This window comes from Ciconia boyciana, chromosome 2 (assembly GCF_034638445.1).
Source record: "Ciconia boyciana chromosome 2, ASM3463844v1, whole genome shotgun sequence".
NCBI classification, from domain to species: Eukaryota; Metazoa; Chordata; class Aves; order Ciconiiformes; family Ciconiidae; genus Ciconia; species Ciconia boyciana.
In genome coordinates, this window is record NC_132935.1 from 27,282,030 (window position 1) to 27,426,208 (window position 144,179).

At 39.8% G+C, this 144,179-nt stretch overlaps 1 protein-coding gene across 15 annotated transcripts; it reads left to right on the top strand.

Moving 5' to 3' along the window:
- The first annotated feature begins 14,934 nt into the window (after positions 1–14,934).
- On the top strand, positions 14,935–78,990 carry TRIQK (triple QxxK/R motif containing). Of its 15 annotated transcripts, none has more exons than XM_072852217.1 (8): positions 15,902–15,966; positions 17,634–17,683; positions 18,271–18,367; positions 18,468–18,598; positions 30,678–30,789; positions 34,148–34,228; positions 66,016–66,101; positions 75,926–78,990. In XM_072852217.1, exons 5-8 carry the CDS (start codon positions 30,738–30,740, stop codon positions 76,037–76,039), a joined length of 333 nt encoding a protein of 110 aa, XP_072708318.1. In that variant the 5' UTR covers positions 15,902–15,966; positions 17,634–17,683; positions 18,271–18,367; positions 18,468–18,598; positions 30,678–30,737; the 3' UTR covers positions 76,040–78,990. The 15 variants fall into 15 exon arrangements, with proteins under 15 accessions (XP_072708331.1, XP_072708319.1, XP_072708329.1 ...); XM_072852215.1 differs by lacking the exon at positions 15,902–15,966 and adding an exon at positions 16,286–16,672; XM_072852220.1 differs by lacking the exon at positions 15,902–15,966 and adding an exon at positions 16,701–16,718.
- The last annotated feature ends 65,189 nt before the right edge of the window (positions 78,991–144,179 follow it).

Here is a 144,179-nt window from a genome sequence, read left to right on the forward strand (position 1 = left end):
CTCTGTGCAGAGATTTGTTTCAGCATCTGAGGTTCTGAAACCAGAAATGGGGGAATTTTCAGCTGATTCTTTCCCTTTAAGAAGCCACCATAATTGAGTCATGAAAACTTTTTAATCTCTGCAAAAATGTGCTTGCAAGTAGAGTAATACCATAAACATAGATGAATGCTCATTCATGCTGGACCTTTGGTAATAGACTGCAAGTCACTGTCAGATGATTTGTTTCCATAAGATGCCTCATTTTTCTTACATAATTTAGGCAGCTCAAGGCACGAGCATTATCTTGACCTAAAAGAAAAAAAAATCTCCATATACAGAGTTTTGTCTTATTCTGGCAAAACTCCCCCACAAAAGAACTGATGTGCTTCAAACACCCCACTAATGGTACAGTAAATTACATTTTCTCATTTGGAACATTGTAATAGATTTCTCTACAGAGTGATTTATCATGCAACAATTAGGAACCCTAGGGAATTAGATGACCATTTTAAATTTTATCAGCTTGTTTCAATAAACTGTTAATGTGACCCTAATGTTTGGGAAGCACTTTAATATAATCAGATTTCAGTTGTTCAATCTACTGACATTAATGGCTACCTCATTAATCATAGGATTCTCACTGAGACCTCAGAGGCTGTGCTAAGTTCAGTGGACCAGTTCTTACAATAATAAAAACAACAAGCAATTTTCAACAGGGAAAAAATCCCACTTTAACTGCAAAACATTGGTTTTTGTTATCCTCCAGGAGTTGACAAGGTCATTTAATAATCCCCGAAAGCTTGGAAAAACAACATTTTTCTGTAGTTCAGCTTTATGCATAAATTGGTCAATTAAAAATGATACAGTCAGAAGAACTGCAATCTTTTGCTGTAAACAAACAGTGGCAGCCTAAGATGTAAAACATGGGAGGAAGACTATGTAATAGCATATGTACGATTGGGTGTTATGCTTCAGAATATCTACCCCATGTAGCCAGGGACAGTGATGTTTCCTCTCTGAAAGCACTTGCGTTCCATGGTGATGGCTCTCACCTTGCTGAATACACCACTAATTACTAATAAAGCTTACCAATCTGTAAGGCATTACAAGAACACTGCAGTGGCTTCCCTGCCATCACCATCAAAATATCTTGTTGTCCTGAGGAGTTTAATGGAAGACCACATGAATAATACCAAAAGCTTTGAGCAGATAGGGTGTTAGAATTTGTGTCTGAAGGTCTAGGGAAATTTTTATGACTGTCCTTATAAAGGCCTTCACCTTAGGTGTCCTTATGGAATATGTTAGGAAACACATGGTCATATTTCAGTGCAAACCTTGAAGAGGTCTAGGCATGGTTTGAAGGCAAGTTGAGTCCTTTGCATGAACAGATAAACAACCAACCACCTGAATATTTTCTTTCATTCAGGAAGTTAGTAAGAAGAAAGGTATGGGCACAGGATGTGAGGAGATATTAAAACAAATTCTGAGAAATTAAAACAGCAGCAAAAATTGCTAGTATCATAAAAAGCTGTAAACTGAATTCAGCAGAAGAAGGAGCTTTTCCCTTCTAGTTGCACAAGTTGGTTCAGCAGCTGAAGACCTGCTTGTCAGCCTTTGATGGACAGCACAATAGTGGAAACTTTCATTGCCTGCAAAAGCAAGCACTTTTGCTAATAAAGTATCTTCTGGAAATGAAGGAGTCAATAATTGCTCATAGCTCTAACACAGTCTGAGAATGCCAAACAGCAGTGAGCACTGAAACAGTTTTTAAAAGTTGATTTTAATAGGTCTTGGTTTCTTTATTGATAATACAATCTAACTTAGGTATATATAATTGATAAGTTATTCACCTAACAGTCAATACGGTTAATGTGTACTTAGTTTATTTGCTGAGTTAATCTGTCCGAAACAGGAAAATGGTAGCAAGCCAAAGAGGATATGTACGGTATTGACATATTTATCCAATAGGTTGTTGGGGCTTCAATAAAATCAGGTTTACCAAGTCAGAGAGTCGGTTCTTTAAGACATTAGCAAGGATCATGCATTTTCATTCCTGCTTTCTTTAGTAATGAAGATAACAAAGACCACTAAATTAAGTCTGTTTTTCTAATACATTTAAAATACAAAAAGATGACTTTGATGTTATCAGATAGATGTGCTCAGAGGAGGAAATGTTAGTAGCATTTCGGATAGACTGGAAGGCAGCAACGTAAAGCCACACAGCAGAGGTGACTGCTTATATAGCACCTGCGAAAGGGTTGTACCATTCCCAGATATGTTTTCAAGGTCAGTGAAAAAAAGCAAGGAACAGTAAAGACCACTGGACCACTAAGTCTATGTCCTGGCTATCACAAGCACCACACCAGGCACTCTTCTTAATGTCTGTCTTAAAAAGGGTTGAATTTCTTGCTACAAATACTTCCATTGAAAGCTACTCCAGTCCTTTCTGTCTCAAATGGTTAGAACTCTTCTTAATAATCAAATAAAAAACATCCATGGTGAGTTTTGTCATGGTATTAGTCTTTTATAAAAGTATTACCATACTCTTTTTGTTATTTCACTAGCATTATCATGTAGCTTAAATATTTTCCTACCGGGCATTCCCATTCCTTTGGCATATACCTGACCAAACTCCAAGTCTTCTAATTCACTGCCATATGAAATATTTCTTGTTTACCTGAGCATCCAAAGCTTTTCATTGTCTGTTCCAGATTCATCTAATTCTTCTGGAATATTGCTGATGAGTCTTGCAGAAGTGGTCTCATCAGAAGAGAACCTAATATTGGGGTACAGAGAGCTATGACAAACCCATAATAGAGTGGTGGAGTTAGAATTAGTATAGAAAAGAGGATTCTGATATTAAAAGACAGAGCTGCTGTTCTGAACTAGCTAGATGCACATATGTGTGGCTATAGCAGAAATTGTACGAGGACGGCAATTAAAGTAAACTCACAAGGTAAGCTGTTGTATGACAAGTTCTCAAAAGCTTATCTTCTAGTTCTGTATAGATCTTTTACTTGTCAGAAAAAATCCTATTAAAAAAAACTGATATAACTTAAAAGGGCCAATTTGAGGGAGTCAGGATTAGCAAAAGTGCAGGACTACTGCAGTGACAGCTGTCATTGAAGATAACTAAAAAGCTTGAAAGGTTCTGTAACACAGGACCTCTCTATAATATGCAAGTGCAAGAACAAAAGGGAGGGAAAGAACTTCATGGAGGTGATTGAGGTGGGAAAAAAGAACTAGCAGAGAATGTAGCACAACTAGAGGCACAGGAGATCTGAATGAAGATACGGGAAAATGAACAGCAGTACAAGATTTGGAGAGACTGAGTCATTTTAATTTTGACTAAGATCCTTAAAAAAAAATTTCAAGCCTTAATCTGCTAGTGTTTATATATGTGGCCTTGGCTGACGGTCCAGTGCAGGAGTTACCTGATGTATGGCTTTAGTGTGAAATGTGACATTTTTAGTATGTGTTATCAGCAGTGATCCATCACGGTGTAATATGTAGGATTACCCACTGGAACCCAGCCTTTTTGCTTCAGGTGATTTTATTTATAGTTTGTGCAGGTGCAGATGAGGCAGTGAATCTAGGCCAGCATATGAAGAGTTGAACAAATGAAGCACCTTCCTTCTGGACTGTGCTTTGAGACAGAGGGGGAACTGTCAGTCAAGCATCTCACGTTGAAAAGCTATCACAGGCTTTGAAGGGACACTTAACTCCAGGACTCAGGTCCGGCTGTTTGCTCTGGGTTTTGGGAGGCAGGGAGAATAGTAAGGGTTGGTGTTTCAAGGGAGGATGGTGTTGTTTGGATTTCATTTATTTTGCTCTTTCTGATTGTCGTTTGGGAAGGAATGGCTTTGAACTCTTAATTGTATATTTTGTTTTTATCAAAGCACAGACCCGTCCTGTCCTTTCTCACTCCCCAGCTTTTCTCGTGCAGTCCTCACTTTACTGCTTTCTTCCTTCTCTCTTTCCTTTCATCTTCCACCCTGACAATAAACAGTCTGGAGCTGAATCCAGAGAGCAGAAATGGCTCTGATTTCCTCCCCACCCAATAAGGGTCCCAATAAAACTTTAAAATGGCATCCAAGATATTAGCTGTGTGGTATAGGGTCTGTCTCTAGTGAAGAAGAAAGCAACACAGCATGATTAGTCAAGGAGGAGGATTTTCCTCAAGCAATCTTCCACACTAAAGAAGGTGCTCCCACGTTAGCAGGAGTGGTTTTGCATGAGGAAATGAGCACTAGGAATGGAAGAAGCAGCAGCTTGGGAAGAGATGGAGCCTGTGCGGAAAGGATGATCAAGATGCTAAGGATTAAGAGCCTGGTTGCCTCTTGATGCACCAGGTATTTATGTCAGTAATTCTTGTTAGGTTTAATGTGAATAACAGTCATAAATCCCCTGGGGACTGAGAGAAGAACAGATTCCTTAATGTTTCCATGAGGAATACTTTGAAACCTTCATAAAACATTCATATTTGATGGAAAGGAAAACCTACTTTAATAAAACATGTTTACTACTATTATGCAATCAGCAGTTGGTATTTTATCTACTTGAGTATCATGTATAACATACTTGCATTGCCAGTATATATTATAAGGCTAAGATCACTTTACTTCATATTATTGTTTTGTTTATCTAACATTAACAGCTCGTTTTACTGTAACCTCAAAATGGAGTATTTTAACTAAGTAAGCCGGAATGAACCCAAGTTTACGGAACAGTTTCGTTTTTCTTTCTCTAAGACCCTGTTTCTGAATGTGGCTTCAAAGGCAGACATCTGTACCACAAAACTGCTGAGTTGGAAGTGATTGTTATTTAAGGTTTATTTTACTGCCTTAAAGAAGTTCACAGTTAGGTTGGGGTCCCTTGTGCTGGGCACTGAATAAATGCATCAGATTTTCAGAGGGGTAGTTTGTTGACTAAAAAGCGGTGTCACGAGACACCTGACGTGACCTAAGGTATTTACCTGGCTGCTTCAAAAGGCCAAAATGTCCTGCAGGCTCTGTGCCTTACGTGGCAGTTCTATGGGGAGGCCCTTAACACACCATGGCACGCAACATGGCATTAGATGCCTACGTTCAGGCAGCTTAATCCCATCTTTAAAACATCTGCTGCTTCCAGAATACAACCAGGGACGTTTTGCTTGTGACTACACACCCTTAATGTCCTTTGACTACAGAATGGCACAGAACGTTCATAAAACAAGGCACACAGCTACTGAAAATACTCAGGGTTGCACATACACTGGTACTGAAATAGATACAAACAATTCAGAGGAGAGCAAGAAAAGCAAGCTCTGCTCCATAAAAGCCTTCCTCTGTCCTGGTGTAACTAGCTTCATATAATACGAATATTCCAAATCAAACTAATGAGTGTCTATCGTTGATGAAATTTTACTCATCGTAGGTTATTTTTAATTCATGTGCATACATTTTAGAAATCAAGGATAAAATCTGTCTAAGCTCCAGTGCAGCTGGCTAAGTACAGGTGTGTGATCCCCAGTATTTTATATACCCTTTAATGGTTGCTGGCATTTCAACCATTGTGAAACTAAGAGTAGTACACACTTAAAGCTCACATATCATGAGGAAAATCTGCCACACTTCTTGAGGAAATGTTAAAATGTTCAACATCCGTGTTCTCAACAAGTAAATAACACATTATAGGGCTACATTATGACCAGATTATATCTATTAGTTACTGCTGTGCACCATGTAAATCTCCAGATTCCCCTGGGAAATGAGAAAATCATTTCAGACTTCAATAACTAACAATCAGTTATTGCTCTGGGCAATAATAAAGCTGAATGCAATTACCTAAAGTGAAGTTAGCAGTGTAACAAATGAAATACAGATTTCTTTCTCTCCTAAAATAAATGTAGCATCTCCTCATCACACACTACTGCATGGTATAATAGGGTCTTCTAAACAGTGTAGTGTCTGAACAGCCTATTTGAGATTTGAAATATATGTGATTAAAACTTATAAAAGTTACTTTTTATGACATCACTTGCACGATTAGTGCTGGAAAAAGACTAACGGCTATGAAACTGCAAAAGTAAAGCACTCATTCTAGGCAAACAGATTTCAAAACAAGATTCTCTGCTCTCAGTAGTACTCCTCTTCGCACAGTAAAGACAATTTACCCCAAAAGGGAAATAGAAAATTTCTGTTCATAAAATGCCTTTGATCAGATTTTTTTCAAAACACGTTAGAGTTGTAAAGGCAGCATTTCAGTCTTCATACTTATCCTACCTCCTGTCACATTAATTTATTATTTATTCTGCTAACATGAAAATGTACAGTCTGTTAAGGAGGAAAAAATGTTTTTATTTTAAGCTGATTTTTAAATGAAGTGTTTGAGAACTGAAGTCCCTAGAAGCTAGAACTCTTCTTAACTTCGCACTGGATGTATAATATAAAGCATATACATAAATGTTTGCAGAATGAGGATTTTTGCATATAACTCTGGAGTGAGTAATATTTTCAGTAAGAATGAAGAGATTAGATACTGGATGAAAGAAAAATATGTAAAAAATATTCATAACTAAGAATAATACTGTTTTTCAGCTATGCTACCTTTTGCCTCATTATGTAGGGTAAGTATTAATTCTCCATGCTGAATTATTGCTAATTAATTATTTGCATGTAATTCCTCTTTGTCACTACAGAATTCAGTTGTCCTGGAACACATTTCCCAGTAGAAAGTTACTCCTAATTCCTGATCTTTTGAGAAACCAGCTTTTTATTTATAAATACAGGTTGGGCTTGAACCAAGAACGTTCAAGGTATTTCCTTGTTTCACGCGTGATGTTGAAGAAATAGCTCCTTGTTATGTTATGGGTATTTTTTTATACCTTATCCTAAACTGGTGTTGACATTTTTTAACATCTCCTTGGAAGCTAATGACAACCCTTTCAAACTGTGTCCACTATTTTGTTGTTGCAGGGTAGTTCATTACTGTCACACGAAGCTCATTTTCAGAAATTTTTAGGCAAAGAATATCTTTTGGTTATGTATTTACACGGTGCATAGTTCAACATTTCACTAGTATTACCAGTATTAGTAATAATATATTTACAAAATGCGTTGAAGCAATTCCAGTCAGATCTGGCTGTCCTTCATTTGGGTAAATGTTTTACTGGAATAAAGATATTGAGTTAGGGGATGCTCTAAGCAGATAAAAATGAAAAGATGGCTCACTTTGGCTATACTAACCCTGAAAATATCCTTTTTAGGTAATTTTAGCCTATATTTAGAGCATTCTGATATAAATCTCATTTTTAAAAAAAACAGAATCCACGCAGCCATTAAAGCAGGGCAGCGTCGAGAAGAGCCACGATATGCAGCAGCTAGGATAAAACATTACAGCACGAAGCTGCATCCTTTTGGTTCAGTATTTTCTCAGTGAACTGGAGCAGTGCCCGGCAATTATTTGTAAGGTTTGAGGAGTTCCAGCTTGTTATTGCTCTACTCTTCTTCCACCCCTGCAAAACAAGGAGGAGAATGGGGATGCTCTCCATGAATGCTGCCCGCCGTTATGAGCTTAAGATGAAGCGTCCAAACTCTGGGTCTGACAGCATTTAAATAGAGCTTTCATAGGGGAGAATGAAACTCACAAAGCTGTATTGCAGTCAAGGGGAATTAAGGAACTAATCACCTTACGTCTTTGGACTCGTGGCCAGCCAGGAAATGCAGGTTATGTCTGTACTTACTTAAGTAAGTGAAGTGCTGACAGAGAAAGCATCCACATTACCCTTGAATTCAGGCTGTGTAAAAATCCCATCTGCTCTTCCTAGCAGGTGATGCCAGGATCTTTCTAGGAAGGATCCTTCTGCCTTGTGTCAATCATTACCAAAGGGAAAAGGTGTTTGGGGGGGCAGCCCCGCCAGGCACAGCATGCCAGCCGCATGGCGAGGGAGCTGCTGCCGTCTTCCCTCCCGACAGCAGAAAAGGACCAGCAGCAAATGTGGTCCGGAGGACAGCCTTGAGGTCGCTCCCCCCCTTTAGTGGCCTGTAGCCATGACGCATCCCGTCAATTAGGCAAAGGCTGTCAAACTAAAAGACCTGCTTTCTAATTGTGAATTTGTTATTAAGCTAATTAGGAAATTTTGGCAGTCCACTTGTGTTTGTGGGAAGAAATGGTAAAGCGTGACTTTCCTAATAACAAAACAATAGAGCACGCATTAAAGATATTAAGAAATAGATGGTGAACCAAAAAAGTAGCTATTATTGAAGATCCACTTCTACTGAGGTTTTGCAGGGAATGACAGCAGGCCACACACACGCTAAGTTTTTTGCCAAAGCTCCAGCTAGAAATATAAATTCATTTTGATAAAAAATGAGAACAGAAAAGTTGGCAGGTAGTAAATAATGTTGAAGATGGAATTAATATAGAGTGATAAGAATCTGTTGCTAATCTGGAACCATTAAACCATTTTTTAATGAAGCCAAACAAAGAATTACAAGTGATACCTACAAAGGTGGGAGGCTTCATCCTGAAGAACAATGATTTGAAACTATTATGGTCACTGATTCCAAATGATTCAATGCAGTTTGCCAAAACAAAGCTTTGACAAAGCACATACTCAGTTGTTGGATATAAAATCATGTAATAAAGTAATGGTCAGGGTTAATGACATGCTTTAATCCTGAATTTGTCGCTGATGGGATCATTTTTGGAATAACTCATGCACTTCTATCATCTGTATTTTCAAAAGCATTTTGAAAAATTAGATAGACCGCAGCAGACAGCTCTAAAGATTATGTGAGAGCTGAAGGAAATTCCTAACAGTAAGAAATCTCAGTAAAACTTCTCAAATCTCTGTAAGTACAGTTTATTAAAAGGAGGGCTAGACTGTGGTCTGATTACAGTGTATAAGCACCTTCACAGTGAAAAGATACTGAAGACTTCTCTGAGAGATAAAGACGGAACAAGAGCCAACAGCTGAAAGAAGGAATCAAACACATTCAAATGAGAAATTAGGAACAACATTCTTTGGCTGTTATTTGTTGTTTTTGATCTTAACTATGAAGGTGATTAATTGTAGGAACAAACCACAGCAGAAAAATGACTGATTCTCCATCTCTAGATTTCCATAACTCCTTTGCAGGTGTACAATGTGTTCATACACATGTCCCTGTGCTCAGAAAACCTCAGCACAACAGTAAGTGGGCAAGTTTTAATAGCACAGGATATACAGACTGTGAGACCAGATGATCTAACCTTCTCTTCTGACTGTAAACTATGAATCTGGGCAACATAGGCACTGTTGTATAGCTGTCCATGATGAACTATACTTTCTCTGAAATACATGTAACCTGCCACAATGAGTGAGACAAAACTCTGCAGGAGCCATACTTACTTCAGTCTGAATCATGTATTCATTTAATTCAATAATCTTGTTACCCATCCATAAAATATATGAAATATATAAAAGTCTAACACTGCCCACATAAAACAAACATTAACTGAGAAGAAATATTTCTAAGCAGCCTTAACCACTAACTAGAATCTAAATGCTACTCTGATGGTAGTAACCTTAAAATAACACAAAATCTTTATTAAAAAAGAGATGAATGTCATATTTATCCACTTGAGATGCAAATCTATACGTATAGAGAATTTTACCATAGAGTAAGGTATGGAATTTCTGGCTAAATTACAAATTTACTGTCAGGAAGGAGCAAAAGCAGGGCTCCTCCACGAGACAGGTTGGCCAGGGGCTGCCAGCAGCCACAGGGCAGGCATTGCCCTCACCAGCAGGACCCAAACCCACAGCATCTATACGTGATGGGCAGAGCAGAGGAGACAACTGGGTCCACTGATCATCCCAGACAAGGCAAAACAAAGACACAGGTCCACGGTCCAGCAAGGACCTCTGTTTTAAACCTGCTGCCTGGTTTTTTATTTGGTGCCCTCTTCTTTTTTATCTTTGGGAAGCAGCAAATAATTGCTCCTTATTTACACTCTCTCTGCAAGCAATGACTTTGTGTCCCTTTCTCACGTTATCTCTTTTCCAGGATGAAGAGCTTTAATCAGTTTAATCTTCTTTTGTACAGTATGCAAATCTGATCATCCTTGTTACCCACCTCCGTCACGTTTTCGGGTTTTATGTGTCTTTCCTGAGACAGGGTGACAAGGTGCAGTATTCAAGATGCAAACACGTTGTTGCAGACTGTGGTATAATGATGACTTCTGTTTTGTTCTCTGTTCCAAACAACTCTGATTATTCTACTTTGATTTTGATGATGCAACTCTCTCAGAGAGTTGCTGCATCATCATGCCAGTTTCTTTGGCATGATAGCATTTGGTCTGGTGGCATTTCTCAGATCGCACCTTACACCAAGTTTTCCAAGGACAGGACAGAAGAAATTCCTGGTTTACCTTGCAGTCCAGAGGAAAGGGTAGTCACCTGGTGGGAATTGTTTTCAACCCCTCTTTCTACTTGATTCGAAAGAAAGACTAGATTTCAGGTCCCACACTTGCTAGGAGAGGGCCCTAAGGATTCTGCTGTTGGGTAACTCAGTGTATGAGGAAAAGCTTTCTGTTTCTCCTACTGATGTGTTCAACTCTGTATTAGCTAACGGAATAGTAGTGTAGAAAGGGGGACAGTGCATAATTCAGTTAAGGCACACATCTGGGGTGGGAGAGAAGTAAGTGCAAGTTCAGACTTGCACTGGAATATTTTGTTATTCATACAAAGTGGAGAAGATTTCTGAGGGAAACTGAGGAGAACTGTATCAACCTAGTAATTTGGGGCACTATCCTGCAACATAGAGAACCTGGCTCCCAAACTGTATTACAAATAATGTATAAAATTGTAAATAGGTTTTCGTTTCCCGGATGACTACACTAATATTTGGAGGCAGAGCATTTCTTTGGTTAATTTTGGCATGGTAAAACCCATATTTACTCTTGGAAGCTGAGCTTTTTCTTTGATGCTATAATAGATAACTATTATGTTGATACTTAACAGGTTAGCTTTTTTAAAAAAATGAACCAAAATAGTGTCACAGTAATTTTCAAAGTATGTGAGTTTTCCCAATATGAAATGCATCATTGTAATTATCTAATTAAATCAGTAAATATGAAAATCTTCTCCCACAACACAGACGACAGTTGTTCAGGTATAAGAACTGTATGTATGATGTAGAATCATATTTCCAAGGACTGTATTAGAAAAAACATCATGTATTATAATGTTATTAATCTTCAGTTGGAATCAGGACATGCACATATATATATATAAAATTATTATTGAGGTGTGTGGGGATGTTAGAGTGTCCAAATTCAGTTCTTAAGAACAGACAATCTCTACCATATAGGAAACCTGTTAATATTGTAAAATGTAAATGAGGGGATTTTTTTATTCTGCAAGGCCCCAAACAAATCACAGCTTACCTCTGTCTTGTAATAGGGCCTGTTCCAAAGACCTTTGAAGTTTCCAATTGATTCAACGGGCTTTGGATCTGGCCCTAAAGTAGTAACGCCTTTGTTGAAAGTTTATAGATAACCACTTAGTCAGTGCTGGCTTAAGAAAAGAAAAAGGAAATAAATTAAATGCATCTTCCAGTGACATAAGCCTCATGAAGAATTAACCAGGATAAGCACTTATTCTAGTTGGTGCACTGTCGATCTGAACAATGCAGACAAAAATAATAATTAAAACATAGCTTCATGCTGAGATGAAACTTTCAAGAGTGTCTACTGTGTTAAGCTTATGATTTTTCTGGTTTTGTATTTGCAAGCATAATTATGTCCCAGAGGCAACAGGAGCTAGTTCTTGTCAGTCCCCATTTCCCCCTCCAATAGGAGATTAATTTCTTTACACAGAAATCCAAAAGTTGATGCCAGAGCAATAATAATACTGTAAACAAGTCTTTTATTCTTTTAATCTGGAATGCATAATTTAATGGCATAGTTGTATAAATAATGAAAATACCACATCTACTTTAGACAATTAAGGGTAAACTGAAGGTAACATTTAATGTAGTATTGATTGGCTATATCAACAAAATGACGGCAGACATCTGTATGGATGATAGCAGTTAGGAAAATGCTACCAAGTCTATCAATACAGATCAAGTAGGGGTGGGATGGAGCAGACTTGATGGCTCAGAGTACTGGTAATGGAATATGGAGCCTTTCACCTCCAGCACACTGACTCGAGCCAGCCTAGGTCAGTCTGTGACGGCAAGTCATTACCATCTGATGGCTCTTCACTGAAATGAGTTTGTCCTAATGGCAGGCTGCCTGTGTCACAAAATGCACCATCTATCATGACTGACATCGCGTTGAGATTTTCAGCTGGAAGGCTCGAAGGAGAGAAGATGGGCTCCGCGTCCCTTCTACCCCCATGGGGAGCAGGGGTAAGGACAGTTGTCCGGGGTTGCTGTTACAGGCTATGCTGCAGAGGTTTTAGGAACATCTGATTTTAGGGACAGTGGTGCTAAATATTAACGAAGCAAAGAACAAGAGGAAGGTACCTGTGCTGAAGAGATTGCAACTGAAATGTAAGACATGACATGAACTAAAGGACAGAAATGGTAAATACAGGAGAAGCATGATTAGAGTAGGCTCAGCACACCAGTAGCCTCAAGTTACAGTAGCTATCCTGTCATACTTGTGGTTTTGGATGGATTTGAGAGTCATAGTGTTACACGGGGGAAAGCACAACACGGTTTGTTAAAAAAAACAGGAATAAAAGCACAGTGGAAGCCGGTATCCTAGGTTAGTCAGAGGCAAGAAGCAACATATTAAAGCTAAGTGAAAACAAGACAGGATAGGAATAAAGGATTTCAAAATGAAGGCAAAGTGCATACAGAGCCGGCGTAGAAGATGGGAGACACTGGAGAGATGCAAAGTGGGGAGTGCCATGGGCAAAGGGATGAGCTAAGGGGATTATTTCTTTCAGCAGCAGTTCTGGTTGGATATGAGCAGAGCAAGACTGTATCTGTCAAAGCCACCAGAAATGACATTGTTAGGAAGTGACAGGAGCATAAAGAGAGTTTTAGCTTTGTGGTTGGATGGGGAATACTGTACCTTTTAGAAGTTGTGGAGAAAGGTATTACCTGAAAGATTTAAGGATAGCCTGAAGAGTGGCACCCACTAAATAGCTGTTTCATTGGCAACATTCAGGCTACAGTCCTGGATGAGAGATGGGGCAAAACTCTTACTCCTAGTGATGGCAAAATGAATGGAACAAAAATAATTAAGAACATTCTTTCACATCTTTGAGCTTAACCTGGTGGTTAGACATACATGAGGAGACACCAGTAGACAAGTTGTTGCATTTTGGGGAGTTAGTTTTCTGTATGTTAATTTAATTTGTGTTGTCAACTTGGAACAAAGATGTTGAGCATCATTTTCCAGCCTTTTCTCTACTGAACTCTAAAAGTTCAGGGACTGCTTCTAGGAGCTCTGCAAAAGATAAATAAGAAAAGGAAGCCTATTTTCAGTAGGTTTAACTTCTACTCAAAGATCTTTCACAAATCATAAAGTTGAAAACCACTGCAAGGAAGGAGAACAAAAAGGGACAGATTCTTGTCAAATTGTCAGAGTAAGCTGAAGATCTTGTGAAGAAATGAAAAGTAGGAGGAAAACCAGGAAAAGACAGTCACTGAAAACCACGGCTGATACATTTTCTTCAAAATTTTGTGTAATAAAACCATGTAAGTTTAAAAAACACTTTTGGATTTTTAAATTCATCTGCTCAAGGGATATGGCAACAAATTGATGGGTGTGGCCAGATCAATAAAATATTCATCTCTGATTGACATACCTTTCAGTTATAGTTAAATATTTAGTAATTGTATCCCTTCTGTATTTATACCTGTAAGAGACAGATTATAAATATCCTATGACACATATACTCCACCCAGGCTGCAGCTTATCCTACAGAACACAGCAAGCCTGTCAGTAGTACTTTCTATCACCTAAATGTCAGCTGCCCTTCTGACCATTCCACCAATATGCATGCCTTCTCTGCAGAAGAAACCTCGCAATGGGAAACAAACATTTTCCCCTATAAAATAAGGATTAAGAATAAAGAAATTAAAGACAGTGAAACTAAAAGTGGTGAAAATTTCTCAGTGGTTGTAGAGCTCCTTTTCATGAAGTCATAATTCCTTATGACTTCTTCATGGATTCAGTACTGAGGCTTCTGGGCGTACACAGGTTTCTTACTTAGAATAGTAATTTGGTGGTGAAATCAATATTGTGATTAGGTGAAATTAGCTGAAACTGAAGTAGGACTAAAAGTATTTTGCTACAAGGACTCACAAGGACAAACTGCTCAGCAGTGGTTCGGATAACGCAAAATCATGTAGCTGGATACACTGATTCCGATATTCCTTCATGGTTGTTTATTTTGGTTGTGATTACGCAGTCAAAAATCACGTGTAACAGCTATTTGAATGTGATTGCTGTTTGGCACATACTATATTCAAATATCCATGAGCATAATCATGAATTGGGTTTAACTGAATCATATTAAAACAATCAAGGAAGCAAAATAAAGTATTAGAATATTTTACATGTATGTGGTTCCTGGCTTACCATTAAGAGTGTGAATGAAATAAAATATTGTTGAAAATTCTGAACACACAGAAGTTAGAAAAATCAGAGGTGGGTGTGACACCCCCTGTCCCACAGGGGACAAGATACCCTGGGAAGAAAACACAAGGTTGTGTCCAGTGAGCTGCCATGTTCAAAGCAGCTGAATACCCTTAGTGTGAGATTTCTTGGCAGAAAAGGTACAAAAAAAGCTTTGTGTTTCATCACTCGAAATCAGGACAGGCTGTATTTCTAAGAAAGCTGTTTCATTTCAGCCATCCATTAAGCTTGCTACAGAAATTACTGGAGAAAAACCCTGTGGTTTGGTACACATGCCAGACAGAAACTCTGATTAATCAACTTTTCTGTAGGCTCATTCTCCACTCTGTATGCGTGTCATCTAGAAAGATGGGAAAGTTCAGCTGGGTACGGCTTTCACTTCCTAAGCTGCAGAGGTAAACAAATGCAAATATTTCTTTTCTGTGTATCTTTCCTTACAGGGGAGTGTTACACTTGGTTATCAACTGCCATTTTGCAGGAAGCAAAGCATGCACTTGCAATACTAATCAGTAAGCTGTTCCAAGAGTCAGTGGCTTACTTCTTGCACCCGAGTAAATAAATTACCTGTTAGAAAGGACCTAGCGTCATCTCAAGGTAGTGAAAAATTATCTGACAGGGTTAATAATTCCCCACGTGTTATGTTTTTAGGACTTTTAAGTAAGTTCCCACTGAAGCGGGCTTGTGACGATGATGATGATGTGAAGGTGGCTAACTGCTTTTCATTCTACATGTTTGGAGCAACATTTCCGATACAGGCAGGCAAAAGAGTGGTAAAAAGTGAGTGGAGAGTGTGAAGGTGGGATGCTGAAATACTCCACGACTGAACTTTCAGCCTCCCGCAAAGCATCTCCCCTGGAAAACCCAGCGAGCCACCCGAGACGGGCAGGCAGGCGGGACCGCGACCCCCTGGCAGGCAGGCAGGCAGGTAGGCAGGCAGGCTGGCAGGCTGGCAGGTAGGCAGGCTGCCAGGCAGGCAGGCTGCCAGGCAGGCGCTGCGGGGCCGAGGCAGCAGGCGGGGGCCGAGGCCGCCGCTGCCCCTCCGACGGGCTGGGGAAGGGGGCCCTTCCCCGACACACCTGCCAGCGCAGCTGCTGGGCGCCGCGGGAAGGCGGCGACCGGGTAGCGCTCCCGGCGCCGCAGGTGCCGCGGCAGTCCCCGCCGCGGCAGTCCCCACCGCGGCGGGCTCGGCGACCCGGCCCCGCGCAGGCCGCTGCCCGGCGGGGCGGGCGGGAGCGGGAGGCGGGGCGGCGGGGGCGCTCGGGCAGGAGGCGGCGGCAGCCCCTCCAGCACAGGAAGTCGCCCCGCCGAGCGAGAAGGGAGGAGGCAGGAGGCAGGAGGCGGAGCGCTGCCGCTCGGCCCGAGGTACCGCGCCGCTTCCCGGGGTGGGCGAGGGGCCGCGGGCGCCGGGGCCGGCCGGCACCGCCGGGCCTGCGGTTGTCACGGCAACCAACCCCCTCAGGGCGGCGGGGGCGCGCTGCCCCGCCGCTCCTCCGGCGCCGCCATTGGCCTGCGGGCAGCGAGCGTCCGCACTGGCGGCGCGCTCGGCCGGTTCGCTGTCCGCCGCGGGCCTCCGCTGCCATTGGCCGGGAGAAAGCGCTCGCCTCCGCGATTGGCCGGGGCGCGCTGCCAATCGGGGGGGCGCCGGGGGCGCCCGGGTGCCGCCCTCGGAACGTGGGCTGAGGGGCCGGGAGGGGTTAGCGGCGGCGGCCGCCGCGGCCATTTTGGGTGTGGGCGGGAAAAGCCCCCTCTCTCCCCTCCCCCGCGGCCTGCGCTGTGCCCAGGAGGCGAGGGCGGGCGGCTGGCTCCCGTCAGGGCTGGGGCTGGCCGTGCCGCCTCACGCAGCCGGCAGCGCTCCTCGGCTGCCTGGCCTAATTCCCCCGTGCCTGCTGGTGGTTGGTGCCAGGCTGGGTCCTTTGCCAGGCTGCCACTGGCCGATTTGGAGAGAAATAAACCTCTTAGCAGGGGGTCTCCTCGGCGAAGGCTGTATTCGAGGCTTGGCCCGGGGGCTCTCAGGAGTTGACAGGAGCCTGCGATGTCTCCGTGCGAGGACACTCCACAGCTTTCCCTCGTGAGCTCAACTCCTCATGTGCTGCCCGCCAGCGTGGTGTGGCTGGGTGTGTGTGGGTGAAACTCCGTCTGTGTGGGGTTACCCGGTGTCTGGGAGCTGGACAAACAGCTGCTGTGTGTGTGTGAGTAGGCAGACCCCCCACGCACAGTGAGGCCAGGACGTGTTGGAGCTGCTGCACATGCAGTGTGTAATGGGGCTGTATGGGGTCGGCCGGCTGTGCCTGTGCAGTAAATCTGATACAACCTGGGCTTGTTGAGCTGGCTGTGTTTACTTTGCAGGTGTGATGTGTTCCAGGTACATTGGACTCCTTTGTGTTTTCTGCAGAGTGCGCTGGTTGTGCTTACGCTCAGAAAATCCTGGACAGAAAATGGGAGCCACAACATTTCTAAATGTGAAGTGTTGGCAGAGATCTCTGCCAGTCTATTCGTGTGGCTCTCAAACTGCTCTGCCTTACGTCAGCCTACATAGTTATGAGGACAGGGCGTAGTACCAGAAAGCCCCTTTAAAAGAGCTTGTGGTGTAACAGGGCTGTATATACAGCACATACACTCACGCACAGTAATTCAATGACATGTTATAAAAGGCTCAAGTTCTTTGCTTTTGGGGAGCGGGCTCATTCCTAAAGAGCTAATCAGAATGGAAGGGTACCTGTTAACAAAGATGTGTTGACTTTCTTCCAGCCTTTGTTACTGATGTGTGACTTCCATAGTGGAAAATTGTAGAAAGTGATGTTTGAGGGATGCACAAAAATCCACAAGTATGTGGAAAATGGAACCATTTAAGTATTGTTATTTGGTATGTCTTCCTTGCCTGAATCACTTCACCTCTTGGTACAAAATGGGCTAGGGACAAACTTGGTTGTTCAGAAAATAGCTTGTCTGCTCACTAAGGAAAAAATTGGCAGATGCTTTTGTTGACATGATTATCTCTGGTCATGAATTAGTACAATTTACCCTTCTAGGACTTGTTGTCTGTCTTCGTGGAAGCTGTGAAGATGTAACTCTACTTCAGGTCCGTACTCGTGAGTGTAGAGAAAACAAAGAAGAAGTGTTGACTTTGAAATAAATTAATCCCACCAATACAAACAGTTGACACTTTTTTTTTTTTTTTCCTCTTCAGGAAAGGGCAGTTGCTCACTTTTTTCTGTTATTCTTGCTTCAATATGTAAATCCTTTCTGTAATTTATTTTATAATTTATGTATAGTCTTCTAGCTGAACCTGTTTGAGCAGGGGTAGATGAACCCAAGTAGATGACCTCAAGAGGTCCCTTCCAACATCAATGATCCTGTAATTCTGTGAATTTGATTTATTAATTTAACCAAGTAGAGATACAATTGACTTCTTAGTCTGTCTAAAGTAGTATTTTGTATCTGCAAAAGCAATATAGAAAATAGTTGTTTCAACACAGATGTGGAAGCTCTTCAAATATCTAGGTTTTGAAATATTATTTCAAATCAAATTACTAAACCAGAGATTCCTGTTAGCATTGGTAAAACTCCTCTTATAATTAACTTTAAATCTTGTATCGATATACATACAAACACATATATGTGTTTCTATTAAGTTCCATAAAAACAGGACTATCTCTTCTGTTTCAGATGTAAGCAGCTGAGTTCCTGAATTCAATTACTGCATCACATTGAATGAACAGGATTTTTCCATACATCTTTCCTTAAAACCAGACTTTAGCAAAAGGTAGTATGCAACAAGATATATACTTTTCTTCATAAAATCAAGAATAAAGGCAGTACATTTTATTACTGTTTTTTTATTTTCATAAACTTGAACTGTACAGAATAAGTTTGTATGCATTGGAAGATTCCACATGCACTTCTGCCGGTTCCCTGACTTCTTCATAGCTCTTGCCGTTACACTCTGCAGCCTCTTCAGAAAAGGATGCCGATTTGTGTGCGAGTTTTACAGCAGGTATGGGAAAATCCCTTAACTCACTATTGGTCACAAATACAGAATGAAGACTAGTCATGTAAGCTAATACATTAACCTGTGATACTGCCCAGTGTATATCTAGGATCTGCTTGGTTCAAATATTTCAGCCAAATCCTGCAGCCCAGTCTTAAAGGACAACTTAGCTCAGTGCACTTTATGGCAGTACCTCCAGGAAGCATCCAATTTTAGTAGGCTCTGCATAGAAAACAAGGGGGGTTTTTTCAGTGCAATGAAGACATTTCCCTTGGATTTTTCTGTGAAATTTGTTTCTTGATACCATGAATTAGTTTTGTTTCTTAGTTTTAAAAAGTCTTTCAAAAGAAACCAGACAAATACCATCTAGATTAGTCATAATTAATTGCAGTTGGAATTTTAGAGTTTCCATGAGATTTTTCTCATAACTAGGAAGTTCTTGGTTTTCTTTTCCTTTGGGATATTTCCATATTAATCTACATTTTTCATTAGGCAAGGCAAGCTGTGAATTATAGACAAGGATAGGATATTTTGGAAAGTCTTTATATGTTGCTAAAGCAGGCTAATGTTACAAAATGGGGTTACATGTTAAAAAGACCTAAACCAGTTTAATATCATCTTGGAGAGCCAAGTTGCTCTTTTAAATACTTATTCTTCATAAGTAAATTGTTATGTTTATGAGATAACATAAAGAGAAGGAAACATGGATGGTTGGTAGTTTATGTGTTAGGAGATACATAAAGAGAACAAAATATAGATGGTTGCAAGGTGTAGACAAAGAAAGAAGCTAATGATTATCATTTACAATAGAAGTCTCCCTCAATCCTCCGACCCTCTTAACGATACTACTGTTGTAATACAGTTACTCTTGGGAAACAGGACTGTGAAAGTATATGTGTTCTGACACAAGCTCTTTAAATTTTTCTGCTTTTGTAGATTTTTTTCAATTGCTTGCAGGTTTACTTTTTACTGAGGAAGAAATGTGAAGAGATTTACAGAATACCTACAAGCTGATCATTTTTTAAAATAAAAAATGAAGTGCTTTTCAGTGAATGGCTATCCTCATTTCAAATGAAGTCTGCAATGATTAAATATTAAAATGATCGATGGTTTAAATTAATATAAAAACTTTTCAGGAGATTATTACAAAGATTAACATTTTTAATGTTTTAATACATCCGTAGTTTATCAATCACAGCCACAGTGAAACTGTTTTTAGTTACCAAGCTGATGATCTCGTATATCATTGCAATATTATGCACAACATAAACATCATGGTGTCGTTGGTAGAGGAGATGAAGAAATACAATTGATGTTATTGCTCTTTAATAATCAGTTTTAGTCTTGAAGTATTTTTTGACACACAGAATAATCAGGTAAGATTTTTTTTTCCCTTTGGAAAGAAGATAAGGAGGAAAGATAGTCCCACAAAAACTGTGGTGTTTGCCATTTAAGAATGAACTCTGTTTCATGTAATGACAAACATAGATGGTCACTGGTCCTGCTACAGAAGAAGAAAAAGCACTTTCATGTGTTTTTCCAAGTAGGACTTGCATTAATGCAGCTTTAATATCCCAAAATTCTCAGCAACAGCCTATGATTCCTGACACATTTTTATTCATTAGAATTATATTTGAAGGTCATGGGAAAATGTCAAGGCACCCCAGGTGCTTTTGTATCACTAGCTGCGCATAGATACCCCTATAATTCAGTGGGCTGAGTAAACACTTACTCCAGGCCTTCTTGACATGGACAGTGCTAATTCCCTTGTTTCCCATTTCTTCTGCATTTTTTTAGCAGCAAGGCTAAAAATCAGCGTCAACGATTTTTGAGTTTGATTTTTGCCTCTCTAACCACATATTGCAATGATACAATGGAGCTTTATACAATACAGTTTATTGTGTCCCAGGACTTTTTGCAATGTTAAATATTGTAATTCATACATCAACAAAATACTGCTTATTCATGTGTTGTGATTGTTCTTGGCATCGTCCTTCATCCAGTATGTTTTAGCATCAAAAACAAGACAGAATTAGAAAGACATGTTGTGATGAATTAGCCAATGTAAACCCAATAACAGGTGTAAAGAAGCATGGGAAATAGTCAGGAGAGGAAGGGTGAAATAGAAATCCAAGAATAGATGTTGAGCTGGTGAAATGAATACATATGGAAAGACTGTTCTGACAGCAGAAGTTTATGGTGGAGAAGTCACTTGTACCAGAAAGGGCAAATATGAGAGAGGGAAAGAGCAAAGGTTAGTGCTAGGTTAATGTTGAGAATGGTATTGCGAAGTTAAAATCCAGCAGGCAAACTGAAGCACACCATTTTGTACACAAGTTTGTTGTCAGCTACTAATGCTTTTATTTCTATTCTTAAGTAAGACAACAAAATAAGATGGGGTTACGTTGCCTGTAGTTGGTTGCCTCTAGCCAGAAAGCCAAATTTATCCTCATGTATTTCCACTGAAATAAAATAAATAATGGAACAAAATAACCTTTTATGTTATGAACTGTTTTTTAGAGTGGGAAACAGATTGGGTTGGAAATGTAGTAGATTTCAAAGTTTCAATTGTTTTCTCTCCGGCTGTGCTGTGTGGTGTAAATGAAGAAAAGGTTAAGTTTACCCATGATAATTCCCTCTCACATTTACATTATCAATCAGCCTTTGTAGCTTTTTGTGCTTTTATCTATTGTGTTTCCATTGTAATCTTTACATATGAAGTTCTCAATTCTACAAACTCTTATGCTCAAATTTATTCACAAATGGCTCTGACAGATGTGCTCTGGAAGCCTTAGATGCTGCGGCTTAAGATGCTGCCAGCTGGTCGCCTTCTCCCCACCCCTCAGATTACAGTCTGTATGGAACAGCCAGCAATACCTGCACCTTAGTTCGCTTCCCTCACCTTAACTCATGTTTCTTTTTGGATGGCTTGCGGTGATGCATAGGCTGGGAATGGGGTCCTGGGTCCCGGGGGCAGAACGTACCCCCTCTTGTTGCCCTTTCTTACAGGCTGCTCATCCCTGGCAGAGAGGTGATTGAACACCTGGGATCAGCCACATCGTAAAGCCTCTCAGATACCCAGAGCTTGTTCATGAGACTCCCCTGTAGTTTCAAGTTGAACATGTTTTAAACTTTCTATTTTAAATTACCTGTTTTTTTCAACTTGTTACTGTACCAAGTCAGTGTGGAGGATATTTCAGTACTTGGCTTTACCATGTCACCATCTCTACTTGAACTCTCACCTCATGATTTTGTCTACTCTTAAAAGTGATCATGCCTAAAAGCTCATATTAAAAAACATAGATCTTTCTTTCATGTAGTATGTCATGTAGAAATTGTCCAGTAGGCGGTTTTAGTGTTGCACTGATTGTGTGTGGAGCTGATTACGCTCTCCAATTAAGATTACATCACTAACTTCACTGCTAAACAAGTTTTGTATTACTTGTGTTCTTGCCAAAAGGAAACAGTTAACCTGGAGCAGTGTATTACTTGCTTTGTTTTTGTGTCTTGGCTGTCAAACTGAAAGTACACTATTTGTATAGCTAACATTTAAATTTGATTAGGTCCTTGATTTACTGTTACTCAACTAAAATTAATTTTAAAATTAGGACTGTACAGTAACAATAAAATGGATAAAGAGCTGGTGAACTGCCAGCATTCAGAAGTAATGGCTGGAGGCCACTGTCAACAGATGAGGACTTGTGGGGACTTTCCCCAGTGTTTGTGTCGGGTGTGATGCTTTTGCTGTTATAGTCAATTGTCTGGGTGTAAACATAAAAGCAATAGTGACAAACTATGGATGGTTCAGTGGGTGCTGGATTGATGAAGAAGGGATGAAGTTTAAAGCGTGGCTGAGATCATGGAAATATGAGTCTGTTAAAATGCAATTTGTCTGCAAATGTGTTGAGGAAGAAGGAATGCTGGATGTGTGTACAGAATGGAAGATTTTATCTTGTAAAGCTGTGACTGTGGGAAGACTTGGGGTTGTGAGGAAGCACCTGTAGCCAAAGGGGATTCAAGTGCAGGGCAGTGGCAAGAAGGGCTGGTGCTGCCTAGTAGAGGCAGGGGGAGAGGTAGGAGGGCTGTTTAAATCCCTTTAAGACCGGTGCTGGAATGTTGCATCTAGTTCTAATTTCTATGAAAAACATGTCCTGAAAAGTTTGAAAGTATGATGAAGTTCCTGGAAGACACAGACTTACTTCTGTTAATGGTATTGCCTTTAGTAGGTGGGCTTGAGAGTAGGTCAAGCTTGCCGTGATGTTTCTGATCACGTCTCCTTACCTCACTGATGTTGGACCTCAGCAAGCTATCTGTCCCACCTGGCTGCTGCAGAGGTCCTCCTACATACACAGTATTGAGTGTCCTAGGCAAGGCTATGCTGCATCTCTCTGAATTTGTCATTTCTTCCCATTACAGAGGGTGCAGAAAGCATTGTTTCTTTTTTGTTGTATATATACATCATGGAAAGATTTCTATAATATGTTTTTTCAACTTTAGACTTTGCTGTGATTAAACTTAAGTATGGTTTTAATGGAACCACAAAGAATTGCAGCAGCTAATAATTTGGGGTTTTTTTGGTTCTGCAGTCATAAAATGGTCAGAGCAAGGATAGATGTTGCTTTCTTTGGAATTTTTTGACATGCTATTTAATTTATGAATTATTAATTTATTAATCTTCCATAATTAGGAGTGAAGAGGTTAACAAAGCATTCTTAGATTTCTGTTTACCTTTTTATTCTGAAAGGTAGGATAATTTGAAAGCTGGGTTATACAAAGCAGCATACCAACAGGCTAAATAGGAAGAGGGTATTCTGGAAAAATGATTATTATAGAGACAAAACCTATTTAAAAAAGCTTCAAACTATTTTCATTTTAAGTACACCAGTGGGGTTAAATAATATTAGTAACTTCTGCTAAAGTAACAGATCATAATAATTTAAAACAAAAGGTCCCAGCGCACTTGCTAATATCCTTTATGGCTTCAGTAAAATACATCTGAAATGATTTACACAGCAGAGCTTCTGGATGAATTCTTCCTGTTCTACATGGGAAGAGGGCCTGTTTATTTTCATGCATGTTTATATAGACCCATGGAAATTATGATCTAAATGTGGGGACCGTACTAAAACATAGCCATATATGCAGAGTAAAGAACTCAAAGCACTAGCATTCTGTCATTTATTGCACACAAGTAATGTATATTGTATGGGCAAGGGTTCAGTTCTGTATCCTGACCATAGAAGGACTCTATAGCATATATGTACTGTACCTTGAGGAGACCTTCAAGGGGAGGGAATGGTGTGTGTAGGAAAAAGCTCAGGGCAATGGCTCTCTGACCAAACTTGCCTCTTGTCTGGTTTTGAGCCTTCAGACTTAAGCAACTGTCAGTGCTGGAAATAGCGAAGAGCTGGAAAGATGTTTCCCCTGTACTATATTGGCAGAGATTTTCATTAACTCACCTCATAAAAAAAAAAAAAAAATCAGTATGCAAACAACTGGGATGGCTGTAAAGCTGAGTACGTGGGATAGAGTATTCAGAAGTTAAAAGCAGAAGCAACTTAGCTAAAGTCTTCTTCTTTCAGAGTTGACCCAGATCTCCTTAAACTTAAACTTGGTTACAGGGTTGTACAGTTTTTGGTACAGTAGTGACCAGACTGAGCAATTATAGCAGGAACAGAACAGACCTGCAGTTTCTTGTGATGTTTGTGTTGAATCTGTTTGTTCTTATGAAAACCGGTCTGAACTCATTTACTGTATGCTCTAGCAGGGTTTTTTTTTTGTTGTATGCAGTCTACAAGGCTAGATTTCAGGCAGTATATCCCCCTCCTAATAAAACTATGGCAGTGCTGAAGCATGTGTTCTCCTTTGACTCTAGCCAAGGGCATGTGCAAACCCCTAGTGCTTAGAGAGCTGCACTCAGGAAATTAGAGTGAATGAAGTGGATTGTCATCTGCCATTTTGTCTCAGGCTAGGGTTTCTGAAGAGATGCTCGCAAGCTGATAGCTACTCATTAAATGATCTCTTTTAGGAGTCTTATAACTGTTCCGTTCCTAACTAGTTTGAGGTGTAGAAATCTCTCAATCACACATATCTTTTAGGCCAGAGAAGGCCAACCTTTCACACATCAGAACATAGGATCTTAAAAATGTGTGGTCTCCAAAAACAGCAACCCATGAAAAAGTGTTAAATTTGTATTTCACTCACATTTTTGTAATAAATAGAAGTTCACGTGTACTGCATGGCTTGAAACATCCAAAAGAGTACTTTTTTTGTGTGTTAGTCTCGGTGCCATCCTTTCCTTTGTCATTCTCCTGGGCAATGAACCTTGCAGCAAAATTCTTCTTTGTGCCACACACATACACTGTTCGGGAGTAGTGGGAATAGATGGGGACACAGTCTCCTCCCATCCTGTGGTCTTACGGGGAAAGCTATGAAAAGAGCCCAAGCAGACGTTTGCATAAATGTTTGTGTCCGGGATCTTCAGATGTTCACATGACTTTCTGCTATTTCAACTGATACTTTTCAGCTAGTTGCTGATTTTTTTTTTTTTGCTGCCTTTTCTTCCCAGCTGCACTCCACACTTGTCTTCTCTGCCTTAAAATGAGGCAAGTAAACAGTACCACATTTTCTGATGGCTATCAAAGCTTATTTTTTTCATTTGGCGCATATAAGGGTTTTAGCCTGATTTTGATCCACTCCTTTAATTTAATTTTTGTTCAAGATTCAGATTTTTGATAGATATCAGTGATCTTATATTCCCTTTTTGTCCAAATAAAACATAAAGCTCCACAAGAGATGGTATCATGTACACTGTTACTTTATTCTTTATTTTAAAACTCATTGCCTTTAATGGCATCTCTAGGTAGGTTTCAGGAGAGCCAAGTCTTGAGCAATTTAGATATAATCTGCAGAGAGCGTGCTTGGCCTATTGTTTTGAACTACTTTGGAAACTACTGAGCCGATGTTACTTAAGCCGTATTAAACTCTTCACCCAATTATGGCCTAATCCTTCAAAACCAATAGAGTAGGACTTGGTTTTGAAAATGCTGCTGCTAACATCTATGGGTCTGTTCACTAAGCCTATTAAGCTCATTATTAAGTGCTGTAGGGCTGAACTTTGCATTTGACATGTTAACACTAAGTTATCTACTGGTTTATCTACTGGTTTTTACCTCAGACAATTTTAAAGAAAAAATACAAAAAATCATGTATTGCGTTAAGGCTAAGGAAATACATGTCAGCTTTATCTTCTGATCTTTATGGGTAGATTTAACAGGTTATTCTGTCTTTAATCAGTTATTGAAAATAGAAGAAAACATAGATGCCAAAACAAACAAATTAAAACTCTTTACACTTAATGTTTCTTTTGCCTGGTGACTAGAATAGATTTTTTTAAATTTTTTTTTAAGCTTGGCTGCTTTTCTGAATGCCTAATACAGCATGTGAGACAACAAAAGTGGCATAAAACTATTTTTGTTCATTTGTGTATCAGTCTATTTAATACTTATCAAGCTGCAGTAGTTTCAGAGAAAGGAAAAATACCCACATTCATTCTGAAGCCTGGATGGAAAGATTACCTTTTAAGTCCTTTCGAACACCGGGTTTAGTAATGGAACTAATAATTCAGTTTTGCTGAAGTGTTACGATTAGGTTTACGTGTACTGAAGTGTTATTTGCTGCTGTCATTTGTAGCCTGTTTTCAACTTTTGCATGCTCGCTCAAGGTAAGTGAGGCAATCATTGGGCTATAAACGTAGTGACCAGTTTTAGCAATTATTATCACTTGAAGTCATGTGTGATGGGACATTGTATTATACTACAGTGAAATATGTAACAGAAGGCCACATTTGTCTGCCTCCCAGCTTTGGGCCTGTGCGGCTTATTTGTGGCTTTTTTCTCTTCTTCTGGTTTTCAGTTATTAGGTTGATTGTCAAGCAGGAATGGACTGTTTGCCGAGAGCTGGTTTTCTTCTCGAACGATAGACAAAATTCAATGAAAATCGAATCAAAATAGATGAGATAGCAATAATAGAATTAATGGGGGAAAATTAAGCTGAAACTTAGCCTAACATACTTTAAAAAGCATTTTTTTATAAAACAGGGTGAGAGGAAAGGAAAAATTCCAGCAGTTTCAAATTGTCTTGTTTTGATATATTTCTTCAAATAAACTATTTCAATTTTTGAAGAATTCACTCAGTATTTTTAATGATCCAAGATAATGCAAGCGGAAAAAAGGCACAATAGAAACAAAAAAAATTATCAATATGGAATTACTTATTGTTCTGATTTTTTTGTGTGTGTGAATAACTTCAAAAGTTACAAGATTTATTCTTACTGAAGGTCATAATCCCATTTTGCAATATTGAAAATGTTGTGAAACAGGCCTTCTGTCCTCTGGACGGTTGTGAACTGTAGTTTAAGATGGATATACTAACGGGAAGTATAATTACTCCCTAAATATTTCTTCTCACTTAGAGAAATAAGAATTTAATTTCTGTCAAAAATGAGCCTAAGCTTAAATTCTACAAATGAGGAGTTAACAAGTGTATATAATTAAAGCACCCAAGCTTATAGCAAGCTATGACTTGTGTCAGTCCCAGGAAAGGAGTAACATCTGGAAAAAATGGATTTTTTTTGTCACTTCCGAAAACTAAAGAGAGGGGAGAATAGAGGGGTTATTTTCTGATTTAAAGAAGGGAAAGAAGTCGCTCTTCCCCTGCTGTAACACCTAGCAGGGCAAAACAAAATTTCTGAGATTTTGGAATAAGACCTCAGTGAAGCTATGTGACACTATTAAATGCAAGAATTGTAACTTCATAACATATTAGAAGTGAAGTGCTTAGGCAGACTTAGCTGATTTTGAAATTTAAGGTCTATGACCTCTAGCTTTATACCTGTTATTTAAATTATTCCCTACTTCATCAAAGGAAATGAGTGCTGAAGGGATGTGTGGTGGGGATCAAAGAGGGAATAAAAGTGCCTGGATTTAACCAAACCGCAAAATGTTTGCTGCTGCTGCTTCAGTTACTGAGACAGAGCAACTAATTGTTTCTCGTCGTTGCTCTTGACTCGATGAACTTTTTAACTTGCGAGGCAGAAGGCACATGCTTCATTTCCATCTTGTGCAGTCGTGGTGGTGATGGTGGCGGTGTCCGCCATACTTACCCTCAGACCACAGAGGTGGCTGTGCAGTATCTGTGGTTGCTCCTATGGAGGCTGTACCCATCCTTGATGGATGTGCCTCTGGGCATCAGGGTAGTCTGGATGCCTCTTTTCTTCTCACCCTTTTTACCTCTGATTTCTACCATAGCTGTCCGTCCCCCCCCCAAAAAAAAAGTTTAAACAGATTCTGTTATTTTGAAGAATGTAATTCTGAAATACTGCATATGGTGTCATTTATTGTGTAATTTTCCCTTTAGCAGAGATTACTCTTTCCTGTGGGAAATACTACATTTTGAACTGTCTGGCAAGGCAGAAATGAACCACATGTATGCTTTTTTCCTTCATGAACTTATTTAAGGATATTTGCTTGACACACCAATGCCATCATATATTCATAAAAATGAAAAAAAAAATCTTTGAACGTTTGGAATTTTAATTTGTTCAGATGAAGATCTGTCTTCATATTAAAATGAATATATGTTGCACAGATGGTATAGCTCTACTCAGCTCTGAAGTGAGTAGGGAATTTGGTTCTGAAGACAAATAACGAATCCTAATAATGAAAAGTAAATGTAAGGTGCATAGAATTGCTACAAAATGGCTGCAATTCCACAAAATGTCATACTGTTTTTATAACAAGTATAACACCAATTGCTAAACAGATATCTTCTGCATAAGTAATGTTTTTATAAGTGAGTTTTGGCCTAGTACATTTTGATTCTTCTTCCCGTAGAAGCTCTGACAAACTGTACTCTACCGGGAATGGAAGTAACCTTTGACAGTTTTAATAGCCTCTTTTTCCTTAAAAAACCCCAAATTTACATAAGTATGAAGTCTTTTAAAAAAAAAAATCTTAGTCAGGTTTTGCAGTCCTTGAAATTTCCACTTTTTTTCCTGGCTGTCATGAATACTTTTAATGATAATCTTTTCAACTCTTCAGATGTTTAAAAACATTTTATATCTAGCAAAAGTAAATAGACTTTTTGCTAGAGGAGTAAATGCAAATATTTGGGCCTAAATAATCCCACCAAATTTTAGGTACTTAGGGGAGGTTTAGGAGCATAGCAAGAAAGCGAGATTGCTGAAGGCAATTTGGATCCCTTACCATTGCATCTCTTTCTTCATTCTCTCTAAAGGGAGCGAAAGTGGCCTCCTGCATAACTTGGGTGTCTCGCTTACCTTCCTGAAATCAGGTGGAACTAATCTGGATTGTTGATGACATTTATTTTTTGTAATATATTGCCTCAGGATTTTGAAACATCCAGGAGAATATGCTGAGTATTCATATGGACTATTACCTGTATACTACTTTTGTTAAATAAATGTAGAGCTAATATCATGGGTTTTGTAGGCACTGTATAACTAACAAACAACAGAGCAGCTCCTTTCCCTAGAGTGCAAAGGGCGCTTGCTGGAAGTAACAATGTGCTTTTTGTTCCTGGTGCTTACATGAAGCTATGAAACAACCTGATATATGTCAGAATAAAAGTTGTAATTCCTAGATGGTTTTGATGTTGTGATATGTTACAGTGTTTGTTCTCCTTGTGTAGAAAGTTAAAATTATTTTAGCAATATTTGTTCAGCTGGAGTTATGGATCCTGGTTTTTGATTCTTTTTCCCAAATTTAACTGAATTTAAATCACCTCTGCTGCTTTCAAGGTTAAATTAAGTAACGAAATGTTAAATTTGTTTTATTAAAAGAAAATTAAATAAATCCCCAAAGAAAGTAGAGCTCGATTCTGCAAGAAGCACTGTGGGCAGGTATTCTTTCCATTGAAATGGTCTCATCCTTTGAGAGAGACTTTCCACAGGAATGGTGAAGACTACTGTAAGACTTATCAATAGAACATGAATGTATTTTTTCCTTTTTTTTGTTTGTTTGTATGTTTTTTTTAAAGTAGTAGTAGTAAAGGTTTTAAAATTCTTTCTCTTGGCTAAAGTATGGTTAAAGTATTCAGCTGCATTATTCTTGCAATTTTGACTGCAGGTTACTTCCACTGTATTTCTTCCACTGCCGACAGACTGTAGTTACTGTACTTCAGCAGTACACCAAAAAAAAGCCAATTAAAATAACCAACTGCAATGATTTGCAAAATACCTACATGCAGACAGCTTCCCACTTTAAATGCAGTGCTACCACTTCTTCGGAGTTCATGGAGGATCTGATGTGCTCCTTGGGTTTTAGCCGAGGAGGATAAAAGGCTATTTTTGCTCTCTTGTAACTTGTAAGGGTTTTAATATCCACTATTTATTAAACTATGAGCTATGGAATTGACTGGTAAAAGACCAATTCTTTCACTGACATCAGTAAGCTTTGAATCATGTTAAAGAATGATTTGGGTTATAAGTTCAAATTATCAACCTGCATTGCATCCAATAAAAAAAAAAAAAGAAGGATTTTAAAGTTAGATATCCATTTGCAATTAAGGATAAGGTACTTCTGTATATATGCAGATATTCACTGTGCATTCACCTGCATTTTCAATTACAGCTGAAGGCTTGGTCCAGTACTTTTACATTCTGTAGTGGTTCTTTTCTGTCTTGGAGTTTTACTTGCTTTTCTCTCAACTGACTAGCTGTATTTCAGCTACAAAACCAGTCATTTCATTGATTATTTTTATTTCTTTAACGTGCTCTCTATTAATATTTAGGCAGCTTATTGCTGAAGAATACAGACATACCATCAACTATCGCCACTAAGAAAGTTTGTACACATGCTCATATGTAGATCTTTGAGTGTTCACTAGTTCACACTTTAAGCCTTATCACTGTTATTAATCATTTGTATTGTGCCATAAATGGACAAAGTGCAATCTTTGTGCTATATAGTCCCTGTACTTATTTTTTGTTAGTATTTCTAAAGTCACTCATGGTATGTTTCTATTTCATTAAAGTAATTGCTTTAAATTTTTTTGGTTGATACAGTGTGTGTATGCATCAAGAAGAGTGAGTTTGGATTTAAACACTCCTGTGGCCAGACCTTGAATGGACATTCAGAACTGGTTTTTATCTCACAAAATGCTGTTGACAGTTGGAGGTGATAATAGGCAATTTATTGTGTATATTAATTATTATCAGTCACTGCTTATGAATAAAAGAGGAGGAAAAGAAAAATCACATGTTCTTCCAAGGGTGTAAGCCTTCACAGGTGAATTACTAGAGGGGAAGAGAAAGAGGGTGAAAAAACAGTGAAGGGAACCACAAAAACAAAGATGTTTTTTGACCTTGTAGTATCTCTGAAATAGCAATAAACAAAAAATCATTCCATTGGGCCTCACTTCACTTTCTTAAAACCATCTTTTGTAAAAGCTTGAAAGTTGAGGAGGGCTCATGTTGCCTTCAGATCTGAAATTACTCTTGAAGTATTTTTAGTAGCCTGTAAAAAAAGCAGTGACAAGCTCCTTTATGTGTTTTTTAAATGGTTATGTAGTCATTAAAATTCTGGGGACCTGAAGGCTGCTCGGGGTGCATGCAGCATGGTGTGCTGCCTATCCCTTCCATTTGGCAAGGAAACGGAGGAAAGGCCAGGTCCTCCACTCGCTGATGTCGGAGGCAGCGGAGCAGCCAGACGCAGCTGGGAAAGACTTGAGTACAAATTTTGTTTACAGTAAAAGTTAAGATGACCGATTATTGTAGGATGACCATTGCTATTTTAGATGGGGAAAAGGTGCTTTTCAGATCGTTTCGTGGCTCATAAAGGTTCCAGGCTTTTCCTTTATGGAAGTCTGATCAGAAAGTTACGCTGGAAACTACTCCCACAGCAAGGTTCATAAATAATAAATATTATCTCTTATTAATCCATATTTTAGTTTAACTCTGGCTCATGGCAAGTTGCTTCCTCAGGGAATGCAGGATTCTTTACAAGAGAAGGTGATGAGCCACAGTCCCCGAGGAATTAAATTGTGAAAACAATCTCGGTTTCGTACATGCTAATATAGATTTGTTATTCCCTTTCCACATCTATCACAACACATTCTAAATTGTGGCTGATCTTTTATGCAAATAGCTGTCTTATTAGACATTGCGGCTGTATGTGCTAATGTCTCCATGGGTTTCTCGGGCGTTTGCTATCTAACCATCAAAGTAGTGGAAATGAATGATGATTACTGCATCCCTTTGAAGAACAAAGAGGAGTCGAGGTTCTAGATGCGGGAGTTGGTGACACTGAGCCACACGGGCAAATGCAAGCATCTCTGTGGCTTGTATTAAGTCAGGAAATAATTTTTGCCTGTATTTTCTTTCTGTTTTTTATTGGCACTGCTGAAACTGCAAACGTCTTTCACAGCTGATATTTCATTACAAAACATTAGTAGGCTATTGAAATTGCAAAAGGCAAGTCAAAACAGTCTCTAACAGTGGCATAAAAAAGCCAAGAACTAGTTTTGCAGTGTAAAATCTGTTATTTCCTCAACTAGCTGAAAGTTCAAATGGTACTTTTATTTTCCACGCTCATTGTTCTGTTGTGAACTTTATGTGAGAAATACAACTAAGTTGAGAGAATAGCTGGGAAACATAATAGAGGGGAAAAAAACTCCAGTGGATTACAGTTCACTGCTTGTGTGTTTTACATAAAATGGGAGTATTCTGAGTATTCTCTGAATTAAACCAAAATAATGTATGGAAACATTAGAACACTATAATTGAGTTTTCAGTTCGGATTAAAAAGTAATGGCAGTCTTTTATACCTTGTTATTGTTCCTGAATACCTTTAAAAAAGGTTGCTGATTTTTGAGCACCAAAGTTCACAGTGCCCTGTGTCCCACACCTTAAATTAAGGAGCCTGTTTCCATCTCTGTTGTTCCGGATTTGCCACTTGACATTAAATGCCAATAATTCTTACAGAATAGATAATTACAAAAGAAACTTAGTGGTTTTAAAATGCATGAATAACTGGTGGGATCATTGCTGCAGCTATACTTTACACCTTGTTTAAAGCTATAAAGGAAATAATGATGGATGTTTAAGGTTGTGATGCTGACGGTAGTCCATTCAGCAGTGCCTTGGCATGCTTTTTGGCCCATGGTTTGGCATCGCAGTGCCTTCAAGGGCTGCATTTCCCAGACAGGGTGCCTTGGCAGAGTCCAGGGAAGCTCATCTTGCTGTAGCGCAGCTGGTTATGCCTAACAGAAAAGTAAAATTTGTAGATACTCCAAGGCCATATGTGCTCAATCTGTGGACAGTTTGTGGCTAACCGGGACGGTTCTGCCAAAGTTTGCCCTTGGCACTGTGCTCGCCAAGGCCGGTTGGGAAAAAGCAGGTGTTGGCTGTTGTGTGTCTTCTGCGCTCAAACCGTAAATCTGACACTTCTGGAAAATGTCAGTCCTCTTGTGAGCGCAGGGGTTGATGTTGGGACACTGGTGTCATAAAGATGGTCAAACAGTGGGGCTTATCATCGCTGTGATGAGTGATGTCTTCAGCCCCACCAAAATGGTTGAAAACCAGTGTTCTGAGCAACAAGCGTGACTACAAAAGCCAGGTATTTTTTGACTATGGAAAAAGAAGTGAAATGAGCATGTTTGTAGAATCTTACTGTATCTTTTGAGTGGCAGCCCTGCGAGGGGATGAATAAGAGACCATAAGGTTTTGCACATTAAACAGGTGTATCAAGGGTTTGCTAGAACACTACTCAGATGACGCTTGTTCAGTTACGTGGATGGTGTGGGAGCACCAAAGTATCAAAAAGAGTATCTTTGGACGAATGATAGTGCAGTTCCCTGTACAATCCTAGTGTCACCTGCTTGCATCGTGCAATGTGAGAAGCACATTCAGGAGTCACGGTGGTTGTTACCTAATGCGTTGAAGGTGATTTTAAACTCTCAATACTTTGGCTGAGAGGTGTAAAATGGGCACAGCCCCAGCTCTCACCTTTGTTCTCCACTTGTACCGGTTCCTCCCCCTTGCTCAGGGTGGCTGGAGGGCTGTGTCTGCAGGTGAGCAGTTACACCTGTGGATGCACACCTGCCTAGTCCTGCCTCAGACTCCCAGGTGTAGTGTAAATGTGTTTGCCAACAATAGAAGCAGCTCACAATACTACATTAAATCCCTCGTTTACTAAAGAAAAAGGTTATATAGGAATGTAATTCAATGGTACCAAATGCTGAATTACAGAGCAATCAGTTTAAATCCTTTTTTTTCCTTTTTTCATTCAAACTAACAGGCATTTTGTAGTGTTAATAACCCATGCAATGGGGAAAAAGGTATGTTTAAAATTATCTAATAGTTTTCAGAATAGTGATGATTAACTCTGGTGTCTCATTGTACTCTGGGAAGGCTTATGTCTTTGTGTATAATCATGTATATGTTGCTTGTTACAGTTTTTGCTGATGTTTTAAGTCATTGATTTCCTTAGTAATTTATTTAGGAATAATGCGGGTTTTTTTTTCTGATACTGACAGTGATTTTTGGATTGAAAACGATGGGTAGAAAAGATGCCTCTACAGCAAGGACTCCTGTTGACCAGTACAGGAAACAAATAGGTAAGAGATCTGAAGAAAAGTTTGTGTGCTTAAAAAAAGATTCTGGTTTTTTTCAGCCAGACCACTTAGTGTAACAAAATGTGTTATTCCTCTTCAAAAACTTTGTTTTGCTTATGAGTGGTGCAAAATAATGCACACTCCAGGGAATCATTTTTTATATGCTGTTGACTAATTCATTCAGCAAAACCCTTTATGAAGACAATGTTTTGAGTAACTTGAAAAAGTCCATGTTCTGTGTTTGGAAATACTAGTGAAATACTGCAGCGCAGCGGCCCCACAATGTTTCTGAACTGTTGGAACTTTCCTGATTTTCCTGTTTGTCTCCAGTTTAAAATACGGACATTTCTAACCAAATAATCCTCCTGCTTCGTAACAATTTTTGATACACTGAATGATACAGACCTTAACGTTGTATAACTGCATTTATTCTCACACTAATGTAATACTTTTAGCATGTTAATCATTTATTTTCCTAGGTCTTTTTCTGTTCTTACCCATTGTATATGTAGGTAGCTTGTATATAAAATACACACATGCACACACACGAATGCACACGTACACTCACACAGATACCTGGCACATAGCAGGCTCAAATCCCTATTTCTTTGCTTAAATGCAAAGGTAAGTGACTTATTTTTGTAATCCATATATGAGGATTCTGTCTCTCTAGGTGTTAAATAATATTATAAAACAGACACAATATTTTAGAAGTATGTATATAAAATGAAGTACCTTAATCTATATTCAGTTATTTAAGTAAATGACTTTGTTTTACAGTTGCTAAGCACCTGCATCTGTGTTTAAATATGCAGAAAAATAGCACGTGTCTGGGAAGAAAAGGCTGTTTATAATGTACGTTCTCATGGTGAAAGAGTTAGGGGTATGTGAACAATCTTATTTTTGTCATGTCTTAATTTTTTTAGTGCTGCCTTATTATTTTAATATAACTGTTTTAATGGTCTTTTCTGCATTTAAATTGAAAGTAAGGGACTATTTTGTATTTTAGTTGTTTTAGATAGCTGTGGAATGCTCTATATTACCTAATCTTGGGCAGTTTGTGTGGCTGGCTTCCTCAGTTCATTCTCTGAGATAGTTAGAAACGTGGCTGAAAACTTCTGAGTACCTTTACGAATGGGAAGCAGATATACTGGAAAAATGTTTAAATAGATGAGCTCTCCGCTTTTGTGCGATTTAGGTTTCATGTAGAAAACCTTGCAAGGAAACTATTACCCAGCAGAAGATGACACCACAAATATTTCACCCAGATGGGTTTGGTGAGAAGTAGGAGCCCTGCAGCTCACCTTCAGGACAAGTTGTCCAGTGTAGCTGGGTGTTTGGAGAGAGGATGATTGCATCAGCCTTCTGGCATTTTCTCTGCATGTTTTTCATCGCAGTCACTTCTTTTTCAGCCACCTCCTTTAGGGTTGCTTTTCTTCCTTTTGTGAACACCTTCAGGTGAGCACAGTTGGAGTTGTTTTTTGAAGTCCTTCGCAGGATGAAAGAGACCGGTGATCTCCAGGAGGATCCCTGGAGAGCAGGCTGGGCTGCTGGAGGACCGGGAGGTGTAAAGCTGCATTTAAGTTATGAGACTCACAAAATTATCTCCCGGTCTTTCACAGCTTGGGCTATTTCTTGCTTGGGCTATTTCTTCCGCTACTGCGCAGCACCGCGGTTGCACATCTCACACCTGTGAGATGCCAGGACTGATCAGCTGTGCCTTGAGCAGGGGAGAGGACACTGTGCTGTAGCAAGGGGCGAGAGTATTTGTATCGGGGCCCAGCACTCAGAGGGATCCTGTTATGTTGCTGCCTCTCTGGTTTTGGGCTAGCATGTTGTCTGAACAATTTGGCACCTTCCCTGTTATATGATGCAGCACTGTGATCCATTGGGTACTGCAAAATACAGTGTCTGAGGGGCCTCGTAATAAGCTCATTTTCCTTAGGTGCGATGCATTGCTCTTAACTTGGCAAAAGCAAGTGTTAAAAATTATCGTAGGGAAGAATCTCACACCGGCAAGCAAATAAACTATATAGCCTAGGAGGTGTTTCTGTGATTGTAATATTCCTTAGAGGACAGAGAGCAAGGACTAAAATAGACTATTCACTGCCTTTTGCTCTGATGATGGTTATTTCAGCTCCCACTCTGGTCATTCACTGATTGTGCTGGTTTTGGCTGGGATAGAGTTAATTTTCTCCATAGTAGCTAGTATGGGGCTATGTTTTGGATTTGTGCTGAAACAGTGTTGATAACGCAGGGATGTTTTTGTTACTGCTGAGCAGTGCTTACACAGAGTCAAGGCCTTTTCTGCTTCTCACCCCACCCCACCAGCGAGTAGGCTGGGGGTGCACAAGAAGTTGGGAGGGGACAAAGCTGGGACAGCTGACCCCAACTGGCCAAAGGGCTATTCCATACCATATGACATCATGCTCAGCATATAAAGCTGGGGGAAGAAGAAGGAAGGGGGGACGTTTGGAGTGATGGCGTTTGTCTTCCCAAGTCACCGTTACGTGTGATGGAGCCCTGCTTTCCTGGAGATGGCTGAACACCTGCCTGCCCATGGGAAGGAGTGAATGAATTCCTTGGTTTGCTTTGCTTGCGTGCGCGGCTTTTGCTTTACCTATGAAACTGTCTTTATCTCAGGCCACGAGTTTTCTCACTTTTACCCTTCCGATTCTCTCCCCCTTCCCACTGGGGGGGATTGAGTGAGCGAGTGGCTGTGTGGGGCTTAGTTGCTGGCTGGGGCTAAACCACGACACTGATATAGCCGTAGAGTTTGCCAATGGAAATTAGTGCTCTTATCTCACCAGTGAACTTAATGAATGTGAGAGGGGGGAGTTGAAAATTCGTGGATGTAGTTTTATACTGTAATGTTGCGGGCATGTTTGAGTTTTATGTATAAGCATTTTGGGCTAGCTTTAGGCCTGGTAGCTGAGCTTAGCGGAGCTATCCTTCTAGTCTCATTATGCCTTTAGGTGTATTATAGGACAAATAGATGTATTATTGACAAGTACTGTCCAATAAAGAACTTTTCTTGCCATAATGCATATGGAAATCTTTCATTTTTTGCCATTACTTCTTGATTTTTTTCTTTTTATATAGTTTTGTGTAAGTGATGATAATTCACCTGTTTATCACAGAATCACAGGATAGTTGAGGTTGGCAGGGACCTCTGGAGGTCATCTGGTCCAACCCCCCTGCTTAAGCAGGGCCACCTAGAGCTAGTTGCGTAGGACAGTGTCCAGATGGCTTTTGAATATCTCCAAGGAGGGGAACTCCACAACCTCTCTGGACAACCTGTTTCTGTGTTTGACCACCCTCAAAGTAAAAAGCCTTTTCCTTATCTGTTTCAGTGTGTGCCCGTTGCCTCTGGTCCTGACACCGGGCACCACTGAGAAGAGCCTGGCTCTGTCCTCTTTGCACCCTCCCTTCAGGTATTTGCATACATTGATGAGGTCTCCCCTGAGCCTTCTCTTCTCCTGGGTAAACAGTCCCAGCTCTCTCAGCCTTTCCTCATAGGAGGGATGTTCCAGATCCTTAATTTTAACTCCTCTTGATCTAATTCTTCATGATCTAATTTAATTCAGATACTTATTAGAAATTATACAGGAAGAATTTCAATTTTTTCTTAAAATCCGTCCATCAAATAAGCCCTAGATTTGGCAGCTTAGGTACTTTTGCAAGGGTGCTTTAGTGTGAGGCTGTTCAGTAGAAGACCTCCCAGAATACAGAACACAGTCATGCTCCAGGACTGTGTAGCTTATGGGAGGGTCATTCTTTTTTGTAGGAGAAGAGAGACAGAAGGCTCATTTGTTTTGGGGATGGACGTTTGATCCATCCATCCTTTCCTAGATAGGTTATATCTAGAAACAGTGGGCAAAGGGAGGCTGCATGGGGACTGTCTTTAAAAAAATTAATTTATCAAACCCGTTTAAAGTTCTAAATCCATGCTTGGGGTGATTGCTGTCCTTCCTTTCCAGGTGTTCGGTATCTATGGATTCTTGCAAATATTATGATGGATGCTGGCTGAACAGCTATCTCTTGCTGACTAATGGTGCAGCTTTATTTTTTAGCTCACGATTTAATGTTTTATAGCCTCACTGAATAGAAGGTAACCAGATTGAAACGTTTTTAATACCTTTTTTTTTTTTTTGGTGGAAAATGGCAGTCTTCAAGGAACAACATGTCACAAAGTCACGTCAACTTCAACACAATTTTCAGTTAGATGTTTAGTGGAGTAATTTGAAATAAAAGCAGATTTTTAATTTCATTTTGTTCCAAGCTTTCTGTTTTGTTCTGAGTTTCCATACGGCACACCACATGTTTGCCCTGTGCCACGGTTCCAGTTCATGTTGATCACTTCAGTTCAGCCGTTTGCCTTTTTCTCTCTTCCCTGAGCTCAGGTTCGCTCGTGTCTTGTTTGCTGCTATGCTGTTAGTGGTTGCTGTTTGCTTCAGTAGCATTTTCAGAGGATTCCTCCGGCATAGAGATTGATATTTCTCTTCTCTGTCAGCTGGCTTTCAGCCATCTCTCCTGCCACCAGCCAAAACTTGTCTGTAGTGCCTCTCGTTCAGCAAGTGCTCTGGTATCCGACAGCGGCACTGCTTTTTCGCCAGGGAGCAGAGGCAGCCATTTAGTTATCAGACCAAACTGGCACTGGCTTCGTGAAGACTGTCCCCACGTGGGACAGGGAACAACAGCAGCAGCCTTTTCAAACTGGCTTAGACTGTGCCTGGAGGAAGGGAGGACGGCACTGAGGGAATGTCTCTGCGTTCAGTTCCCTGTGAGCAGCCGAGGCTCTGGAGGAGGCATGAGGGAAAGTAATTTTAACGCCCTTTTTTCAGCTCTCTCTCACATACCCAAACATATACCTGTAGTGCAGCAGCAAACTGGGCAGCTCTTCTGCGTAGCGTTTCTTTCTCGCTGCTGCTGTTTGTGCTGCTGTGCTTAATTTGCTGGGATCAGAGGAAAGGTGTGAGGCAGTATGCATCTTTCTGCATTTATGCAGCTTTGCTCCACAAATGCTGTGAAAATAGCAACAGGTTTCGCACCATATTTGCTTTGTTTACTGTTATGTGTGCTTTAAGTTCCCAGAACAATTCCACATGTATATTTTCCATCCTTCTTCATCTGGTGTGTCGCTTTCTCGGCATGGAAGCCGCAGGATTTGTGGGTAGTGTTCATGACTCGTGTGATTGCGGGATCCTAAGCAGGCATACTGAGAGGATTATAGCATAACTAAAACCTGGTCTACAAATCAGGAATAGACATACTTTTGGCTCCCATTACTATTGTGTTGCTGTAGCATAATTTTTCATGAGGAGAGGTTGTTTGCCAATCATTCAACGTGCAATTTGTAGACTCAAAGGTCTGCTTATTGTCTGCTCTGTATCTTCTGACTTGCCAGCTTGATCCTTTAGGGGCTGGAGCTTATATAGGCATAGCCCAGGGGATCTTTGGAGTAAACAAAGCTCCTGACATCCCCCGGGAAGGAGTAAAAGTTATGAATGAAAATAAATTCTCTTTTTATTTTGGAAAGCAAAAGGTGCTAGGCTGAGCATGATGGCTTGGTGGTGGAGGTGGTGCTTGTTGGCATAGCACACGCAGAGTGATGGGGCAGCGAAGGGGACTGGGTGGGAGTCCTGAGACCATGGCTGTAGCAGCACAGGAGGGAAGAGAGAACTGGCCACCTGAACTAACAGATAAAACTCTGTGGGTAAAGTTGCCCCTGTTTTTAAAACTCCTCAGTGTCAGGAACTGGTGACTTGTCCAGAAGAAAGGCACCTCATCCTAGTGCCAAGGGTTACGGTCCCACTGTGACCCCAGTGAGATGGAGAAGAGCTTGTCTCTCAGCATGAGCATGGTGGGCAGAGCTGGGCTCTGTTGCCTCCCAGCCTCCTGCACAGAGTAGCTCAGCTGTCAGCTGCGTGATTGCGAAGGAAAGCAGTCCCAGTCTCCTAAACCAGGAGTCCTTTGTGGTAATACAGTTGCACTAACAATATGAAGGAATAGACCTTGGCGAGATGGGTGGATGGATGGATGGGGACTAGCGGCAGCAAGAATGTCTCTGGGGTTCCCACCTCCAGCTACCAGCTCAGTCATGAGCATGGACCTGTTCCCTCCCTGTCTCCAGAGGGAAAGCCGTTCTTGTGGCAGATGGGCGTCTCCACTTGCCCTACTGCTAAAAGAAGTGTCTCTACTCTCTATCACCTCACCTTTTTCTCTGTTTTCTGTTATTGTTCACCTTCTCTATTTTTTTACAGAGTTAATGACCCTCTGCCTTCCTTATTCTGAGTAGTGCCTTACATACTCAAATCAAACTGGCCACTAACAGTCTTCCTTTTCAGCTCAAAAAAGGGAAAAGTGTTACATTTTGATACTTTCTTCTGAAATATATTACGTACTTTGAAGTGAAATTGTGGTTGTTTTGTTTTGGATCAGGAAATGTTTGTTATCAGCATCAAAATTTTAGATTTCATTTCTGAAACAGCAGCAACAGCAAAAAATGTTTGGACTGAATTTGTGCTGAAAATTTCAAAATCTCACCATTTGTCAGTAAACAGGAATTCCTGTATCTTTTGTCTGTTAAGAAAAGACACAGGACCAGAAGGCAGCATTTTCATTATCGAGATTGCTCTCTACTGTCACAAGCAAAGATGTAGCAGGACTGATGTCAATGGAATGAAAACTCTCCAACCTATTTTTTTAATTAGTCGTCTTTTTTTTCTCTGTATTTGATGTCAGTCACGTATTTATTGGGGGGAAGGTAGGGACAGGAAAAGTACAGAAACAAATACTTTCTATTCTGAGTTGAGACAAAGAAGGAAGAGACCTCTCCTACTATTTATTTAGGGTGTAAAAACAACCCAAGAAATAGGCAGTTCCAGTGCACGGCGTGCCCTTTTTTTTGCATATGGAATGTTACATTTACTCTCTTGAATTTTTCTAATAAAAATGTACTATTAAGCACATAATAAAGAGAAGCAGGAAAAAAACCCCTCCTTTTGCTATTATGTGTGACTGTTGGCAAGTTTTGGAATCTTTTCCTATGCTGAGTTTTGTACTTCACAGTGATATGCCATGGATACCACGTGTAGTCCCTTTTCTTTTGTTTGGGAGGAAGTTTTATGAAGAATGAATTTCTTTGTCACAAAAATTGAACTAGATCTTTTGGTCAGTGGTTGCTGTTTTGATTTCAGTTTTGTGCCAGTGGCATCACTTCTTGGAAACTAAAGCAGGAGCAGCTGAGGAAAACACTGCTGTGAAGTGAAGCCTAGTCTGGCTGTACTAATTTAATCCACATTTTGTGACGATTGGGATGTTTTTAAATATGTTCTGTGAAGGCTGGTGATGGATTTTAAGCACATACAGTATGTGATCACTTATTTTTTAAAGTCCAAAGCAGTAAAGCTATATTTTATTGCCTTGGCTTAGGGCATAAAAGGTGATGGTAGATCTGGATATGTACTTGTGTTTGTGTGGATATTATTTAGTTTTCATTTGCTGAGCAGGGGCAGACGCAGCCCCAGCCTGAGCAGGGACGGGAGGGGCGGCTGCAGAGCCAGGGCACTGTGGGAGCGTGTACAGACACTGTGCGGAGATGCTAAGGAAGAAGGTGGTGTATCTAACCCTTGGCTCCCATCCCCTCTCCGCAGCAAAAGCCTAGAGTTTCTTTGAACTTGTTTGATTATACTACTTTCACTATACGTTTATACTGCACTTGTTTAGTACTTTTATACAGATGGAGGCTCATAGTCTGCTCTTATTTTAATCTCATCAACAATATCACCATTTCACTCGGTGGAGTCACTACGAATTTTTTTATAGGTGTAAATGAGAATGAAATTTGACATGCTGTTTCCAGTTGCTGAATTGCATTTCAGCATGGTGTTATTTCAAGCACTTGCAACTCCTGTAAGGTATCTGGTGTCTACAGGGCTCTAGCAATGATACATATTTGTGCTTGTACTCACTCTCAGCTTCTGATCCATTGTTGAATGGATACATTCCTGCAGTCAAAAAAATAAACCTAAAACAACTTCTTTGCGTCCTTTCCAAAATACATAAAAATTTCACGATAGATACAAAAGCATGTATATATTACATTCAGAGGCAGAGCAGTTTAACATTTTTAGAAATTCTTTCACCAGGCTTTGAAAATCTTAGCTTGTATGTGTGAAGGGTGGACTTCAAAGTACTCATATCTCAATGTGAATCTGTAAATCTAACTTTAGACACCCGTTTCTAAAAAATCTTAGACATAATTTTTCTATGTATACAGTGTTCATATATATGCATTCTCTGCATGTGGTGCATGTTCTCACATATTTGTAGGTAATATTATGTCAATATACGTGCAAGGAGAGTTGGGCAGTGAACTACAAATCTGTTTTCCTCTTATTTCATCATAAGGCAGCAGTGCAGAAGGCATAGGAATGAAATACCCAGTGCACATGTATCTATCAAGATGTTCTTGATAGATGTTTAAGGTGGACATAATGCATAGTTGTAACTGCATTTCTTCAGTTACAATGCTATGAGATGTAGCACTATCTTTTTTTGCACAGTTAAGTTTTGTCCAGCCATTGTCCCACAATGGAGGGTGGCAGTCTTAAACCTCCGCTGCTCCTTCACTGCCTGGACTAGCAGAAATGAAGGCAGCAAGGAGTCTGGCGAGCACTGCAGGGGGCACTGGTCTAAGAAGAAAGACATAGAGTCCCCTTGGCTCAATTCAAGAGGTTTAACTGAAGGGACTTTTGTATTTCATGCTTCAGGACATGACCATGTGCATTATGTAGTTCAGCAGGTATTGCACCTATTTATGGCCTTAAAAAAAATGTGTTAGATGTCTGCGTTCAGGGTAAACATGACCATAGAACAGTCATCTGGCTTTTGTAATGAATTTGTTCACATTGCTGATTGGTATCATGCGGTCCATTAATTGCACGTTGTCAGGGATTTCTGTAACTGGTTAGTATTAAAAATATTTTTTCAGTGGAAGCTTTTGCATCTATTATGCCTTATTTTGGAAGAAAGTTAGGAACTGCCTACATTGTGGTTTTCAAGGTCTTGAACTATTTATGGGATTGTCTGGTAGGCCCTACATATTACTTGCAGGCTTTAAGTGCTGGATGGGAAATGAAGTAACAGGGCAGTGGGAGAATGATCTTAGTAAACTCAAACTGCTAGAATGAAAATATAAAAAGGCAGTTGCTTAATTTGAATTACAGTTACAGAAATCGCAAACATCACGCGACTGTCTTTTGCTTTTGCTCGATGGTAAAGCCTGATTAAAAATAAGCACTATTGAAAGTATTCACACATTCAGAGTTATTTTGAGATATTTCGTTTGTGTAGCAGTTGGATCAGTACAGCAAAGCACCATGAAGTGAACAAAGAGCTCTACAATAAGAAGTGGAACGTGGAAAATCAAATACTTTGCCCTGATTGAGTGCTCTGGTTGCAGTTAATAAATTTACAGATAATGTAAGGCAAGTCACTAATCTGTTGTTTAATCTCTGAAATACTTTACTTGAAATCTGGTCCTTGTCATCATCCCAGCTACATAGACACTCTATTTACCATGGGACCAACTGAGTGAGTTTTGCTTTGCTAAGCTATTGGTACTGTTCTAAAATAACTCATATATTAAATAATTATATTTTCAAGAGTTTTGACTGCCCGTTAAATAGGAAAGGTGGAAAAAGCCTGCCTTTTTCTTAGTTTATTTTCTGTGAATATCTTATAATTATCACCATACCTGCATTGTTGCTATAAGATTTGTAGCAATACTGATATCCTTGATTGTGATATTTGATTTTTCATTAACAAAGTAACTGTAATTTTAGAATGCATGGGGTTTTTTGTTAGAATTAATTTTCCTATGGTATTTTAACTGAATACCTGTGGGCTTTCTTGTTCATAAGAATTGGGGTTTGGGTGATCTAGGGTGTGTGAGGTGAGAGGATTTGTCACAGCTCGTCACTAAATCACTTGCTCAGGTTCAGCCTAGGTGATAGTCATGGGAAGATGGTAACTGCCTGGCAGATGTTGGGTGGCATTTATGATGCGATGTTTGTGCATTCAGTTCCTAGTGGAGAAGTGTTGAAAAACATCATTATTCGTTGGCAGTCAAAACAGAGAGGAGCTGGATAATGAACTAGCATATGGAGTGAAACAGTATCTCAGCATTAGACATGGTCCCTTCAGCTCAAGGTTACGGCATAGTGATGAGAGCATGGCCCAGATTCACTGAAGCTGCTGTGGGTAAGTCTGAACTCAGCAGGTGCGTTAAATCCCTCAGCTTTGGACCTCTTGAGCATAGTGTTTGTGTTGACCTGCCTCTTAGTAGCGCTAATTAACTTGGCCACAATGCTGTGTATTATGGCAGTACATCTCCTGGTTTGAAGTTAGCTTGCACGTAACCAGTTCACGTCACAGGCAGAATGAGTGTGCAACTGTCTCTAAAGATGTGGTCCAAAAGTCACTGTCACTGAAGAGCTGGAAGAAGTTTTAAATTAAAGTAGAATGCAGGTGGGACCTCCTAGGAGTTTTGCAGGCATTGAGTAGGGATGTGTAAGAATCACCTCTGTAGACTTCTATTCTAAGGGGTGAAAAGTCTGAGTTTGGGCTGGTGATTCATGTCTGCACTTGTAGGTTAAGCAAGCCTGGTACTACTTTCTGGCACAGAGGCCAACTGTCATCGAATGACCCTGACCATACTGTTAAACTCTTTTATCCCTAAAACAGAGTGGCTGCTTGCAAACTGCTTACTGAAAATTGCTCCAGGCCCATGTTAACTCGAGCTACGTGTAGGAATTGCTTGGGAGAGGGCTACTCTGGGCACAAACTGTGCCGGGGGCTGTTGTAACAATTGGAGAGTGCAGACCATTGAATTCTAGTTCCTATTGGCATTGTATAATATATTAGTACACCTGCAACCAGATAGCCAGAGAGTACAGTTTGACATTACTAAGTGACCTTTAGCAACACCTACCTCTCTCTGCTTGTTCCTGTCCCCATGTCACAGTGTATACTATACCATCCTCTGGGATGGTATAGCTGTTTGTATGCCATTTTGATCCAGCTTGAAGAAAAAGATGTGCTGGGCAGTTTTTCAGTTGAACCAACTCCCTAATCTGCTTCATCATCTGGCTGCATGCACAAACTTGGCTAATATGCATCGAAGAGCAGGATGGCACACTGCAGGGACTGAAGTGTGCCGCAAAACTCAGGCCAGTAAGTGCCATAAGCCGGTATTGCTGCTGAACATATTGCAAAGCCAAGCCACTCCTCGAGTGAGTCTAGAAAGAGTCTTTATTCTGTATAACATGCAGATTGAACAGATTAGGAAGTGTAAGAAGGATTCACTTCCTGTGTAGGCTTCCCCCAGCTTCTTAGAATCACTTTTGATTTCAGTCCAGTGGCCTCTGTAGGTCAGATCAGTCCTACTGGCTGAATTACTTCATGAATAATAACTACGATAGTTTAAATCCATGTATTTTTAGAGGTATTTTACACTGTCTGCAGTGAACAATGATGTTGTCTTCCATACATGTGGAAGGCCCAACAGAATCTGAATGCAGTTCTTGTTTTGGCACAGTCTTTTCCATAACGTTCAGGTATAGTACAGTGTATTTTGCCTACCAAACATTAGAAAGAAATGGAGTGAAGCGACTAGTGGGATTAGCACGGAAGAAGTACTTTTCCAGAAAAGATAGGCTGTGGTCCGCTGTGTCTTTTCTGGAATAAATGGGAACTGTGCAAACTAGAATGAACTGCACAGGGAGAAACATTCAATAAATTGCAAATCAAATAGAACTGAAGGTACAATCCTTAACATACTTCATAGTGTGAAGTGTCTCAGAAAATCAACCTGTTAAGTACAATACCAGATGGAAACGATTGGTAGAGTTACAAGAAAATCAGACTCATGTCTGTAACACAGGAGGCTCCGTGTATCTTGATAGGCAGCTTGGAAAACCGCAGACCCCATAGCATATATTCCATAGAAGGATTTCTGTCCAAATGGCTTAATGGAAAAAGCAAATATGACCTGTTGTGTTTGTGTAGAGAAAACGATCAAATTCTAATGAGTAATCGTCATGAAAAGGACAAAGAGGGAAGTGCTTTCATGTGTTCTTCAGAGAGGGAGAATAAAATATTTTGGCTGTGGCAAAAGCAGAAAAAATGTAGTCCACAGAGGATTGTCTTCCCCATCTTACTTCTATCACTGATGCTAAAAGAGACATTTAAAAGCATAGTAGTGTTAACTTTTTTGCTTTAACCGGCTACCTTTCAGGTAATTTTTAGTCTGAAGAAAAACACTTCCTACAGTCAAGAGGCCATGAGTAGGAAGGTTGGATTTTATGGTGGTGGAGATTTGGGACAGGTATCACCCTACTGAATTTAGCAAAGTTATTTCAGATGCTCATCATTGTAACTGGGAGCAAAATCCAATCTGGAAGTGTGAGGATAAAATCATAGAATTATAGAATGGTTTGGGTTGGAAGGGACCTTAAAATAATCTAGTTCCAACCCCCCTGCCATGGTCAGGGACATCTTTCACTAGACCAGGTTGCTCAAAGCCCCATCCAACCTGGCCTTGAACACTTCCAGGGATGGGGCATCCACAACTTCTCTGGGCAACCTGTTCCAGTGCCTCATCACCCTCATCTAAATTAATAACATTTAGATACTGGAAAAGCTTGTTATGTTTCTTCACGATTTGTTTGTTGTTGGTTGTCAAAATACTGTCAAAGAACTGTGCATGTTGCTAACTTAGTAATAATTTTGGAAAAGTTTCATGATAAAGGAGGCTAAACACCAGTACAGGTTGCTCATAGAAGCTGTGGCATTTTCATTTCTGGAAATTTTTTGAAACTTGAATTGTATGAAGACCTGAGCCACGTGATCTAACTTCGCAGTTAGCCTGGCCTAGCTTCTCGTTAAAGCAGGTAACCTCCAGAGGTCCCTTCCATCCTGAATTATTCTGACATGCTCTGCCATTATTCTCATTTGTTTCTGAAATGCTGGAAATATTTGCTTAGAGTGGTACTGGCATAGAGTCCTACTACAGAAAAGGTTCTCAGAGCTGCTCAGTACGCTCCTTTGCATGGGCAGATGAAGAAACAGAAAACTAATGATATGGTACTTCTCATACATCACTATGTGGGAATGTCAGGGTGGGTTGCGTCGGCACCTTAAAATGTGGCTTGTATCTTTATTTTGATGACCAGCTAGCTCGATACCAATGCTGGCAATTCATCAGCTGGAAATCTTAGAGGAAAAGTCCTCTTGTTTCTGATGATCACCCAAAGTATGGTCATGAAAAAAAGTGTGTTTTATCCTTTTATGTGTTTAAAGTAGAGATAAGAAGTATTAAAGCCGTTAAATAGGGCACTGCAGGTGGTGTATTTGGAGTACTGCTTTGCTCATCCATGTTTAAGAAAGATGAATCAAAAGTGAAAGAGTTGCTGAAAGAACTACTAGGATGACCAAGAAGAGCCTTGTTTGGCACAGCTGAATACAAACTAAGACAAATACGCTTCCTCTCAGTGAATATTTTGGGAGTAAACACTTAGGAAGGCAACAGTCCATATAGATCCAGTCTGTAACTGTGTATAAATTACCCATAAAGAAACATAGCTGGAAATTAGAAGGCAGTTTCTTGCCAATAGGAGATTAAGCTTCTTGATTGATGTCCTACTTGTAGTGCTAAAGACAAAAAAAACCCCAAAGCTTCCAACCAATCATTTTCTATGATCAGTTTTGAACAAAATTGAATGCTATGGGTGCCTTCACTAACCGAATACTGGATTTCAGTAGTTCACCAAGTCCTTCCTAGTCATATGCTCCATATGGACAAAGTTTCACTGTGAAGTGGAGCAGCTTTCAGAGATATTTATAGCTAGAAAATGCATTTGGAAGGATTACCATAACTTTCTGACTGTAGTTTTACTTGCGGAAAAATTAATACTGAGTATTTTCACCAAAATCAAGATTTCAGGAGAACTGAAAACATAATCTTGAATTTCACAGGCTTTTTCCTTTTTGTTGAAGAGAATTTGAAATTCATGCTGAAAGTCCAGGCTGAAAGGAGAGAGATGAGGGAAAAGGGGCACATTTCGATCATAACATTAACCTTTGTTTTTCACTGTGTGTGCTCTCAACATAATGTGGTGAAACTATCAAAACATTTCTACGGCATCATCTTTTCCTGTTTGGTTTTGGGGTTTTTTAGTAAACTGCTGGGTGTACATTTGGTGTTGCTGCTCTTTTTGTTCTTTATATTGTAGAAGTGCAGTACTTAACAGTCTAGTAGTAAGTATAGTGTGCAATTTCTCTGAGGATCCCCAGTTGTACATCTTTGACAGGACTTTCCTATGTCACCCCTTGGCCCTAGCTGTTGCAGCATGTCCCACTGGTAGTAATAGGGTGTGATTCAGGCATTCTTGTCATCAAAAAATGTCAATGGGAAACTGAAAAATGGTTCATACCAAATACTTCTAGCAATTAGCTCATCTCCAGAGGGACAGAAAAGAGAAACGCATAGTATTTGTAGGTTGTCAAGGAACCTGGGAACATATTTCATTCAGTAAGTAAATAGGAAGAGTTTGGAAACAGTTTACAGCAGGTGACAAAGGTGGTGGAATAAGGGATGGTAATACAGGCTGTCTCCACTGCATACATCACTGACTGAAGTGCTTTCTTTAGGTGGAGTTTTCCTTCTCCACCTATCTATTTATTTATTGAACAGCATATGCAAAATCGGTCATTTCCCAATAATTATTTTAAGCTAGCTTAGCACATTTTGGAAGAAATTCATGTGGGTGTGCAGCACTAAGCATTACTGAAATCTTCGGTATAAAATTGCTCGGATCTTGGAAGTGCACACGAGTATGGGGGACATTGAAAGTGCTTTGTTCCCAGTAAATCTTGGAATAGGTTGATATATTGGCTGCAGTGGGTTATAGTTGGGTCAACACCTGGAGTAGAAAGTGATCAAGGCATATGTATTTATGTGACTATTGGTCACTAACATATCACAGGGACGTATCGACTAAGGCTGCTATTTGATCGTGGCATGGGATGCTGGCCTCAGAGAAGAATGAGGTAAGACTATTGCCATGTTTTACCTCATAAAATCTCTGCACTTTTCCTAACCCAAAAGAAGGGAGACTGTTATCTAGGAGTGCTTGCACATTTGATGAATCAAAACGTGAATGTCTTGTCCAAGGTCATACCCAAAACATGTGGCTGAGAGAGGAAAAGATATTCTGGTCCTCATCTACTACCCTAACCATAATTGCATTTGTCATCTTCCATTGGTCCCTTGCCTCATTTACTGCACTTCATACAACTTGATCAATGAGTCTTATCATCCATATTTACTTAGCTACTGAAAGAGGAAGGGGCTTCTGAGCAGCATACATTATCATGAAGTGATAAAAATTCATAAAATTATGTATTCTGGTATATATGTTAGGAGCAGACAATTTTATATTTATTCCTTGACTTTTCGATGCCTGCCTTTGAACTTGCTAGTATTCGTATCTGTATTAAAAATACAGCTGGGTGCCTAAAGATTTTTCCTGTAATATTTCTGTGGAGAAAAACAATAAAAAAATAAAGCAGTAGAACACCGCGGAGTGAACTGTCAGTGAAACCTTTTGCCACACTCTGTAGCCCTTTTATTATAAGAAAAAAAAATTACTGATTAGGACATCAGCATTAAATTAGCATTGTATTTCTGCCACACCTTTAGATTTTGCACCGAAAGAACTAAGTAGTAACTCAATGTGAATCTTCATTTCATGCATGTTTCACTTAAATGTTAGTTGCAGTAATTTTGTTTTAATAATTTAGTGTCCTCTATTCTGCATATGCAAAATTGCTTTGCTAAGTTCTTAGAACTTGACATAATCAGATCCACTGGCTTTTTCTTGCATCTAGGAAAAGTATGTCTGTCACAAGGACTGCGTTGTTACTGAAAGTGAAGTTGTGTCTCTTCTGAGGAAGTGAACTGTTGAAAAACAGGCCATAGGGAGGGTGTGTGGCTTTGGTTTGTTCTGTGTTTCTATAGCTAGCTATGAAATGAGACATTCAGAAAAACAATACGCCTTGAATGTGAGACAAGGTTGTGAGGAACTGAAAAATGACTCTGAAAAAGAAATGCATTGACTGTTTTTCACTCTGCATGCTATGTATAATAAATGTGTCCTTTCTGGTATGTTTAAAGAACAGAATCAATCAGAGTGAGAAATGTTAATAGAGAACTGTTCAGGTAGTTTACAAGTAACCTCTCTCATCTGTCCTGAGCAATGCCTGTCCTGTCTGTTGGGAGCCCACCACCATGGGAGGTGAGGGACTTTCTCTGCTGATGCTGCACATCCGGACTTTCCCGCCAGAGATACACTTGTACCAGGACCAAGTCACTGGTCACCTAATGGTGCATGGCTGAAGTTCTGTGTCCTGGATCGCGTGCTAGACCACACTAGGTGACTCTACACAGAGGGGCTTCTTCAGCAAGGGAAGACAGAGGTGGGTGGGGGATTGCATAGGACCTTTGTGATCAGAGCAGTGCCCATAGAAACAGTTTGTGAGGAAACAGGCATAGCTAAAAGTTAGTTTTCTGTTTAATTCAGTTTAATTTTGTATGCTTTTAATTCCAAAAACTGAAATTGCTTTGTGCATGGGTTTATAAATATTTAACGTGCATTTTTAATGAATAAGAAATTGACTTTAAGGGTCAGCAGCAGATTTGGTTACTTTTTCAGGTACTTTTTTTCAACTGTTTCTCATTATATTTGTAAATGTAATTTTAAAATCTTTAAAAAGAAATTAATATAGGCCATCAGAGAATCATCTCTAATAGATAACACTCGTGAGTGTTGTTCACTTCTATTACACCATTAGATCACGATCTCTGAGTACCGAAGTCTTGCAAGGAAAAAGAGATTTCCCAAGGTCATGCAGTAATTTTATGGAAGATTCAGGAATAGAAAACAGCTCCATGCTTTATCTGCTCTAATCAAATAGTTTTCCAGGTGGTAGACTATTTTCCTCAGCAGTCTCTCCAGCTTTTGCAGATTTCCTACAAAAGGCAGTGTACTTAAAAGATCATTCTGTGGAATAAAGTTTAGAAAAAAATGATGGTGGGAGCAATCCTTGTTTCTTTGAGTAAGTTGCCCTAATACATGTCTTTAGCTATATAAATTGTTTATAATATAGTCATGTTCAAAGTAAGACTATTACTGAAACAGACTTTATTCATTAAAACATCAACAGAGCACTGATGCTGGTGCAAATGCCAAAATAAAATCAAAAGGTCTCAGACAAACCCATTATCATCACTCTAATGGCAAAGTGATTGGAAAAGTACAGCATTTAAGTTACTTGACAAATTTATATACCTAAAGAGAAGATGTGAAGTAAAGCTTAGCTATTCTTCATTATATATTGAAGATTGCAGTATTTGTGAATGATACCAGACATTCACCTGTAAAGCAGCAAGTCCCGTCCTGAAGTCAGGAGTAAGATGCCATCATTTTACATGTTTTAATACACTGCATACACACGTAGTTCCTTTTCTTTGAGCCTTCAGAAAGGGAAAAGAAAAGGATGGAGTAGTATGTCTGGAAAAATAAAGATAAATTTTAAAGTTAGCCAGGCTCCTCTATCCTATTATCTTAACACAAACACAGATCTCATCCCTCGCTGTAGCACAGTTTGGCTTTTGAAGGTAAAATTGTGTCTCCTAATATGCCTTCAAGACATTATTACACCTTTAGTTCTGAGTTCCATAAACCATTACTCTGGGTGCTCATAAATATGCATTTCCTTTACATTTTTAAGTAAGCTGCTATTGCTGTCATTCACTTTTAGTTAAGACCTGTCAGGTGGTGTTTCTGTTGAAGGAAAGAAGTTTAAATTATGGGTGAACTGAAGATACATAGTTCTTAGGAGTGCTAAAATTATGAGTGAGTTGGAGAGATTATTCCTCACAAGTAATTTTAGGATCCTGAGGGATAATGTTGATGTGTACAAGAGATGTTCCCTTCTCCGCTAATTCCATTAAAAGCCTCTGATTTCTGCATTGCTGGAGTGAGACTCCAAAAACCTGATTTTCCATCTTACATAATCACTTTCACAGTATCCTGTAACATCCACCTCTGCTAAGACTGTCAGTGCATTGACTCCTGGAGTGACAGTGATATATAGGTCTGACAAAGCATCCTTCGCAATATGCTTCATTGAAGTGAGAACTGCAAATGCTGACAGTATTGCTGGAAACCTTTTACTTAGGCAGAACTAATAAATTACAACTTGTATTTTGGGATGGTCTTGTAATATACAGCTGGTCCAGAATGATATGACTTACTAGTCAGGAATTACTGCATCTTGGCAGACAGCATCCAATTTATTTGCAGTTCTGAGAAAAGCATTATCCACTGGATAAGACACTGGATCAGGAGTTAAGGCATTCAGGATCACGGTTGTGCCATTCTTCTGGTGCCTGACCTCATGCAAGTCTCTTCACCCAGATGTCTTTTGTTCCTTCCCGCACTCTCTCCCTTTTTAGACTGTCCTTGGGGTGCAATGTGGCTGTGACTGTTCATAGGGTGTCCCTCTCAGCTCTTGCAGCTTCTCTGCTCCTAGGTGAATGCCATGAATCCCATGCTTGGACTAAATCCGTAAATTTAGTCCGTTACCCACAAGTTCTAGCTCCAGTCCAGACTTCGTTTGGTTCAGACTTGGGAAGCTTTTCTTTAGCAAGTTGTGACCGGTGGCGGTCAGTCATTCTGAACAGTGAGTCAATCTGAAGCAAAGAACATTTTTAATCTTGGCAGCAAGGACACAGGCTAACGCTAAAAGGGATTTCGGCTCAACAAGGCAGGCGTTAGAGGGAAGTGACCCCAGCTTGTCCTGAGCTGCACTGTCTCTGAGGCTCTGTCCCTGGCTCATCATGCAACTTCGTCAATGTTCTTTGTTTGCCACAAGGCTTTTTTTGTTTTTCATAAAATTGGATATATGATTTAATGCTGGGTGACGTACTAATACCATTCGAATACTGCTGTCCTATTGTGTGTGAGAACAGAAAACTGTGAAACTGTTAGAAATGGATACAATGTGGTATCTGCAGTGGAAGTGCTGTACTCTGTTTCATATGGCCTCGTCTGTTCCCCGAGTTGCTCAGGTTTTCTGTGCCACCCCCAAGACCTTGCTGTTCCAGCTAGGGAAAGGAAGCTGTGGATGACAGGTTGTGTCCTTCCCTTCCTGGCCTAGCTGTCCCCATCCCTCCTCTAAGCAAAGTCCCACAGCAGAACAGCTGGTCAGGTTTGGTTGGGGAGGTCTGACATCCTCCAGGGACAGGCCCCGGTCACCTAATAACATTGGATACATCAGGTAGTGTGGGGTTAACTACAGCAGAGGGAGAGAGATCCTCCTCTCCTGAAACACCACTGACACTTTATCCAGAAAGTTTAATATTATTATTACAGTACTCGTTGATGTTGTGGTGCTTATTCAGCAGCCACTGTTGTGAATGACTCAGTGGTGATGTCTGGCGGTAGCATGATATACACCACAGTAATTGGGAGTAAATTTAAAATTACTGGTATTGAAAACATTTTTCAGGCAGTGGTTGGTTTGGTCCTGTTCACGTGCTCAAGAGGTTAAACTTACTGCCAGAGATGTGGTCTGGAAGAGTTTCTTGCTGGTTCAGACAGGCTAGGGCTGTTGAAGGGGTTTTCTTCAGTGGGGAAAGAGGGAAGGGGGTATTGCTTTCCTGTTTATCATGGCCTTATAATCACTTACATGTGTGGGGTTTTTTTCCTAAAAAAATACCCCAGTAGGGAATCTTTGACTTCTCCTGTGACCTCAGTTGCTCCTGTTCTGTTTAAGGTCAAAAAAAATTTATGTAAGACAATGGGAGCAATTTCTGGCTACGTAGTTGCGGGGATAAGAAGAATAGAGAAGATGTTTTGTGGAACATCTGTTACATAGTTATGCTTTATTGTGGGCAACTGAATTGGATGACCTGGTCATCAGTCTCTATATTTTCCTGTATTGTCTTTAAGTGCTCTCAGTGGAGAACTATTAGTAGTATTTTTCTACCTTCCTGCCTAAGCACAGGCTAGCTTTTATTGGAGCTAACCTCTAGTAATTATAAAGCCAACATCACAATAACAAGCAAACAGATGGGACATATAATATTCATAAATTATTGAATGCAGCTTCCTCATCCTTCACAGTAAGCTCTTCAGGACAGGGACAGACAGTGTCTTGTATGCACCTACAGTACAACAAGGAGGTAAGCAACAGCCAACATGATTTGTCAAATCAAATCAATTTTCTTCTCTGACAGAGCAGCAAACCTTATCGATGGGGAAGAGGAAGAGGTGCCATGTTGTCAAGCCTTGTCAAGGCTTTTTGACAATGTATTCTGGTAAACAAACTAGAGATGCATGTATATGAAGCTACTGCAAGATGGGTATCAAATTGGTATGGAAGCTGTTCTCGGTAGTTATTAATGGTTTATTGTCTGTTTGATAAAGGTGTAATGAGGGGTCCATAGTGGTCTGTCCTGGACCCAATATTTTAATTGCAAGTGGGATGATGAGTTTAGTTTGTGAATTATACCAGTATGGGAGGCAGTAAATGTCCTGGTGTCAGCTGAGATAGAGTTAATTTTCTTTATAGTGGCTGGTATGGGGCTATGTTTTCGATTTGTGCTGAAAACAGTGTTGATAATACAGAGATGTTTTAGTTGTTGCTGCACTGGTCAAGGACTTTTCAGCTTCCCGTGCTCTGCCAGGTGCAGAAGAAGCTGGGAGGGGACACAGCCAGGATAGTTGATCCAAACTGGCCAAAGGGCTATTCCATACCACATGACGTCATACTCAGTATATACAGCTGGGGAAGAAGAAGGAAGGGGGGGACATTTGGAGTGATGGCGTTTGTCTTCCCAAGTAACTGTTATGCGTGATGGAGCCCTGCTTTCCTGGAGATGGCTGAACACCTGCCTGCCCATGGGAAGGAGTGAATGAATTCCTTGCTTTGCTTTGCTTGCGTGTGTGGCTTTTGCTTTACCTATTAAACTGTCTTTATCTCAACCCTCCAGTTTTCTCACTTTTCCTCTTCTGATTCTCTCCCCCATCCCACCAGGGGGGAGTGAGTGAGCGGCTGTGTGGGGCTTAGTTGCTGGCTGGGGCTAAACCACGACAGTAAAGAGATATGAGTTTAAGATTAAAATTCAAACTAAATTTGAGAAATCGATGAAATGGCTTGGAAAAACAGAATAGAATCCAACAAGGAAAAGGGCAGGATTCTTAACTTTGGTATAAATAATCAACCTACGGACTGAATATGGGTAAGAAATGCTTAGGCAATAATTTTGGAGAAAGGATTTGTAACAGTGAGCAGAGTCACAGGCAGGCTGTGATTGAATGTGTAAGGAAAGTATATATATAAAAGATACCAGTAAGGCCTCAGATGAAGTGCTGTGTTCAATTTTTTACAAAGATCAGAAAAAAAGTCCATAGGAGAGCAAGAGGAGCCCAGAAGACAAAGACTGAAGAACTGGACTGAAGGACTGGTTCAATCTGGAGAGCACAAGACTTGAGAGATGTAATGGCAGTCATTAAATATATAAAAGCCTTATGCAAAGAAGAAAGGAATAAATCAACTGTCCTCCAAGTCTGTGGTGGATGAGACAAAAAGTAACGTGATAAGAATTCCGTATGGGAGATTTGAGTTAGATATCAGACATGAGGAAACTTTTTATGATAAACCTAGTGAAGCACCAGGAGAAAGCTAGTGAGGCTGTGCCATCTCCATATTTAAGGACCTGTTTTTCTGTGATTGTGTGTGGAACATGGTTGCTGGATCTGTCCTGCAGGTCAGTATCTGTGACAACAATGTAATCATCTCTCTTTCTCTTGTCTTTGCTACTTAGCTTCTATCTGGCAGACTCCCTCCTGTTCAGCTTTTTCCCCTATTAAGTGAGCTGCAAGTACACCTTCAAACGGGATATATTAAAAAAAGTCTGAGGCCTCTAGGGACAGAGATGGCAAAGACCAGAAGAGCACGCTTAGGACTTGCACAGCTCTGGAACGATGGTGCTGCATGCTACCTCCGTCTTCCTAGACAGCTCTGACCATAAGTCTGTTTCCACTTATTTCAGAGTATATCACATTTTCCTCTATTTGGAGCCAACAAAGTTAATAAAATCAGCATAAGTCAAATTGGAGCTGGGTGCAGTCTGTCTCAGAAAGGCAGAAAGACTCTTTGTGTGCTGTGTATCCCTCTTACCACATGTTATGCTGCCTTTTTCATATCTCTCATCATCAAAGAAATAGTACGATAGTTTCTGTAGTCCAAAAATCATCTAATCAAATGTTTCATAAAAATATGGCTTTTAATTGTGTTAATGGTGCGTACTTCACTCCTAAGCAGTAGTATTTTTGTTTTGCTTTTCTCATTTTCACAATTTATACTAAAACATGGTTGTTTATATGAAAGTGCAGCTGCTAGTAGATGTTCTGTAGCAAAGTAATAAAAACGTGCTCAAACTGACCTGTGCACATTAATGCATGTATATATTATGAAGGTGGAGAAGAAAAGAGCGAAACACCCACCCAGTGATCTGTTTCAAATTAATTGTGTTAATTTATTTTTAAGAAAGGTATTTAATGTTTTCATAGTTGTCTATTTGAGTAGGAAATGTTAAGGAGACTGTTGGAAAGGTTAATGGAAGAACTGCCATCATGCGTGTTGAAGATACTCCTTTTACATGGAGCTATTACTTTTTAATGGCTGTAGGCGTGCACCTGTTGGGCTTGAGCAAAGATTGTAAAAGATGATTTAGCATGGAAAGCCGTGAAAAAGGACCACCCATCAAATAGTATCTAGTAAGCATCAATATTTTTAGTGCTGTTCTTCAGATCTTTTATTATGGTCTTGCAGTTAATTGAGTATATTCTACAGGTATTGAAAACAATGAAATTACCTGACTAATTAGCTGATTTAAAGTGTTAATGTTATTTTTTGTTTTGTACATTATTGATAACCAGTTTTCTCAATTTCTTTTCTTAATTGCTTTTATGGATTTTTAAAATACTCCTTAAAAGAAGTATCAGAAAAGGTGCTAATTTAAATATGTTCTTAATTACTCATAATCAATGTATGTCTAATACAAATTTTAAATGTAAAGCATTTCTTTAATGAAATGCTGCTTTTCATGACAACACATAGCAAATTCTGAAGGGTTTTCTAAAGGATTCTGTTTCCAGTCAGAATATTATATTTAACAAATATTACCAGACTTCTGTTTTGGGATCAGGGAAAGATAGCAATAATTAAATGAGTGTATTTTGGTATACTTAAGGATGCTTTATATTTTGGGATTTTTTTAATCTTGCATGCAGCATAAAAGGAACTTATTCATTTTAATGCATCCTTCTTGTTGGCTTAAAGCTGAAATATAGTTGCTTGAAAATTAATTTACCCCTCATGAATGACTGGTTGGATTATCTTTGTAGCATTAAATGTCAACCCTCAGCTCAAAGCACATAGTGTCTACGGTAAAAAGTTGTCCCTGTGTACTTAATGTTGTGTTAAATGATGATGTGTCCTTTGCAAATGTATTATTAGTGTCAAGCTGTTCTGTCTCTCAAGATTGAAAAATGGTCAGTGATTTGAGCTGCCATTAAACCTGAATAAAAAAGAGAGAGGCTGTGGGGGGTTTTCATGCCTTTTCTGAGTACAGACATACTCTTGAGTACGTATAAGACATACCAAAATGTTTCTGTTAACCTAAGACTCCAAAAACTCCATTTGGAATCACAGCAATTAAAAATAAGAAAATCTTACTTCTGCTTCTCGGGAAAAGAATGGTCATTGAATACATCTGACACTAAGAGCACAAAACCCAATAGTAAATACTTGAGAACTTGGTCTTGTTTCTGTAGACATGAACTAGAGTTCTGGTGCTGATTCTCAAACGTAGATTATAACCCTGTTACTGATTTGTGATTTGCTGTCTGATTTAACTGAGGTTAGGCCTGAAATTCCTTTGGAATTTTGTTTTTCTGAGGTTCCTCTAACGTCCTAAATAAATAGTTATTTCCAGTTTTAGAGTTATAGTGTATGGATGAGGCATGCATGTTTAAGATGTGTCGTGTGTGAGTAGAGTTTCACTGGATTGAAATTTTGTTACTCAATTAATATACAATGACTGGTTTAAAATCCCTAAAAGATATTTAATCATGTACTTCTGTACATGCACCTTAGAAGCTAGATGCCTAGGTACCTTTATGGATCTGGGTGATGTTGCAGAGCACTTGAGAAAACACTTCTTTCCCCATGCCAGACACCTAACTTGCTGGCATTAATAGAGGCACTTAAAGAAAAATTCTGCTACTGTGTATGAGATGATAGAGCCCAGTTTTGAGGAGTCCCAGGGCATGTAGGAAAAAAATATACTTATATTCCCTCCTATTAAAAAACAAACTAGTGTAAAGTTATGGAATTGTTGAAAGTACAAACTGATTTGAACTTTTTAGTCCATTGACTTGCTGTTTATAGACCCTACTGAATTCCTTTGGTGCACTTCAGTTACATTACTATTACATTACTATAGTTACATTAAGGTATTTCAGACAATGTGATTTTATGGCCAAATTCTCCCTGAGTTGTCAGCCATTTAGGTGGTTCCCAGGAATGTTCCCTGATGACTGGGAAAAGGCAAATGCCATGCCCATCTTCAAGAAAACTAGGAGGAGGACATGGACATACTAGAGTGAGTCCAGTGAAGGGCCAAGATGACTATCTGGAACACAAGATGTACAAGGACAGGCCGAGAGAGCTGGTTTGTTCAGCTCTAAGAGAAGGCTCAGCTGAGATGTTATCGCTGTCTACAAATATTTAGCAGGAGGCTACAGACAGGGTGAAGCCTAACTTTTCTCAAAGGTGCACAATGGTAGGACAAGAGGCAAGTTAGAACATGGAAATTCCAATTAGGTGGGAGAAAAATGTTTTTACCAGAAGGATGGTCAAATGTTGGAAAAGGTTGCTCAGAGAGGTTGTGGAATCTCCACCTTGGGAAATACTCAAAACTCAGCTAGACAAGCTCAGCTAGACTAGCTCCCTGAGCAACTGGAGCTGACTTTCAAGCTGGATCCAGTTTAGAAGTTGTCTCTGTTGTGAGTGGAGGATTGGGCCAGATGACCTTCAGAAATCCCTTCTAACCTAAACTGTCCTGTGAGTCTGTAGCTTAAAGCGCCAGGGACCATGGCTGGCACACAGGAACGATTCTGAAGAAGCAGTGTGATAATTACAGCACATCTTCACAACAGTGGCTCTCTAGTACAGACGTAGCTAATTGGCTTGGGAACCACCACGGCATAGCTGAGCAAGGGTGGAATTCACTGGGAACCACCAGCTAAGCTGTGATTTTAGATGCATTTTACAGTCCCTTCATGGCTCTGTGATGTTCTCTCTATAGTGCTAATAATACTTAAGATAATTACTTCAAGGGTAATTTGGCCATGTCCACAAATGTCCCAAAAGTCCAGATAAAATCATGTAGGAAACGGATTTTCCTTCTCCACTTGTCCTTTAGATCTAGTTTCCTTGGCTCAATTCATCTGCTTAACCTTAGAGGTGAAACCAACCTGCCTGACTTGGGTGCTGAACAACTCTAGGCTCTCTCTGTTGTTGTTGACAGTAAAATACGCGCTGCCAGGGAGCACTTTAGGCTGTCCTAGACTGCTGTCACTCACTCTTTGGAGAAGTCTCTCTATTGGAAGTAAAGAGAGACCTAAACAAGCAATCACCTAAAACTGAAGTCAGGTGCAATGGCTGTGACCTTCTATGTCTTGCATGTAAGGAGGTTGTGGAGGATAGTGTGACTGAGCCTGCCTCCGTCTTGGACCTTTGCCCCTGCCAGCAAGATCTAACTTTTCCCTCCTGCCTGTTGCAGCGGGGAAAAGGAGGGATTCTTGAAGTCAGACTGTGGAAACCCTGAAAAGACCAGAGGACCGTTTTCTTCTTCTGTGTTTGTTCGGTAGGATTTTGTGGGAAGGTTCCTGGAACCTTCGCTAATTCAGATCAATAATCATAATAAGAACATTGATTTCAGCTTAACTAGGTGTGTGATTTCACACTTCCAGTTTGACAGCAAAGCTTGTCACAGTCTATCTCTAGTTTCTAACTAGCTATGTATACAGTTTAGTATAGGTTTCAGCATCAGTTATATTAATATACTTTAGTTAAACTACTACTGGTAACTGAAATTTACCCAGTAATTGTAGTTTTGTTACGACTTAAACAATACTTTAACATATGAAATGGATTGCTACTGTATGGAAAATGTTTTACTAATGTTTTGATTATGACTATAATACCAGCACAGAAAGATTCAGGACAGCAGTTTGTTGGTTGTTATGAATTATAGTGAAAGTGTTGAAAGGAATTTTAAATCTGTAATGTTGATTAGCAAATTTTTACTATCTGTCAGGTTTTTTGGCATGCTGTAAATAACTCATCTTCAAATAATTTGTCTGAGTAATTAAATTTAGATTGCACATTTCTCATTTCAAATATTTTGACTCTTATCTATTTGCTTTTCCATTGTGGCTTAATTGGTGTGGTCTATATAAACGGACAATAAATTTATATACCTTTGTTATAAAGATCAGTCAGTGAATAGAACTTGGTATTCATCCCAGACAGAATTATGATTGAATGTATTTGCAAGATTAAAGCACTGAATTTACTTTTTTCTAATTAAAGGCAATTAAAGATTTGCAGACACAAATAAAAGACAATGAATTGAGGAATAAGTGTAGGAGCAAGTCCATTTGCAGGTGAAAAGAAGTGCCTTTGAAGCAGAACCAGCTGTATTTTCATTGAAAGAATAACAGTTTAGGAAGCTTTTCTGCATGTGCTTGCTTGATAGCATAATGTACTCATAAGCAGCTTATGCAGTACAGTATTCAGAAAATAGCGGTGCATTAATTTTTAAAGTAGCAAATGCAGGCAAAGAGCAATGCTGCCACATGATGATAATGAAGGTGGATATTGTAAAGTCTACTGAGAGAAAAGAAAGCAGGGAGCTCCCGAAATGTGAACATTTATAAAACAATAACTAGATATTCATATGATAATAAGATTGGACAGCAGCATCAACAAAGGCCAGAGATGCAGTCCTGTTTCTGCTAAACCCTGATGAATTGAAAAGCAGAGAGGTAGTCTTTAGTCTGTTATTCAGTTCCAGTAGTGAGCTATTGTTAGAATGAGAGAGTAAATATCTAGAAGTGTTGGGAATCTAATTTTTTTTCTTGTGAAGTTATTCTATAGATTTGTTCAGGTTGTATCTTAAATGGCAGCATCTTTAAAAGCAATCTTAAATGTAGTCAGTTTTCTTAAATATAGTGCTCAGCATGTTGCATTCTCAGTTACACGTATAATAGAGCTTGGTACGTATGCAAAAGTACGATGTTATGCATACTACTTGGTAATGTCAGAGTATTTCTGTAGACTAAAAAAAAAGAGTGACCCAGAACTTAATGAACTTGTCTAGCTCATATGTATTATTTAGTTTTAAGTTTTGCATTAATCATGGTGTCATTGGAGGTTTAGTTAAAAAGAATACTGAATATACCACATCAGGTCATCTCTAATTTGTTATTAAAATTATTGAATAGAAGATACATGGGATCTCAATTTCCCTTGTGAGTAGAGATAAATCACAAAATTTCTTGTGAAATCTGTAGGTTTTTAATACTAGTTACATGAGGAGAAACAAACTCATGTTGCATATTGTATGAATGCCTAATATTCAGTCTGAGGGAGACACTTTGGCATTTTTCACAATACAGCTGTGTTTAGTAGCTCAAAAAGTACCTATATTTCACTCTTATCTTCACCCTTTTCTAATTCTACAGCTAGTAGAATAGTCTTTCATTTCTACCTGTGGAAGGTTTTCAAAGCAGGATCTGTAAACAGGGCACAACTCAGTTCAGCTGCTGCTGAGGTCACTCTGCCAGCAAAGGAGTAGAAAAAACTGTGCAACAAGGATGGAAGCAAGCGGTGGGATGAAAGGTGAGCTCTGGAGAGCTTCCGAAGGGCAGAGGCAACTTCAGGCACTGAAATGGAAAGGTGGATGATCTTTGCACATGGTCTTGGGAGGGACTGGCAGGAGGCAAGACAAGCAGGGTGATGATGGCTGTAGTCAGTAAGAAAAGTTGCCTTATTGTGGACTAGATCTTTGGCCTTAAAAATTGAAAGAAGGTGATGGACTTGGGAAAAGTTGAAAGAAGTGGCAAATTTGAAAAAAAAAAAAAAAAAAAAAAAAAGAAAAAGAAATTGGGGTAGTTATAAAAAAAGTTAAGCCGACACAGGAGTTTGAGAAATGAGGTGAGATGAAGAATTGATAACAATAATGAGAAGTAGAAAAGGAAAGGATTTTGCTTAAGTAATACAAAATTTGGTCTGGAAATTTTCCAGTTCTATCTTTTTGGATGCTTCTCCTTGCCTTCCTACATTCCCTCGGGAAAACTCAGTGTCTGTCTTGAACAGACATTGGGTAAAGCAGACAAATGGGGCTTTGTCTGAGTCCATCTTAGCTGGCTTTGATGGTCAGTTCCTGGGAAGAAGAAACGGCTTAAGCTGATGTCTCTGACAGATAAATGTACAACAAAGCCTGAAGGATAAGTGAGATAAAACTAGAAGACATCGGGAGTGTGAATATACGTATTCCAACTGGTTGAATTTGCAGACCCAAAAGAGCCTGTATTATTTATTTCTGCTTGTTTTCCAGGTGGTAATGATCAGTATTCATGTGGTAGGGGCTTTGCATTTCATAGTTCTTCATAGTCCTGTAGTGCAGATGTCTTTCCCAAGGCCTCAGAAAGTTCAGATGCTTTAAGAGTCTTTTCGTACAATTGCTGAATCTGGTTTTCATTACAAAGGACTCCACAGATGCCCTTTTTAAACTTTTGCACTTGGTGGACGCGGACTGTTTCCCTAACATTTTTTTTTTTTTTTCTTTTGGCTATCACGTTTAGCAAGGAGAGTGGTAAATTAGTGGCAGGTGCATAGATTTGGGGAACTACCAGCTCTAGAGTCATTATTAAAATAGCCTATTTGTTATATAGGGGGGGTAGTTGTTCATATCAGATTTAATATAAATCTGGAAGTATTCTCTAGGTAAGTACAATCCAGTCTTAGCCATGCCACGATACTGGAATAAATAGTACCAGAGTGCTTGAAACCGAGGGAAAGAACACCAATAAGCTTTCCCTTTACTAGGAGTAGACTTGGTCCTACTGATAGATCTAGTTCATAGGCTGGGTATCCTGTGCAATGTTTACCCCTGCTCATGTCACCTTCACAGTTGAGCCTTGGAGAGGAGGAGGGAGATTGGGCAATGGGAAGAAAGGGAGGTGGGTTTCACTAGCCAACTTCTTTCCCGTTTCTTATGGGCCTTACAAAGCTTTCTAGTTTTCATTATCTAATGCCATTGCATCACTGGAAGGGAAACCTCTGACTGTCCTGCTTTATTTACCCCAGATGGGAGAGCAGCAAACCTGAATTACGAGAACTGAAATTGAATTTAGTCCTTGTCTGTTATATACTTCTAAACGAAGGTGTTTGTCATGCTTAAACCATCCCAGATGGATAAATTTCTATAGTTTGTTCTCAAGTAAGTAAGAAATAAAGCTGCATTGCTTTATTGAAAGTTGGCTCCCAACAAACAAACACAAAAATTCAAGGCTGGGGTATATCTATGCCAAATTCGGCCTGGATTGAATTTTTATGAGTTATAAACTCCTGACATTTATAATGGAAACTCTGACATTTCTTTAACTATTTCATAGCAAAAGTAGACTGCAGTTCTTTAGGGAGAAGAAACACGTTCTCTTTCTGGCTGGCTTCATCTCATGACTTAGCCATTTTGGTGGTTCCTGCAATTCTTTCCCTAACTGTTCAAAAAAATTACTGTAGTCCTGATGGATCCTATTATCGGGTATCATTGACTTCTGAATAATAATGCTGCAGTGGTCCTGTCCTGCAAATGAGATACATTGCCTGGATGAATATATTGGAGCATCAGACATAAGTAGTCATTCTGTCATCTTTTCTTCACTCTGTCCTCTAAGAAGGTTCCTTGGATATGTGCTCCCCCCCCCCAATAGACATGGTTTCAGTTATTTTTTTCCTTTTGTCATTGAGTATTTTCTAAGTTATTTCAGGTCTTTTATTAATAATATCTGACCAAAGGATAATACAGAGACCTTCACAATATATAATCCCTAGGACTGAGGAGAGATTATACAATGAAAGCAAATTCATAATGCAAGGTCAGTATCCACAATAAGCTACAGAGAGAAGCTCTGTATTGAATATGAGCAGAATAATAGAAAGAGTGGACAAAGGTAGAGATGTGTTTCCATTAATTCAGTGTATCACTGGAGAAGACCTTTATTTTCCAATTCATGTTTCAGAATTTCACCGCTGCACTATAATATCCCAGTTTTGAAGGTGACCATAAAATGAGGAGCTTGCACTATTGGTTATGAATGTAAGACCACATCTGGTTGAGGAAGTGGAAGGGTTGCATGCACAAAACTACTGGGCATGGTTTTAGAGAAAAGGTTAAATTATTTGGATGTAACAATGATGAAAGCCAAATGTAAAACTAGGTAAAATTAGTGGTTAAAAATGGCCAAAGATTTCTGCTTTAAGCATTGTAGCTCAGCTTTGGAAATAGGCAAAAAGGCTAAAAAGGCATGTATGCATTAGGGGGGGAGAAATGGAAAGGACTTTTTTGAAAAGCCAAAGCAGTTGTACTGAGGCTCTACCCCTCTGAGCAGTTTCTTCACAGATTCCTCTTGTCCTTCTCCTTTTGTGACTGTTACCTGTACCTTGACTTCTGTTGACTTAAAGAAGCTGCGGTTAATAGTACAGCAGTAACAGGCCCTTCAGACAGCAAAAATCTGAGGCATATCAGAGATATCAAGTGTTTTATGCTTTATTATTAAGTTGAGATAAATGATTTATGCCATTTCTAAGTACTTGCATGTCCTCCTCTGAACTCAGTTCATATGGGCTCACAGTAACCAAGCACTTGGCTGCACTCTTTGTGACTGCAAGAGATAGTCCCCGTAACTTTTTTTAAAAAGTGCATCTAAGATACTTCTAGGTGATTTTGTGTAGTATGTTTCTACAAGCAGATGGTGTGAAGCAATGGTTTTATTAGCGCTTACTTGGACTGACTTGCATGTCTCTGAGTTCTGCTACTCGCAAATAATGTTCCAGTTCAGAATGATGAAACATATACACTCACCATAATGTCCTGTATTATACATTTATATATGCATTAGAGATGTCTAACCAACAAAAATTATAATGAAAATTTAGTTTTGATTGAAATGTGAGGGAAAAGTGTCATCCACCTTTAATCTACTTATTTGCTGTCTGATGCTTACTGAACAATTTAATAAATGTACTAGTGGATGGCTATCCGTATGTGTATTTTGATGTCTCTCTGGAGTAATAGGTTCTGCACTGATTTGTCAGCTCTTGCTTGTTGCTGTCATTGTCTGTGTTAAGGACCGTTGTTCCGCGGATTGGGTCCCTGTCTTATAGAGTAGCTCCTGCTTAAAGTGCTGGACTGTGGGATGTTTTCAAAATGATACATCTGACTTTTCAACTGAAATAATTGCAGACATTCTTTATCTTCTTTTTGCATCATTTTCATTAAATGTGCTTTTCTACTCTAGGAAAACAAGATTATAAGAAAACCAGGCCTATGTTAAGAGCTACAAGATTAAAAGCAGAGGCCAAGAAAACTGCACTAGGCGTAAAGGTAGAGATCTATTTGATAGCTTATACCACCTTTGTGTGTATGTTGTTTCTTTTCCCCATAGATGTACTGTGAATATTGATTTCTGAGAGATATTGTTTATGACACTTCAAAGTCTAAGTGGAATGCCAGAATCTAAAATATTTATGATGGATTGCTTTTACTTAACCCTAAAATAACTAGAATAGTTGAAATGCCAAAAGATTTTAAGTAGTCCGTGTCCTTGTTATGATGCATACTTACTTTAAGGTCAATAAAGTACTGTACGCTTAGAAAATTGACCTTTTCAGGGAGCCTCTCTACACACAGAACAAATGCTTTAACGATTTCATATAGTTACAAAAATTACAATAAACATCTTCCTTCTTCCTCTTCCTAGCCTATACCCAGGAGTAATTTAAAGACAGGGTTTGTTAAGTATTGTAAATTCTCAGGATTATTATCTCATCTACATCCTTGTGTACTGCCTCTGACTTGGAAAAAGAAGGCTTAACTAACAGCAAAACACATTGAAAGGTACTGAACTTTACTTTGGAAATGTCCTTTTTTCAGGCAGGTATGAAGTATAATAATGACTATTTGATCACGGCTGTGAATAGGAGCAAGGAGGACAATTAGGAATATTTTGTGCTGTCTGCTACCCAGTGTGTCATCAAAATGGGATTTGTCTGAACACACATTGTTTAAGTTGCATCCGCTGTTTTTCCCTCAAACTTATTTTTGAATCAAATTGATACACAATTAGCTCAGCAGCAAGGGTAAAAACTGAGCAAAATAAAAAAGTGGAACAAATATCTGGGCATTCTAGTGAAAGAAACTTCAGAAATGTTAAAAGGAGAACATTTTCTTGTTTCTGGCAGATGAGAAATCAATTTTTTCAAGTTATAGCTTATAGCAAATGCCAAGGTATTACTACCAAGCTGTAACAGCTGTTGAGCTGCCAGATGATGTATTTGGTTGTCTTCCAGAATTTGCTATTATAATCACGAAACAGTGCTTTCTTTTTGCTCCTGATTGCTGATCTCGATCAAGCATTACCGTGCGATGCAGTATGTTTTCACAACATAATCTCCTCAGTTAGTGCTGTGTGTCAGGTTTTAATGAGAAAAAGTAGACTGCCTTTTTTGTTTAAAGGATAGATTATTAACCTTTTGAGTTCAATGTTTTTCCTTCCTTTCTTATTAAATTTTACTTTTTCTTTTCATTTTACTTTCAATGGCATGACCTTTTAAAAGTGATGTTCTACTTGGAGATTTTTGCTGTACAGCCTAGTTCTTTTAAAATGTGCAAGTTTTTTGCATGTCTTTAGCAAGTGAGAAAAATATGAACCTTGGTCCTTCAAAACCTGTTCTGTTTCCTTATTTTCTTAAGTAATTCTTACTTAAAAATGAGGGAGAACAGGAAAGCATATGTGTAATGAAGAATCAGGTATTAGTGAGTACAGAAATCAAGAACAGTTCAATTTGTACAAATATGTTCCTGCATGTTATAGCAGAACACCAGCTGACTTCTAGGTAAGAATGAGTTTTGCCATCAAGGCACACACGTGCTCTCCAGGTCATGGGATGTTGTGTTTCTGGGGTTCTTTTAGTTGCAGTGTGCAATGTCTCAGGTCTGCAATTCTGCCTCTGCCTTTAAAAAAAAAAAAAAAAAGAAATTCTTTAAAATACTGTCTTCTGGCTGTAATGTTTTTTGCATGCCTGGACCTTAAAATATGACTGTGGATCATCCCCAAACAGATCACAGTCATTTGCTTTGCTTCCTAATTGCTGAGAAAAGCTGACAGAGCTGAAGCAAAAGGGAAGGTAAGCTGGGCACCTTCCCCTCCGGGGATATGCTTGTAGGGGAAGGAAAGCAGGGCCTTTGTAAGCATCCTTCTCACTGAGCCTGCTTAATGCCAACAACCTCAGGCTTACTAAATGTTACAATGCTTCTACCAGAATATGGGCAATCCCTGTAGAATAAAACTCTGCACTTCTTCTGACAGACCCTGCAGCACTCAGCACAGAAGCGAGGCATATTTAATGTCTCCGGATAAACTTGCACCTCTTCCCGTCTCACAGTGACAACTCTTCACCCTGCTCTATCCCTCCAGCTCAGCAGAGCTTCGCCATGGGCAGTAGATATGCCTGGAGTGTCTGCAGGGAAATCACCCTCCCTACCCCAAGAGAGGCTGCTTAGTTGTGAAGCCCCGTACCCTCTCCCTCTCTTTCAGGCAGGGCTTGTTTTGCTCAGTCCATTATTAAGTTCCTCCAGCTGTCCAAGAGCAGTCTTCTTATTTTCATCCTCCACACCTATCCCAGATACTCCTCTGTTGTCTTCTGGATAAATTTTGAAATAAGAATTTCTTGAAGTCTGCTGCTTAGTGTGACAGCAGGGTGTTAAACTGCTCTTCAATGCCTGTGGCTGTCCGAAGGGTCAGCAGAGTTGAGGTCCCATCAGGTTATGTACATTTGTGAAACTGTTTTGAGGCTTGAGTGTGCATTCCTTTAATTGTTTCCTAATATTAAGAGTTTTTGAGTATTCCTGAGCTCTTCCTTCGGGAAGGTATCATCACAATTGTCACTTCATATTAACAGAGTTTTCTGATGGTGATAAGTGACATGATTCACCTTCCAAAGACTGGGATTTTAGTCTTTTTATATGATGTAGGCCCCAATTCTGTATTGTGACAGTTGGTTAACTTCAATCTGTGTTGAGGAAAAAAAAAGTGGTGTAACTACAGTGCAATGGAATAAGTAGGCAGCACTTTAGTAGAAATATCCAAAGTTCTTGTAAATCTTTGAGAAAACACATACATATGTGTATTTACCATATATTTTATTTGTTTTTCCAGGTTTCAGTACATGATGCAGTATGCAGCATTTCAAAATATATTAGCATTTTCTTATAAAAAGCTAAGTTGCAGTTTATAAAAATATTGTAGAGGAAGGGTATCCTTATGATACATGTAAAAGTACAAGCTCTCTGGGAAAGAGGAATATTTTTATAATTCTGTGAAATACCTAACATGATAAGTACCATACTGCCACTTAAAATGGTAGGATTTTTAGTGCTCAGTGATATGTCTAGAGTTGTTTTGCACTAGTGTCCTGAAGAGCTTATATCCTAGCTGTAAACTAAGACTTTGTGTAGTATTTAAGAGAAAAAAACCCAGAGGACTGGAAAATAGTGAAGGGATTTTAGTCCTTAATTTCAATGAAGATAATGAAATTCAACTGTTGTGTATTTCACCATAAGAGCTGACAACATTCACTTAAAAAAAAGGCCCTATAAATGACATCAAACTTTTCAGAACCAATCCCTTGGAGATCCTTCACATTTCATCGCTGGCATACTAATTAGCTTGTCTTGTCAAACTTTGATTGCCTTGTCATTTTAATGCAAGGTTTAAAGTAACAAAGTTTCTTTCAGTCACTGGCATTTAGTACTTTTTAATTTCCCCAATGAGAGATCTTATCCGTGTTGATAATGTCAGAGAAGCAGCTAAGCACTAATAACTATCAAAAGTTAGTTCAAGCAGGGTGACCATGCTAGTATTTGGTGGGTAATATTTGCTCTTTAAACATGTTTCAAAATTAAATATTATAGCAGAGCTATTGTGCTGGCTCTGTATATGTGACGCTAATGCAGGCAGTGCCAGAATATATGGTATCTCTTGGAAAAGCAGGACCCCTGTCTCGAGAAGCAACTCAGAGAGAAAGCAGTATGCTGTATGTCTCCTGGTGTTTGAGTAGGACAAAACCCTTTGTAGCAGTACCAAAAAGGGTGCGTCTGAACCTTTTCTGTGTGGTTGTTTTGTTGTCCCCCCACAGGGGGCTCGTGCTGGTGGAAGCCCACCTGCTCACCCTTACCAGGTGGAGCAGCAAGGGATCTGCACCATCGGTGCTAACTCTGCTCTCAGTGGGTGAGGAAGAGGTGCCAGCAGGAGGGTGGTAAGCAGGAAATGGTTTGAGGAATATGGAAGCTCAGCCCCAGATAGCTGGGGTTTGGTAGACAGAGGCCGAAAGTAATGGGAGTTCTTGGGGAGAGATTTTTTTCACAGGCTGCAAGAATGAATCAGTGGTCTATGGGATAGATGATGAAGTTTTCTCTCTTGTTGAAAGGTAGACACAAATTTGAACAGCAGTATTTTACACCCACTTGCAAAGACATAATCAACTGCAGAATACCAGTCCATAGAGAATTATTAGCAACGTAGTACATTGATTGAGCTAAGGAAAAAATGTTTCCTAAAAAAGTGAGAGCTTACTGTCTGTCATATCTACTTCATCTATTGTGTAGCTAGCTAGATCATTATTAAGAATTTATCTCATCTGGAACAAGTTATGTATGAATAGATAACAGGACATTCCTAATGTATTTTGGCAAAGGGTATTCTCTGATTTCATGCTGTTCATAATCTGCTAAGTTAGTGAACTACATTTGCCAAGATAAGTTGGGAATATAGTTTCATAGCTTTGCAGAAATGAAGGCCACAAGGGACTATTAGATCATTTGATCTGGACTTCTATGTGTTACAGATCATAAAATTTCATCCAAATACTTTCTAGGAAGTCCAAGCACTCTATAATGGCCAAAATACTGGGTCCAGCTTATGTGCCTCACATAAAGAGCAGGGCAGCTTAATGTGCCACCAGTGAACAAAGTGTGATATTCCCAGTAATCCCAGTAGTCAGACTTTGATCCCTGACCTTGAAATGAAAGGGAGGGGAAAAAACGCGTACAAAGAGAAAAACAAAATCAGATTGCTCCCATCTGACCCTGGCCTGACCTGTGCATGTAAGTACAGTAATCATGGTGGTTTGAGCATGTGAACAAGATGCACCAAGCAGGAGCTTAGGAGGATTTTCTGTACCATCTCGGAGCAATAGTCTGTCTTTCTCAGGCTGTGGTTCTACTTATGACCAATCTCTAACACTTCAAAGGATAGTTGACAACAACAAAACCTCAAATCCCAGAAATGAAATCAATACAATTGGAGGAAAATTTCATTAAAAAGAAGGAAACTTCTTTTGATGCTATATAGAAAATTCTGAAGCATGAGGTGCCATTACGTTTAACATTCTGGTACTTCAGGGGTTCAGAATATAGCACTGACCATGTAAGTAATCCCAGTCTTGCCAGGGCGCTGAAGGAGAGGAGCATTCTGGAGGGCTGAGTTCGCCAACTCCAAGGCTGGCAGCCAGGACCTCCTTTTCACACAAGCCCAAGCTGAAGTATTCTTCCTGATAGCTAAATAAAAATGTGCTTTTTTTGAGAGATCTGACCATAAAAGACTCACAGCCAAGGAAGTCCATATTTTCCCCAAGAGATAACTGGAATGTTCAGTCATTCTTGCTCCTAGGAAATGGCATCTTATTTCAAGACGGAGCTTATCTAACCGCAGGTGGACCTTGAGAGGTTCTTGTAAACAAGATAGAAAGACACCACACTGTGAAATGCCTTACTTAAATACAGGTGTATGACATGTATAGTTATATGCTGTAACCAAACTACCTCTCATTCTTCTCTATGATAAAATAAATACCAGTCATCTCCCTACTGGAAATCTCTCCGCCTTTGCACATCCAGAGGTCACACTGAGGGAGTGGTTACCCCTTAAATCCAAAGACCTTTTTAGAGTCACAGTTTTCAAGGCAGAGTCCTCCACTTTGTAAGTACTATCTACGTCTTTGATACCTGTAGATATTATCTTGCATTTAGCTATATTAAAATGAATCCTGTTGCTTTGTGATCATATAGCCAGGCCTTTTAGATGACTCTGTAATAGTACCTTGTTCTCATTATTTGAGACAATAATGATCTTTGTTCCATCTGAAATTTTTACAATAAAAAATTTATAACATAAAAATTACCGATAAGTTAATAAATGACTTTTGTTACCTCGTATTAGATGTAGAATGTCCTACATTAAGGAAGTAAACATCCATTTTTAAATATTATTTTGTTGAAACTCTAAAAAATGGTCACAGTGAATGTCCAGATAAAGTCTTCCAGTTAGGAATTATATGAGATAAAAACGTTGATCATCAAGTCCATGTATGTTTGTTTTATTTCTACAGGTATCCATGGTCAGCATGATTTTCTTTTCATCTCTTTTCAGAAATAGCTAGAGATAGTTTAGCATTTCAATAGCAAAGACAGCAAAGTACCGCAAATAGCAAAGACAGCAATTTGTGGTACTCTTTCACCTAGTTTTAAGCTCGTTTTGGATAAAAAAGGTATGATCCTCCTTGGAGGACAATAAAAAATAGGTAAAAAATCTGACATTTCCTGAAAGTGTGATATTTCTCTATATGTGTAGGATATGATGCTGCCATACACAGTGTCCTGATTTGTGTTGTTATAGCCAACATTTTTTCCTCACACCTATTTTTTAATCTCCTGATTAACCTTGTTTAGATCCCAACTCTGCAGCTTGCTCCATCAGGGTGAATCTGAGGACATTATCAAAGTATTTTGGCATGAGAGACATAAAACTGAGAAAAAATGATAGGAGAATTAAATCTATGTTATGCTGTAATGGCATGTGTTTCTTTAATGGAAAAGTTTCTGAAAAACTTAACCAAGCTGAAAGCAGTAGGGTTCTACAGACATTATTCTAAATATAAGAGAATATAATAGAAAATTCTGTTCCTTTTAAAGGCTTCTTTGACTGTACTTTGGTATCGAGAGCAGGGATGTTATTTCCTCGTGTTCCGTACCATGTTATAAAGGGAAAAAAAGGAGGAAAAGCCCTGTGATCATTTTAAGTTTATTTCTATAGGACTTTTTCTATATTGGTTAATTATTCATGGTGAAATCCTCTGAGTAAATGGATTTGGCAGAGGGATGATGGGGATGATCCATAAAGTGCAAGAGAAAGTGAGCTATGTATGCCGAGCGGGGAGTATTTTAACATTTTATTTCTGTGCATGGCTTCAAAAACAAATACCAAAGCCTGATAAGTGTAAAACAAATTAAAATGACAATATATACTGTTGTTGCAAAGACAGTATAGTGCTGTAGCATCTCATTTGCTATTTATATTGCAAAATTTACGTTTATAAAAGTTCATAAACTGGGTGCAATTCTTAAGAGACTGCATATGCCTAGCTGAGAGCCAGGTGTCCTTTGTTAGGCCATTTATTTTAGATTTTTGTTACTCTGCCTTCTTCAGTAACTCAAAATTAAGGTTCTTGCATAATTCTCAAACCTGGAATTTCAATAAGGCTTTTCATTCCCAGGGTTAATAAACACTGATCCAGCCACCCAGTTCCTAATGCCGCTGTAAGCAAAGTAGTATTGTTATCTCAGTGTTATTCACTGTAAAACTTAGGCAGAGGAATTAAAGAACTACTCCTGTCAAAGCAGTTACTGGGCAGCCTGAGAATAAAAATCAAGATTTTCCCAGTTCCACTTCCTGGAAAACAAATCTTTAATGCAGACATTCCCCAAAATTTTCCTGCTGCTACCACAGCGTTTCATAAGGGAGACTGGGGAGAAGGGAGAGGAAAGGTGAACCTATTGTAAAGCAGAAAGCATGGCATCCAAACAAGGGAAAAAACTTTTTAACACTGGAATGAATTTGCTCTCTGTGTCAAGTGTGAACGGTGCCTGCATTGTACGGTTTTGTTGTCCACTCTCCTGAGCAGATGGAGCTTGCAGTTGTATGTCACTTGTTTATTACATCCTCTTAAGATTAGTAGCTGTGTGGCCAGATGGGTCTGGGAGCACAGCTGTGGATACAAGGAAATAAATGAAACCTGTCTGATGCTGCCATGCCCTTTTGTGAGATACTGACGTGTTGCAACTGCAACAAAGCAAAAATCACTTTCCTTTAATATATTAGTGAATTAGATGTACTTTCTTTTTTTTAATCAAATCATGTGAAATCAGGAGGATGAGGTTCAGAGGATGATATAATTCTAAGAGGAAAATGTAGTTGAAATCTGTAGCAAACAGCCTCAGCAAATTTACAGGAGCAATTTTAATGTGGTAAAATAAATTTAAAGTACATCTCAATCATCCATATAAAATGTAAAGCAAAGGTTTCTATAGAACAAAGACTCCTATAGAGCATACGCCAACTAGGCAGTAGTATTTCAAAGTTTATTAGATGGCATATGTTGAATTATTGATCCAACATTCTGATAAACTATAAAATGCATTCATGTAAATGCAAATGAAATGCTGTTCTATAGAAGAATGCCAGACTATGGGCTAGACTTTAAAAAATAAAGCTAACACAGTTTTAACTCCTTCATGGCAGTGGACACACAAAGTTGGTCACAAAGCCACCACCGATCTAGAGATATTGGATGGAATTTGTCCTACAGTGCAGGTCTCCACACCAGAGATACCATCTCCACACCCCTTCAAGTCTAAGGGGGGAAATAAGCATTTTTAGGAAGAATTCACCTGACCTCTTTGAGAGGACACAATGAATCTTACACCAAATAGGGTCAGATTCTCTCCTTGGATGGTAAAGGGTGTCTGATTGTCTAGGTGCGGTGTAGGCATCTCCTTTCAGTCCCACTGGCAGAACAGATTTGATGTGGCGTCTTCTGTACCAAGTCAGATTCGTTGTTACAAAGTCACTGAACTGTTTTTCTTCTCTCCTTTTAAGTATACAGCTGGATTGTTCTGATGCAGGTGGTTTGTAGGTTACCATGAAGCTGAGATTTGAAGGGGAGGTTGTTACTTCTTTTTGTAGAGGGAAGATGGTTTTAGGAGGTACAAACTAACTTTTGAGCAACTCAGTGCATGATTTTAAAAATACATCATGATGATAAGGAATGAAGCAGTGCATGTTGTTAGCTGTGGAAATGGCACTTTCTGTGAGCTGAAGAAACATAAGGATTTTTCTCAAATTTATATTTCTTCTTTCATTGTCTAGCAAAATGAGAGTCAAGACTATAGGAAGTGTGCTGTGCTTTCCAGGAAAATAAAAACTTAAAAATGTGAAATACTGTGACTTTGAAAGAAGTAGTGTTATAAAGAGGATAATCATACTATGATTTATTATATCTGAGATCTAAAGTTGGAGCTCAACGGAGTCCAGCCTTAAGATAGAAATTGATGATAGGCAGTCACATAATGAGTATGACGTGTAGTACAGAAACATTTTTCTGCTTCTGAAAGCTGCTATAAATCATGTATACTTTGGAAGACTCTTTTATGTTAATTAAGGAAGATGCAGCAAGTTGCAATATTTTATGGGAAGAGAGGCAAGTGCAAGTGCAAATTGTTGTGCTTTTTGCCTTATTGCAGAGGGGAAGGAAGAAAAGTTTCGTCCAATTCTGAAGGATTTTGTAGCTCCATATTGTAATGCATGCCAGGAGGCTGGGAGGTAGAGGTAGCAATTTTCATTGACTTCCACCATACTGTGTTTGCTTCATTAAAAAATTACAAATTTGTTGGCAAAAAGCAGTAACATATTGCTAGAAAACATCAAAATTCACAGTGTAAATTCATAACTTAAATTTGTGTTCAAAACTGTGGTTTTTGAATTCTGTCTTTTCTTTTAAAAAAGAAGGAATAGCATAATAAAAGGATATAAAGCTCCTATTTCTAGGTCAGACCAAAGATCTTTAAGCCAAATGTCCTATTTCTGGCAGTATATCGGACTCGCCAAAATCTTTATTACGTGAATGGACTTTATAACATTCTGAAATGGTAATCACAAAGGAGAAATCACTAAAGTGTCAATGCCTTATGCAATTATATATGTCTGATGTTATTTTGATGTGCATTATAGAATGGAAATAATACTTATTCCTGATTTATCTGAAAATATACTACTGTTTCTAACAGGTTTTATTTTTTTTCTCTTGTTTCTACAGGAAGTTGCCCTTGTCCTTGCAGCTATACTGGTATTTTTGTTGGCTTTCTATGCTTTCTTTTATCTTAACATTTCCAATGAAGTTGACCTTGATCTGGATCCAGATGAAAACTAGCAGATGCGATGAATCTGTCATCAAGATTTCTTCAGCTTGAACAAGACTACATAGGAACACACAGTCCCTTCACTGTGAGACAGTAAATGATGCCATTTCTTGCAGTTCAAATTCATAAGAAAGTTTTGCAATACGTCAGTCACTTTTACATTCCAGATCTCCAAAATAAGAGAACACTCATGCCTGGCAAGTGTATTTGGTTAACACCAAAGCCAGGAGCAGCAGTACAATACATGAAGTTTATTGTTTACATTATTTTTTTCTCAGGCAGAGAACTTTGATGTCAAAAGACAGGTGCTATTATTATCATGGGTATTGATGCTGACTTCACAGGAGGAGAGTCTGCCTTGACTAAATTTAGGAATCAAAGCTTCCTAATAGCCAAATTATGTTCCTTTTCCTTTCCCAAAGGAAAGCAGAAATACCAAATAAAAAGTCTTTCCTTGATTTGTACTTAAAATATATCAAAAACCCCTCATCCTTTCTCTCCCTTTTAATCTTTCTTGTGCATGTGTGCACACGCGCGCGCATGAAGATAGAAGAAATTGTAGGGAAAAAAAAACCTTTTTAGAAGCAGTCTGTCACCTCCTATATGGACTTAATTTTATGTCATCCCAGATTCTGTGTGCCCATATATCTGCAGTAATCTTTTTCATTCTTTTGCCAACTGTTCAGCACACATGTGTTCTGTCAGAAATGGCACCTGCATGACAGAAGCTCTAACATTCGCATATGCCTCTGAAACACAGTTCTTTGCCTCCTGTGCTGTCTGAACTAGTGTAAATAGAAAGTTCAGTTGATGTTGGTTTTAATTAGTGTATTGCTCTATTATTAATATAAAGTAAAAATCGTATTTTAATTATACTCTTCCTGCTGGTTGTGGTATCAACTTGCTCTACCTGTTAGGGGGATGTTGTAAAAAAATTGCTTTCCAGTTATGCAATCATTTTAATAATCAAACTAATGTGAGAAGTTGTAAGTATTAAAAAACCTTTTTTTTCATGTGCACTAATAATTGGGAAAATCTTGGCCCCATGACATCCTTCAGTTCTTGCAAAGTACCTTTCAGAATATGCACTGTAGATAACATTTCTGATCCCTTTGATAACCACAAGCCACTTGCAGAAGTCGGTATGTCAAAGCAGCTGCAGGGAGCTGTAAAATTCTGGCTTTATCCTGTTCTGCTTCAGCTTTGGCATATAACTGACCTTGTGGTTGTAAAGGTTCAGTTTTGATCCTTTTAAAAATGTGGTCAGTCTTTCTCTAGTTCGGATTCACTTTGATACCAAGAAAAGCATAGAGCCATTGGTGCTGAATGTGGCAAGGGAGTTAGGCAGATTGACTTCCAGAAAAGTTGTTATAATTCTGAAATTCTATTAGCAAACTAGCTTGGCTTTATCTTTGATACCAATTTCAGGGCTGAATGTTGGGTTAGTTGCAACTGAGATATTTACTGACATGTTCCAGAAATGCCTGACTAAGATTTCTTACAGTGATTTTGAAGACAAAGAGATACAAATCATAGCAAATATTATAATGGAAAATATATTTACTTTAAATTGACACAGTCCCATTATCACCACTTAAGGAACTTAGATCAATACAGTTAATTCTTAAACCATACAGTAACTATGACCATATACATTATGAGTCTCTAAGGATCCACTTCTTACCTGTCATACTCATTCACTTTATGCAATGCAAAACAACTCCTCTAGAAATTCAGAGTACAAGTCTTCCAAAAAGAAAATGAAAGAGAAGCATAAACATATATGTGCAAATATTTGTCATTTTCTAATTATGACTGTTAGAGACACAAAATCCTAACATTTATGCATTCATATGACTTATAGTCCGCTAATACTCGCACACATGACCAAATGCTTAGCAACATGTTGCATTCGTGGTGAAGCATTATCTGACACATGGCCCGACATTCAGTGGAGAGAAAAGCATATCACAAGCTGTCTCCTTGGATGTGACATGCCTTTCACTTCACCAGTGCCACACTGCATGTCACAGAAGCTGCAAACCTCTCCTGTTACTTTACATGAGCAGTTTTCTTGTTCCATAAAATGCTGGAAAGATTGCTTTCTTAATGTCTGCACGTAGCTCCCTGGGTGATGTGTGGCCTGAGAATGATGTGTAGTTATCCCCTTCATGCAGGTTGTCTCCTAACTTACTTTCTGAATCAGTTACATGAAAAAGCAAGCTATTCTTACTGTCAAATTTATGAACATGAAGCTCCTGGAAGAGGAAGATTGTATTATTTCCCATAATTATGATTCAGACAAAATCTGAAGCGCCTATATGTGTGATTGAAGCAGCTTCCCTGATTTGTGGCTTATCAGTCCATGTTGCCCACGAGTGCCAGAGTTTGCAGTTTGTCTGTTGGCTTCATTTGGGTTAGGCCTCTTCATTCACATGAAAGATACTCTCATGTAACAAGAAAACTTCCTTTTGCTTAGATAAACTGGATAGACTTCTGTTTGGTGTACATAGAAATACATGGCAAATATTGCAGCAAATACACTTTTTCTCTTGTCAGTACCATAATTTCTAATGGGACTATGTCAGTAGTTTTTTAAAGCTAAAAGCTCCCACTTTTCATCAAAGTATTAATCCTTGGTTTTCTAAAAGGCAGAAGCGCAACAATATTAGCAATGAGGTCTGATTCTGAGCTTACTAATTTATGATTTCCCTGAGTTCACTGAAATTACAACTGATTTACTCCAAGGGAAAATCAGAATATGACCTGAAGTTACTTCTGCTTTCTGGAGCGCTACATTGTCCATGCCTGATATTTTAAAGTAGAGACTGATTTTAATCTTGCAAACAGATTATTTTGCCCTTAATTATATCTGAGACTGAATGCCTCTTGGTTTTTGGACCACCTATTTTTGTATGAGTTGCTCAGTGTCTGTTTTCATAATAAATGTATTTTTACTATTTTTGTGCTCTTATTAATGTTGGATGTGTCACACTGAATTATATACACATTTGCAAGGACATTAAAGCAATCTAAACAGCACAATGTTCAAATGTGAGCAGTGATACTCACCAGTTTTAGAATATCTGGATTATTCTAGGCAGTTCTAGCACCTAAGCTCATGTTAAAACTAAGCGTAGCCTATTGAAGACAATAAGACAATAAAGAGATCTTCCCTTGGCATCCTACGCAATACCAATAGAGCAGATCTCTTTCTGCAGACAAAGTCGTTCCATGTAGCTTCCATCAACTTCAGACAGATTGACATTATTATAAAAGTAATACTTTTATACGCTTGTTTCAAAGGAAGATTGCTGATGAAACTGTTTACACAGCAGCCTTGGCTTAACGGGGCAGGTTTTTTCAAGGATATTCACCTCTGGGGAAAGGATAGGTGTCAGTATTGTTGTTGCCCTCTGCTTGTGGAGTAAACTGAATTTCTTTCCAGCAGAGGCTGTGGAGGAGATGCCTGTACTGAGTCCTCGCACTGTGGGTGGGAGCGGGTGTCCCATCTGGAAGAGTCTCTGGCTAGGAAGGCACAACAGTCTTCCAGCAGTGATTTTGCTCAGTAAATCTTTCCTCAGCAGTTTTCCTTTTCCCTTTGATCCTACAAAAGCAGAACCAGCATGTAGACCATCTCAGGACAGAAGCCTCAATATAGTGGTTTTACTAGTGCTGCTGGTGAACATTGCCAAGGAAAGGCTTTAACTCTATTTCCTAGAGTCCATAAATATATTTTACTGGAAGCTTAGGAGGCATGTTAAGCATTTCCCTAATGGACCCTAGAGATGTATTTAAACTTTTCTTGAGAACACTTTATTTAAAGTTCACTGTTGCATATCATGCAGACATCATGTTGTTCGGGAGCTGTCATAGCACCTTCCATGCATCAGACCAGTAGTAGCAGGAACAACATGTAGACTGTGAGATTATGCCGCAACACGCAACTGCAAACATATGAAAGACGAGCAAACTCATCTGTTTAGGTGTCATCTAGAGTAGTTGACCTAACAAGTTGTGTTTGAAAACAAATGTTTTTTAAACAACCCTACTAAATGAAGGCACAGTGAAAGCCCTACAAAGCCGCTCATCCCATTTCCATGAAAGTTTCTACCATGGAAGAGGCTTATGTGCTGACTTAGGGCCAAGTTTTGAATGCTGCCCTTTCAGGGAGGAAAACGTTGCTAGCAGCTCCCGGTAGAGTGATGATTCATTTTGCTCTCATATGGGATTGTGCCTATAAGGCACAACTGAGCCAGTTGGAGAAGGTCAAATGCATTCAGGACAATTCTCAGTGAAGGACTGTACTTGAAATGCAGACTAGGCAAGTTAGAGTGCCAACAAACAGGATACTACAGATCTTGATCGCATTTCAAGTTTTACTTACAGTAGCATAATAATTAGTGGTGCTTATGACTAAGAAAATAACAATATGGCACATCAATAAGACAGCAGAAATGTGATGTTGGAACTGGTTCTTAAAAGATTTTGTAGTGGATTATGCCTGCACTTAGGGAAATGAATCCATGAGATGAATAAACTGGCAAAGGTTGTCTGTGATCTTATGCTTACATATTTTTCCCTGAAAGAGCCGACGGAGATATTTTGCAACACTTTTCCCCATCATCCTATTAGTTTGCTGTAATACATTCTTTTGTGGATGTATTTCTGCACTTTTCCAAGAGTGGAAATTTTTTTTTGTAGTTCGTCAATGCATTTAATTGACAGAATCCTCTACTCTTCATTTTATCCCCCCCTTAATCACAACGAAATTGGTGAGGAGACAGCCAAAATGTTAGGTACCAGTGTCTCTCAAGCAGATGTCACACCACTATTTTTTAGCTCGTTTAAATGAATAAACATACTAAACTGTGAAGTATTACATTTTAGATTTTTTCATTAAAAAAAAATGGGACAATCTGTTTACTGTCCTTAATTGAGACAACAATCCTGGTGGTTGCCAGGTTTGGCAGTTGTAATGATTAACTATAAATATTGGGACAAATCGACTAACTGGTGATTGTGGAGGATAGTTCTAGTAGAAGCCTCATTCTGCATGAATCCTTTTTTCAGTGCTATATTTTTTCTAACTTCTATAATTGTTATACTGGTTTTGCATGTTAAAACCACAAATAAAGACATGACTAGTCAAACAATAGGCTTGATTCTGTTGTCTTATTCTGAATCACTAAAAAGGCAGATAAAAGCTGACAGCCCTGCAGCACAGTTCATGCCTCGCCCAAATTCTCCCTAAAAGGTGTTTGTTCAGGTCAGTTATAAATGTGAGCTACAAAGTGATTCAATTTGCTGAGCCTTGGAAAAACTGAGCAGCATACAGTTCGTTGGGAGTTTGCCATTTCACAAAGAGATTGTAGGAATTTCAAAGAGCAAAAGCCACAGGAGATGGGTATGGAGTTTGGTGACAAACTGATGTCATTCTCCTATCGCAGTTCCTCCGGGAATAAGAGTGGAAGAAAATTGAAATAAAATGGGCAGTTCTTCCAGGAGTCAACCACCTCACAACTCACCGTGTTGCTCAGGAAGAGGGTGGAAAAAAAGCTAATTCTGCTATCAAATCAGAGCTCTCTTAACTTCTTATTTTTCATAGGGGAAAAAAAGAGCCAGGAGGAGATAAAGATGTCTGAAACGAAGCAGCTTCTCATTGGATCAATGATTCATTTATTTAAGTAAGGAATTTATTTAAGGAGGGTTTGGGGGATTTACACAAAGCATAAGTCAGGCTAGTTGCTGTTGCCCTCATGTATAAAAAAAGTCACATTATGCCAAGCTAGAGTAGCTTTGTGTGTCTTACTGAGTTAAATGTAAATGTACTGATACTGGCAATGTCCTCATTTCTCTAGAGACACCTTCTCCTGTGATACTATCAGCAGAGAGGAGGGACAGGGAGGGAAGTGGCAGGGGAGCCCATTTGCTGATTCTGCACTCCTAAAGCATCACCCCTGCTCAGTGGGGAGCTGCTGGTGTTTAGAGTAGGACTGCGGTCCTGGGTTGCTTTGGACAGGCTACAAAAAAGAACAGCGCAGAGCTTAACCTACAGGGTGAGTCTCCTGCCATCCACTGGTGCCTGATTTGTTGCCACAAATAAATAGAAGCTGAGATGTTCAGGCTTTTCACTTTTATTTATTAGGTTCTCAGGGAGGTGCCAGAAAAATTGTCTTTTGTTGTCCTTTTGAAACTTGTTTCTGCATAGTTGTTTCCCTTAGCATCTGTGGGGCTGCTTTCCAGTCAAAGAATGCCACGCTCATGCCTACTGCTTTTGGTAGGAAAGCTGTGGACATTACCCTTTTGCAAGGAGGGGCTGGGGAGCGACCTGCCGTCTCCCCTGCTCTCGCCTGGCTGAAGCTGAAGAGGCCTCAAGTAGCTATTACTGTGTAATATAGTAAGACTTGCTCTGGTTTGGGAAGGACAGCAAATTCTGAATTCAGGGCAGCTTTATTTAGCTTTTCCTGCCTGAGGAGCCTTCAGAGCAGCCCACACCATCAAAGTCAGGTTTTTGCTTGCTTCCGTTTTGATGGCTTCCTTCAGCTTCCCATTTAAAAGATGAGCTTAGGTGCTATGGTTGTGTACTTAAAGCAGGGCTGCTTTAACAATGGTATCATGGGTTCTCACTGCCCTAACGAGCTCGTGACTGTTCCTTCTTAAAAGGCAGACAATCATATTTGTGTTTATCTGTTCATTAATTGTAGCCGTTCTCGAGCTGCTCTTCTTGGGCAGTACTTTCCTTTGTGCCACCATGTCTCTGCTGCTCCAGTAATAACGGGACGTGCTGAACAGAGAAGAGAGTAGAGCGGCTTCTTCAGGTTATTACCAAAGCCCCAAATTCATTTAAAGTTAGGCGATATATGTGGGGGAAGTTTTCCCAGTGTGGTATATAGATTCTTATTTTGAAGAGCAGCTCTTTAAAACCTGCTCTGTTCTTGTGGATGCCGTTTCACAGTCCTTGCCCTTACACATGAAGGCTTGTGAGTTCACGTTAAAATAAGACAAGTTGTAAACATGACTGTGTTATTCATGAGAATACGTCAGAATTTTTTTTTCTCATAAACGAGTCATCAGCTGTTTTTAATTAATAGAAAAGTGGCTTTGTTTGTGGGTGATACAGTTTGATCAAATGTAGCTTCTCATCTGAAATGTTACAGAATGATAATTACCTCCCTTTGGTTAAGGGTTGCCTCAAAATAGGAATTATTTGTAATATGTATGACTTTTTCCACAGACTGTGATGCTGAAATTTGGTAAATTCTCCACAGAAATATCAGATCTATGACTCTAACAAGAGCAATGGTTCTGAAATGTTTCCTTGTCAACGAGTTTTACCTTCTGTATTAGGAAATTTTCAAGTTGATATCATGATGGAGTGGGTAATGCCTGAAGGACAACTGAAAAGAACAAAATAAATGCTTAAGAGACTCTTCACATGCATTATTCAACCTCTTGTATACACACTGCTGTGACTGGACTATGTCAGTGTTACAGGGTGATGGAGAGGCAACACATCTGAGACAATCATCTACTTTGCTTGTGATTGTTGCACCCTCAAACTCACGGGGGCAAGTGTTTCTGCTACACTGTGTTATGGTCTTGTACACAGAAGGAATGTCTCTTACTAAATGGATTCCTATGGACAGAAGAAGAAAACTTCAGTTTTGTACATCTTCATGTAAAATATACAGATAGAATTAAGAAAAAATGCTCCCTGTGAGTAAGGGCATTTGGAAACAAGAATCATTCCTGCGGCACAGGAGTTGAGCATGGGCATAAAACATGATACATTTAAAAGATAATACAAATACAGAAAGGAAGTTTTCATTACACTGCACATTTATAAAGGATAAAAGTAGGCCTCACTCCTCTGTCATATATTCATCATTCCTTACAGTACAGATCTCTAGGGTAGTTTCCACAAAGCCATTATTCCCTCTATTCCACCACTAGTTTGGGGATCGTCATTGCCAACTCGGAATGAAAAATGATCTTGTGTTTCCCAGAATGTAAACAAGAAAATTAAAGTATCCTTGTTAAGCATTGAGTTATTCAGTTGCTTTGAAAGGGCCTACCAGAGGGTATGTACAATAATGCATAATGCAAAGTGATGTAGAATAACAGAAAAAAATTATAACTGACTTCCAACCGATCAGCTAACTATGGAGCTGGCCTGGGGGCCTTCAGCGCTTCCTTGCTGCTTCCTTGCAAAGCCTTGAGGAACAGATCTGTCACATCCACTCATCAACATTTATCTCAGTTACCATCTTAGTTTTCATGTCCTTTGTAAAGAATTAAAACTTCAGGGTCATTGGTCTGGAGAAGGCTGGTTTTGATCTTTGCACCTAGATCAGGCCTTGCAGCTTGCTCAGATCAAGGCTCTTTGGCAGATTCCTTCCAGAGAGCCATGAGCAGTTTGAAAAGAGACTGCATACTCGTCCATCAGGTTAGCAATGAGAAAACACAAGTTGAAGACACTGAAAAAGTGACTCGGCCTCCCTTGGAGAGAGAAGTATTTGCTGAGGTTGTCTGGCAGTGGGGTACCAGATATGTCAAGCTCCGTACGAAGGGAGGAGTGAGCCCGGGCAGACGGATCTCAGGATGTCAGCAGGGACTGGATGCAGATGTACTGCCAGATGCTGCTTCTTATGCACTCTCTCCTCCAGTGGCACAAACCCAAGAAAACTTATGAGAGGACCCCAGTGCAATCTTGCTCCTCAGGAGTGAGTCAAGATCATGAGGAGTATCTCTTATGCTAAGGATGATGAAAAGTTGGTCAATTCATTAACAACTCAGGACTGTAGGAACTGCAAGTGCTAAAATATACCTTCTTTAACCTAACAGCAGGGGTTCGTTTGTAAATGAACCTTCACAAAAGTCTAGGCACATTATGGATAACCAAACAGTTTAATACTTGTAATGGGGAAATCTATGCAGCTGAATATGAGAGGAAAAAACATTTCCATGAGAAATATGTTAATTCTGTTCCAGAGGAACTACAGAGGCCCTAGCTCTGATGGGGTCTGAGGAAGGAGTCATGTACACTAATGATGTCTGCCTCCTTTCATCATGTGCTAGTAACAGGGTAACACATCTTTCCACCCAGCCAACAGGAATACTTTAATTAAGTAAAACAGGATTACAAAACACCAGGCTACCTAACTGCCCCAGTTTAGACAGCTGCAGAAATAAAGCTCTCAGTTCATTAAATTATAGCTTATATAGATAGCCCACTATTATGTGCCTCACAGCCAAATATCAAAAACAGATCCACCAGCAACATGTTCATGCGCTGTCAAGTTCTCCTGTGTCTCAGAAGTCTTGAGGAATACAGAGACTATCACATGTGTGAGAGATTTTGCCTTATGTTGCTCCTCTCACAAGGTGTTCCTTGACCTTAGCATAGGCTGAGCGCTAAAGTTGGCAGGCTAATGAGGAGGAAAAAGAGGATATTCTGTAAAACCTCCACTATATGCTAGTCTTAATCATTTAGAGGCAGACATCACAGCCATCCTTGGAGGTGGAACTGGGATAAAGTACTCTGGGAAAGACACTGTTCTTCCTCTTTGGAAAGCACAGTGAAAAAAGCTTTGGGCCATCTATGTCCCAGTGGAGGAAAAATCAGTGATGTGGAAGGATGAATAGATGGTCCTGAAATGAGGACAGCAACCAGCAAGCTGAGAAGCGCCTTCTTCCAGAGCCTCAAATCCACAGCAGTGCTGTGGCCCAAAGGAGCAGCACTGCCTCTCCATCCGAAGCCCAAGCCTTTGGCCAGCTCGCTCTGCGTGGGAGCTTGGGTAGAACAAACCTTGTGTGACCCTTCAAGAGCAATTACACAGGATGTCTCTCCAAGAATGAAAATTTGCTCACACAGGAGAAAAGAGCTTGAAAACCTCTATGTAATACTACCACCCACCAACACCCACTATTTGTGAATTATATCACTGGCTTTCATCCCTCTGAAAAACAAAGTTGATTTGACTAATACTGTAATGTTCCTAATGACTTGTTTTTTGGATATATGGCAGCTGCATTTTAAAAAAAAAGCCCACGCAGATAGTGGCTTGATTCACTGTGGCTGGCACAGATCGCCCTTGCTCACAGAGATAGGCGCAGCGCCTCCGGCAGAGCAGCTTGTGTTGGAGAAGGCAGGAGTGCCCATGGTTATGCCCTCGCCACACGCTTCTCCCAGTGGTATTGGCTGCACTGGGAGTCCTGAGTCCCTGCAGGGCCAGGGCGGCTGACGGTGCTCCCTGCTGCTGCGTCGGCCCTCCAAGCAGTTTAAGTATTGACAGGGCTTATCTGTGCAGTAGACCTGAGCAAGCAGTACCCTGGAGGCAAAACCAAGGCAGGAATGCACGTGGGAGGATGAGCAGAAGCCCCAGGGGACACAGAGCCTATACGCTAAGTTGTCAGGAGGACGGTGTCTAAATCCAACTCCAGTCAGAAATGACGGGAATTTAGAGGTTGGTTTGGTTTAGGGTTGATTCTTGGCTGATCCTGAATGTACAGTGAACAACTGCCCATGCCAGAAGTCTCTGGAGAGCAGAAGGCAGTCTGGAGTTGCAGATGTGTGAACTTGCCTCCGAAGGGCTGCTGCCCTCCAGACTGTCTGCTCTCTGTCCCCAGTGGGACCACAGGTGACTTTTGCAACAACCTGTCTGGTAACACACTGACCCACTTCACGCCATGGCAATATTAAATTTACTTCTGGATGTGCTCGGGCTTGTGGGCCCGTGATCTCTGAAGGGCTGTCCCCAGCTGCTCCCAGGATAGCCCATGTTTGTTGCCTGTATGAAGGGTGAATATGCATGAGCATGCATGAATATTGCATTGAGAAAGACTCTGTGGGCACATTCAAAGTAATTCAGCTTTTGGTGTAAAGGTTCTAAATTTGCTCTGGCATAATTATATCCTTTTTGTTTAAGACTTGTGACTTGTTTTTTTCTGATGTTTTTCACACAGCTGTATCTCTAACCACCACTGAGATTTTAGCAGAACTTTAGGAGACTGTATCACTTTCTGTCTCCCACACACATGTGTGTTTTCTTGGGCTGCATTAAATAAGATGTTTTGCACTCACTATATTTTGCAGGAAGCCAGTATGGCAGAGTTGCAACTTCTGAATAGTTCTGAATTGAAAATATGGGGAAAAGAATAAACCTAGACCCTCATCTCCAAAAAATAAATTGAATAGTTGTATACATTATTCAGTCATGGATTAAAATACTTATTTCAAATTATTAAATCATTAATAATTTAAATACTTTAAACTTTTTAATTAAATCCACCATGCTGAATAATATTAAATTCATTAAGATAAAAGTGATAGGTTGGGATGAATATAGGCATCTTAAAAAGCAGTTCTCTTCGCTCACTGCGTGGTGCTGGCAGGCTTAATCCTGAGACTTGCTCAGAACATGTTTCACAGCCATTGGGAAGCTGCAGTGCTGGCCTGTCACCGGCGGGTTTGTCCTTCCTTCAGCATGGTGTTGGGATAGCTGTACAGCTTAAGATTTTGCCATTAGGATGAGGCAAATCTCAAAAATCTAATAATTACTAAACACCCTGTAGAACTTTTCTCCAAAGCTAAGTGTTTTTAGCTGTGGTTTTCCTACAAACCTCAACTCAAATAATTTCCCTGTCTTTATGACTTAGTTATAGTACTTCTCCCTTCTCCTGATCCTAATCTATCACACAGCATGATATTATCCATGTTTAAGCAGATGTGGTGATTCGCTCCAGAGGTGGCTGCATTTCAGTAACTGGATAAAGTGGTCCCTCCGCATCATTTTGCAAAGATTGTAGAATGATTTGGGAGGAAACATTCTATCTAAATGTAAATTATTTTACTATTATCGTTATTATTATTACCATAATCATCATCGTCAACTACTAGGAGTCAATAATAAGAACTTATTTATCCACATTTGGAGTAGAAAGAAGCACACAGAGGAATACAGCAAAGGTATTTGTCTACCTTGTGCTTAATGTGAATGGACTCATAGTTTATTATCAGTTTTGCATTTTTTGCCTTGGCGCAGCTAGCACTAAATGTAATGAAAACAGTTTAGAGGTATTTGTCTGAATTCAGTAAACAAATTGTTTTAAATAGTTTTGAACATGAATTTCACATTACGGCTTCATTTTCCTGGCAGGCTTTATTCTTCGGTTGTAGGACATCATTACACCGACTGTGTGAAGCACTCAGAGAAATGGTTTACAGGTGCATCTCACCTGTTGCTCATTGTGACAAGATTCACACCATTTAAAGAATGGCTGTAAAATGCTCTACATGGAAATCCACTACCTGATTTTCTAAACATGGTGCATACAACTAATTCCTAATAAAATCTGGATCAGTCTTTGTTAACATAGCCTGTTCTCCAACAGTGAGGAAAAATCTGTGTTTTGCACCTCTGAAACATGCTGGCTGATGGCAGAAAAATATTTGGAAATTCCCAGATACAAACCCCAGAGTTTAAGAGGATTCAAGACCAATGAAGGTTTTACCCATTGCAACACTCTAGCCTTACAGTATGCAATTTCTCAGTCCCTGATCCTTGGTTGGGTACCCAGGGTTCATGAACAGCACATGCAGGTACACAAGGATGGAGCATGCTGCCTTAATTGATCAGAGAACACAGAGATGTGGATGCCAGGAGCCCATCTGAAATCCCATGCCCTTCCCACTTTCAAATGGTTTTTTAATAGGCTTTTGAATTTCTGTGCCATCATGAAGACTTGTCCCTTTCCCCACCATCTGAACACTCTTTGGATGGTAGGTGCCTAAACCATCTCTGTCAAAGGTAGAGCGGCTGTCACATCTCTAAATCACAGTCCTGATGGAAATTACCACTCCTTTTCTGTGAGAAGGGATGAGAAAATCTCACACTGACTTCCAAGAAGATGAAGCCTCCTGACTAGAGTGTATCACAGGAGGAATGAGCTCTGACCGGGCAGAGTGAGGCATTGAACTGTAACTCTCATATCCCATTCAAATACTGCAGTAGCTTAGAAAAGAGGAGGACTCCAGTGGCCATATTTCAAAAGAAATTGATAGCTGCCATTGTGTTTTATGTAAAATCCAGTTTCAGAGCTGTTTGGTAGGAATTTTCAGAGTGCTCAAACCAGCCCTGGGGGAAGATAAACAGAGGAACACATTTTTTGGGACCCAGCTAAACTGGTGCCTGAACTGCATGTTGGGCAACTTGAGCTTTTCAAGACTGAAGAGCTCTTGGGTATCACCAGAATTCAAGATGTCTGGGGAGCTTTTGTACTAGCAGCCAAAGTCAGGGAGAGTTTGGAAACCTCCGGGAGCAGACGGCAGAATCTCTGTTTTGGACGTAAGCACATAAATTCCACCTCTGCCAGGTTTTAAGCGCCTAAGTCCTTTTCTGAGTACAAAGATATGACAGATATATATGGCCGCCCTTCAATCTGAACTCCGAGTGGCTTTTTCATTCTTATTGCACAACTCAGGAAACTTTTATACCTTAATTTATGCTCAATGTATATTGAACAGCACTTTTTTTATCCTGAGTTTTCCTTCCACCATTTCTTGCTAAACTGGTGTGCAGTGGGCTTGAAAACGCATGAGGGGTTTCTATAAGAACACTGTGAAATAATAAATACCACAAAGCACCTCTGCAATCTCCAAATAATGTAAATGTTTTTTTCATTTAATTACTATCTGCATTTCTGTCCAGCTTCAGAATAATACAGCTGAATAAGTAATTAATTAATATAGGAATGCAGTTTAATAACAGCACAAGGGTTCTGTGTTCACCTATTGGTTATGGGCACTAGCTAGCATGCTGATAACAGGTTGTTGCCATTCTTGTCACCTCATTAGAAAATTAGCGTTTAATTAACTTAGGAAGATATGGAACAATTTTGATCTGGGAAATATTTGTACACATTGTCTATTGGAATTAAAAGCTCCCATCCAGCAAAAAGCACAGCAGCCTCTACAGCTGGTGGCTGTTGGCCCACAGAAACTAAACAGACTCGCCGGTCTGTGCAGCTGCAGTCGCTGCCTTTGATTTGGAGGGGAAAGGGAAGCTGTGAGACGCACTCGTATCTGAGGCACCAGATGAAAGGAGTGATCCAGCCGTGGCGTCAGCGCTCGCCTCGCAGGCACTGTAGCAAGTCCCCAAAAGTCTTAATGTGCGGCCAGCGCCAGCCTATGAACTGTCAAGTGAAAGCTTTGAAGGAAAGATGGCTCTGCGTCAACCTGGGCCTGATGCAGCCTCCCTGAGATCAGTGGGAGTCTTCCCACTGACGTCAGTGGCTTTGGCCGGCCCTGCTGGGGGTTTCTGGCCCAAGAGCCCCGATGCTGCTGTGAGCCAGATGCGGGGAGAGGCAGGTCAAGCTGCACGAAGGTTAACCACCGCCAGTCTGGAGGGGCAGGGGGTGGGGAGGAGAAGAGGACAGCAAGAAAGGGAAGGGGCTGCTGAAAGGTAACTGAATTTTCTTGCTGTTGCTTTCTTGTGTTGACACTGGCTGAGTGGTCTGAGGTTTGATTTAGGTGCTCTTGTGGATGAAAAGATCCTCTTTAAACTGCAATGTTGAAAAACAGCCTTAAACCTCCTGCTAGCAAACACAAAATAGAAAAAAATCCCTGGTTCTTAGGGTGATTTGTTATTCTGACCTGATACTTTTATTTAGGTTGATGCAAAACCAGAGGAACAGTCAGACGACGCTGAGCCTCGCTCCTGCAGGGTGAGGAATTCACACCTACGTGCGCCAGCACCGCCGTGCGCATCCGCGGGGGATTCCTCCAAGCAGGGGTAAATAGTTGCATCACCTCTGTCATCCCTTGGGCTTGGGAGCAGACACTGCAAACCCTCTGCACGTGTTTAATGTTGCACATGCAAAGCCGTGGAGTCGTGCCAGCATCCCACAGGTTTCTCCCACTGATGTTCCCGCAGCTGCGGCTGCGGCAGCAGGATCCGTCCTAACCCCGGGCTGAACCAGACCTCTGCAGCAGCCAGCCCGCCTCGGCTGCGCTCGCAGCCCGGCTCCAGCGTCTCCAGGTACTTCTGAGAGAGATGTCACTGCCCTTGCCAGCAAAAACAGAGCTCCCAGCTCTTCGCTTGCCCTTCCCCAGCCCCGCCAAGCAGATTACCATCTGCCAGGAGCGCTGCAGCAGGACATGAGGGTCTCACTGAGCAGGATGGGTGGGCTGTATAGTGTAAGGCTGTCTCCCTTGGGGGGATCTCACTCTTGTCAGTGCGATGGGCTGACAGGTAGGGACTGACAGCACCCATCAATCACACCTTTAACAGCCTGAAATGCTGCCATTTCCCTTGCAGAGAGCAGCAGCCAAGCCGACAGGCTGCGCGGGGCTGTCAATGAGGCAAACGTCCTCGGTGACAGAGCTGCTCCTGGGGGGATCTCCCACGCTCGTTCGTGTTTATCCCCAGCAACTGCCCCCTATTCTTCCTCCTGGCGTGAGGTGAACAAATATCAGAGTTGGAGGGATTAAGAGTAATTGTGTTGCGATGGGCGCAGATGCTTTTTAAGGCAGACACTGAAGCGCGTGACACTGCTGTACGCGGTGTGTCAGGGCATGAGGCAGGCAGATAAAATGCAGTGGTATTCCTTCAGCAAAGGACAGCCAGACCCAGTACCACAGGGACGAGGTGTGTATGCCTGTGTTACATGCCTTTAATTAGCAGCAGCAATTAAAGGCTGTTTGTGGGTGTGAAGCAAGCGATGTAGATTGAACATAAGCACCGAGGCTTCGCCATTTCTTGAGAGGGAAATGATCCCAGCCTTGAGAACTGCAGCAGCGTTTTATCACCCCAAAATCATCCAGTGCCTTCAGAGTAAGATCAGTGCTGAAGGCCAAAGGTGGAAGTAACATGGCTCAAAGTCCTTTCAGTGCCCAGCAGCAATAGTTAAATACTTGAAGGGAGAGACAAATAAATGAGGAAGCAAAGCAAAAAGCAGCAAACAAACAAAACATCACATTAAAATCTCACTCTGTGTCAGTCTTATGTTTTCCCACAACTGGTTCAGAAGAACTGGCTGCTTCTAGCTGCCAAATAGTCCCACAAGCCTGTTGTAAGGAGCACAGGCTGGGCCCTCACTGACAAGTGACTCTGTTGTGTGTGTGGCTCCACAGGAAGACGTGAGGACAGATCTCTGTCTGGTGGGGCCTGACGAGCCCTGGTGTAACGCAGACCGACTTAGGCCAGGGCCTTCAAAAGAAAACGCCACGTAGTCATGCAGTTTTACACTGGCCTTTCCATTTACATTTTCCTGTGTTTACGCATTGCTCCCACTGCCAATAATTTATCTTTAGTGAGATTCAGACCACCTACTTCGGTGCTAAAATCCAAGAATATGATTTAAAAACCTACAGGCCATCGCAGCTTAACCCTAGAGGCACCTACATCCATTTTAGACCCCAGAGCTCCTGGGAGCAAACACCTGCTGTTCTCAGAAACGTTTGGGCATTTAAAGGAGCAAGAATCGGAGCACAAAGCCATCATCTTCTGCTTGTGTGCGGCAGCCAAGAGGCAACTGAAGCATGGTTGGGCCTGTGTCAGCTCGGGGTCCAGCATCAGCGGCAGGGTCGTTGTGTCCCTGCTCCGTATACTTTGCTCCCCCCAGCTTATCCCGCTTTCTGGATGAGACTTGTGGGCCACATCTGTACTAGCAAATACACCAGGCTAGAACACGGTTGTGTCTCCCACAGTTGTCTGGACTGTTTCCTTGGTAGGTTTCTCCCCAGCAAGATTCGGGCCTGAGCTCACCTGCTATGGCCAGTCAAGGTCTGGTCAAGATCTGGGATGTCATGTCCATGTCTGCCCATCCTTTACGTAACAGCCACTTCTGCCGTGCGGTAGTTGAATCCTTACAGCCCATCCAGTCCCTGCTCTCAGAAAATGTAAGGAGAGTTACACCGTTGAATGCTGATGAAATTTCAGGTAGTGCTAAGTTCTGCCCCCTCCATGCTACCTACATTCTGGCATTTCACTAATTTGAATTGCTGATCTATTTAAAATGTAAATTGCTGATCTATTTAAAAGGCTACAGCAGGAGCACAGTTTACATGGAGATCCAGCTGGGATGGAGGGTCAACATTCAAGTTCAGTGTTCTCTTTCTAAATAACTTGGCTGCTAGAACAACACCTCAAGGATTTGAATTTAGTAGATCAAATTTTCTTCTCAGTACATCCCCACTGACACCACTTAGGTCAATGGACCAGCTTGTGATCTCAGTTAAATCAGCATGTATTGGGAGTAACATTACAGAGACTAGTGGAACTATTCCAGATTTATATTGGTGCTAATGAGACCAAAATCTGGTCCAATGTACTTGCAGAGACAGAACGGAGAGCAAAGCATTCATTCCGTTCCTCAAGTAAAATATACCGCCCTGCAGACTTTTTAAAATCTTTGAACACAAGTCTGTGTATAACAATAAGAATAAACAGAGTGAACACTAAAAGAATAACAGAATAAAATTTATCCATTAACCTATACCAAAACTAGTAAAACCTGGGAGTGTTCCTGGGTAGATGCAAAAAAATATTGATCATATCAGATAAGCTACATGAATGTTCAAATTATGAGTTAACAATTATTTTTTAAATGTTCTAGTTTAACACAATATTTTGAGATGAGAATAATAATTCAAGGTTCCAGCCTTGCAAAGACTGGGGTACACTACTTTTGTTAGTGATACCAACATCTCATTTACTTTATTCATGTTTTTTTAATCACCCATATGATTCTTTGTACTTCTATTCCCAAATACCTGCCAATTCCTTTCTTTTTATTCTTTCCACCTTAGCTTCTTTGTGTTTTGTCGGCTTTTTCAGAGAATATTTGAGAAAGCAAACTTTTTTTTCTTTATACGCATGAAGAACAGTATGAAAATTTTATAGTTGATATGAGATTGATTACCAAAATCAGAAAAGATTGGTTCAAGTTCTTGAATGCTTATTATGATAGAAGAGACCTCCCCTGTTTTAGCTCATTGGAAACTTCTGAATTCTTCCTGTTTGAATGACGAAATGTGGTAACTAGCACTCTGATCACCAAGCTCCCAGTGTTAATACAAGTGCAATGCAGTTGTAGAAACCAACGGGCCATCAAAAATAGAGGTATGAACTGGAGAACAACCAGAACAGCTCCAGCTTCTCTAGCATTAGCAAAACCTGTAGTTCAAAAGGCCCTACCCATTGGGATAGGGTAGCAGAAACCTCTATAAATTGCCTTCCACCAAGCTGGCTCCTTTTTTCAGGTTTGCAGAATGCTGGTCTGGAAGTGTGGAAGAAAAAACATCAGGAAAGATTTTTCATAAAATGAAAAACAGAGGAAGAGAGAGAGAGATGCCAAACATATATATCTAAGCTGTCCTGTCCCTTTGCTTTCAAACTAGATGAGAATAGGGAAAGGGGGGAGAAAAACCAAAAAGGGACAGTAGGGTGGTAGAATAGGGGAAAGCTAAAGAAAGGTTTTAATCCCTCAGGGATCCCTCTGAAGGAGGATGTTTCCTGTCTTCCTGCTCTCGGAGTCCTATTTCTAGGGTTTTGCTTTTTTTTCCCCCTTCTTTCTTTCTTTTACAGTTATAGCTATATGGACTGGGATTCAGTATAGAAAAATGTGTATATACATGCCAGAGGTTTAGCTTTATGGGAATCAGTGGAGCTGTGCTGATTTACATGACAAGAGGATCACACCTTCCTACCTGGTATTTAAACTGAAATAGCAAACTGTTAGTGGCATAACTTGTACAGGGTTTGTATTTCTGTTTTAGCCAGTTTCTGATATGGACAAGGGGAAAAAAGCACACAGAGATCTTTAATATCATCTCTAATAAGAATCTGAGCTCCAAACTTGATAGTATGTGACTGTGCATAAAATTAACTAGATGTGTCTGTTAGCAGATCTGGCTGAAGTTGTGCATGATTATATTCTGCATGCGTATTTGTTTTCAGTCATATTTACAGGGGTGCCTCTATCCTGATGCTTCAGTTAACTGTTACTTTGAGGAAATAAACAGAGGTGAGGGTCCAGTCACCTTCAGCTGTTGGAAGCTAATAAGGTGTTAATGAAACATTGGCAAATAGCAGCAGTTTAGCACTCGGTTGACACTTGATTTTTAAAAGAGACAGAGTGTAAATAAGCTGTGTTTGCAGTGAAAATTAAAATAGTGGGAGGTGGGGGAACAAATAACACTCTCACAGTTTATTGGTTTTAAGCAGGAAACACTTGATAGACCACATCAGGGAGAGTAACTCGCATGCCACAGTCACTGGCTGTCAAACAAGACAGGATGGCAAAGGGATCTGTTTTCATACATGCCTTTTTAAGACACTCTTAGAATCATAGAATCATAGAATCATTTAGGTTGGAAAAGACCTTTAAGATCATCAAGTCCAACCGTTAACCTAGCACTGCCAAGTCCACCACTAAACCATGTCCCTAAGCACCACATCTACACGTCCTTTAAATACCTCCAGGGATGGCGACTCAACCACTTCCCTGGGCAGCCCGTTCCAATGCTTGACAACCCTTTCCGTGAAGATATTTTTCCTATTATCCAGTCTAAACCTCCCCTGGCGCAACTTGACACCATTTCCTCCTGTCCTATCACTTGTTACCTGGGAGAAGAGACCGACCTCCACCTCACTACAACCTCCTTTCAGGTAGCTGTGGAGAGCGAGAAGGTCTCCCCTCAGCCTCCTTTTCTTCAGTCTACACAACCCCAGTTCCCTCAGCCACTCCTCATGAGACTTGTGCTCTAGACCCTTCACCAGCTTCGTTGCCCTTCTCTGGACATGCTGCAGCACCTCAATGTCTTTCTTGTAGTGAGGGGCCCAAACCTGAACACAGTATTCGAGGTGCAGCCTCACCAGTGCCGAGTACAGGGGCATGATCACTTCCCTAGTCCTGCTGGCCATGCTATTTCTGATACAAGCCAGGATGCTGTTGGCTTTCTTGGCCACCTGGACACACTGCTGGCTCATGTTCAGCCAGCTGTCAACCAGCACCCCCAGGTCCTTTTCCACCAGGCAGCTTTCCAGCCACTCTTCCCCAACCCTGTAGCATTGCATGGGGTTGTTGTGACCCAAGTGCAGGACCTGGCACTGAGCCTTGTTGAACCTCACACAATTGGCCCCAGCCCATCGATCCAGCCTGTCCAGGTCCCTCTGTAGAGCCTTCCTACCCTTAAGCAGATCTACACTCCTGCACAACTTGGTGTTGTCTGCAAACTTACTGAGGGTGCACTCGATTCCTTAATCCAGATCATTGATAAAGATATTAAACAGAACTGGCCCCAGCACAGAGCCCTGGGGAACACCACTTGTGACCGGCCACCAACTGGATTTAACTCCATTCACCACCACTCTCTGGGCTCGGCCATCCGGTCAGTTCTTTACCCAGTGAAGCGTATGCCTGTCCAAGCCATGAGCAGCCAGTTTCTCCAGGAGAATTCTGTGGGAAACGGTGCCAAAGGCTTTATTAAAGTCCAGGTAGACAACATCCACAGCCTTCCCCTCATCCACTAAGTGGGTCACCTTGTCATAGAAGGAGATCAGGTTAGTCAAGCAGGACCTGCCTTTCATAAACCCATGCTGACTGGGTCTGATCCCCTGGTTGTCCTGTATGTGCCATGTGATGGCACTCAAGATGATCTGCTCCATAACCTTACCCAGCACTGAGGTCAGACTGACAGGCCTGGAGTTCCCTGGATCCTCCTTCCAGCCCTTCTTGTAAATGGGCATCACATTTGTAGGTGCATGTCACATTTATAGATGGGCATTCTCACATAAAGCCAGCCAATGCACATAACCAGTGTAAGAGGACACTTGGCACCCCTGCCTCCAACCTCTGTGTTCTGTGGGAACATCTGGCCCATTTCAGACCACAAATCCTATGAACGCTTGTGGTTGTTCATGAGGGATGTGCAGTAGTCCCTTTCTGCAGGGCACCTAAAGCTGTCAAGGAGCATGAGCTCTGTTCCTGTTGTATCAAGGACAGCAAACACCTTGAGAAATGGTAGCACACTGAAGATTTATTAACTTCTATGTCCTGTAGCAGGGCTGTGGAAGTGATCTCTGGGATGCAGGGAGCAAGTAATTTAGGCTTGATATGTATCAGCCAGCTCTACATAAGGTAGTACAACATCATCCTGAGTGAATCTTTCCTTTTTTCACCACTCATAGTATAGAAGTGGGTCCTGGAGATGGTATAGCCAAGCTATACCTGGTATCCTGCTTCTAGCTCTGAAGGAAGAGGATGATTGGGATGGAACGGGAGCTTCCTTGGCGAGGGAGTGGAATTAAACAAAGGTAGCTTAGCAGGCTAGCAATTCAGAGAGATCTGGGAAGAGCATTAGCAGCTTTGTTTCAGAGTGGCTTCTTGGAGTAGGGAGCATTGACATCAACACCTAGATCTAGGCTCAATAGGAAGGTGGACATTTGTAACTGATGCACTGAGGATTTTCTGTTTATGCAATATATCCAGAAAGATTCCTTGATAACATGTTCTACAACAGAAGAACTAATGCCAAGGCAATTAAAAAAGGGAGATACCCTGAGGACATCATTTTTTCTGCATAGTTACAAAGACATTGTTTGTTTTGCAGGTGAGTAGTGTGTGAGTGATGTTTCCTTGCCAGGTTGGAGAGACTGGTGGGTTCCATCAGATTATCAGCCATGTCTGAAGTTACTTTAGCAGCGTGGAGTTGTTATAGTTAGTAACCTGAGTTACTTGATTTATTTTTTCCCCTGTTCTCATATGTCATATTCATTCACAGCAGCCCTTACTATAGTGTACCTTACCAGCATAAGGCAGCTCCTTTGGCACACATACTGTATAATAATCTCTTACAGTACATTACAATTGCAAATTAGAGTTAGCTTTAATTTAAAATGTAAAAATTTCATTTTTCTGAGGTAAGGATTGTCAGAGGAATAAACCTGTGGGTGTAATAAACCCATGGGTATTAGCAGTTCTGAAGTGTTGAATAAATGAAAGACACAAAGCCTATATTTTTGTGTAGGGTAAATAATGCCACACATAAATATTGAAGTATTGAACATAAAACACTCTATGCAAAAATATAGACCTTGTTTGCTTGATTCTCCCTGATGTGTTAGAAAAGCTTTAACCCAAGGGGGACTATAAGTGCAGTCTTTAAAACGAATTCAAGTATTGTATGTTGTCTATAAATTTCTCTATTGAATTACTGTCTTATTTTCAGTTTGAAGCAATATATTTTGTTTATGAAGACTACAGCGTAGTGGGTATCTTTTTGGTATCAACACACTGTGAGATAAACATCTTGCAATATGTTTGAAAGAATCTGCAAATTCACACTTCCCAAATGAGACAGAATCCCACATCCTTGAACATGCTTCCCAGTAGCGCTGGAGTCTGGCCCCAGTCAGAGTTGGGATGCTGGGGAGGGCACAGGGGGTGCCCCAAGTTGACTGTGAAGCAGCTTGGGTACCCGTCCACTCACACACTGGGGACTTGGGGTCAGGATTTCCCCAGGTCAGGCTGGCAAAGAACATTGAGAGCCCTTTTTCTGCCTTTGTAGTATATGGTCCATTTCCTAGGATAATCCATTTTTTCACTAGCTGCTATTATGAGGACATAAGACACCAGGAGGTGCACTTTGACCTCTCCTGTTCTCTTCTGTCATACACAGAGTATTTGAAGCTTTTGGCCTTTTGTACTAAAGGTCCAGTTTTGTTGTAGGATGTCAAGGCTCCTTTTGTAAGGGGCACAGAGCATAATTCCTATGATGCTTTTGTCACAACAGTGTATTTGTTTTAATGACAACTAAGCCACCTTTAGCAAAAGCAATTGACCCTTGGTGATGGACTGACTTTCTTGCCATCAGAGCATGGAACATTTGTTTTGACATTAATGCAATAATACCAGTCTGCTGTTTTCTCTAAGTATTGTGTTCTGACTATGTAGCGAAAGTTTGTGAATGCAGAAAATGAATGTTCAAGTAGTTAGAATATAGAAATCTGAGTGAAGAATCGTTTGCAAATAGAATTTTCATCCTTTTTCTCCTTATTTAGCATCTAAAATAAAGAATACAAGGTCTTTTTTCTTTAGATCTAGGGCACTGCAGCAGAAGATTGTGTAAACACTTATAAAAGGAGTCATTTGAGGCTATGAAACGAGGAGAGAGAGAAGATGAAGCAAATACACTATCATTTATGGTGTAGCAGAAAGTAAAGAGGCGACTGAGATGAATAGAAAGAATGAAGGAAAGAACACTAATATTTCTAGAAAGAAATTATTTCCTCTGGGATATTTTAAAGGAAAAACAAAAAGTAATAGGAGTTTAACACCTGAGGAAGATCTGCTCTATCATTGAGCTGTGAGTTGCTCTTTGCTCATAAAGGTTGAAAATCTGAAAATGACCAATTTGGATTATTCAGGAGCTTAAAAAATTACTGCACAGAGTTCTGCTTGATTGCAGAACTTGGGGAAGATTATTCCAGATAGTAGCTTCTCCTCAACCCATGAAGACAATATTTTCCTAGGCTATGCTAGAAGTTCAGGGCAGGATTCAGTTTGAGATTAAGACAGGCACATTTGAGTGCCTAAATGCAAGTGTCTTAATCTAAAACAAGTCTAAACAGTCTGACACTCCATATCTATTCCAGACTAATGTTTAATTTCCATTTATGTTCATTGGACAGGAACAGTCATCTCCTGAGGAACTGCCATCCCAGCCTGTGGTCAGGACTGCAAGCTAAGTGGGATAAACCTCCTGGATATGCTCAGGTGACTAATTTGGATTAGACACCTAAGTAAATTATTTTAAGATGACTTCTGCCTCTAGCCTTTAAACTTCACTTTTCAGCTATTCCAGATTCCTGTCAGTCCTTGGGAAACCATCTTTGAAAAACAGGTTGTCCTCTGTTGGCATACATGTTTTTCATACCACAAGGGCATGGGTGGTTTACAGAAGCGTTTGATGGACAGGATGGCACACTGTCTTGGGGATAGATTTCAGACTGTGAAAAATAGTGTGCTGGACATTCAGCACAGAATTTCAGCTTCTGGTCTGGGCAGCTCTGGAGGAACTTATGGCCTCACCTTGCTGAACTGCTACCAGTTGATTTGCAGTGTGCAATGGAGAGTGGTTGTTTTCCATGCTCTGAGAGGGACTTTTTTTGGAACAGTATCTAGAATGCATTGCTTATTTTGCTGCCCTTCTACACTCTCTGCAGAATTAGCTTTTGAGCACTCTTGGGGTGGGGTGTTTGTACACCAAGGTCCCCGTTAGCTGTGGCATATGGCTTGCAAATATAGCTTGTATTCAGGTTGCAAAGTGCCAAGGATTGATTACAGGCTACTAGCCTCTTCGGGTAGCTTGTTTTGGGCTTATAAATGTCTCGCACAGGCCCAGCATGCCCATGCATAAATCCTCATTGCAAAGAAGGAGAGGAAGGCAGGCAGATCTGGACAAATAGGCCAAGTTCCTTAACTGGCAGTGAAGGTTGTTGAGACCTTTCTCTCAGATGTAATAATACCTTGTGATTTCTCTCACTGTGGCCAATTTGAAGTTTACACAGGTGATTTTCTGGTGGGTAACTGTTAGGGTGCTCTGATCCCAAGCAGCTGGACCACTAAAGTTGGAAGCTCTGTTTAACTGCATTCTCCATGTCCAGATAAATAGTCATTCTGTTATGAAGCAACAAGCATGACCGCGCACAAAGGGTTGAGTCCTTTTTAATTAGGAGCTCCCATGATGATTATTTTCCTGGCATACAAAAAAGGAAAATTAACCTATGCGTATTTTGCCTCCGAGCACTCTTCAAGGGTTTCATTTAATTTGTCAGTGATACAGAAAGAGGAGTAATTTCTTAGTAGATATTTATCTGGAGGGAAGAAGGTGGTAAATAGTTACCCAGGCCTGTGAAGTGCAGGTGTTCATTAAGTGTACCCTGACATAAATCTCTTCTTTTTTTCTTTTGTCTCTTCTGTTTGTTTGCTCTCTCTTGTTTTATTCAAGAGCAGCTGAGTGTTACCCAGCAGGGATATCCACCTGTGGTCACTGGGGTTGATATGTCATAAATGTTCCTGGAAGCTCATTAAAATCCAACTCACAAGCAACTTTTGTTTGCTTTTGAGCATTCTCTTAAGAAACTCTGCAGACAACATTTTATTACATCAAGATATGACTTTTTTTTCATGGACTTGTCTTTTATATCACTTTAAAAACAACTGGTTGTGTTCTTTTTTAGAAGTGACAGTTAAGATTTCATCTATAATTACAGCAAGCCCATACTTCCTTAATAGGTTGCAACTAGAGGCTTAACAAAAAACCCCCAAAACCCAAAAAAACCCCCCACAACCAGAACCCAAAACTTCAGAAAGCTTGAAACTTTGCTCTGTAGTTTGCATTACTAACTTATTGGTCGTTCGAAACACTGGCCATATAAAACAGCTCTTTTACTCTTTCACTTTTTTCTCAGTCTGACTGTCTGGTTGTGTTTTTCTGGGACAAATTTTTTTACACTTATACCTCTTAAATCATTGGGAAAAGTTACAGCAAAAGCATGTTCAAATCAAAAAGCCCTTGAATATGGAGTCATATTCCAAAACAGTTGCATTTTGTATTTTTCTGACCTGTTTCTAGGAGTTGGTTTCACAGGTCTTCCTCTTCACTTCAAATATTTTACCTCCAAATTTCAAAAGCCTTTATTATGGTCACAACCATTTACAGTGAGCTTTATCACATAGAAATGCAGCTACCTTGGCGGTTTCTCAGTTGAAAGCAGTTAACATGGCAATGACTTTACCTGTTGTCTTCTTTGAAGGTTAGAATCAAGGCACTGACCTCATGCAGTTAGACTGGGAATTAGATATGAGTTTGGAGCACATGAAAAACCCAGCCTTATATCGTCTTTCTCTTGGTTAAAACTATAATTCCTTTATTGCTATGCAATTCGAAGTATATTTTAGGATTCCTAATAGATGCATGAAGATATACCAAAAAGGATTTGACTTGTTAAAAATCAAATATATTATGTAATAAAAAATTGTTTTCCTGCTTTATTATTAAGATTGTTGTCATGTGCAATACAGTAATAAAATCCAAACGATTCAAACTGAAAGCTCAAAGTGTTTCTTTGCCACATTCAAGTTTGCAGAAAGGTGTTATTCAGGGATTGAATGCTATTAATTTTAAAGCTTTTTGGCATTTGTTCAGAAGAGAATAATGATGATTTTGTTTAAATATAGATGTTTGTGTCTATATTTCACTGGAAAATAATACCAAAGAGAAGGATAGAAGCAGTAGACATTAAAACTGTGACCAGCTAAGAGAAATTGCTCAAGGTGGCTCTCAAAGGTAAGCAAAGAAGACCACAGAGACCTAGAGGATGGCAGCAGTCAAGGTATGGACATGATGGACTTTACCAAACACAGCTTGGAGATAGGATTCTGCAAGGCCTGGAGCCCCAGTGAGGTCTAGTGGTGGACATTGCCTTTCCAGCTGGAGGACCCTAGGCCATAATGTCAAGTGGAAAACAGCTGCTGTTGCAGATATATAGTCTGAAGGGGGTTGTACTTGAGCCATGACACAGCATGCAACACGTAGTGCAGATCTGGCAGTATGACTGGTCCATACCATAAATTAGTATTTGTCTGTGTTATGTCATTGCTCTTTTCTTCTTATAATAGGCACCTTGCCTAGCCGTGCTTAATTCATAATGGAAATTTTGGTCAGCAAACAGATATTGGAAAAGAATATTTGTCATTTAGATATTCAAATAATTAATTTTCAGCATATGTTATATTCCAGTGGGGAATAACAGGCTGGTGTGTTTGGGGATGAATGCATAAACCATTCAGGAACTGTTTGAAAATAATTAGGGAAATAAGATGCCTAGTGTATATAAAGTGGGCTTTTAATTATAATAGAAAAGAAATTCTTCAGAAATCATTTGTAAGATAACTTATTTCTCAAGTGTGTTTTGGCAGGGTTTCAAATAATGTATCAGATAGTGATTGCATATTGTGTGACAGGATTACAACTAACCCGACACATTATACAGGCCCAGCTACCGTGGCCCACTTCCCATTCAAATTTAATGGTGCGCTGAGAAGGGTTTGGAAGAGTTCAGTCTGCATTCAGGTACTTTTGTCTGCAAAATGTTATGAGATTGCATCAGAGGTGGAGAAGTGTACTGTTACACTGAACCAAAAACTCCTGACCAAAGCAGGTTGATAGGATGGCCTCTGTGGGGAACGTGAGAAGCGCTTACTCCCCTTCGCAGGAAGGTGATGGCTGCATGGTGCAGGATACGATCTGTTAAGTCCAGATTTGATCTGGATCAAAAATCAGTATGTGAAAATTTCTGTTGAATTAGCCAAAGCATGCAATACAGAGTTTAGACTTAATGTTTTTATGCTGGCTTCACTCTTCCTCTGGCAGGACAAAGAATATGGCATTCAGGTCGTGAGAAAGTTTTGTCAGAACTTTTGAATGCATTTGGACTGGGAAAGTGAAGTAAACAGTTGGATTAGCTCTTTGTATCATATGGCCACTGCAGGTTTTCCCCCACCAGGATTTACAGGAACAGGTTTGTCCATGTTCTGTTTAGCGAGCTCTGATCTGGTGGTAAAGCTCATGCTGTCACCAGTGCTCATGCCTGTGGGGAGAGCTGGTGCTGCTGTGTTCTTTACTCAGGGTGACAGCAACTGGGCTACCTCCCTAAGGGAAAAAGGTCTTGGGTTTATCTTCCTCCTTGTTCATTTGCAGGGATATGACACTCTATCAGCAAACTCCCAGGAGACAGCTGCAAGTGCCAGCCCTTATGGGATCTGGATGTGAGATATTGGCAGTTCTGGGATGAAAGAACAAGGAGGCTCAGTGGTCCCGGCATCATCCAAGGAAGAAATACTAAATTCCCCCAGTTCCAAACCATGTTGCAGTGCATATTTTGATGTTTCATATTATATCATAATTGTAGCAAAAGCTAATGTTTCTGTGTCTGGGCTTTCTACTGAGCACAGGAGGCCCACACTCTGTATGTCTGGTCTCCTACTATTAATATTGCATTAATGCTTACAAAGAAGATAGGAGGAATTCAGAAGATGTCACCTGAGATTACAATCTGTTGATTAAGGTGTGTTCTCAGGAAGATGAAGGTGAAAAGGAAGACACCTTGGATTTGGTAAGTGAGATACCACTCATGTGACTATGAGAAGGCACAAGGTTGTGTACCAGAGCTGGTTGTGTATCACAATTGCGTGCCCACCACCTGGAAGGCTAACCCTACTTGTTAGAGAGTCACAGAACAGCTGAGGTTGGAAGGTGTCTCTGGAGATCATCTAATCCACCCTGCCCCCAACTCCAATTTTGGGAATATTTTTACAGAGCAGGGAGTGAGTCCCACCTAATATAAAGACTTTATGCTTTTGAAACCTCTAAACCTGTGATTCTCTAGACAGTATGACCTTTGCATATAATACATTGAAAGTAATGATACTAAAATTTCCCCCTTGAAATACATGATTCTTTTTAATTCTCTGTCTGGCTTAGAAACTAGTGTAATATTTGTGGTTTGTGTAAACTGCCCTTTGCAAACAGCTTCTTTTCTTCAACTGTGAATCCCAAGCTGTATACAAAGCCAAGGGCCCACAGTTTGCATTAAGTAGCATTTGATTAGGTGGTAATAACATTAATTGACACCCAGAATCAGTCGGCTGTAGGTGATCTGAAGCGATAATGCACTAGAGCTTCTAACATTCTGTTTTAAGTCAAAATGCTCCCTCAGCCTGGGGAAAGATGCAGGTGTTTGGGATAAAAGAGTGTTTTGTAAACGAAGGACTTGAACACTGTGATTCCACTTCATTATTCTTCTCCTGTTGCTTAATGTGAAATGATTACTCTATTACCACTTTTCTTCTGTGTTTTAAAAGTATTAGAAAATTAAATAGCAAACATTAAAGATAAAATCTGACCCAAATATTTTTTTGGAAAAAAAATCATTTCAAAGCAAAGAAGAAAAAGGGTATTGAATAACTAAGAAATAATTTAGAAACATTCTGGATTCAAACCAGTGTGTCTGTTACTAAAAGCTCTGATTATAAATGAGTAGTTCTTGATTATCTTGCTTGCCTTTGTAACGATGAACCCCTCAAAACATTGGCCTTCCCTGAAATATTGTTTCAGCTTTGTGGATTAAGGTCTTCATGGAGATAGAATATACGTATGCAGCTGGCAAAGCAAGTGTCTTAGTGAATGGTAATTGTTCCCCAATTCCCACAAATCCTTTCATAAACTATAGGCCTCATTCTTTTTTTAGGGATCTTTCTTACATTTCATTAACAACTGAGCCATTGCTGAATTATACTTGATATACTCAGGAGTTAGGCTTTAGCAAAGATTGTACGCAGCAATGCCGACTGAGGGAGTCTTAGTGCTCTAGTAATTTTGCACCCTTGGGAAAAGGAAAAAACATGTCCAAAAAATGATGAAAGCCTCTAAAATTGGTGAACACTATATATGGCCATATAGAATACAGGCATAAAATACAATTTGACTTTGTTGTGAAATTACACAACAAGGTGTGCATTTCATGTCTTATTACCTCCTCTGAAAACTTCCTTGTCCTGTATTTTTCAAGGCCCAGGACCACGAAGCTGTGAGAAGTGCTCTGTTATCAGTGCGTGTGCAGTAACAGAGCCAGAGCAACCCTGGTGAGACCAGGCAGGTCTTCTGCAGCTAGAGACCACAGCATTTAGTCCCTGGCCCAGGAGCCTGTCTTCTGGCTTCAGGCAGAGTATGGCATGGGATGGTCAGGCAGTAAAGCAGGGGATACGACTGTAGTGACTCCGACCGGCTTGTGCGGGAGTGTAGTTTGCAGCTTGTGTTGTACCAATGGACAATGCTCCTAGTATGAGGTGGAAGCAAGTTGTATAAACTTGTGGGAATAAACATATTCCTCCTCTTTTAAACATATGCACTGTATTTGTCTACGGTCAAAATGATTCTTGTGGATAATTCTGAGCAAGCCTTTGGTGTCCTCAGTTGTACCCAAGAATAAAGTTGGTTTTCTTTAAATAACAGGGAAAAGCAAACATAATTGATGAAGATAAATACAGTGGGTAAAGCTGTGCACAGAATAAAGCAGCATTTAGACATGTAGATCAGTATTTCTTAAGTTATGCTATTGGAACATCCATGCGGTTTCTGTAGGCAAATCAGTTGTATAAAACACGGAAGAGAAATGTGTAGCATAAACACAACAAAGATCCGATTCTTTTCTTAAAGACTATTATGCAGTTTACATAGCTTGCCATTCCCAAACAAAGAGGGGTTTTGTCAGACAGGGAACAATGTGCATTGCTGCAGGCATGAGAAAGGAGAGCTGCATTTGGAAAGTATTACAATTATAATGGGAGTAGATTAAGAAGCAGATAATTAATGGTAGGGATACAGGATCTTCCCTTCCCACTGGGATTCATTCTCACTCTGTTGGTGTAACTTATAGCCCTGAGGAACACTCTTTTTAGTTTCAAGGCTCTCTTTTCTAATCTCTAGGTCTTTCAGTGTTTTATTGCATTGGTCACAAAGGTTCAAGGAGGTCACTCCAGAAGATACTCTCTCCAAGGGATTAAATTGACTCAGAGGAACAAAGTAATTTGGAAGAATTTTTGCAGAAGCCTTCTTCCACCTTCAAACTACAAAACGTCTCCTCTTCCACTCCTGCAAGACCATTTCTGAAGTGCTTCACTCTTCTGATTTGTATCATTCTTCCTTCAGGAAGATCAGAAAAGAGTATGTAAATCTAAATTGACTTCATAGTTATATCTAAACAATGGAAACAGTGTATTAAAAAATGTATATGCTTGGAAGATTATTCTGAATATTGAAATTAGTTATTTATATTATTATTGATTAATATAGCATTGCTCTTTCCTTTCAATTACATTAAATAATATAATTTTCTCTTCTGAAGTATCTTTTGTTATAAAAAATAAGATTTTGGGTGGAGAAAACTCATCTACAAAGGACGATGCTTCCACTAATGTTTTTTTAAGTCATTTCAGTAGAATAAGGTAGATCAGAAGGTTGGTGTGAGATTTATTTCTGAACCACTTTGAAAAGTTATTGAGCATAATTATTCACAAAGACTTAAGAAAGCAACACAAACATTGCAAACAGAGAAATCGTTCTTAAATTTTGAACCATTAAGCTGGCTGGTCAACTATATAAACAATGAACAAGAAGCATAGGTTAGTATATTCTTCAGATTATCCGATACAGGTTGTTGTTCACTTAGTGTCTGACCTGTAAATAGAAATCTTCCCATTCGTATGCTAAGCACATATATAAGAACAAGAAAGGACTTGTAAGTGGAACGCAGCATCACCTTGAAGTGCTTCAAAGTTATATGGAGTCTTCAAAACAGTAACTCAAAGTACCATCAAAGCAGTAAGCATCATAGCCTCCATCTAGCAATATGTAAATAATTAGAGGAGAGCCATCTGTAATGCATTATGAACAAGTGTGTTCTGGATATTGATCTATTAACGCACACATATAGTAATATATTTAATGTGTTGAGATATGCCATGCTGTACATACTGCTAAAGTAAAGAAAAACTATTTTTTAAAGTGTTTTGAATTTGCATTTTTTTCTATGTGTCCTCAAGCATTTCTGCATTGTTGTCTTAAATAATAACATTAAATTTAGTCTTTATTGATTATATTTATGTGAAGAGAAGTAAGTCTTTCAGTAGGCCAATTGATATAGGTAAAAAAGGCTTTTATCTAGTCGCTCAACCCCTTTTGGTCTAACACACATGGATATTGCCCATTCAATTAATGTATTTCAGTGTAGAGTAAAAAAAAAAAAAATTGGAAAAGTTTTATAATTGCTGAGGTAGCTGGAAGAAAAGGTATATATATTCATGAAGTGGGCACTGTAGTTTGATGTTTTGCATAATATAAGCCCTAGAACATCACCAAAAGACAGCCCTGTGTACAGAAAAATGCTGACTATATTGTTTAATAGGAAAATAGAAAATATTCTTGATTTTATAGTAAAATTATATATGCAGACTTCTTTAAGATTGAATCATGTTTAATTCATATCTGTTTCTATTTATTTTGCAGAAGGTTTTGTGCAGTTCAATGTTACAGAAAAAATAGTACTTCTACAGAGTCAAGCTTAGGGCTTGTGATATGGTAAGGTTGGGTACTGTTGAAATAGGTAATATCTTAATGTGCATACCATTTGTGTTTTATGATTAGCAGATTGATATAGTTTTGCTGAGTCCTCAGGTAGTGTTTTTCTTTAGCAATGCTAACAGATTTTTTTTGAAACAATATTATTGCAAAATTTTGCATTTCAGATTTCTTTAACCTACACCTCGTGGGGTTTTTTTAAAGAAAAGGAAACGAAACTCCTTTTTGATAATGACAGAGATAAAAAATCCCTAGTAGGACAGAAACTCTACATAACAGGCGTTTAGGAGAGAGCAGCTCCTGTGCTTCCGGGGATAAAGGTGAGGAAAGAGGACAGGGACACAGGAAGAGAAACAGGTACAAGTATCATCATGTCATATATGGGAAAATGACGTGGAAGAGAAATTGGCCAGTACAAAGTTATTCAGGGAGACATCAACATAGCCAAGAAGCAAATCACAGGTCTGGTCCCAAGTCTTATTACAGGTTCTTAACCACAAGACTAGTCTTCCTTCTTCAATTGCAAATTAATAATAGCATTCTGAAATTATAATTTCACTCATCTTTGTTTCCTGTTGTGCTGGCTGGTGGTTTTCAGTGTGTCTGTTATCTTACCTCTTATTTTTCATTAATTGGTTGGCATTTGATTAGCCACCAGCCTCCTGAACAACAGGGAATTTTGTATTTGAGCAAGCTGAGGTGAGAATTGAGTCCAATATAAGTCATTTGAGTACAGCTGAGCTGGAGATTCAAGGTGTTAAGTACTTACTGAAGACTGTTCTTATAAATCAGGTCAGTATGTGTATATACAACTGTGTAATCTGAATTAATACACTTATGCATGTTCTGTATTTTAATAGAGCTGGACAAAGGAGGTACAGTAAGGAACTAAGTAACTGAGTGAAAACCTAACTGCTCTAATGCCAATGGGACAAAAATAACTGCATATTTACCTACAGTGTAGCCAGACTGTTTTTTTTTTTTTTTTTCTTTGCACGTTCGTCTACCCTGAATGTGAAAATGGAGAAGTGAGGTAATGTGGGACATTTGGTTTGTTGCTGTACTTTGCTTCTGTTCAGCAACTATCATCTTGCTTCTCTCCCTCAGCCAAAATGGAGTTGAGGACACCTTATAAAAAAAGAAGTCCTACAAATGCCTGCCTTGTTCCCTAAGGAAATATTTTTTTTTAAGTTTTTTTTTTCTTTATATATAGTAGAGCAAAGTGCTCCAGTTCACTTCTGGCTAGTGTTGAAAATGGCTTGTTACAGTCTGTCTCTTTTTATGTTCTGCACCCTCTGCAGTGCCCTTTTACCACCTGAAAATTTACTGCATGGCAGAGGAACACAGATCCCGTAAATGTGAAACACAGAGTTTGCAACGTTTTGGAATCAAAATACTTTAGCACAAAAGCTTCCTGTTTTTCTAGCATTATAGGAATGAGAAGGGTCCATAAATTTGTAAAGCAAGTCATTAGCTTAAATGTCATATGTGCTGTACTTGTCATGCAAATTTAAAACCTGATTTACAGGCTTAAAATGTTATCAATTGAGCAAGGGTATTATGTAATATCTGAAGTAACTGCTCTATCCTGCATTATTCAGAAGCACATATTTATTAAAGAAAAACAAATTGAGCTCAAGTTTTTTGTGTTAAATTTAAAAAGGGGAGCAAACTGACAACTAAACAGACATAGCTTGTAAAAATGATTTGTGACTATAAAAGGGAAGGGAGGAAAAAAATACGGGAGGGGTGAGAGGTAAACATTGTACTGTGCAGATTGGTTGTGCTTTATTCTGGAGCAAACTTGTCCAAATGAATTATAAATGTGGTAGCTCAATAATAAATCGGGAGCAGGAAGGTATAAGCAATAAAATTAGGTGAATGCATAGACTGCTCTGTATTTTAGTTAAGTGGGTGGTGTAATGTGGTAATAGAAATCCGTTACCTACATACCCTGTTTTAATGAACATTGCTTTGTTATAGTACTGTAGTGAATGTTTCTCATTTCCAAGAAGATAAGAGGGTATGTTACTATGGGAAAAAGATACACTCATTAAACTGCAAAGTTGCCACATGCCATTCTTGATATAGACGTACACACACACGCACATGCATATATATGTATATAAAGCATAGAATGATTAAAATGTTCCTGAACCCATGCATACAATTTCATTTTTGCAATATTCATTTCATCTATCACAGAGAAATGCTGTTTAATTTGAATGAGACTGTGAATTTTGCAAAATGAGGAGGTAATAGCATTTTATTTAAACTTATGGCATCTCTGTTCATATTGTATGGTTCAGGAACAGTTTCTTCATAATTAAAGTGTCAAAAAACCACATTTGAATCAAGAATGATGAAATTCATTCAGGATGATTTGCTAAAGAATAATAACTTTAAACTTTCTCCCTTTAAACAGAATTGTTTAGGGTACTCTCATCAGTTGTCCAGGGTCCTTTTATTTCCTTTTCTTATTACCCTTGGAAATGAACTTTACTCTTACAATATTTCCTTTATTTCCATGTGCTCTGCATATTATATACATTTTATGGGTCAATTATTGGAGACTGTTGTTCTGGTGTTTTATATGAATATTGGTAAATATTTTTTAAAACTTCACTGAGTCAATAAGAAGATGTAACGTATTACACCTCTGGTACAAAGGGTATAATCAGTGGAAGTTCAAATTTTTATAGTAATGTGGAGAATTCCAGGAATCCAAGTGGAGAAATGTGGATTTGTCAGCATGTTGAACTTGACTCCACAGTGTTTGGCTTATTAGTTCACTGCTGAGCACAGGATGCTACCTCTGGCCTTGATTCAGTAGTCTTTAAATAAACGGATAAATGTTCTGCTGAATTGGGGCCAGACGAGTGCAGTGCCTGTACAGGGCATGTTGGGTGAAAGAAGATGTTGACCACAGGGGTTTGATTTCTTCTTCCTTACAGGGGAACAAATCTGAAATAAATCAGGAGGATTATGTGCATACAGAAACAATAGCAAGAAAGAAGATGGATCAAAAAGTCTTACCTAAAAGTAACTTTAAGTTGTGTGTTTAGAGCAATAGTGCTTGTTCTGTGAGATGGAAAAGATTTGCTTGATCTTCATTATTTTTCTGGCTTTTTTTTTTTTTTTAATTACTCACTAGGTTCATATATAATAAGGGTGGGATTTGCTGCACCTTAATGGCTATCTGAAAACTGTCTAGTCTGAGCTTCTTTACGTGGAAAGAGACAGGCTCTCTCTAGGAGCTGATTTATCCCATCCTAGGGTACATGTGGTGAATTACCCCCCGAGATGCTGCTGCATGGAGGGAGACTAGTGGACTCTCTTTGATCAGGCAGAAGTTAGGTGAGATGAAGATGATGCTACCTGACTAAATATGAAAAAAGTTTATTACACAGGTGTCTGTCTTGTCTCTTGCCCAGCAGAATTAAGAAACGAAGGGAAGAAATTAAGTTTACGATTTACCCCTGTGCCTGCATGAAACAGGTGTCTGAATGCGAGCCAAATAGCCAGCCCTTAGATCCAGCTTAATTTCTGGAGAATGACTGCTGTAGAAAAAGCTCCTGGTGTTCCTCACATTGACCTAGTTTTCAGTGTTATCTAGTGACTCTGTGCTAATGTGACCCAGTACTTCTTTGCTGTTAGCTGCCTGGTCCGTTTAGATTTTTTCCTTCTTCTTTACCATTGGCGTCTCTACTCACCAGGCACCTAATCCTGCGAAGTGCTGAGTCCTACCCGGGAGGTATGGGCTATTCTCTTTTCTCATCTAGCAGGAGTCAGTCTGCCCCATTCCTCCCAAGATTAGACTGGATAAGAGACAGGTAACCATAAACAGCATTGTAGCTGGTTTTAGGATTGTACCCCAGCAAAGGTCAAGCATAATGCTGCAGTGAAAATAAAGCATTTTGAGTCATTTATTCCTTTAAAAAGGTTTGTATCATCCATGCAGCTGCAAAGCCATAATGCTTTCATTAAAAGTCACATCTGTGCTGAATTAAAACAGGAGCCTTTTCCAGCCAAGGAGTATTTGTCAGGTTGAAAGTTTTTCTCTCAGCTCCTGAAGCTTTTTTCCAAAATCCAAGGGCTAAGACAGAGAGCAGACCTTGTCACGAGCTGGTACCGAGGTTTAAATACATTCCTGCTATGTTATTCACCGTCTGGCTCCAATTTGGAGGTACATCTCCCTTGTGTTCACTTTATTAACCTACATATGACTGGCTCTTTTGTTTAATGTGGAAATGAAGAAATAGATGCTGGGCCCAAGAAAAGTAGTCTGAAAACATCTTTTTCCAGATTTTCTGCTCCTTGTGGCACATTAACCACTTGCATGGAAAATTTGGTGGATAAAATATCTTTCAAAAGATGTTTTTTGAGAGTAGGCATTTTTAGCTTTATGTGAAAAGAGTTAAGCAATCATGAAATCTTAGTCCTCTCCTCTCCCCTAACTTTTTGAGCCCATTTACCAATTTCTACCAAAATTGACTTCAAAGATAGGAATGTACCAAATCTATGAAAATCACCAAGTAGACAGAAGAAGATAGATAGCCAAAATTAATATCTCCACTGAGAGTGTGTCTGGAACGTGAACCCAGTAGCTGTGTGCTGTGTAGCTGACCAGAGAAATAACAGATGTGTATTCCTCAACAAATTGCTGGATGCCCATTTCACAAAAAGCCACCACATAAGCTACTACTGGTTCGTCCATCTGATGGGTATGGTAGTAAGTGGGAGGACCTGGAGGTATTGTGGGAAGATCTGTGGTGGATATGAGTGTAAGTGTGGGTTGTTGGGCATGTATGTTTAGGACAAAAGGCTTTGCTAGTTCTGCTGCTCACAGGCCACCCGACTTAGAGAAATGCTTACTTCAGAAGGGGTGGAAAGCTTCAACATTTGTCTTTGTCATCTCTTCAGTGCGACCACTTCAGTTAGAAAAGGACAGCAAGCAGCTGTCTGTATGACAACTGTAAGCGGAGAGCCCAATGGAGTTGTATTTCTAAAGCAATGCAAATTATCTTCATTAATTTAATGAAATTTTTTATTTGAATGCAAGAGCAGCAAAGCTTTGAGAAGTAACTAGGAAGAAAAGGATGGGCATGCCTTTACCAACACAAGTGATAGGAAAAAGTGCAGTGGAACAAGAAGGGTAAGCTACCTTTTATACCACTGTGCTGCCCTCTGAATCTCTGGTATTATCCAGGACTCCTTGTGCTAAACTTTGTATGACTGAGAAGAAAAGTCCCCGCCCTCAAGGATCTTATTCTACTTTTTCTGGGTAAAGTAAACAAACTTCCACAATTATTTAGGCTTTTAATACCTAACATACATAATACATTTGTATAAATTATCTATCTATCTATCTATCTATCATCTATCTATACATGTGTATACATAAAAAATCAGAGTGTTTCTTCAGTTCTTTAAAAAAGGCCAAGAAGCAGAGAGACCAGTTTTTATTTTAGAAACAGTAGCATTTCAAGTAATTTTTTCCCTTCCCCACTCTGACATCCCACATCGCTGATGTCAAGGTCTTCCCTAGTCACAGAATTACACTCTCTTATTTTTCCCAGTAAGGACTGTCATCTCAGAGGGAAAGTTGTACTAAGGTTTCCTCCAGGTTTTTGGCTGAGATGCTTCATGAGGGAAATATTTTGTTTGAAGAAGATATTTGGATGTATAACAAACAGTGCAAAGAGCTTCCCTCCACTGCGGAGAAGAGGGGGGAAACCACCTCCAACTCTTTTTTCATGAGAAGTGGCAGATTTTCATGATGTGTTTAACAGCGCCGTGCTGAATCTCATATCCTGGGGAGAAGTTCTGGCTCTGCGGAAGCCCACAGCGATGCTGCTGCCAGCTCCTGTGAAGCCGAGCCGAGGCAGGACTCGCGGGAGCAGGGAGGGGCTCGTTTCTTCCTCGGTGCTCTGGAGTGAGGTCTGGGGGGGTTCCCTCTGGAGCCTGCATCATGCCAGGTCTCTGAGCTCATACAGCCACAGCTCTCCCACCCTCTGCGTTGCGGAATAGATATCTTGTTTCCATTGTATATTTTTATGGAAATAAATTTAAGCAAAATATCCCTGAAGGTAACCTTTGATTTAGGTGTTCCCTCAGGGTTGATTGCTTAACCTTCTCCTTCCTGCAGTTATTTAAAAGGAGAGGAGGGTGGAGAGAAATGTGAGGGAAAGTAGTATTTTTCTAAGCAAAACCAAGGGAATTGAAAAAAATGTTAAAATAGAATTTCCGACACAGTCCAAGCTGTCTTTGCAATCCTGCACTTTCCCTTACCCTGTAAGGTTTCACTGCCCTGTACCACCCAGGAGCAGGGGAGGAGATGAGCAGACTTTGCTTATGTTTCCTCCAATAGATATTCCTGGGGCAGTGGTGGTGATCGATATTGAAGCACACTTTGAGATTTCCAGGTTCCAACTGTTGAGAGTTTCCGAATTTCACTGTCAGGTGCAAACACTAAAGAGGATGAAGGGATTTAATTATTGCCAGGCTGCAATGTTGTTCAGAACCTGCTGTGTCTGGAGGATAACTGGCATCTTGTTTCTGGTTCCTCATAAGTTAAAGGAAAGAGGTCTGCGGCAGTCTTCCCCATTACCTGAATTTCGCAAGCTGAGAACAGGCACGTAGAAAATTAAAGAGAAGTAACTTGGGTTAAACACTCTGATGCCTGTAAACACTTAACAGTGGAAATTTGCATGCTGAAAAGCTGTTTATTCAGAGTTTGTCTTATCTTAATGTTTATTGGTTTATTTTCATTTTCCATATATTTAACCTTTTGAGCCTCTTGATCCAGGAAAATATCATTATTTATTTAACAAGAAAATTATGTTGTTTATGGCCATCTTTCTCCTTGTATGTCTTATCACACAAGAGGGGCGGGATGACGGGGCAGGGGTATCACTATAACCATTGCTTCACTGAGGAGGACATGCAGATGATCTCCTGGAGCTATTCATCATTACTCATCGCCTTGACTTATTAGCCCTTGACAATAGATGCAGGGTGGATGCTGGTGTCTAATGCAACGTTAGATGATGGCATAAAGTGTGTTGGTGAAAACTTGCATGAAATGTCTTCCTTCCCTGGCAAGCTTACCATGAGGAAAGCACTGGGTGAAAAGCTCCATGGGGCTTTCCTTGTGGGTGTTCAAGCAATAAGGAATTTTCCTACTTACACCCCTGGAAGGGAGAGGTCTGAGAACCCAGGATTCTGCACCCAGGATGCGTATATAAAGCATGCACGTGCACCCAGGATTAGATATAAAGGTATCTTTATGTGTTTGCAGGATCACAAGTTCAGTGCCTAAAGGATCTGGAAGGTGGACATAGGGGATCCTGTCAGTCCCAGCCCTGGTCATCGGGCACCTCCCTGGGGACAGGGACATGCTGAGGCTGGGCCAGGATATGGGGCCATGGGTGGGCCTGGCTCAAGAGGGCCCATGGCTGGGTGGGGCAGGGCTGTGGGGAGCTGAAGACCAGCCCTGCTGCGGTGTCGCTGGGGCAGGAACCGATGGTCCTGGGGGACTGAAATGGGGTCCTGGGCTGTGGGTACGGTGGAGGGAACCCAGGGGGCTGGGCAGGGACAGGAAAGCCCATTAGTGCCCAGGACACTGGCAGTGTTTTGGTTAGCTAGCCAGGAGGTCAAGCAGAAAGGGGAACCTATGAGCTTGAATCCTAACTTCCCTTTAGGTGGGGATGTTGGTTCAGGTCTCTTTCCTCTGTCAAGTCGCCAACTTCTAGATGGAACTTCATATATTTGAGACTATTGGTTGTCAGTTAAAACTGGTTGAAATTGGTCAGGTTGAAACTTACTTGGCAGCAAAGTTGGACAGATGCTTCTGGGATGGAGGTTAGTTGCCTGTAGGTGCTGATGGTGCTTGGGCAGGGTTTATGGGATAGCTATTTTGAACAACAGCATCTAGACTTATCTAACTAGGTTTGAATCTGACTACAAAAACACTTGGTTTTCAAAATAGTACGTGCTTTTCCTGCCTCTCCAAGGACAGGCACAGATTCCTCTCCTCACACAGAAATGCAATGATGCATCCATTTGCTTTACAGTTCTCCTTATCTGTCATCTTCTTAAAAATGGCCCTTGCTGTTCGGACAGCTGCATCGCGTGATCAGGGTTTACATTTCTAGGTAGTACTCAGGATGCAGAGAGGTGATGTTCTCTGTATGTTTCCACATCTGTAGGCTGTACTTTACCGCTGGTTTTCTCATAAGAATGTTTTTGACCCCCATTTAGTTTTCCTTGTGATGAATTTTTATCTCAAATTACTGTATAACTAACAGTTTCCAGTAGCTTGCTTTAAAAAAAAAAAACAAACCAACCAAACAAACCAAAAACTAACAACAAAGTAACTGCAACAATAATAACAAAAAACCCTGTTCTTACTAGGTTGCAATCTCAAACCAATTGACTTTGACTGTAGCTGTGGCAAATTGCTGTCTGAAAATGACTGCCCTATTCATCTGTTAATATTGTTAGAAAGAAAGCTACAACTGTACCTATCAGTGTAACTAAATTAGAGCAGGTTCACATAAGGCAGGCACACATAAAAATGTACTTATGAAACAGATGTATCCCTCAACAGGAAAATGACAGCAATTCTGATAAAATGCTTTTATTATTTACTTTCAACAAGTATCTGTAGCTGCAGCTCGACTATTGTTGAATCATTTCAATAATCTTGTTACAGGCCTGGCAATAAAAGGAAAAGCACTTCAGCGCAGTGAAATGGCCTAGCTCCTGACGTGTTCAGTGGCATGTCAGTGATACGGTGGTATTTTTTAAGCTGTCGAAACAAACAGCAGCATTGTTTATCCAGGTGGTGAACGAAGGAGAGCACGTCCCTTGCGTGGAAGGCGGCAGCTGACGCAGGTTGAGCCCTGCCGGTAAGGATGGGTGGCCACGGTGCAAGGGAAGCCTCCCTTCTGCTGGGTGCAGGGGTTGCACTCGTGTCTCTTGGAGGTAAACACAGCAGTGTGAAGGATCGCACTTGGAAATTAAAAAAGAGTTTTGGCCTTAAACTGAGCGAGTGCAGGTATCTCCAGACTTCTGCTTATTATATACTGTAAAGTTTATGGTCCACTTACAAGTTCCTCTAAAACTAGTGCCCAGAGCGTCTCCTGCTTCAAACCTAAAGTTCCTTGGGCATGGGTAGTGGGCATTTTGAAAATGGATGCAAAAGGAAATGGATAGTTAACATTTTTGTACTCACTGTCTTTCCAGGTTCTCATAGATTTCGGAAGAACTGTGAGATGATAACTAACTATATGCACAAAACATTGCAGTTGGGAAGTATAGAAGTATCTTTTGCTATCTATAGGAACACAGAAAAATAGACTCAGTGACTTGAATATAGTCGTGTAGGATGTTTGTGGCAAAGGAAGAAATATCTTTCGAGTATTTAATTTTAATCTGCTACAAAATAACATTGATTCCACTTCAAAAATGTGGAACAACTTATTTTTATTTGTTCTCAAACTTCCAGAAATATTCACATCTGAGCAGAAAATGAAGCTCAGAGCATTTCAGGACAGGAGCTGAAAATGTCTGAAAATGTTAAATAGTGGACAGTATCTATGAGCAGTGATACGAAATGCAAAATCTAATGTCACAAAACTGTACTGATTCTTCTGGTAATTGTTCCAGGTGAATACAAAATCTTATTCTTTAGCAGAATATGTTAAATTACAAGCTCTGGTAATGAAAGAGTTAAGGTTTCTGTAGCAGCATGGCTTTACTCTTATATTGTATATATTATTCTATATAGTAAAAACTTTATTTTAAAGTTTCTGAATGTTCAGTGTAAGAACGTTTGTGACTGAAGTCTTAAAGTTTTTAATCTTTACCATATTTTGGGGATCTGTCAGTGAAATTGGCTACATGACTCTTGCTTTTTATAATTATTTAAATTTATATTTTCTCTGTTATGTACATATCTATTTTTAATAATTTCTTTTTACAGCTTGTTTTAGTATCTATTGATTGAGAGGCAAAAAACTACATTTGAAAACTATTTCTGTTTAGCATTCATAAGTTTCTGAAACTTTCTCCCCTTGCTCTGAAACACAGTGACTAGATTCCACCGAAGGAGAATAATTATTCTGAAAATTAGAAATAAATCCCATACTCCTTTTGGTTTTGTTTTCTTTTCATTTCAGACAATGGGAAATGAAAAAGTGCCCCATATGTTAAAAATGTAAAATTTTAATCTCTGCTATTCCAAGCAACAAGATAAGTTGTTGAATTTTGAGCTGTTGCCTTCAGTGAGGACCACGTACTTGGATAGTTTAAGCAGAAGTTAACATCACAAACATCTTAGGCAGTTGACTAATCTCTTCCCATGCATGCTCAATGAGTTTCTGCCAAAATATTTCAGGCAGCAAATGAAATTGCTTCTCTTTTGAGAGCTCCCATTGCCTGGTTGCCCTGCTCAGCCTGAGAGCCCCAAAGGGCTGGTTTGAACAGGGAGATTATAAATATCTCAGCAGAACAGACATAACACTTACAGTGAAAAGATGGTGGTAGAAGGAAGGAGGGAGACAGGAAATCGGGGGGGTTGCAGGGAAAGGTGTTTTTTCCACAGGGAATTTCCTTTTAGCAGGTGCCCGACTGGTCCTGACTCAGCTTAACTAAGGTTTCCATCCAGATCTCTTTCTCTAAAACACGTGTAAACTTCGTCTTCAATTTTACCTGACTGATAGTTCAAAATACTTTGAGTGCTATAAAGATGTTTTCTTTTAGTGACATGAAAATTGATTTCTGGTCAAACCAAATACTCTGAAGTGCCTGTCCAAAGCCCATAAATGGAGAAGCCGATATTGTATCAGTGAAGGCTGGCAAGCATGGGTAAAAAAGGTTTATTCATTCTGCCTACAAGAGCTATGTAAACAAAAACAAAACATTCTTTCAGGAAAGAACATGAAGAACTGGCAAGGAAACAAAAGTGTAATGGAGAAGATTTCTAGGCCACCCAGCTGCCTAATTACTGGCAGCATCTCTGGTTTTTTACAGTGTGCCTGTCTAACACAGTCCTTCGGAAAACAAAATGCCACATTATTGCAAAATAGTTACAAATTTAAAGCATTTTGTATCCTGTAGACTTCAGCTTTTACCTACAGTGGGATTTTTAAGAGACTTGTACGGCACGTTGAACTACATACAGCAACCTACTGTTATCTTTTCATAACTTATTAAAATTTAATTTACCAAGATGAGCAAACTGAAAGTCTAGTTTCATTTTCCAACTTGATCTGGAGGAAAGTTGTGGCATTGTTCACAGTTTCCTAGGGACAATAATGAAAACCCTGGGTTTTGTACAGCCTTGCACTGACAGTGTCCGTACTGTGCTGTTGTGGAATGATTTAGCCATTCCCATGAGCATTCTCAGCAATGTTTTATATCTGATTCTTTAACAGTAGTATTGAGACTTGATGGGATGGAACTAGGCTATTTTTGAGCTCTGCTAGCAAACTGTATTAAGATGAAATACCAGAATTTAAAAATCAAAAAAACCCACCAACAACAAAAAACCAAAACCCAGACCTGCAGGGACAATAAATAGGTTTTATTCAGTCTCCTGAAACTGTGGCCCTGCTTGCTTATAGATAGAAAAGACCTTTGCTTTTCTAATAATGCATTCCTAATCATAAACATCTGTATAAAATAATGCAGATGTATGTAATTATAAAAGTATTTAAGGCTTATTTAAGATTTCTGGGTTTGAATCTTTACACTCATTCTGGGTTTAGAAAACAATGTTGAAAATACATTTCTTTATTAGGAAAAAGTCTTTTCTTTCCAGATCTGAACAAAAAAGCAATACTTTATTTTTCCTCAAATTACTGCTCTCCCATGATGCATCATTGATGCTGTTAATACTTTTTCTATGTATTAAACTTTGTTATCACAGTATTACTGGGGGAGTAATTGCAATCCATTTAGCACAAGCAAATAAAAAAAAAAAAAGGTGAGTTACTTACTGCTGTCTCCAGTGACTAGTGTTAATTAACTTTGGATTCATCTGCACTATAAAATTGAGCACTTTTTAAATGGTTGTGAAATAATCTTGTGGCTCAACTATATTTATAAAATGTATTTCCATTTTTAATCCAAGAAACTGTCCAGTAGTTTGGACATCTTGCAGATCACGCCAGTTAAGAAAAAAAATCATTTTAGTCAGGTATGTTACATGTAATTCTGTTTACAAGAAAATATCAATGTTCTGTGCCACGAACACAGGAGGATCAAATGACTCCAGATTGTTTGGGGGCTTTAGTTTGTCTTCTCTTACTTGTATCTTTAAGCTTGTCCCAGACAGCACCCTCTGCTCTAGATGGGCTTTGCTGCAGAACCTCACTGCAGTCCTAATTCTGGCTCTAACCAAAGCTGCCTTCTCTGCCTGCAAGTTCTTTCTCTCTCTCTCATCCTTATCCACTCCTACACACAGGGGTCAGCAAAGCTTTGGCAGCCATGTAAGTCAGATTCCTGAGGGGATTTGCATATTTCTGTATTTTGGGTTAGGAAGCTCTTTCAGTCATTACCTGTTTGCCCAAGTATGTTCTTGCCTCCTCCCAAACACCTGAACATCAGGTTAGTAGTTACGTATGTCAGTCTTAACGATGGTTAAGCCACACTCTAATGGCATTTCATTATTTCTAATGGAATTTTTTTCTCTGTTCATTGACAGGTTCATTGATCACTTTTATTACTGTTTATGAAACCATATTTAAATCTTTTTACATGTCTAGTTTCTGTGTATAGCAAATAGATGTCAGAGTTTGCAAAATGGTTGTCATCTGGTCCCCATCCAAAGCAACTAAGTTAGCGTAGCATGGGAAAAAATCTCTTCTAAAGGAGGAAAAAATAAAGTAGTCAAGCTAATGCAAAGTGTCCTACCATAGAGTGTATCCTGCTAGTGTGAACTGTCTTGTTGTATATCATTTTTAGATACAAGGCACAAAACCAAACCACTAGCAATGTGCACTCTGTGGTGAGCATCCCAATATATTGACAAGCTGAACTCTGGCAGGTTCCATCGTCCCCAGAGTATCAGAGAGATTTCGGGGCACAAGGTTTTTCGGGGCACAAGAGATTTCAGGGCACAAGTCCAGCAGGAGGAAGGTTTGGTGCTTTGGCTGATGATACTCTTTTTTTTTCCTGTGCCTGATTGCCTAAATACATTATTCCGCCAAGGTCATGGCATGGTAATCACTGCAAATTTCAGAGAAGCCGCTCTGAACTCATTGTCTCAGGTAAGTAAAAATGTCATTTTACTTTGCATGCACATACTGATTAGTTATTCTCACCAACTCCAATTACAAATAGTACTGCTGTGGTGGATGCCAGATAAACATATCCTAAGGTGATCCTCAGCCTTTAGCCTATTAATCCAAGACCTGACCCAGTTCAGTTGTGATATATACATCATTGTTGCCCAGACATCTCATACATATGTTCAATTAGATCAAATGTGAATAAATGCATGGTGACATACACCAAACCTGTGAACTACACTGCTATGTATACTGCTCATACCTTTGCAATGCTGTAATTGTAGCCTTTAGTTATTTTAAGTCTTTGGAATGTAATGGAGAAAAATGCTAGCTTGCAATAAGTGATGTTGGTTTGTTAATTGCTACTCATTGTATTAAATCTTTGGTATATGTGGATTGCTTGCATAGAGTGGGCAGCTGTATTCTGTCTCATTCAAAAACAAAAACCAGAAAATATTACAATGTTGCCCTACAATACTTGTATTATCTTGGGTTGCTATGACATTGCCACACATAATACAATATAATGGCAACAGAAAGCAAAAAAGCATTCTGGCCTGTGAGAGTGTTGGTGTAAATAGATAATGAAGCTTTCTATTGTATACTATGATAATAGCATAGGAACAGAAACAGATCTTTATATGATAGCAGTTTTGATTTATATATTTACTGGGATTTATATAAGGCATGCATCATGATTCTGTCCTCCTGCACAAATAATTACATATAACTTCCTCATGCCAAGATATCAGAGCCACTATCTGCAGCAAGATCTTTTTCACTTGTCCAACCCATTTAGCTACTGAATAGGGTAAAGCTTTTTTAACCGCAAACCTCCTCACGATCCCAAACCTTTTGGAGTGCTGACTTTTGGACCCTTTTTTAGTCAGGCGAGGGGATAATTTCATTCAGGCTCTTTCCTTCACAAGTACTCTGTCTTTTCATGTCAAAAATACTGGTGGGCATCCTAGAAGCTGTGTCCTTTGTGGTGGACTTGCTGCAGCAGTATGACACCGAGAAAGAGACTTTCCTTTTGGACTTAAGTTTGGGTCAATTTGAGAATAATTTTAGCCCACATCAGCCAAACAGCAACACAGTCACCCAGTCAGCATGAGCTCCGGATGCAGCATCAACCACATCCTGGAGCGTCCATGGATGATATGAACATGCTGAGAGACAGATGCACTTTTTTTCTGCAGGATGTTGAGAACTGACCTGATCCTCTGGGCTCAGACATGCAAGAGCAGTACCACAAGTCCTCCTTCCTGACTTCTGGCAGCTCTGAATCTGTCACCTCTCTCTGCTATCCATAAGTCACTGGCATGCAGACTGATTCCTGTAAGCTTCCTGTGGCAAGAAAGAACCTGAGTTATACTCCACGGTTACCTTTGAGAGTTCAGAACTGCAATGTGGGCAACTTTGCTGAAGGCTATAGGGCATGGCATAAATGGAGTTCTGTGTTAAGGGAGCTGTAAGGTTAAACCTATATATTGGAGTAGAAACCATCTAAGTCTGCCATCAACTCAAGTCAGAGGGGCTTGATGGCATGTTAAGTCTCCACAGGGAGTAAAAAGGTTGAAATAATTTGAAATGGGAGCCCTCCCCCTCCCTAGCCAGTTACAATGTTAAATAGTTTAAGGCTCAATAGAGCAATAGGAATGCTTTGCATTGGCCTCCAAAACAAACTGTAAGCTGGTGCAACCTGAGAAGCTCTGCTGTGAGTATATTCCCTGGGTTGTGGCAAATGAGCATGTGGGTATTCTGCTCCCAGAATGGGAGTTTAAAATTCAGTAAGAATTCTCCCCACCGCACACCGCCAAAAATTTGTGAATAATATAGTCAATGAGATGAAGATAAAAAGTCTACAGCACCCTATCACCACCATTCTAAAATTATTTTTTCCCTGAACATCCCTTTCTCCTATGCTCACTTTGACACTGGACTGAAAATCCATTATTTGATAAATTCAGGTCAGCAGCAAAGAGAAAGGTGTCGTATCAGCCGTCTGGTGCACGGGACTTTGGAGGTGCTATGACACTGGGAAACGGCTTATTTGTGTCTGTTGTAGCAGGACTATGTCTTTCCAGAAACATTTTATATGTTAGACTGAGAAAAGAAACTGATGCTTTAAGATGTCTTCTTGATTCATTTGACATAGATGCTCCAAAGAAGTAAGCTGATCCAGGAGCATGGTACAAAAAGGGAGAAGAAGGTGATAGCTGGTGATAAAGATTCTCAGGAGCCAAAGCTCTTGGTAACATCCATCCAGACCCTGGCAGTGCCCTGGGACTCTCTCAGGAGCTCTGAACCTGATAGGCACCTCTAATCTCCTGTACCACAAAGGAAAAAACTAGATGGGTTCACCAGGAGCTGTAAGGACAGTTTTACTCCATCACTCTTTGACAGTCTTTAATTACATAGCCTAATAAAAAAATGCAGACAGTAAAAGATATTAGAAAGAATTATCCCTTATAAGCTTAAAAATGTTAGTATATATATTTTCAGCCCTCATAAGCAGTCCGTATATTATGCATGTTAATATGTATCTTTGAGTGATATTAAAAATAGAATTCTGATCATATGACAAACCAGTTGCTATAGTAACTAAATTTTTGCTGTAGAACAGCAAAGTAATAATGTGTAAAATGTGTAAATTATCAGTGTGTAAGAGCAACTGGTGCGTCTTCACTCTGCTATTCTGCTTTAAGATGAATCTTTCTATGAATATACATATCTCATTCATGTATTCTCATGACACTCCTGTTGCTGGCTCCATCTCTTCAGTTGGCCACCCTTGCAGTGCTTAAGTGAGACGTGACATTTCAGCCAAAAGAAAAAGGAGCAGGAGAAGCAGAGATAATGGACCCGATCCAAAGTAAAAAGGCTTATACTGATTTCAATGGACTTTGCCTCGGGCCTTATGCAAACAAAGGTGATTTATGAGGGATAGCATAAAAAGGCAGAGTTCGCTCATTTTTGCGTGCCTGTTACCACATTCTCCTGCTGAAATCTGAAGAGATGTTGCACTTGACACTGGGGAGAGGTAGGATCAAGCACTAACATGTTGGAGATTTCCATAGCAGGCTGAGAATATCTCTGTGAATGTGGAACCAATTTTCCAGACCTCGTCTCCCTTCACCCTAAATTCCAAGCTTCTAGATTTACATGCCTGTCAAATGTTTTTTTTGCCATTGAAATTTCTTAGGGTAGATAAGATAAGTGTTACTAAATTTTAGGAGTGGGTGAAACACATGGAATGAAGTCCTGGCTTAGCTGAAATCAATAGCAAAACTTTCATTGACAGTATTTAACCTTTTCTGTTCAGTGTCACACTGAAAAGGGCAGCGACCTACTGGCCTGCAGGAGATTGTAACCCCCCAAAAGCAACAGAGATATTTATTTTCTACTACAGAGAGAGGAACGATATTTGTAGCAGTGCTGGCTACAGATCAGATGTATTGCCATCCAGGGGGAATTATACAGTTAACCAGTAAATCATTTGGCTCACTCGCTTTAATTATACTAGGTGACTGTGATATTTTATTTTATTGGGCTTTCTAGTTTTGCTGTAGTCCACATTTTAAAACAAGTTGGTGGAACCTGAAGTCATTCCTAATTTTAAGATTTCGAGGCACTGTGTTTTTCTTGTTGCAACCACAGCGTAGATGTAATTATAATCTGCCTTGTAACAGCACCTGCCTAAGTGGAACAGTTAGTTATTTACTAACACTCCAGGAGGGACTCCAGACTGAAGGAGATCAGCTGTGTCTCTGAGCTCACGGGTAGCCCAGTACTAAAACATGAGTCCAGATTTACTGTGTATGAACTTCATGATACAGCCCACCCCCCGCTCTGTATAACAAGCTGAAGGCTTTTTGTTCAAATGAGCCAAAGCCCATTTTTGAAGCAAATACATGTTCCAAAATAGAAAGTGATAGTTTAAAATCCAAATCTATTTATTATCTTAAGTCATTATCAAGAGCTTCTACCTTTCCCTTGGAACATTTGAAAAGCAGAACTACTGCTGCCTTAAATTCTGCTGTAAAGTTCTATTATGGGACCCTGATACTGGTCCAACCAAGAGTGCTTGTATTATAGCCTTTTGGAACAAAGCTTTTTATAAAGTCATGCTCTGAAATCTACATATGGAAACCAACAGACTTTGTATCAGACTTGGTATGTGCAAAATATTGTTGTTAATAGTTTTATGTGACACCAAACTAACATTTTTCCTGTTTCCTCTGTCATTGCTGCAGTATCAGCTCTATCATTCAGTGTCAGATTTTTGTATCTATACCACCAAATTGTGAAACAAGAATTTTGCTGGAGAGTCCTTTACTTCCCAGTGGAAAATTTCAACTTTTGACATATATCAGAAATGGTTTAGTTGGAAATGATACTTTGGTACTTCCACCTCTGTTCTTGCTCTGTGGGCTCGGTGCTCGCGGGGACTCTCATGATGCACTGCAGAGGTAGCAAGAGCTATCTGAGGTGGCCCAGGCTCCAGAAAAAGTGTGGGACTCCCTCGGGGTAATATGCTGTAAAGCTTCATTTACTCGTACGTTAATCTTGCTCAGGTATTTCTATGCTGTCCTGCAATATCTGACTGCTTTCTTATCTGTAGTGTGGTGGAGGCAAACGTGGTGATAGAGATTTCAGCCCAAACGAAAGAGTGGCAGCATGAGGTGTCTTACTACAGTTCTTATAATGTGCTGCAGTGGCATTTCCAAAGAAAAAAAGCCTCGGGGTAGGGGGTTTGTGTTCACCTGGAAAGCTTTTCCTTTGAAACTTGAGATCTTTAGCTGGAGATCCAGGGTTTTCTAAGCAAAGGAAAATCCTTCTTTCTCTCTTGTTTTTTCAACCCCAAAAGACAACAGCCTAAAGGAGTTATTGTATGAGAAGTAATGCGAGCAAAATATACATCAATAATCTACAAAATAAATATTTTATAAATTATTTGTGGTAGGAAATAGTTAGGAAAGGTAAATTCTGCAAAATGGTGACTGAGTGCATTATTGTTCACATTTCCACGTTTTTGTCATCTCCGCAAAGACTTCTTTTCCACTGAGAATAAAGAATTAAGTAATATATTTCTTTGCCTTTTTTAAGCAGCATGGTAAAGTGTATTCTGCTATATGTCTTCCTACACTTCCTTGATATTGAAGTTATAGCCTTTATTAGCAAGTCACCTTTAACTTGATGAGTCATCTTGTGGAGTCAGAATTGAGTCATTTGAACCACTTGTCCTTCCAGCAGTCTGATCGTTACTGATGGTTATGAAATAAGGCTCATAATTAGGAGCTGGTCAGGAGTTTCCTGACAAATTCTCCTGCCAGAGAACAATTAATTGACCTTGAAGTTATGAAGGTAAGAACTGGTTTATTCAGAAAAGGTTTCTTAGGTTCAGCCTGGGATTCCTGTGCTAAACAAAGACATTTTTGGCTACTTTTAAATGATCTTCCCTCCTGCAGTTGTGTCCATTTTGTATGAGGGATCACAATTTTGTTCACTGGTTAGGGTAGTCCTTGTCAGTCCCTGGGATACTGTAAGTACACCAGGATTTTTTCTTTTCTCCCTCTTTACGATTTCTTCCTCAAAGTCACACAAACTAATTTTGAGCCATCATGGATTCATGTCAGCGTGAAAGGGTTCTTTTTTTAATGGAGAAAATCTTTCTGAGATTGGAAAAACAGTCCAAACCTTTTGCTTTGATCCCAAGGTTCAACCATCCACATCAGCTTTGCAGGTATGGGATGCTGTATTTTTCAAATGAGGAGTAGGCAGCTCCTGGATGCACCCATTTTGTTATAAAACCCTTCACCTTCACATGCAGCTCACATATGGTAGCTTAAGTTATGCAAAGCTGTAGAAATCTATAGGAATATTCAGGGAAGAGTTCACAACTCAATGAAGGTAAAGACAGCAGAATCTAGCATTCAATTTGCCAAATATTCTGGACAGAAGCCAGAAGTCCATTTACATATAAATATATAATTTATAATGTGGAAATGCTTCAAGGCCTTGCATGCAAATGCTTTGGATTTTTCTGAAAAAACAAATTTCTTTTCATCCTCTTGTCTTTTGTTTCAATTAAATCATGTTTCATTGTTGCATGCATTACAATAAATTAAGAGGGCAACCTTTTCTCTCTTTGCATACAACTGGCATATAAATGACACTTCCTGCATGACATAAAAACTCAGATAATTGTTTTATAATTAATTTACCTAAATTAATTTAATAGAGAAAAAAATGTATGATTTTATTATAAATGTGTCCAATTCATTTAGATAAAATAAACAGAATATACTCTCTAACTCCAGTCACTTTCTTCAAAACACCATTCCTCCTGAACAGATTAGATGTTGGGATTTTTTAGCTACTGAATTGTTTTTTCTCATTACTGTTTCCGAGTGTCAGTGCATTCTGGATGTTGGCTAGATCAAAAAAGAGAAATATAAAAATATCAGATCTAAGAAAATGCTTCTGAAAATATTTTCAATATTTTTAATTTTTTAACTGAAACTTTGTTTCTTGTTTATGTTCAGCTGCTGTTCTAATGTATTTAGTTTGCTGGCAATATTAATGACAAATAACTAATTCATCTGAGGAAAACAAATTCTGGCTTTGGAGTAAAAGCTTCTGATGACAGGAATTTGTTTTTCAGGCTATAGAACTGAATATCAAATGTGGAGACATTTTACAATAAATTGTGTTGCAGTCGTTTATTCAAAACCAAAAGCCATTCAGCAAATACTTTGATGAGTGGATACACAAGAAAACTGTTTTGCTGATGGATCAACCCCAACTAGGAAAAAAAATCCCAGTAGCTTCCTGCCATTTCTACAAATTCAAAAATAAAAGCCCTTCTCATGGTCATATAGGTCTCTTGAATGTAGAGATAAAGAAATGCCAAATTTTAGAAGAATGGACATTAAGAAGAAAAGGAGCATTTATGCAGATGAAGTAGCTGGGGGACAATACAGTATTGTCTATTTGGCTAGGAAAAGGTGTGCCTGTTATGAGAAATAAATATTTGACCATAAGTGCAGGTACCTGGGCAGGAACCTTGAGAAATACATTTTCCTGGCACAGACTGTGAAAGCAGACAATACAGAGATAAAGAAAACCCGGTCAAAGAGAACTTGGGCTTGGAATGTGGTAATCCATGGGAGTGGATGGAAAATTGCTCCAGGAAAATTAAAAAATAAAATAAAAATAAAGGTAGTGCAAGGCTTCGAATACTAACAATGTGTTAAACTGTTAGGAAAGAATAGAGCACACAAAAGAACAATTATTTGGAATAAATATGTTTTTAAGGAGGCTAATAAACACCATATTTTCCACGTGGCAGTAATAGTAAAAGTGGTAATCAGCACACTTAGATTCAGAATGGACAAACAGCTTATTGAATAGACCAAGTGTTGCCGGGAACTGTAGCACTGTGCCATTAAAGGAGACTTCAGCCGCAGCTGAAGGAGCTGCTCTAACAGGAGCAGTTTGCCTGGTACAGCTCTTTCTGGATGTGGTAGCTGCCTGATTGCCACGTAATCACTGGACCAGCAAGAAGTTATGAATTGGTGTGAGTAATAAGAACGTTACAAAAATGATGGTCTCAGAGAATAATCTTCTATCCTGATCAGCAGTGGTTTCTTTTAAAATTAAATGGATGCTAAATAAAAACAGGTGCTTAAGTAGGGTTTCTTCACTGTTTTAAGACATTAAGGAACCCAATTAGTGGAGTCAGCTGGATTGAAGAGTTCAGTGTCCTGAATATGGATGAGCTCTGGAATATTTTAAAGTCAAAACTTCAAAATCTCTCTAAAAATTTGAAGGAGAGAAGTGTAGAAAGGGTATCAGGTCCAAATACATTGAAAGCAAAAAAGACTCAACAAGGACATAAGGAATGAACAGCGAACCTACAGGGAATGGAAAAAGGTATTGATCAGGAAAGCAAGCTACTTGAAAGGTGAAAAACTGTGGGGAAAGAGAGAGAACTACTTTAAGGCAGACTGAATTAGGCACTGCAGAGAAAATAAAAACAAATAAACAAATAGCAGAAGGTTTCTTGGTAGTAAAGCTAACAAAAGAACAATGAACGATGCCATACTTCTATGCAGGGGCTCAGGTTAAGATTTAGCTATGGCTCAAAAGCAAAATGAATTTTTTTTCAGTTTTTGCCAAGGGTGAAGACGTTGAACAATGATTCGTCTTGCTGAAGAGATCAAGATATCCAAGGGAAAAGAAGAGAATCTGAAATCTCCACATTTGAGAGAGAATCAAAATCCAGAAAGTTTAATATCATCATCCATAAGGAGAAAACATGCACATAATCATCAGTGCAGCATGAAATACTCAGAGTTTTTTAGCTATTATTTTTATATATTATTTTAAAAGTGGAGAATATGACTGGAGAATAAGAAGTATAAACCTATATTAAGAAAGGAGAAAAAGTGTTCTGGACAATTACAGGTTCATGAGTTTTACCTCAACAGTGCATATATTTTGGAATAGATTTGGAAGGAAGGTATAAACAAAGATAGGAAGCTAAGTGAGCTAAAATGCAACTTGTATTTACCAGAACTAACTTGATATCACTATTCAGTGAAATAACTGACTGACTTAACTAGGAAGTAAGGTAGGTCAAATCTGCGTAGACTTCAGTAGGGCATCTAATGTAGTTCTCCAGTGGAATTTACTAATTGCACTAGAGAGGATGGGGATTAGCAGGGAACTTATAAAATAGGTAAAGAGCTGACTGAGGGCAAGATAATCATGCAATGGCTTGTGCTTAAAGGGGATCATCAGGCTGGAAGGAGGTACCCTGAACTCTAGAGGGATCATTAAGGACTGATTAAGGAGACCAAATCAATTGTCATGACTGTCATGGGCTAGAGTGTGAGTTTACAGCTTAAGTGCGGTAGCTATTTCTCTGAACACACTTGCCCCTCAGTACCCCATGATAAATAGGAGACAACTCCTCTCTTTCACTAAAGGTAGCAGGGGGCATGTGGGCAGTTGCTGCACAGTAAATGATGTGTTCTGGCTTTCCCGCTGGTAACCAGTTCTTCTGCCCATACCTTTCCTTAATAGCTTTAGTAGTGACAAAGACATAAAAAGTGGCAGTGTGGTAATGAGACAAAATTGGAGGTTTTGTCAATATGGAGAGGATCGAAGCATAATGCAGGAAGATCTGTGTTACCTAGAGGACTGAAATAGTAGAAAAGAGCTGTAATTCAATAGCAAAATGTGCAAGGTCAGTCACTTAGAGGGGCAACTAGAAAGAACTTCTCTGATAAGCTCAATGGCAGGAAATGACAGAGGAGGAGAGGAACCAAGGTACCCTCATCAGTTTCAGGATATGTCTGAGCCATCCGAGGGACGCTTGCTTCTGAGAAGGTGGCAAGCCAGTCCTCAGATATATCAGCTGAGCCTCATGTCTCAGCCTAAAGATATTAATATGAGCATACAGAGAGGTTTTTGCAGTTCTGATCACCTATATTAAGAAAGGTGAATTCAAACTGGAATAATGGTTTTTGGGGGAAAGGATGGATTGTTCTTACGAGAATAGATTAGAAGATCTTGGTGTGTTTATCTGATGGGGAAAAAGGACTAGAAGGGAACATGTTACTGTCTAGCAGGGGAATGAAAAAACAGCAAGTGAAAGGTCTTTTGGGGAATATGACAAAACTGGTTAAAGGCCAATAGTTATGAGCAGACCAGGCCATAGAAAGTAGAACTGGGAATGAAAAGTTGTCAGACAATTATAGAATAAAGTCTTGAAATTTCCTGGAACTTGAGAGTCTTCATGGAAGTATAAGAGTAAAAAAAAAAAAGTTTTATTTTAAAAAAGTTTTAAAGATTTTTAAAATGTTTTTGAGGTTTAAAAATCGCTTTATATGACGTGGTTCTCAGTCATAGCAGTTGGTAATACCTGAAGAGTTGGTAAGATGCCCTACAGGCTTACAGAGGGCTTTTTAGCACTGACTAAATGAAGAGGAGAGAATGATTTAGCTTGACAGTCCCAAGGTCTTGTGCAGAGTGAGTATCTGCTGGTTTCTTTTTGTTGTTCTGTTATGTTGGATCTCAACCCTGATATCCATTCCTGTTCCCTGAAATACTTGGCAATGGCCTATAGTTAACTGTGTGCTAAAGTGCTGTGCTTAGTGTGGAAGGGCTAAAGGACATGCTGAAATAGTTTGCAGAATTAAGACCACAAAGAAGTCTGGGCTGCTATTTTAGTTTTGCTTAACTATCTAATTTTTGCAGTAACTTTGTTCTGCCCTGTCATTTTAAGATGCATAGCAGGATATTTTAATGCTGTATTTTTATATGGTGCATTTGAACATTTTTTTTGGTTGTTGTTTACAGAATTCAGCATAACAGTCAGGAAGATATAAGTCCTCTGTGTGGTGTGACCATAGTTCTTTTCAGTTTCTGGCAGCACTGGCAAATCTGCTCCTTTAATTATGAGCATATTAACTGTGTCGGACCTCTATCTTCAAGTGATAATATATAGATGTTCTTGCTGTGTAATTAGTGCAGGTAAATCTTTGTCCACTTTAGGTGTATTACTCAATGGAAATTATTATTCTGAATTTTTAATGCTTCTAGCCTTACAGTGAATGAAGGCCATACGGACTTCCAACTGTAGCCAGAAGTAAAAATCCCATTAACTCAAGTGATACAGGAGTAGATCCATAGTCCACTGGAACCTGCCAATAACTTGTAATCTTTAATGTTTGGAAATACACTTCTTTCTTTTCATCTCAACGCTAGTGCCAAAAAATCCTTGATGACTTCAGCTGAAAGTTACACAACCACAATGAGAAGTTAAATGTGAGATCTGAAAAAAACAAAAATGAAATGAATTTTCATGGTTACTAGCCATGAAATACTGATGAGATCTATGGATAATACAAGATTTCAGTGGGAGTCACCTGTGCTGAAAGGCAATTACAGTGGAGGAGCGTGCATGTAGTTAAATAGTTGGAGACTTCAAGGAGTCTCATTATACCATAGAACACAATGATAAGTTTCAGAAATTGGAACACTGACATATGAAGATTTAAAAAAAAACCCTGAAACTGAAACTTTCCGTTTCACCTGAAACTGAAAATTAGGTGTAAACAATAGGTCACATTGCATAGGAGCTGAGAATGTGGCTTTCAGCAGACAAGAGCAACAAGATTAAAACCATGTAGTGATCCCTAGGTAAAAGTACGTAGTGGCCTTCCACGTGAATCAGTCTGAAGGTGCAGAGCTGCCCCCACGTCTTAGGTGAGTGTAGCACAGACCAAGAGGTTACAGGACAGCAGGAACTGCAGGAGAGGCACAATTTACAATAATAAGTCATTTGACAGAATGGAATGCTGGTAAGTGATAGGAGGAATTAGGTTTGTTGATGTAGGAAATGAATTATTTGGAAAGATCGTTTAACTGGAAAATGTTGCTTTTCAGTGAAAACTGGAGAAGTTAAAAATATGCAATTGTAAAATTTCAGGGCTTTTGTGTAACTTCATCTCTTCTTCAGATGTCTAAGTTGGCATCCAGTCTGATGAATTTAGTTATCAAAATTGTGCCTAGATTTTGGATGTCACATAGAACACCACTTCTGAAATAAACACCTAAATTCCTGCTAAATTACAGCTACTACATTTAGCGCAGTAAGGATGCAGTGGACATCAGAAAAAACTCCAAAGAGAAAGAAGTGGGTGCCTTTCAAAGTCACTAGAGAAATCTTACGGGCCTGTCTCATCAAGAGGATGAGGAAATTTGGGCCCTTGGAGGACAGCTGAGCTGAAGAGCTTTGGGAACAAGAAGAGGAGGGAGGTGACAAACAGCAGATCTCGACCTGGCATGAGGCCATCTAGAGCAGGACAGAAATGGCGGTGCCCTGGGGTGCAGAGCCCTGGTGCAGCACAGGTGCATTGCAAAGGTACCAGACACTGCAGAGGACTGCTTACACCCACCCTCCCACCCAGGACTGCATCTCCCAGCCACTCTAAATCCTTCCCACACCGTGCCCTCTCTGCTATCAGAAACGGGGGTAGCTATGCTCTCATCCATCTGCAAGAAGCATCGCACTATGCAGCCTGTGGGGATGCCTGCCAACTAGAAGCGGGTGAAATTCACTGACCCCAAGTTTTTCTGACGGAGTATCTACATTCGTCACCCTTAACACATGAAACTATTTTAAGCTTCAATGTGAATAAAGCTATTTTTGCTGGATGCATGGCGTGTTGGCCATTATTCTATGTACCTCGTCACATTTAGTGTGTAAAAATATTCTCAATGGAAATACCTGGATCAAAACCAATGAGGAAGCTGCACACATACTCCAAACACCTGCATATCGCAAAAATTTAACAGTGCCAGCACCAAATAGTTCTGGTTTATCTCAGAAGAATGTTTGCAGCTAATCCTCTCTTGTGGACATAGATAAACATACTGCAGCTAATACATACTTATCATAATTCAGCGGAGACATTTCAGAGTGCACCACTTAACTGCTTTTCAATTTCTTTTCCTGTTTTGTCATTATCATTGTTGGGTTTTTGGTTTTTTTTTAATCATTTACAGGTGATCGTTTGGCCCTGTCTTGGAACTACACCCACAGTGTACTTCAACTTTCTTTTCCTCTCACTGCTGCTTCTCTTTGGATACAAATCTATAGAGCTGTGGGACAGGTTTGCGTAGAGCACCTAGCTGCATTGCAGGTTTCTCAGGCCCTGTGCTGGCAATGCTAGAGTCACTTTGGGGTTTGAAATTTAAATTGCAGGTATGTGATCTGTATTTATTCTTCTGTGGGACAGTAATTTTTTTTAGTCAGATTGCAATTATCATTTCCTGAGTATTATATTTTCATTCAAACAAATGAAATGCTATTTATACTTTGCCTTTCTTTTAGATGTAATATCACGTTCAGATCCAGAGTTGGTATAGATCAAGGCAGATTTACCAATGTACCGGTTTGCACTAGCTGGGCCAGTACTTCCCTGACCTTGTGTTTCTGCTGTAACTTCAACCATGCTTTTAATCCATTCTCCCTCTTAATATGGTATTCTTCTCCCTCATGGCTCTCCTGAATTTCTGTTCCACAGACTTCAGCTTGTCCTAAATGGTGTTGACTCTCTGCTCATGTATCTTGTGTCCCGGTCTTTTCATATGCTCAGTCATGCAGTTGTACTCTCACTGGTGTGAAGCTTCTGCTGTGAGAAACAGATATTTTGTCTCCTGCATCTTCCTCAGAAGCATATTGTAAGAGGGTTAATGTGGACCTCCAGGTAGGTAGGTAGCAGAGAAGGCTGAATTTTGATGCCACTCCCCTAATGGGCCAAGCAATACAATTGCAGTGGTGGATTAAAGAGAGTGTGTTTGCCAACAGGGTTAGCCTACTTGAGGTTCCTCATCGTCTGGAGACTTCTCTGAGACACAAGTGTTCTGCTATGCTTCCACAGTGTCTCTCCTCCTTGCATTGAACAAGCTCTTACACGCAATGTGGAGACTTTTCCTTGTCTGTGTGTTCTTTGAGACTATCCTGGAGTTCCAAAGTTGGGAAAGACAAAAGCAATAAAAAAGGGCATTCATTGTTCAGTGTAGCAAACTTCTGATCTGAGGAAAAAAATTAGTTACTGATTCTACTTCCATAACGTGGAGCTCTCTGGTCTGGTCTGTCTCCAGTGCTGTGGTTTATCTCACATGCTTCAGGATGCGTGCAGACTGGACGTTATTAATCTTTGATTCCATCTTTTGAGCTAAGAGCATATTTTCATCCTAGGGGTGTGTAGGGTGATAGACCAGCTAGTCCTTGCCACCATGTAAGTGTTACCACCATGCAGCAGGGGTTTTGAAGTTGCAGCAGGGTAAAGTTTCCTTTCACTTGCTTCACCAAAGGTCATGAGGGTGTAGCTTGCAGGAAAAGAGGGACGATGTTAATTTGTCACAACACTTCAACCATCTGCAAAAGAACTGTATCTCACTGTTCCCTCAGCCCAAATCTTTCCCTATTCATGCATACCAGAAATTGGTCATTTGCCTCTGTGCAAACTCCTTCTACTGATTGGCCTGACCTTTGCATATTTACTCATGTGTCTCTGTCTTCAAAGTTTGCTACATAACCTAGCCCAACGTGTGCTGCATGTGAGGCCAGGAATTGCAAGCTTTCGTGTATTCTTCTTTGAAAGATGTGCATTTGGGAGAATGGGAATCTACCTTGTATATAAATACGTTCAGTCTGTGCTTTTCAATGATTGTCTATAATAGTTTGGCAGTGCAACTGCACTTCAAAAACTCCCCTTTCTTTGTGAGATGCATTCCTCACACCAAATAAATATTTTTCTGCTAATATTTTGTTTCCCAGGATGGTTTGATAGCCATTGTTCTTTTGGGGTGGGGACAGAAAGCACGTCAGTGTGAGGCATGGTTATGAACTGAATAAGCAGGGACTAGTTTTACCAACTAGGAATCATATAACAGTGTAATCACACACTCTGTTAAGACCAATATATATAGCTGGTTGTCTAAAAATTCATAGTGGTTAAACATCTCATGTGCTAGGACACTACAGCCTCTCCTGGTTTTCTGGTACCCTTGTTTATTGGCTCTATCTTTTGATTTACAATCCTGGTATAAATTCTTTGAGAACAGATATTGTATGTTTCTACAGTGGTCGGTAACCGATCCCATTCAGAGCTGGAATTCTACTCAATTAAAAAAAAAGACTATACTTTAGACGCTGGTGGGTATTCCTTCTCACAGATAGGCATAGCATGTAATATCTGAGAGAGGGCATGTATTTTGATTTTGCATATAAAGTGGGTTTGAATCATTCATAGGCTTTAGGGAACTGCCTGGAAGCCTATTTCACCACCATGGTAGCCTTGGAGCAAATGCAATGCTAATACTCCTGCTTAGTGATTTTAAATAGTTTGTAAGCTGCTGTAAAAAAATGTGTTGTCAAACTCTGCAACTAATTTACTTCTTCCAGTCTATAAAACAAGGAAAGGAAACATCTGTTTAAATGGGAATGTAATGGCAGTCGGGATTATACTTTTCTTGTCTCTGTTGTTGTTCATTGTGTTTAATCGGTTTAAACATACAAAAATGAATGTCACTGATTAATAAGTAGTAATATTTATTAGAGCTTGAGACCCTGTACAAGCCTGTGTAGATGAACATTTTTGTGACACTGCTGGCATTTCTGAAATAAATTAAGCAGATGTGGGAACATTCCAGACATTGCTGAAGACATAGTTCACTCCACATGGATGAAGTTATGGCAAAGTTAGCACAGATGACTGGAGCTATCAACACAACATCTTTGTCCATAAATTCTCTGCAGAAAGGGTTAACCTGTTGCAAAAAGCATATCCTGCATGGGAATTTTCATATTCCTCTGTGTGATTCATTTATTTATATGTGCTCTATGTCTGTCTCTCAGATTATTCAGCCCCTGGTATGCCAGAATAAATGCTTTAGAAAGGTCAGCCCTGCTTGCAGGGAGCCACCCTCGCCATCCTCCGAACTCGCAAAACCCAGAGACCGTTTCTTGCATGTACTTTATAACACCCCTGAAGAAAAAGCACTAGAACATCATTTGGTGGAATGTGAAAACACTGAAGGGTTTTACCCTGGCCATTGATTACAGTGAAATGCCAGTCTGGTGCTTTAGCACAGCTTGGGCCAAGGGAACTTTCCTTGTCTGCTCTATTCTACTTGGTTTCCATGGGGTTTTTTCATTTATAAGCTAAGACAATCCAAGGTTAAGCTGATGCTGACAGAAAAGAAATAAATAATTTGATATGAATGTTTTGACATAATCAAGTGAGTGAACAAAAATACTGGGGGCATGTTCTATTGATCATTTCTTACTCTGGAGCGTGCGGCGCTCTGTTACTGAGCCTCGAGGACCCTGGAAGCAAACTGGCCAAGCCATGAGTGTTACTTTTCAGGTTTAGATATAGATTGGTATTCGGATGGTATAGGTATGTGTGAATAAAATAGTGTATGAAAGCTTTTTATTGATTCAAGCACTTCAGCGGTATGAGTAAGAGCATCCAGAAGAAAGTTCAGGAGCAATCTCAGTAGAAAAAAGAACAGAGAAACCTCTCTAGAAAAAAAACAACTGTTTGTTGGTGCCCAAAGTAAAATACACTGGAGTGGAAGGAGAGGAGTGTGAAAGACATACTTAAACCAAAACAATAAATAAAAATGTCTTGAGGGAAAAAAACTAGTGTTTGAGGAGATGTCCAGTAAATAGCAATGAGCAATCAGTATGGAGAGTTGGCATCAGTTTGTGTTGGAGCTCCTTGAAGCATGAACAGAGACTTTTGCAAGATCTAAGCCTTAGAGTGGCAAGGAGGGCTGGGATCCTCCAGACGCATGGTCCATCATAGCTCAGGGTGGAGGTTCTCTACTGACTGTGCAATAGTGCATGTACATTTCATGTGGTAATTATTAGAAACAGAAGCAAATCCTGGTGCATTCATGTTTTTGACCTCCACACAGAAATGCATGAGCTATCATGGTTCCTTTTAATTTGCCTTGGGTATCTGGAGAGGGCAACCAGAGCTACGTAAAATCGCATAAATGGGTCAAAGTTTGGGTATTTAATTTCTAATTTCCTTGACTATTTTTTGTCTCTAACCAACATTTTCTCTTCATCAAAACTCTGTGCTTCACCAGTCCTAATACTTGATTTGTGAAGTGTTATTCCGCTTCCACAGTGACTGACAGAACAAAATCAATGGTAGAGCATGTCTAGTGGGCAGTGAGGTAAACAATGAGTAACACGCTAATGGTAAACTCTCAGTGAAACATCAGGACATTAAATTTAAGACTTAAATCTGCACACCTAGGAGCCTAATTAACACTTTTGTGAAAAATAAATATCACCTAAGAGATACATCTGGATTTTCGGAAACTTGGGTTTTCTGAATGAGGAATCAGGTGGCATTCCTTGGGGCTAAAACGGATTTTCTAAGGCCAGCATGTCTTTTGGGCTAAGCAGAAAAAGGCAGCTTAACAGCCCTTTAAAACATTGATTATGTATGTACTTCGTTTTTATTTTTTAGATATTTGTATGCATTTTAATCAGTCTTCTGGAAAGTCTAAGGCAGGTGCTGTATTGTTAACCTCATAATGTCCAGCAGCTACCCCTAGGCAATGGGTGAAATTCAAGGTTGAAGGGATTTATGTAAAAAAAATATATTTTTTTAACTCAGTGAAGACACTAAGATGAAAAAAGGAACTTCGTTGTTGTTGTTGTTTTAAACGCTCTTTTATTTCCTTGAAGACTCACCAACCTATGCAATTTTAAAATATTGTCTTATCAATTGGGAAAGAAGAAACAAATACATCCTTTTAAATATGTCCTCTTCACATGAGTAATGAAATGAAATATGAAGTTCAGCATATGCAATGCCTCATCAGGAGATGAACGAGCCTTTTTTAATGTCTCTGAAAGGCAACCATCACTTTTACAAGGCCGAAGAATGGAAGGGCTTAAAAATCCTGTATGCAGGCTATTTGTAACACTTTAACAATGTCAGTCAGAAAGATTTGAACCAGTGTGAAATGATTCCATTGGTTTTCTAGCTTTGATCACAAGAGGGAGTATTTGCAAGTAATCTTTCCTTGTAAAAACAAAAATGCTGCTTAACAGTGCAAGCAGTGGATTTGGGCAATTAACTGTTTTCTGCGATGCACTGGCAGCATTCGTATCAAACTTGCAAGAAGTGTGAATTTTTTCTTGTTTGTCTGTTTGTGGAAGTGCACATGGTGAGGAGACCTTCAGAAATCTCATGGTGAACTGTTTTAGAGGAAGAAATTGTAGTCTAACACTCACAGATTACTGTGGCATAAACTTTTTGTTAATGTATCAAAGGAATAAATAAATCTTTCTTCTACTTGTATCTTTCTGCCCAAAAGAGACTGGCCTTTCCATAAAGGAAGTTTTAATTTCTATTAGTCATAATCTTTAATTATAATTTTTCAGAAGATAGAATGTCAAGGAAAGGAACATGTGGAGTGTAAAAATAAAAAAAAGGCAGTTTTGGACTAGCGTGATTTAAAGGCCACAGTTTAAAGCTATCTGCAAGTTCATAACAGCAACAAAAAAGTCCTCATTCATTACCAGTGACATGACTTGCAGCTGTGTTTGGTGCTGATCCGTTATCTTACACTAAATAAAGGGAAGACAACCCGGCTGGTAGAATTAAAATTTTAAAAAGTAATATTGGCATAGTTTGTTACATGTTCTATCCAAAGATCTTGAAACTAAGCCATGAATTAGTGAGGGTTCATAACTTTCCTGCAAGTTAAGAATAATTTTTGTCCCCTCTTTGACCTATAAGCAGAATTTGACCCAGAGCAGGCTATACTGCTCATGCAGTGCGAGGGCAATGACACCGAGGGGGAAGAGGGGGGAGCCCATGTTATTGTAGGAATAGAGAATTGCTTGAGGTTTCAAAGGAAAATGGCAGCAGGCTTCGTAATTCCCAAACTGCTGGGTTAACCTTTTCCTTATTTAAAAATGTTACAGAACTATTTGGGGATCAGAGGAACATGGAGCAAGGAAAGAAGGATTTGCTTTAAAGCCACGCTGTCAGGTAGAGTTATGCTCTATATAAATGTGATTTTTTTGAATATTTCTAGATCAATAGAAAATTTCCATGAAATCAAATGTGGAAAATCAGTCCACTGAAAAAAAACGGTTTGTTTGTATTTAACCATTCCACCGCAACGTCTGCAATCCAAAGAAAGCGGCTTTGTTCAAACTCTTCAGTGCAAATTTTTCTGGCCTTCTGTGAAAGCAGTTAATCATTTTGCAGTAAGGAGAGCTGCTCTTTGTGGTCAACATGTACTTTTCCTGACCGCACAGAGGTGTTTTGATGATGGTTGGCAGAGCAGCGTGTCAGGATCTTGCTTACTGACGTTGGTGATAGGTGGTAACATATCAGAGCCAGTGGGAATGTCTGAGTGGCCAAATTATGAAGGAGCGGAAAATGCCAAGGCAATGCTCAGAGGTGTGAGCAAGGATGGTGCCTCTCTGCCCTTCCCCTCCAGACTGCCATACACACCTGCCGGCTCTGCAAAGCGCTTGCAAAGCCCGCGCTCTCAAGGATGGCACATGTCGCAGGCAGGGGAGAGGAAAGGAGGAGGCATCGGCTGGCCACGGCCCCATGCACTCCACCATCCTTGCACTTGGAAGGAGCTATTGCTGCTCTCTAACAAATTGAAACTTAAATTGGAGAGCTTGAAGTGAGTATTAATAGCTCTGGGTTTGCTCATCATTGCACATAGATTTATCATTTCATCCATGTCAGTAGCCATTCTCCTTAATGCCTGGAATAAGCACCAAAATATCTGTGCTGGAGCCAGCCTCTACCTACCCTGTCCCTCTGACCTGTACTCTTCTTGATGGTACCACCTCCCGGAGAACAGGCAATAGGACAGCATCCATTCCTGCCAAGTGGAAATGTCCACGTCTTGGGGTCACCGCTGGGAAATGAACCCATTTCATAGCCCCAAGAACCAAGATACAGTGATTTTTTGGCTTTATCTACATCAGGGAAGCTTTCAGGCAATGAGTTAAGAGGGTTTACACAAAATCATTTTTTTCCCAACTATTACTTGATTTCCCCCAGTTCCCATGTCTGATTTCTAAACTGCTTCCTCTTTAAAAGCTACATGTTCCTTTTGTCCTGGAGTTGCCCTTAAGAATAGGAGCACAGAAGAAGAGAATATCCCTTCTGCTTGATGTGAATTGCAAAGCAGGGCTCTCTCCTTCCATTCTTAAACACGAAGGGTGGTACGAGTAGCAATGCTGACAGTGTACATTTGCAGATGCCACCATATGGGTCTTGAAAAACTAGTTGCACCGATGATTCCCTGCACATGTAGGAGACAGTTTGCATTGTTGGCATCGTCCCTGCACAGAAACAAGCACAGCTTAGCAAAGCTAAGCAGATGGCACTAGATCTGGTGCCAGGGAAGCACTGAATTAAAGGTTATACCCACCAGGTTTGATGCGGTGCCAGTTTGAATTGGTACAGAAGCTTCAGCCCACCTGCTTATTGGCCCCGTGACATCTGGCATCTTTTTTTTTTTTTCCCCTTGGACTAAGCTAAATGCAGCAAGGAAAAATGTCATTTTAAAAGCTAGTTACCAATAAACGGGATTAAAATTCTCTAAGAAAAAAGAAAGCTTTACAAATACATTGTGTTTAACACTGCTATATTAGAGATTTTGGGACAGCTTTGGGAAGATTATATGGTGGAAAATAAAGGTCTGGGTAAAACCACATTTTATGGAACCACTTAATGGTCAGGGCAGCATACTAATGAACACGCATAGCTGTTAGGAGTTTATGGCTATCAGCAGCCTGCACATAACGGCTCACTGTCTCAGACTGTCACTGTACATATGTTGTCACTCAGAGCGGGAGAGATATTTTACGCTACAACACCTGAGTGTGGCCAGTGTAGGTGCCTAACAATGCAATGCACCCTGCTAAACTTATTGCCCTGCTCCACTTAGGGTTCTCCCTCACCCATTTCTGTTGTCCTACAAGTTGCACCATTCACCTTGTGAAGATTATTGTTATTTTTTTAAACCAGTCCCTCCTTCCTCTCCGCACGTTCACATGCTGTATACACAAATATGCTGCCATGGGGACTGTGCTTGTTGCAGAGACTAAAACTGTTTATATGTCTTCTCCATTAGGGATTTAATCCTTGCTCCCTTGGTGTGAAATGAAAGCATGCAGCTGTATGGCACTCTGGAGATGATTACCATTAGAGCTAAGCCTGAGTTTATACACACCATGAGCCAGATTAATCAACAATTTATTGACTCAAAATTGAATTCATACAGCATTGTTTTTGACTTTTTTTTTCTTCTTTTTTTTAAAGGAGGGACTTAGGCTGCCTGAATAATTTTGGTGGAGAATTGTCAGAAAATCATTGAACCAGATTTATTAAATATCTGAAAAATAGTGACAGGCATTGTGTGATTTCTAAGGCTCCATCACAGAATGGCAGGGAAGTCGATTTGCTTATAAACCGTAGACATACATTTTTAAATCATCAGTGCTGGTTTGGAGTCTTCATCACAAAAAGAAAGAAAAAATTATCAGCTTTGGAAACTGCCTTGAATTTTCTTGGCTTCTGTGTAGTCAGCACCAATGTTTAGAAAAACAAATGAAAAGCTGATAGGAATGGATAAATAAGGCAATATATAGCTGAAGAGATTAAAGTACTGGGGAACCAGTTATAATGCAAGTGCATTTCACAGCAAAAGGCTGTTGGTCTCCTCCACGCAGCAACAAGAAAAGCACTGTATGCCTCGAAAGCTTTAGCTTGAGAATATTTTAAAAAAGAGAGAGAATAATATTAAAATATCCAAATCTTCCACTGATGACCCTTGACATGCTAGAAAATATTTGCAAGGGACCTGATTCAAAACCCACAGAAGTCAGTGGAAAGACTTTGTTGGCTCATGCCTGTCCTTTCGTGACCTTGTTGCTGGTATCTCTGCCTCTCACTTGCTCCAGCGCAGACACCTGCGTGGTGCTCTGCGCTGCAGGAGGCTGCCTCACAAGTCCTTTCCCAGCACAGGTTTTAGTTGAGTTTCACGTTGACCACTGGCGTTTTAAACTTTACTACAGCACAGCTTTGGGGATGTGCCTTGGCTATTGATTTCCAGGGGCAGGAGTTCACAGCCTTCGGCTCTAACCTTCTAGATTTGCTGGACGTAGACAACAGCCTCATCGCAGTAAGTGAAGACACAAGAGCTGGAACTCTTCTGGCAAGGTACCAATGAGAATCAAAGCCTTGGAGGTAACTTCCTTCTCCAGCTGCCTCTAAAGCAGCCTGATCTGTGAACATCTCTATGATTCTCCAGATCTTCAGATTTCCAGAGATGGAGGTGTGCAAGGGCAGCTCTCTTGGTTTTGGGGTTGAGTGGGGAGAGCCAGGCTGGCTTGCTTTTTTGTGTCTCACTTTAAGTGTTGCCAAAGCAATATTTGGGTTATTTTACTGGGTTTTGCTGAATGTCAACACTTAAATAAAAACAATGGGCCGGATTTTGAACCATTATTCACAACAGATCCTCCTCCTTGTCTTCTCTGAGTTTGGGGAATTTATCATTCAGTCCGGTAGCAGTACCAATTGAAAAGTGGTTTGTTTGTTGTTGGCTTTTTTTTCCTTATGATTTGACAAATGTTCTATTTACATAACAGATTGGTAAATAGTTTGGAGAGAAATTGCTTTCACTATCTGCTCCTCAGATTTCCTCATCTAATACTGCTTTCTCAGAATATTGTCTATTAAAATTATTCCGTAGCATTTTCCAGTTACAGACAATATATCTTATTACCCAGGGACAATGATGCTGAATTTAAAATAACATCCCTAAAGAAAAAGGTTATAAACAAAGAAGTTTATTACATATCTGTAACCAACATACAATAAGGATAGAATCTTTTCTCTAATGATTTGCCTGAATTTAGTCTATTTTCTTCTCTTATGGTTTATTACTACTGCAGTTTAGATTTTTCATCTGGCACCATCATTTCCATCACTGTCACTCTCTTTACCATCTTCAACTTCTTCCCCGCTTTTAATGTCTTCACCACTCTCAGCC

Bases quoted from the DNA above. Each gene is read 5' to 3' on its own strand.
- TRIQK (XM_072852218.1), top strand. From the start codon at position 30,738: ATGGACATTCAGAACTGGTTTTTATCTCACAAAATGCTGTTGACAGTT. The intron at 30,790-34,147 runs GTGATAATAGGC...TGATACTGACAG, and splicing joins AATGCTGTTGACAGTTGGAG to TGATTTTTGGATTGAAAACG. The intron at 34,229-66,015 runs GTAAGAGATCTG...TTTCTACTCTAG, and splicing joins CCAGTACAGGAAACAAATAG to GAAAACAAGATTATAAGAAA.